Raw genomic sequence first — 139,438 nt, forward strand, 5'->3', positions numbered from 1 at the left:
ATAATATGCCTAATTTGAGATTACCGTATATAGAGGAGTATCATCTTCATGGAACAAAATAAGCTGTTTCCTATATATTTTGAGGGGTTTATTTTGTGGAATTGCACCACGAAACCCGAAAGAATTTAGATATCTATATTTTGAATCAACAATATAATTCTAAAGGTAAATATGCTTTGTAGGACATTGCTAAACAGAAGATAGTAGCTGATGAAAAGATACAAGCTAATGAACATAAGATACGATCTATAAGAAGAGCTGTAAATACTCCTCAACCACCACGACCTGCACCCAAACCTAGAATGACACCCAGTAGTATATATGGTGCTAAATCAGAAACAGATGTGTCTAGTGTAGGAAACAGTGGTAGTAGAATAACTAGAGGTGCTATGGCATCTGCTAAATCGTTATATGACATCAATAGAGTTGGAACGTCAGTTGTTAGACCAGTGGTATGTATTTTGATAAATACCAATTTCATTTGCATTATCATTGATTATATACAGCAAAGATGTTATGGACAACATAGGACAATTTCCAACATAACCACAGTCTATGTTATATTCAGTCAGTAGGAGGTACGGTAATTGAAACTAACTATTACTAATATTACACCTTGAACTGCCTACAAATTAAATATACTCAAATGAACTCCTTACTTTCTGTATTGAATCATTTCTATATTTGCAAAAATATCACTCATTCATACCTTTCATTTTATTCAAACTAATATATAGCTTTCATTGTTTTTTGATAAATCATTAAATTTGAATTAAAATGTTTCAGCGTGCCCCTGCTTATAATACCAGAAGAAGATCAAAATCTACATCTAATGCCGAGTTATATTTAGATCATCAACCTAAAAATTCAACACCATTAGGTTTGTAAATTATCTTAAATCTAAAACAAAAAACTTTCTAGTTCTGCAAACAATGCATACTTGATTGATAATACATTATGTTTCATACTTTGAGAAAGTAAATGTGGGATTTAACATCTTTCATGTCTTTATTGTTTCTATTGTAAAACACATTGTATATTTTTTCTTTGATAGGTACTATAATGAGACCAACAATGAAAAAGAAGAAATCAGTTACGAAACTAGAAATTGATGATATGAAGAATGCAACTCAATATTGTTTAACTCATCAGGAGCCGGACTCAAGTGATGAAATGGTCACAAAAATTATTAAGGTGAGATATTAACAATTAATCCATAGGAATGATAATAAAAATAGTTCAGAATTTGTCAGAAGTCATGGTTGCCAACCTGAAGGTTCATGATTTAACTCTGGCATATGTCGAAATATTACCTTTGAATTTTTCAACCTGGTCCTTCTGAGTGGTGCAGTTCAAATTAGCTGACATGGAAATATTGTCTGAAATTTTTACGATGTGACAATAAAACAGGCTCTGTAAGTTACAGGCTTTTCTCTGATAGGCCAATACCATTGTCCTGGTAAAATTTCTCTAATTGCACATTGCATGGCCCCATCCTCATTAGCCCAAACAGGTCCACCTTAAGGCATGGAAATTGGACATAGATTTTGACAATTCAATAAGCAGCTTGTAGTGCAAATATAATGATGTATGTATATATATTTCAGGGTGATGTTATACCTACTGCTGGTGGTGGTAAATCTGTTGTTTATTATGATGTAGAGACATTAACACAAACATCACCTGGTAGTACCAGACGTAAACGACGTAGTTCCTGTCCACAACCTGCTGATTTAATAGATCCTACAGAAAGATGTTCTTATGCTATAGAAGGACATGGCAAGTAAGTAGTGTTACTGATGACTCACTTATTTAATAATTAAAATATCCAATTCAGAATTTTGTATTTTGTCAAGAGTCTCAGTTTTCAGTTGAAAAAATAAAGCTAGCTTAAAATATTCCTACATAATGATTTGTTTGCTCATGAAAATATTGTTATTCAAATCCTAATTTTTTTTTTTAAAAATGTAACATTAATGAGAAATTTCACAAAAGCTTTCTGGTCCATAAACATTTGCCTAGTTAAGTCAAATAATGGTGGGCTTGAATAATAATTTCAGTGAAAGTCTGGTAAATATGTAGGGATAATCTGAGAGTGAATAATGCCAATAGGTTTGGCCAAGGATCAGCTGGTAGAACCTTAGTTATTATCTTAGTACAATCTTGTTGTTTGTTTCTTTCTATACATGTACTAATATCATTCAGATGTATTTAATTTCCAATGACAATTGATTGTTTTTATTTTAGGAGGTCCAAGGCATCAGTGGTGTGATAAAATGTTGAAAACCAAACATAAAGGTACATTCAACGATATATGTAAATAATTGTGTACTGTGACCAGAATGTATATATAGTAACTTTATAAACTAGACTTAGTGCAATCTCATCACAGCTTTAGTTAACATGGTGTTCTCAATCTTTCATAATATAGCCTAAATATAAATATTTTATCTACATTGGTAATCACTAAGATACCCTGCATATATGGATGTCTCATACCCTTTAATTCAATTGGCTTTTAACAAAAATAATCTCCATGAAGAATGGCATCAACAGGTAGAAAGGCTTTCATTTGTTCTAATTATGACAGGATATTACAATATGATTATATATGTTGATGAAAATAATTATAAACTATATAATGAAAGTTTGGTTGTAAAATAAAATTGTGTTTTAAACATTTCATTATCTCTATTTATCATCCTATTATTCACATTTGTCTTTCAAACCTTTCCAGTCTTCATTTTCTTTTAATTTTCATTATTTCTATCCTGATTCAATGAGGCTTTATCTTGAGAAGTTAACTTAGTTGAAGCTGAAATATTTAAATATATATTTTTGAAATTGACTATCTAGTCTGAATAGTGATCGAGCTTATCAGTTAAATCATCTAGAGTTAATTTGTTAAGATAAAGCTTTGAAACAGTTTGTTTCATTATCCAAATAATTCTTTTTAATGTTATATTGGCAAATATTATAAACTTATTCTAACAAATGAATGTCATAAAATCTGTTTTCAAGTTTTGTGTTTCACATTTGGCATTTTTATGTGTAACTCTTTTTTGTTACCTGAAAGTTAAAACCTAACAGTAGACTGAAAAATGAAATCCAACAAACTGATTTTGTGACAAAAATCTATCTTAAATATACCTCAAACTGTTGGTAGAACTCTGTTTTCAATTACAGATGATCTATCTGTTCTGTAGTCTTTGTTTTTTTTTAACTTAATTCAATTCTTTGCTCCATAAATTCATTTATTTTATTTAGTCTTTCGTGTTATTAAAATATCATATCAGCTTGGAGTTATTTTTAATCATGTATGTATCAATACTTATATTTTCAAAGTTCATAAATAAATGAATTGTATAAATAATGTGGTTGTTGTCAATATAGTTTTAAATATGTCTAGTAGCTTGATACAAGAAACATTGATGTTTACATGTCTAAAATATGATTATTTAATGATGATACTGTACAAGAAGAAAATTGAAATAACTTAAAAAAAAAAAAATAAAATCATATCAAATGCATGGAAGGCAAATTGGTTCAAATTTTAAAGGATTATCAAGACATTCTAGATAAGAAATGTGTCTTTTAGTACTACAGGGCGGCAGAGTCAATTCGGTCCCAAACCAAAATAGACACTAAATTGTGGAACAAGCATGAGAGTTATAAATAGAACAAGATACACAATTAATCATTTGCAATGTCAGTTCAATTTCAATATGCTGAAGGTGTTGGATCTTAATCACCACTTCATTCATCACATAAGCTATAAACTATTATCTTGTCAATAATGACATTTTGGCTATAAACGATCATTATTAGTCTTTAATTAATCATCAGTGACATTTTAGCTACAAACAATTAAAGTAACAGGCCTATTTAATTCTAATCATAGTATAAGCCACACATTTTCTTCATCCTAATATATAATTTAATTGGTGCCTTCTTACCATAGATTAAGTTGAAGGGCACAGGGCAGTGAGATTTTCTCAGGGGCATATTACTGGGTTTAGGTTATTCGTATATTTTTGTCACGAGATACCTTCCATAACTTATACATTACCGGAAGTATATTGCCGGGTATCAGAAGCGCATGCGTAGTCAGGCCGTGAGTTGAAAGAAAGATAGAAAAGACGCAAGTTACCAACTTAGCCTAGAAAAAAATTGAAGAAACAGTTAAAATGAGGTAATAAACTGAATATGCATGAATTAATTTTCTGAAACGCGTTTAAAAATATTTCAATATTGTAAAGATTGTAATTTGGAATTGGCGACACCGAGATTTTGCACGCGCAGTACACCTTTGGTGCTTGTTTTCTCAGCCGACGAAGCTACTGCTGAACACTGTAAAATGAAATTTAATTGTCTAATTAATAAGTCCTTTATAGTAAGGTCCTCCTACAATAGCATCATTAATGCAAACTTATTAGTGACCGTTTGAGAAGAGTGAAAATAATAAATTACTTTGAAAATTTTGAAAGAAAGAAATGTATAGGCCTAGTTTTAAAAAGTCTTTGATGGATGCAATGTTTTAGGTCATAATGAATTTGAATATGATTCCACGCAAAAGTGGTTTAATCTGTTTAAAAATGCGTTCTTATTTAATTTCGAAGACTATGGTTATAGAGAAGAGTAAAGTATGAAGGTTGATCTGTGAAAGACCAATTCTATTAATTAGTGGATCCTTTCTTTATATTGTTATCAATTAACACATTTTCATCAGCACAAGAAGGTGCAAAACTGTATGAGGTAAACTTCCAATACATTTTAAAGAGGCCTTGACATGCTTTTTTTTTGAGCAGGAATTTCCGGGGTAATCGTGGTAAAGGTGGAATGATGAGAGGCCCATTTAACAAACCACATGGACAGCCGTAAGTTATATTTATTGAAGAGCTATTTAAACATAAGATTTTTAGCTGTAAGTAAGTAGGCCTAGGTATTGTAAATCTGTGATTTTGCTATTTAAAACTATTTGTGTTGTACTAATCCAATGTGTCCATGATGGTCTAAAAACCTAAGCTATATGTATGAATATTTGTGTCTTTACAGATTCCGTGCATTTGTTCCCCATATCCCATTTGATTTATTACAGGTAAGATGATAAGAGATGATTTAGCCCCTAAAGGCTACTGCCTTAAGCATTTTATTTGAAATTTCACTTCTCATGGAATAAGTTCGTTGTAAAAGGTTGTTGCAGCTACAAAATGACAGCATACTAAATTGTTATTGTGCTGCTAAAAAACAGTTTTGTCTTGGAAGACTTTAGCGGTACTAGTCTAGTGCCACTTAACCAGCCAAATATTGGCATTTCATTTTTATACGCCCACATGGAAATGTGGACGTATATTGCCGTCGCCCCATCTGTCCACATTTGTTGTATGCACAATAGAGGCTACGGTTTTTATCTGATCTTGATGAAACTTGGTATGCATGTGTATATTGATGAGAACCCGGTCAAGTTCGAACTTGGTATTAATCGGAGGAACGGTTTTAAAGTTATTGCCCTTGACTTAGTAAAAACACGTTAAATTTGGCTTGTATGCACGATAAAGGCTACGATTTTTATACGATCTTGATGAAACTTATTATGCATGTATATATTGATGAAATCTCGGTCAAGTTTGAAATTGCTAATAATTGGATGAACGGTTTCAGAGTTATTTCCCTTGACTTAGTAAAAACGAGTTAAATTTGGCTTGTATGCACGATAAAGGCTACAGTTTTTATCTGATCTTGATGGAACTTGGTATGCACGTATATATTGATGAGATCTCATTCAAGTTCGAAATTTGTGATAATCGGATGAAAGGTTTTAGAGTTATTGCCCTTGACTTGGTTAAAATGCGTTAAATTTGGCTTGTATGCACGATAAAGGCTACAATTTTGATCCCATTTGATGAAACTTAGTATATATGTATATATTGATGAGATTTCGGTCAAGTTTGAAGTTAGTAATAATTGGATGAAAGATTTCAGGGTTATTGCCCTTAATTTAGTAAAAATGACTTGTAGTCATGAAATGAAACTCGGTATGCATGTATACATGGACAAGATCTCAGTCAAGTTGAAATTGGTAACAATCGGGTGAATGGTTTTGGAGTTATTGCCCTTGAATTAATTCAATGCATCTAATTTGGCTTGTAGGCCTGATAGAGACTACATTTTTTTATATGATCTTGATGAAACTTGGTATGAGATCTCAGTAAAGCTTGAAATTATTAAAAATCGAATGATAAGTTTCACATATTAAACAGCTACAGATTTTGTTATCATTTCTGACAGCTGGTAGTGGGCTTATGTTACCTTTCCTGGCAAGCTATCTTAGTATCAACTATTAGACATCTTAAATGCCATTTTTATACGCCCACATCTATCTATGACCCTTAGAAGCAGAGTTATTGCTCTTGCCCCAAAATCTTGAATATGCTATTACTCTCTTGGTTTTCAACCGATTTTGATGAAACTTAAAATGAATGTTATTGGACCTAAATCGAAAGGTTTGAGAAAGTTTAATATACTTCTGATTAAATTTAAGGCTTTTTCAAGAATTAGGCCTCTTACGTCAGTTTTGAGGAGTTATCGCCCTTTTTTTACCTCTATAAAGTAAGTGTTTTTATCAACATCAATTGCTTGTAAACGCTCTAAAAACTAGATTTTTTGATGGAATCAAATGAAATTCGGTATGTGTATACATATTCATAAAACAAAGATCAAGTTTGAATTTGAGCTATTTTCAGCTGTTAGAAGCAGAGTTATTGCCCTTGCCCCAAAATCTTGAATATGCTATTACTCTCTTAGTTTTCAACCGATTTTGATGAAACTTAAAATGGATGTTTCGTTTTTTACCATCCGCATACCGTGAAGGGCGTATATGGCTGTGGTCCACTATCTTATTTTATTAAAGGAATACAACCTCTATGAATGAACATAAACTTTACATACTCAAAAATTGGCAATTAACAATAATCACATCAGTGGTGTCATCACTGTACCACAAAATCTTTCTTTTATCAGATAAATCCATTAAAGTAATTGAGATTTGATAAGCCTTTTTCGATAAGTATTTCTACAGTTTACCAGATAATTCCTTACCTTACGTTCATTTAACAGGTAGTATTCCTTTAAGCAAATTTTGAAATTGAAAATGATTAATGTTTTAGTGTGAATCAGCATTTCCAAAATCCAAACCCCCATCAGATGAAAAAGCATTTACTGAGGTATGTAAAATAATTTAATTTCATAAGCAATTGTATATCCTGGGTGAGTGCTTGAAACCTCGTATCAAGTTATCTGACGCAGAATTACTTTTGGAGAAAAACGCAAAAAACTATTTGTACGCGTATTTTGTTAAAATCTTTTTTATTATTTTTTACTGCATTCTTGGAAAATATGAACCTCATATAACAATTCGAGATCTCCGGCCTATTGAACCAAAAACTTGTATAATAATGCAGTATACGAGGTTTTTAATGTTCATCTGCAGAAAAGGAACATTGAACCTCGTATGATAATATATTTTACAAGGTTTTAAATCTGACTGTTTATATACGTGTTATTTAATTAGCGCTTTTTGAGTTATTTACAATCAAGCTCAGAATACGAGGATTGATCACAAGATCCGAGCTTTTACGAGCTTTCGAACAGTACCAAAAAGTCAAAATGACCAAATATGGCATATACGAGGTTTCAAGCGGTCACCCACGATATGTGGATTAGTATAAAATATATTTGTAGCTAAAGTAATGTTAGATCTAGTCTTTGTATAAAATTATAAAAATTGAATGTAAATACTCATGTTCAACTAGAAATAAAAAATAAAAAGTGTTTTACCGTCTCAGAATTTGGAAATTATTAGATACACAGTTATTTAAAGTTATTGATAGCTGTCACAGTAATTTCCTACAATAAAAAGACTTTCTGATGACTACAGTTCTTTTAGTCTAAACTGTAGACAGATACGAAGTCAACAGCTTTTTTTTACCATGGAAACTCTTACTTTTACCTTTTTAAAAGTAATGTCCTATTGTATCATACTTTCAGGCACTTTTGAAAAGAAATGCAGATTTAACTCCTAATGCAGCTGAACAAGCTTCAATATTAGCTTTAGTTACCAAGATACAAAGTGTTTTAGATAATTTGGTTATAGCACCTGGGGCTTTTGATTCAGCTGTAAGTTAATTTTGTTTAGTTAAATAATTTTCAAAAATAAGTTCATTCTATTTTCATTCATTTTGAGTATTGGTTCATATCCATTGCATGGCTTAAGACTTTCATTTTGCTACCATAATGGTTTTTTACTCACAAAACAAATACATTGTTCATCTTTTTGAATACCTGTACTGAAAACTAGTATGCTATCTTTCAATATTATCAATTAAACTAAACACATGAAACCTTCCTGAAAACTTTGTACCTTTATCATGAAACATTTTAAAGCATTGCCCAATAATTTATTTACAGAATAACAGTTTACCAGTAAGTTAATGATCATTCTAATCACCAACTTCCATCACAACCTCATCTTATCTTAAACCCTTTCTATATATTCTACACTTAGTCTACAAAATGTATTTTGATATATCAGTATATCTATGAAAGTAATAAAGGTATACCTAGTCCAGTCTCAGTGAATGACAGTGGTGCACAGCAATGCAGTTATTGATTTATTGAAGGAAAGATGATCCCTTACATTTGGTTGAATGATTTCAAAACCTGATTATAGCTTTAAGATTTTTCAAGAAATATGTTAAAATACACATTTGATTGAGTGTAGAATATAAAGAAATAAAATTTGATTAATTGCAATTAACAAAGTAAGTTCTAAAATATTTAATTGATAATACTAGTATGCATTTGATTCCTAACAATTAGATTTCTACTTCTTTCTATAGATAATCTAGAATAACAAATATCGTAGTGAATGAATAGAATCTCTAATATTACTATTAGATCTATTGTTAACTTTTATACAACTCTACTTCCTTTGGCTGTGGTTTACATTTCATATTGAGCATTATAAATGTCTTATTATTTCACATTTATTGGTTATGGTTTGCTTGGTTAGTTTTATTTTGTGCCTGAGATATACATCCAAAAAGTTTCCAGTAAATGTTGATAATTAAAGATTGGATACATTGCAAATCTTCTTTCCAATGATATTCAAAACATTATGCATTTTGTAGAAGTGTCTTTTCGTTTTCCACTGACTTAAAATAGAAGTTGACCCAGTTGGATTTTTGAATGCATATTCTTTTATTTCATCAACCATTTTGTTAGAATAGATGAAATTTCTCTCAGTTTAAACATGATGATATGTGTGAATGTATATTGTAAAAGCCTAAATGCCTTTGCTTTATTGAATGTAAATGTGAGACATGAGATTTTCAGGTTTTGAATAAACTGGGTATATGGTATGCACAACATTGCTATGATGTTCTAACTAACAAGAAGAGATAATAATTCAGTGTGATATAAAACATAGATTGTGATGTCATAACCTGGATCTTTTGAATCCTTAATTCAATTTTACACAAACATTTTTTGCAGTTATTTGACTTTGACGACATTACGTGTTAAGATTGAATATGTAGATGACTGATTGAAAAAAAAATGCTATTAGACTTCAAATGTTGTTGTAATCAATATAATAACAAAACTTTAAAACCATCGTGACACAAGAATGGGATTTAAGTTAATAGCTTCTTAATCTGGCCACATATTCTCGAAAGAATCTTAGCGCTAGGATGACCTAGATTTTTATCTTCTGACATCGATCCTAAGACATCTTAGAGCTATAATCGTTTTGAGAATACTTGGCCTGTTCTGTTTTCTTTGGTTCTTGTGATTCAAGAAAAAAAAACAGTTTGTAACTGTTCAAAGTGACAAACATGTACGTTACACAAATTATGTAACACAATCTGTTTTGAATGTCGTTAAAATCGAAATACTGATAAATTATTAATTAATTAACATATAGCTATATAGCCATGACACTATTATTTGTGCCACAGTAAAGCACTATCAAGTCTTCATTAGGGAAATACCAAGTTTTACCTTGGGTTTTTCACATGGCATTCAAAATGCCATTGTTTGTATATTTTTAGCAAATAGAAGAAGTAAGACAAGTTGGATCATTTAAGAAAGGAACAATGATGACAGGTTCTAATGTAGCAGATATTATTGTAATGTTAAAAACACTTCCTACTAGTAAGTATACCACTGCTAATTTCATTTCACCACTACAAGAAAATTTCTTGAAAATGTATTACAGCATTTATACACTAATGGCTTGGTTGTCAATACCCCATAGTGCACACCATCTACAATCGATTTGTTTACCTTGAACCTTTTTCTCAGAAATATAAAAGGGACAGAATTGCCATTATAAGCTAGAAAAATTCCCTTTCTGAGACTAAGGTACTATATTGGTCCAACAGATACTCAATCTGACCCTTTAAATTTGAATTTTTTCCTGATTTTTTGTTGTTGTTGTTTTTAGAAGAGGCAGTTGCAGCATTAGGTAACAAAGTCTTAGAAGAATTGAAGTCACAAGAATCTACAGAAGGTATTAAACTTAATATATTACATAATGTGCTATGGAAATTAAAGTCTTGCAAGAATGGTTACTCATTTCTAAAGTTGTCTATTACTTATTTCAATTTCCTTTAAAGATAATTTTCACAGCATGTTTCTGGATGTACACAAATATTATGTATAATTTATGACTTATTGGTGTATTATGGCTGTTACAACTATATTTGTGTTTTCTGTTGACAGTTTTAAGTATGTTAACAACAGAGAGTGGTTTCGAGATAAGTTCAGCTGATGCTAGTGTCAAATGTTTGATTTCTACAATTCCACCAAATTTGAAAAAATTAGACCCAGAATTGCATTGTAAGTGAAGACACATGTAATGTTTACCCCCTTTATGTCCAAATTCCCACACGTTCAAAGGACAGTATTCAAAATTTTAATAAACTGATTCAAAACATATTTTGTTTGATCAAGTAGATACATACATGTAAATAGCATGTTTAAAAAATATTTTCAGGTATATTTACGACATTTTTGATAATAAAAATTTTGCATACTGCCCCGTTAATTCCTATTTTTTGATAGTCAGAAGAAAAGGCTTAAATGTCCCTATTTCATTCATTTGACAGCATGCTATTTCATTTCTTCTTTATTGAGACTTGTTTTTCCCTTCTAATGAGTACATGTATAGTGTAATTTCAATGTAATATATTGATTTTACAGTGGATGGTAAAGTCATGCAGGGTCATTTAGCTGGTATCAGACATGCTAGATGGTTTGAAGAAAATGCTGGACATTCAAGGTATGTCAATGTACACACCCAGTCATCTATCTGTTTATTTTAGATATATATTGAAAATTTGGTTGAAGATCCCCCACTCTCAACCTTCAAATGTTCAAAAGTAATGCATCTAAATACCTGAAACTGCCTGGATTTAGCTTTAATTTTAGCCCTTTTTAAGCCCTGAAGTTTAATTTTATTCTTAAAATTATCCGTTAATTTTCATTTGTTTTGTGTGATAATTGTAATTATGTAATCTATAACATTTATTATTTATTTTCAGTATAAAAGTTTTGATAAGATTATTAAGAGATTTGAGAAATAGATTTGAAGGTTTACAACCATTAACTCCATGGATCATAGATTTATTGGTAGGATTATTTTTTCTGCATGCCACTGGGACATTAATTCTACAAGATAAACTGATTAAATAGAGTCTAATTCACAACCTCTCTATATCAGAAAAATTCTTCTATGACATTTTTAACTTTTTTGAAAGTAAAGCAATGAATTGCAAAAATAAATATGATAAAGAAGTCAGTACCTTTGACCATCATAAAAGCTTGTCCACTAACAATAAGACCTACTATGTTTCTTATTAAAATTGCATTTGTTGTTACAGGCTCATTATGCAGTTATTAACAATCCTTCACGTCAACCACAACCTATTAATATAGCTTTTAAAAGATGTCTACAATTATTAAGTGCTGGCTTCTTTCTCCCTGGTTCAGTTGGTATAACAGATCCATGTGAACAGGGCACAGTTAGAATACATACAGTTATGACTTTAGAACAACAAGCAAGTACATTTGATTTATAAACATCTATACATCTATTTATGATTTTTGATATCAGAATAGATTACTGCACATGAGCATGTTGATAGTGACCTGCAAGTGATGACGGTTAAATTGGAGTGATTTGTAGAACAGACAAGATTTCCATTCTAGAAAGTGCAATGAATAGACTAAATATTACCAAGTCGGCACAGCAAATGTTTAGAAGACTTTATATATGAGATTTTCAATATATATTTATGTAATTACTCATGTTATGTAATATTTGTTTAATTATAGGATCAAGTATGTTATACAGCCCAAACATTATTAAGAGTTTTATCACATGGTGGTTATAAACAAATATTAGGAATGGAGGGAAATTCAAGTAAGTGGACTCTTTATTATTGATATTGACAAACATTTTTAATATATATTTCTCTTAGTATTATGAATAGCATGTTATAATTGTTGTTATCAATGAATAGACTGAAGATATAAAAAATTGATGCGATGAAGGAAATATAAGACAATGTTTAATATAATATGATATATTAAAGGTATAGCAACTGAAATGAGCGTCTGGGAAGGTGTGGTGGTTACACCATCAGATAAAGCATATGAGAAGAGTGAAGATAAAGATAAGGATGATGAAGATGGTGATGAAGAAGGCATGGAAGTACAAGAAGCTTCCTAAATATTTTTTATAGGTTTGTTTCTTTTCACCATTTGCAAAGAATCTCTTCAGTAAATATGACATGGAATTTGCTTTTCAGCTGAAAAAAATAAAGATCCATTTCAGTAAGAAATCATCCATCTTCATTGCAAATTAGGTTTCAAAGAATTGTGAACCTGTGCTAACTATGTACAAACAGCACATGAATTTCCCTAAATAAACTAAATAGAAATAACATACTGCAATTTGAAGAAATATTTATTATGTACAAGTACCATTATCCATAAAACATTACATTTATATTTCAGATAATTTAAACAGAATTAAATGTATCTCTGCTGGTAGAGACAATTTATTTATCACTGTATATAAATCATTACACTATGTAAACAATAAAATCATGTCATGTTGTCAATCAAATCTGTCTTGTGTGTTATTTACAATTATAACAAGAGGGCCATCCTATCTAATGTTCTTATAATGAAAACATGTTAAACATCAGAGAAGAACAATTCAGATACTGTGTTACAGGTCATACCTATTGAAAACTGGACCACAGCCCAGATACATCTTCTTGACATAAATCAAACAGACAAACATGCTGTCAAATCTGGGCTCATAAAGCAAGTCAATAAAGAAATGAAAGATAAGCCCACTGTAAAAACTGATCTGAATAATATTTGTGATGAAATTAATGATAAAGCTTTACTGAGGAGAGAAATAAAGAGCTCAAAATAGGTTGATGCAATTAACTGTCAAGATAAATTTTGCATGCTTCCAATGAGCTAGAATGGTATAATCTCTAGACTTTACAGTAATCCTTAAATATATAATTTGAAACACAGTTTATCATACCATTTCTTTACATATACAATGCTATTTTCAATTTTCATAATTGTCCCATTCACCGGCCCTTCTTTCCTTTACGTTTTTGATTTTTAGATGGTTGACTCTGGGATGAGGCTTGGGAGGATGATTGTCTTGATTTTAATTTAGGAATGGTTTCAGCTAAATATAACAAAATTGATTTACCTGCAAAATAAATGAATCATGCCATTATCCTTATCATGAAATGTACAGTTTGTAAACTACATAAACCCTGACGAAGTAATGAGGTGTAAAAAAGGCCATTACAACACTCTATGGGATACTTCCTAGTTTTTTACTGATAAAGATGAACATTTTTGTATCTAAAAAATGGAACTGACTCGTGAATTTTTCATTTGGGAGGAAAATTAATTCAGTATATGATTGTTCTCCCAGACATGAATATTTATACTTACGATCTGGAAACTTCTCATTCATTATAGAACCATCATCATTCTTTAGTTGAACTCTAATTCTACCTCTACATTTAGGGTCTCGATGATCTAATTCTCTGGGGTAAACTTTATTCTATAATTTAAACAAATGTATTAAAAGTTTTTTCTGTAACTAATATACAATATTAATAAATCAATAACAAAAACTTCTCATTGTTAAAATAGTGCTCAATACATCAATTGTATAGCAATTATAATTATTCAAATATTGGCTAATATCTCATAGGTTGAATTATAAACATGAGCACAAATTACTAGGAACATTTTTGGTTGAAATTTCTGAGAGGGAAGTGTGTCTCTATTCTATGTAATCAAATATTTATATTTTTATGAAGTCAAAGCCATATCATGATTGTACTGTATAATTTGTTTTATCAACGAATCTGAGAACACAGTAGCTAAATATTATAACATTTGATTAAATTCACCATATACTGCTGTTTCAGTATAATAGTTTAAGGACAACTTGGACCAAAACAAACACAGCCCACTTTTCAGAAGACTCTCAGCCCACATTTCCTGAGACTGCCCCAAAAATAATTCATTAATCAAGACACACTCGGACCACTTTTTTATACGCCCACATGAAATGGGGGGTGTATATTGTCGTCACCCATGTCCGTCCGTCCACAATTGCTCGTAAACACTCTACAGGGCACAATTCTTGACGGATTTTGACGAAACTTAGTATGTGTGTTCGCAATCACCCAAGGATAAACCCTATTGAAAATCAGCGAAATCGAAAAATATTAGCATGAATTATTGCCCTTGTTAATTTTTAGCTCGTAAACACTCTAGAAGGCACGATTCTTGACAGATTTTGACGAAACTTGGTATGAGTGTTAGTAATCACCCAAGGATAAACCCTATTGAAAATCAGCGAAATCGAAAAATATTTAGTATGAATTATTGCCCTTGTTCTTGAAAACACGTTCAATTTTTAGCTCGTAATCACTCTACAGGGTACAATTCTTGATGGATTTTAACGAAACTTTGTATGAGTGTTTGTAATCACCCAAGGATAAACCCTATTGAAAATCAGCGAAATCAAAAAATATTTAGTATGAATTATTGCCCTTGTTCTTGAAAACACGTTCAATTTTTAGCTCGTAATCACTCTACAGGGTACAATTCTTGATGTATTTTAACGAAACTTTGTATGAGTGTTTGTAATTACCCAAGGATAAACCCTATTGAAAATCAGCGAAATCGAAAAATATTTAGTATGAATTATTGCCCTTGTTCTTGAAAACACGTTCAATTTTTAGCTTGTAAACATCCTAGAAGGCTCAATTCTTGACAGATTTTGACAAAACTTGGTGAAATCGTTTATTATCACCCATGGATGAACCCTATCGAAAATCAAAAAATCTGAATATGTTTCATAGGAGTTATTGACCTCGTTCTTGAAAACGCTTTCAAATTTTAGCTCTTAAACACTAAAAGGCACGATTCTTGCCGGATTTTGACAAAACTTGGTTTTATTATTCAGTACCATGCTGAAGATTGAATATTTGCCTTCTAGAGTTTTCACAAGCTAAAAATTGAACATGTCTTCAAGAACAAGGGCAATAACTCATACTCAATATATTATTCATATCGCCCTAAAGAATTCAAAAGAAGTGTATGACTGAAGGTTGAATATTTCATACTAGTGATTCTTACTGTACTGCTAAATATTTTTATTCATAATCAAAGCTGTCAGTGGGTGTATATTACCTTGCCTGGCAAGCTATCTTTGTTCAATTATTGATACTACCTGGTACTCAATTATTACGCATTAATTTTCACTTTGATGTGAATTGCTCAATAGGATTAGATAAGGGATTAGATGATTTGAATTTAAAAGATCAAGAGTATACAAAGAGATTGTAGATTAAGTAATTAAAGTATGTATCTAAAAGAACCCACACCATCCAAGGGAAGTTTTTCCAGTTATTGTCAGCTTACAGTGAGGATTCTATGAGCACCAACCAACTGCTGAAGAAGTGTGGTGCAATCTATAAGCGGACCATCTTAACGACCCTTTTCAGGCCCATATAAATAAACGCTCCTTTTCAAGACCATCCAACATCTAGTCTGAATCTGAGTTGTCTTCAGCATTCTACTTTCAATTTGTTTACAAATTCCTTGGGCTAAGTCTCAGAAAAAGTGGGCCAAATGTGTGTGAAAAGTGGTCAGAGTTTGTCGTAAAAAATAATTATTTTTGGTCCCAGTCAAAAAAAAGTCCGCCCAGTCATTGGTCAAGTAAAAAAAAAAGTGAGCCAAGTTTGTTATAAAAAGAGGTCCAAGTGTGTTGTCGGAGTTTGTTTTACTCTGAGTTGTATTCAAATAAAGTATCATACTAACCTCAACTCCCATAGTCAGTCCAGCAGCTGCTATGACATCTTTAATTTCAGCATATGTTGGATTGTCCACCGCCTAAAAGTAAAAATTCAACTTATCAAATCCATCAACAATAAAAAAAGATAGTTGAATAAGTATGCACATTGTGGACGGATATATTGTCGGCACCGTGTCCTTCCGTCAACATTTGCTTGTAAATGCTCTAAATAGATTTTTTGATGGAATCAAATGAAATTCGGTATGTGTATACATGTTCATAAAACGAAAATCAAGTTTGAATGCCGCGGTGGGCGTATATGGCTGTGGTCCACTATCTTTCTCTGAAATAAAGCACCCACCCATTCATACTTTTCCTATTGATAAATATAATCCATGTTTATCAAAATAACTTCATCATAAATCTAATTGGGATTCTTAAATGCCTTTAGGTCTATATTCTTGCAGTGTAGATACTTTACCTTGCTGGTTGGGATTCTACGACCATCTTGTAATGTTCTTTTACTGTTTATGTATGTAGGATAAATGCAAATCCACCTTTAAAAAATATAAATATAAATTAAATGATGTGAATTGGGCCCAGCAATAACCATACAATTTTGACGCAGTCTGTCCGATTTATAACCCTGGTCCCTGGGCCTAAATTTGCAAACGTAATAGTGATGTTTCAGTGTTTGTACTGCAGATATTCAAACCATCAAATAAATATTGGGTCCAATCTTCATCTAAAACTCGTCTCTTAGAAACTAAAGTTATCAATATTTATAATTCGAACAATCTTCTATATTTTCGATATAATAATAGTTACCTTTCTCGGTCTGAGTGAGTGAATTCGGGATTCCACGGACGTGCAGTTTGAGGAACAGCTGTTTGGGCTGCCATGTTGTCTCCTAAACTGTGGTTTCGTGTAAAATTATAACCGGAAGTTAGACAAATTATCACAACACGAAATAAAATCGGCGTCCGAAATAGTCGGATATAGATTAGAAGTCCGAAAATATAGTGTTTACGATATCATTAGGGGTAGAATTTCGCTTAAAGGTTAAGCGTCGACCAAACTGCATTCTCTTTTTTTTTTTAAACAATATTTATTCAAGGATTACAAATATTACATACATATATATAAACATATGGTTTTGGAAACCCAAAAATTATAAATCCATTACCATTCAAAAATAATTACAATACGATACAATACAAATTAGGGAAAATTTACAAACTATTTACACTAAATGAGGTTCTCTCAACTGTATCAAGGTTGTAAGACAGCAGATATGGTTCAGTAAATTTAATTGTATGGATGAAATAAAATATGTTAGTTCGAGGTTTTGCTCATCGAGGTTTCGGTAATCGGCATGCATTCTCTTTCATAGCATACAATAAATTGTCATCACTAGATCTAGTATATCGATTGGTATAAACTGCTTAATAGAGTTCAACCATATTGATAATTTATGTTGAATTAAAACAATTTGATTTTTCTTTGTATCTATCTTGTCGGAAACCCAACTAGCAGCTAACCTAGAGTAGGGGATTGGGAAATATAGCTCTCTCACGGAACGATAAAGATAGACCTATTTAAAGTATAGCTTATGAGGAAAACATTAACTTAAGATAGGCCTACATAAATGGCAATAAAATACCATCAAAATATTCCTGATTTATGCCTAACAAGGTATAGGACCCTACATTATAGGCCCTACGTCCTCATTTCTTTTAGACTGCAATAAACATCTTTGTTTTCACGGAAAGCAGCCATTTGAATTTGGATTTTACGTTATTGAATAGGAGTCAATCAGAGTCCTGGACAAAAATACTGTAAACATTATGGCTTAGTTTTTTTTTACAGACTTTTTGTCAGAGCCTCTAATTGGCTGTTTTACAATCCAACCAAAGCGCTGGATTTACAAACTTTGGTGACACAAGAAAGGTGGTTATTACAGTCAAGGGTTAAGACGAAGATCGAAAAAGCTAGACATTGTGAATATGATAATGGGTCTATAAATATTTTCATCTATAGTGATGAGAATTGACTATGACGTCACAATTTGATACTAAGGACCAGCTAAGCCTGTAAACCAAGCCGACCATTAAAACGTTGCTTCTTCAGGTCTAACAGGTCTTTGTAATGTCTGACAGTGATACAGACTCGGAAGATGAAATACAGATAAAGAAATATTTCAACAACGACCTTTTGTCTGCGATCAAACAAGCTAAGCATGCTCAAGAATCTCGGAGTGGAATTAAAAGAGCCCCAGGACATCATTTGGTAAGTTATTATAGATTAGCCTAGGCCTTCCTGGTATACCAAGTCTGGATTGATTAATTATACAGTAAATAATATAGAATAAAGTGACGGAACTTTCTGGAGTCGAATGCTTGCTCACTAATCTCAAAGTATGGGATTCACTTCGATACTTTTCCAATCCGTGTTTCCCTTGCCAGACAGTGCTAGTGATGCAGGCCTGGGGTGGCAGATCAAAGAAGCATGGAAAAAGCGTCAAGTCATCATTAGGATAAACCGAGACCATGTGTGTTATGACCCCTCGACAGTTGGAAATCGAAAGATGAGTAAACTTGTCCTAGTTATAGTTTCCTCCGTTGGACCCTGCATGGTATTTCTCGTCTTCATTAGATCAGCCGGAAAAATGTAACGCAGCACTTTCATTTCATTCAGACACGGACACTAATTTTTTTACCTAAATCAAGTTAACTATTTAATTTTATTTGTTTTTCAAGTTAAGAAATAAGAAACAGGTTGTAATAGTGAAAAGAATAAAAGCATATGATGGGCGCCATTGGAATGTTGACTGTGATAATAGTTTGGAGAGAGCAACAAAGAGATTGACTATAAATGCCGTTATTGCGTAAGTAAAGTCTGAACTCATTCTGTCTGTATATGATGGAAAATTTGTATATTTGTATCACAGCAGTAAATAAATTATAAAATGATCAATGGCGCGAAAATGAGAAAAAATGAAACTACATAGCATCACTCCTTCTTTCCTTCTTATACTAGACGTCTCTACTCATCTTGCCATCTGGGTTAGGGTTCTTGGTGGGAATCTCAGTCGTTCCATTCTATTCCAAATATTTCATAATTAGGGAAGAGGATAAAGAACAACTAAGAAGAGTAAAGGAAGAAGAAAACACCAGCGAACAAGCAAGAAAAGTCCTTCTTGACCTTCACGCTGAATTTTTTGCGAATATGTCTCTCAGCAAGGTAAGAATACAATATCCAATCAGATGTTGCAATAGAGATAGGACATATCTTTGACGACTTTACTTTACAATCCATTAAAGGATGAGCGTGTGAGATAACCATTGAAATCGCGTGAAAAACATTCTTAACCAAATGAATAGCTATCGTGGTATGGCTTGGTACTCTGTGAACGTCAATGTACTAGATAATTTGGCTTACTTTTTTTGATTTAAACAAATGATAATCTGTATTTCTCCTATTTTACAGTGGAGACAGGCAGCTGAAGAAGCTGAAGAGACATTTGATGTTCAATCTCAGTTAAGTGATGTCCAGTGTCAGTTGGTGCGTCAAGCCAACAGTAAAGACATTGATAACCAAACAGAAGAAGAGAAGTTTAGGCAGTTGAAGTTGGTTACTCAGATGAACAATAAAGCTACTGTGAGTTCAATTCCCCAAGCGAAAATTGTTGTAGTGTTTTTTAGACACCATGTGGAAGGTTATACCTACTCTTAATAAACGTCATGTTACATGGTCTGTTAATGTCATATACCGTCATAGTGGATATATTTTTTTAATTATAATCTACTTAAAATCAAATTAGTAACTGGTTTTAAACATTAATCGAGGATATTTTGCTTTACAATTCAGAATAATTTCTATATCGCCTGCAATTGATGTATTCAGCAATATCTTAACAGTGAAAATATTTCATTATTGTAATTGTATCTTATGTTATTTTGTATTCAAGTATAGTTAGGGTTTTTATATTTTATTAGAGGACTTTGAGTCAAGAAGACCTGCTAATAGCTATGGCTGAAAGCAACCGGAAGAAAATTATAGTCCAAACTGACCTTGTCGAAGCATTTGCCAGATATGAGGTTTGTAAAGGGCAATCTCCATAGTCTTTGTCTTCGCAATCAAGACATATTTCACTTTTCTGCTAAGCTTAATACTATCAAGACAGTGCATATGATATTGATACTTTTGTACAGTGAGAACATCTGTCACAAAATTAATTGCATTCCAGAATAATTCCTTATATCATTTTTTCAGGATGAGAAAAGTAATGTTACACAGGAATATAATACAGCTATGTTTGAAGTTATGGACGAATCGCTTAATTCAATTAAACAAATGTTTAACAAACGGAAAACTAGGAGAGAGGTAGGTTATTTTGTTCGCACGCATAAAATCGAGACATTCTCACCATTGTAATTGTATTCGAAACAGAATTTTTTCAAATGTACATTGCCGTCACTCTTAAACCTATTGTTTGTGAACAACACATTCACTGACATAGCGCAAACTTCAAACCAAGCCCCAGATCTTATTCAAGATTTGTCAAAGTCGATTGGGAATTACCAAAATAATATTGTTCTTTCCGACTAATTTCAATCAAACTAAGTAACCAAGTGACCGATCAGTATAATATTTCAAACTTAGATTTGATTCCATTTCTGTTTCAATTTTTACCAGCCCATGTCTAGCGAAGCAAGTTTCTTCGTGGCAGGCTCTCGCCTGTTTATAAGTTCAATATTTGCTCGAATTGACGGGTATGATTAAAGCTTTTAACAGTTTATAAGTTGTTTCTTTTCAGTCTCTAGTAGAACAAAACCGTAGAGTTGCAGACTTAAAACCTCTAATGAAAGAGCGAACTTATCAAAGATATATGCATCACTACAATATTGTTATGTCCAATCTTCGCAATGCTTTCAAGAAAGTTAGGGTGAGTAAGCCATTCATCAAGATAGCTTGTCGGGGTGTTGTTTGAAAACTGGACTTGTATCAGCTTCACCAGAAATATTGACACGCGCAAATGAAGTACATAAAAATATACATGTAGACAAATTTTCATACGTGGACGCTTATTTCAGGCACGAGAAGAAGAGATAGAGGCAGAATCAAGAAGAATAACCGAAGAAAGAAAAGTTATCATGCAAGAACAACTGGTGCGCAAGTAAGGAATCTTTAAAATTTCTTAAAACAGGTCGACTCCACTACCCTTTAGTTATAACTCGAGCCAAAGTCAGTTCAGGATAATGTCAACTCACTTGCTTCGATTAATTTTTTCAGACATGCGATGAAATGGGTCACCTTTGCCTTCGCAAAGGAACGGCAGAGACAGATAACTGAATGTGAGGAAAAGGCGTTCAAATCAGACCCATTCTATGATGCAGTTAAGTTAGCATTAGCTAAAGTTCAACGTGAAATGATTCTGCATAAATTCAACGGAAAATGGGTAGGTTAGACAAATGATTTATTTACATGTAGATTAGGTCCAGGCCGTAGGATCAAAATATGTCCATGTCGATGATGAATAGGTTACCTAACTGTAGACAATGACAAGGGTTAACATGTTTTTTTTTTTTTGACACACCCGCTATAATTTACTGGTTATTACACCAGAGCGATCATCAAGGATTTTCCAACAAAGTACAGGATCGAAGAATTTAACAGCAGGCCTACCATAGAAGATTTTAAATAAAAATGGCCGTACTATTTTTTTCTTGCTTACAGGTTGATAAAAGAAAGACATCCACCGAAATGCCAGTGGAAGGGCTAACTGAACATGATAGAATGTTGAAAACGATGAGAATGAAATCAAGAAGAAAATCATGTGTTGTCAAGTATGTTTCAGTTTAAGTAGAAGTATAATATGTCTGCTTCTGGGTCTGATTCCATGGGCTGAATTGAGGCATCATCGATCCATTTGTTAAGGGATGTTTAAGATCCATTCCATTGAATTGTATGAGTATGATGCATGGGCAAATAACATAGATATTATTGTTCAAAAACCAAGTCTGATCAAGATTCTCTTAGATGGGCTGATTTCCCATCCGTTTGACCAATTTGAGTCTTCAAATCCATGTGTGTCCAGAATTTGAGGTATTTTTGAAGGGATTATGCGATTTCCGTACATTTCTAGTACTTCTGAAGACTATTTGCTAATATTCAAAACTCAAATCGACACCCGAAAATGGCGAATCTGTGCCTTCAACTTAGTTGAAGTTAGTGGCACGTACCATGTCATTAATGACCAGTGCAGACGAGCTTTAATTATTTAAATGCGTTATGTTTTTTAGGGAAGATGATGATTAGAGAGTTATGTATTAAAGTCTACGTTCTGCTGGCAGGAGTTCCATTTCCAGATCTTTTGCGAAATTTATCTTTTTTCTTTTGATGGGATTTGTTAGGTAAAAATATAAAAAAAAGTTTGTTGATTCATGTTTCAATAAATAATTTAATCTCTTTGATAGTGTAATCAATACCATTAAATCAGAAGAGAGTCTTATACATCACAATATCAGTCAACAAATCTTTCTGACTGTCCAAAATTACAACCATAATTAAACATTCAAGCACAGCAACATAGAAAATGTACATGTCTTTCAAAGCAATTAAACAAAGCCTGGCTTTGCACAAAACAAGCAAGCAAAATACTTGAGTATACCTGGTACTCTCTTACAAAACTTTTACAAAATCTATTGGATTCTAATACAATTGTGAAATAATACAACAATCATCTATTTATATGCCATTTAAATATAAAAAATGAAGCCCAAATGTTACATTGATTATACTGTGAAACATTACAATGAAATATTTGGATGGTGAGAAAAGTTAAACATGCGTTACTACTTTGCTGAAGGCCTGTATCAAGATCATCCTTGATCTAATGTTTTATAACACAACAAACCGCAACAATGACTGAGGTCAACTATAATAAGGCTAGCAAAAAGATTTTTGAAAAAAAGGTCAACAAAGTGACATGAAGAAAAGAAAAGTATGCACCATTAGTCCAGCGATGATATGTTAAATTATTTACATAATGATGATGTATGATAGTTATATTCAATGTAATATGAAAAGAATGAGTTAATTATAAACTTATATAATAAATATTGCACTCAAATAAAGTTTATGAAGAAAGAATGAAAGTAAAGAAAAGAAGTACAAATTCAAACACACAATTGAGATGGTCAAAAAAACTCAAATTACTTTGCTCCAAAATGTTTCAATTATCATTTGTTAAAAGGAATATTTTAAAAATTCAAAAGGAGTAACAGAATAAGAATATATCTGCACTTAAGACTTGAAAACCTTTAAAAAATCTGGTCTTTTAGATACTTTGGCTACACTACTCCTGCAGTAAACATTACGAAATCACGAAAAAAGTCTTCATCATCTCCCTCAATCTGATCTAATTTAATCAGTTTCATATTTAATATAAATAATTTGTCTTAATATTTAGATACTAAATATAAGATGAGTTTTTGAAGACTGTTAAAGAAGTAGTTGAAAGCCAAACTTCCTTTCATCCCTTTCAGTAAACCTGAAAAAGGACATCAACAGATGACTCATAACATATCAAGCTGCATAAATAATGCAAATATACCAGATTTTTATGAAGATTCAGCAGTCTTTTGACAATAATTTAGTATTTCAGATCACTTAAAATAACCATTACAATGAAAGTTTTAATAGTTATAATTATGAAAAGTTCGACTAAATAGCTAAATATGAAGTCTGAATATGAAATTGAAAAAAAAAATGAAAGATAATGAAAATGGAAATTCTATACTAATATAAATTCTAATGAAAATTATAAGTATTACTAAACAGACCTAAAATGTCAAAAAGTTGCATTGATGTTACATAATTTTATACATAAGAAATTGAACATTAGACACATTACAAATAAATATTGTGTATTTATATGTTATTCAATTCAATAAGCAATCCATTTTTGTTCTGTATTCATATGTGGAATATTTGCTGAAGTAAAGTATAAAGTATTTCAATTTGTAGCATCAGCAATAAAACATTTGACAAATAGACTTGAACATCAAATCAAAATCAATAAATACACAATATTTGATTGTATTGAAAATTCTACATGCATACAACATTAACAATAGAATACAATAGATTAGACTGTAGTAACCATACATGGCATTTTACCATCATCATCTGAATTCACATCATTTTTACTATTTAAATAAGATCTTCTACGAGCCAATAACATCTCAGTTTTAGTAGCATGTTTAGTTGGTGTAGGCAAGGATGATTTTTTATTTGGATTATTTTCATTATTAGTATCAGTAGTATTTTGAATATCTGTTATTTTGGGAGTATTTGGTGAATTAACAGGTGGACTATAATTAAATGGTGGGACTATAGCTGATGGACTCGTGCGAGATTCTTGATGTAAAGGTTTAGCAGATAATGTCTTTTCAGATTCTTTCTTAGGATTCTTACTCTTTTGAGAACTAAAGATTTTACCAAAACCTGGTTTTTTGCCAAAAAGGGTTGATTTAATACTTTGGGCCACTGATTTAGACTCTTTTTTCGTTTTATCCTTTGATTTACTAGATTTTGATTTGTCACTTGATTTATCTATAATGTCTAAATCACTAGACACACTAAGTTTATCACTACGTAATGTACCACTTAAACTATTGTCATCTTTTAAAGAGTCACTAATACTACTGACAGATTCTGGGCGACATGTTTCATCAGCATTAGGTAATTGTAAACTATGATTGGAGCTGCCTTTCTTACGTTTATAAGTACCAGTATTTACTAGTGGACATTCATCTAATGAATCATTTGAATTGTGTACACTAGAATTGTCAGTTAAATTAAATACACTGTTCACTGTTGTATTACCTACGTCACAGTTTTCATCTGGACTACTGGTTTGTTCAGCTTGGGAGTTGACAGTAGTTATTTTATCATAGGTTGAACTCTTACTGATACCTTCTGATGCTTCATTGAAATCATTACCAAAGGTTTGACTTGGTGATTTAGCAACAATTGTTTTACCTTTAGTGCCATTTTGAAGACTACTTGTTCGTTTTGGAGTGACAGGTTTAGCTGGTTTGTTACTAGCTGTAGGTAAACGAGATGGGCTTTCTCTTGTTGGTGATCCTTCTGTTTCATCCTTCTTCCATAAACTAGCAATTTTACTTGGCACCTGCTTCTTTCCCACTGATCCAATGGGTGGTTTCTTTGAGTCACTGTTAGGAGTTGATGGATTTTTGTTAAGAGTAGTTGATGAGCCACTTGACAATCGTCTACCATTTGGTGTTCCTGGTCTGGAATTGGTTTTAATACTTGCATTACTATCAGATTTCTTCAAGTCACTTTTACTATTACTACCATTAGCCATTTTCTTGAGATTTGTGTTTGAACCTCCTTTGTTCAGAGAAGAGCCACTATTAGTTTTTGTAAGACTTGAACCACTTGTAGTCTTCCTCAGATTAGTACCACTTCCAGATTTGTTTAGGGAGTTCTTTGATCCAACAGGACTCTTTGTATTAGTTGTTATTGGTCTAGCAATATTTGATGTTTTCTTTGTACCAGGTGAAGCATTTGAAGCAGTAACAGATTTCTTTGGTGGATGCACTGAATCTTGATCGACAGAAGGAATAAACTCAGCAGACTGTCTAGAACTCATAGAACCAACAGAATTTCTGTGACTTAAGGTACCATCTGTGCTGTTTCTCTTTTCACGAAGACGAGTAATATTTGCTGGTGGTTCTTCAGATTCAGTTGATATTGTTGGAGTATTTTTATGAGACGAAGAGTCCTTAATAAATGTATTTTGCTTTACAATTGGTTTTGGTCGTTCTTGAGTCGCTGCCTTCTTAATGTTGGAATCTTTAGCTATAGGTGGTTTACCAATGTTACCACTTGACGGGCGAACAGGAGATTTTGAAGGTACATTAGATGCTGATGAAGTTCTAGTCAATGAAGATGATCTAGTATAAGTTGGTTTTGATGCTGCACGTGTACCATTCACAGGTGGAGTTTGTTTCAAAGGTTGACGTCTTGTTTGAGAACTGTTGACTTTAGAAATTGGTTGGTTTTTATTAGGTGATATCTTGGCTACTGTGGGTTTAAGGTTGCCAACTTTAGGGGGTGTTGAAGCTGAACGAGTGTACAATGGCTTTCTCTTCCCTCTTATAGCTTTTTCATTTTCTTTTGGAACTTCTACTGGTTTTTTATCTCCTGGTTTTAATATTCTTGGACCATTTAATATGCCATTTTTGTTTTCATCTTTGTTGGAATTATCACTAATTTTTTCAGAATTTAAGGACCATGAAGTGGATATTTCTGATGCTGTATCTGATGTATAATCATTAGATACTAAAGACAAGGTTTCGTTTTCAATAAATAAATCTTCATCTTGAGAGCTGGCGGTCATTTGACGATTCGATGCCAATTCGGATACAACTAAACTTGCATTAGCTTCAAGGAGTCTTTCATCCTCTGGCGTGATTTCTTCCTCAAAAGAACACTCCTTTGATCCTAAGCAGCTATCATCATTGTAATCGTAATTGTTTCGAGCAGTGGCAATACTAGCAATAGTCCTATCTGATTCACTATCATGAGTGGAGAATTCATCTTCTAAATCTTCAGCATCCAATATATCATCATCTGTATCAGGTGCTAAATCTTTGGGAAATGATGTCTTCATCAAATCATCAAAACTGGTTGTATCATTCTTACTGCCAACACTCTTCTCAACCAATACCGTTTCCTCACTAACTGATTTTTCACTGTCTACTTTTTCATTACTACTCACTGAATCACTTAGAGAAGATGATCCTTGGTTGCGGACCTTGACAGTTTGCTCTCTGGCCTCCTCAAGCAGTTTATTGTCCTTAACATACAAAGGGTTCTTCTTAACTGTTTCTGGAGTGCTGAGAAAGGGTCGTCTGTGATTGGTTCCCGGACTTTGAGCTGTAGCTAGACTTCTACCAAAACTGATTCCATCTTGTGATTGGGATCTATTCCAACCAAATCTATTACTAGAAGGACTGGGTGGTGAAGCTTCATCACATGATCTAGCTGGTTCCTTTCTCCAATTACGATAAGCTTGCGATTTAGGACTTGAGTCAGAAGCATCGGAACAACTATAAGACATACTTCTTCCCTTTATATTTTCCTTTTGGTCATTGGTAGGTTTACTAACAGAAGTTCTTGTAGCTATTTTTGACTTGGTTGGTGTATGTCTCTTTGGTTGTTCTTTCCCTTTATTTTTAGGCATGGCTGAACTGATACATTCATCTAACAGAGCTTGTTCTGAAGGCGTGGGATCATAATTGTTGGTTGATTCTATACTCAAGTTACTGAGCGAACTGTTACTGGAAAATGTTGCTGGAGTATCTTCAACACCATACTGTGTATGACCACTGATTAAGGACTGTATGTGGTTATTTTGAGGTACTTGATCAGTTGTTGACAATGAACTGAGTGAAGAACTAATAGAGAAACAAGTTGGAGTGTTCTCAACTTCAAACTTCTTAGCCTGATCAATATTTGATTCCCGTCCTTGTCTATGATGATTCTGTTGTAGTTGATTTTGGTTTTTCTGTTTAGGGCTGAATCTAGGTTTTGACTCCAAGATCAATTTTTCATTTGATAGAATATCATCATCTGTTACACTCAAAGAGCTAAGAGAATCATTGCAGGAAAATGTCTCTGGTGTATCTTCAACATGATAAACTTTAGGGCAATCAGGATCATTGGCATAAAATACAGAGTCTCCAGTTTGGGCATTAGATGGTCCAGTGGAATTTTTCCAGCTTTCATTCATATAACTGTTGCCAGCTATACCTCCATCTGCCGATTCCATTGTCAGGTCACTTAATGATGTAGCAGTAGAGAAATTAATAGGTGTACCTTCTTCAGCATATGTCTTCATTACATCACCAACCTCCATTGGACATGGGTTAGATATGTGACTTGAAGTACGTAAAGGTTTAAAGACATTAGGAACATTGGGTTTTTTAATAACTTTAGGTGGGATTCTCAAAGCTGGTGTCTTATTCTGATCACCTTCAAGATTCAGTTTCCGCGCAGCTTTACTTTTGGGCATAGCTGCCTGGATTACTTCTGATAATAACATGTCTTCATTTTCTTCACATACAGAACTGTTATCTGACTTGGACTCATCATGGGGATTTTGAATGGGTTCTGGTTCTGTAGGAGAGATATCTTCAGCAAGTCCCACATGTGTAAGATCAGTTAAAGAATTGGCTGATGAAAAATTCAGTGGTGTGCCTTCTGTAGCATAAGACTTAGCAGTATCATTACCGATATCATAGTTTGCTAAGTATGTGTTGCGTAGGACAGATTCTGATATTGGATTCTGTACAGACCTGTTGTGTTCTTCTTGAAGTTTATTCTTGCTGTTTGTTTTATCCGATTTTAATGAATTATTGGTAAAATTCACACTCTTTGTTGGTAATTTAGATTTATTGGTACCAAGATTATCTATCTTTGACAAGCCATTCTTTTTCTTTAATGCATTATCTGAAGAGCTCTTCCTCATCTTTCGACTAGAATTGTTAGGTAAAGGCATAGCTGAACTGATACATTGAGCTAAAATATCTTCTTCTCCCTCAGAAACTTCAGACATTGATGAATTGTTATCATCTTCATTAGGCATATTCTGTAACTCTACATCATCACCGTCGTCATCATCATCTTCATTATCCTCACAAACTTCATCAGCAAAGGACTTGATTTCTTGTCTTGTGATAATATTTGCATTTTCTCCATCATCAATTGTTAAAGCACTTAGAATACTGTTAGTATCAGAAAATCCTGGTGGTGGTCCTTCATCTGCAAAAACTGTTGGAGATTCTACTGTTGTTGAAGTTGATGAGTCAGATTTTAATTGCGACAACAGATTTTTCAAAGGCTTAATGAGCTGAGCTTGTGAAGCCGCTACATCTGTAAATTCTTTAGGAGTATCTCTATCAGACCCAGTCTCATCTGCATTCACATGTGGTCCAGGTGATCTCTGGCGTTTTGGACTAGGGGGCATGGTTTCACTTGGAGAGTCTGGTAGTTCACTAGGAGAAACAACCTCACTTGCTCTTCTGCTGTAATCACTAACAACTGAACTGTGAACTGACTGAGCATCAAAACTACTCAGAGATCCCAACGAACTACATCTGGAAAACATTAGTGGTGTTTCCTCAACATGATGATTGTCATCAAAGGTTACTGTTTTATGTTCTTTCTCAGAGTTGAAACTACCGTTTGCTTTCAAGACACCTGATCTACCTTCATGATGAATTTCTCTGTTGTCTGGTGACTTCACATTTGATTTTTCTATCACAGAGCTGGTCATACAATCAGACTTTTCATTTTCTTCAATACTCTGCAAGACACTGGCTCTATGATCAGGATGATCACGAGCTTCACTACTGTGCAAGCTACTCATTGAACTAACCCTGGAAAAGCAGACAGGAGTTCCTTCTTCATTGTATGTTTTTGTTTGATCCATAGCACCAGTATTATCTCTTGGAGCATAATTTTGCATTTGGTCAGTTTCCTCTACAGCAAAGTTCCTTGGTTGATCATAATGATTAGGTACATCATTTTTCATTCTATGGTTTACATCTTGATAATTGTCATGATCTTTTCTGTCTTTCTCATCACTATATTTAGTACTGTAATTCTGAATTTCATCTTGTGGTACTTCTCTGTAATCAGTTTCATTATCACCAGTTTCTGTTTTATCAACACCAGCATTAACCAAATCTGTCAGTGACGTAGCAGTCGATAAATAAGGTGTACCCTCTGTACAGAAAGTCTTCATCTGGTCACCATGCATAGTTGTTATATCCTCTTCCATCTGATCATTTAAATACCTGGCTTCTTCTAACTTACAGTCAGCACATTGAGGATCAGGGGCTTGGTATCTAACGCTATAATTAATTGGTTGTTCTGGATATTCTTCATCAGTTTGTTCAGGATAACGTAAACTGAAGTTGGTAGGTTGGTCAACACTATCTAAATCTGTTTCAGCATAACTACCAAATCCTGGAGCAGCATGTCTGGCTTGAGGATTAAATAATGTTTGAACATGTCTGGCATTGGCAGGTTCAGGAAAACGATTGTGAACCATGAATACTGCTGGGCGTACACCCTGACTAGGTGGTGGTATGAAGTTGTTAACTTTGGGTTGTGGTCGGTTATTAAGTGGAAATGATTGTGAGTCTTTATTTCCACCAGTTTGGTATTTGAGACTGTAATTGATTGGTTCATCAGTCACTTCATTATTACTATAATCATTCAGATGGCTTGGACAGATGTAGTTCTCCATATTTCTTGGTGGATTTTGTACTGATTTGGTCTGTGCATTTTGCAGCAACAAGGCACGCATATTTCTTGGAGGATCTTTCATATCATTGGCACCAGGGTTTATACCAACATGCATGGCAACTTCTTGCATGGCTTGAACAATGCGATTTTTAGGGTAGTGAGTACTGTCACAATTTCCATCAGAGCTGACTCTGTGCAAGCTATTTTCATGTTTTCTCTCCAAACTTCCACCCTGTCTTTCATAAAGCAGTCTTGAGCTTTTAGCTAGCATGTTGTTAACTCTGGAACGATCATGAGAAATGTCTGAATGGGTACTACCTACACTATCTTGACTACCAGATCTAGCAACTCTCTGGGGTGATCGCAACCTATTGTCTAATCCATTTACACCTTCACTACTGCCTCTCCTACATAACACACCACGAATTAAAGGTCTTCTAGGTGAATCACTTTCATTGAATCTACGATTGTCATTTTCTTTTGATTGAATATTAGGACTGTCACGAGGACTATCAACATTATCACATGTCTCTGAAAGATTAGGATCAAGTTCAGATTCCAGAGCACGTTGTTTTCTAGCATGTAAAGAAGGACGACCAGATTGAGAATGTCGATCAAAGTCAATGTTTTTTAGGTTAGGTCTAGCTGACAACAGATTTTTTAAAGCAGCAGAACTTCCCATTGAAATCATTTTATGTTTTGAATGCACCAAATTACGTAACATACTGACAGCACCCATTTCCCATAAGGCTTGTTGATCCTCAGCACAACGAGCTGATAAGTTCCATAAAGTACCACATGAATTACTCACTATAGTTAAACTAGGTGAACGTAAATGTTTTAATAAAATCTGTAAACAGCCTTGTTGACGCAGTATATTACGGTAATCTTCACGTACAGCTATATGACTTGAGACATTACGTAATATACCACCACCATTCTCGATAATAGCTAATGTTTTTGATGGGCTTTTATATGTTAAAATACTGACAAGAAATTCCAAAGCATTTTCCACAGCACAAATGTCAGCTTTATTTTCTGTACAATGAGCAGATAAATTCCACAGAGCACTCAAAATACTTTTAAATGTTGGTTCTTTTTTCACTTTCATAGATGAGTACATTAGTGTTCTGACTGCATTCACTTCACGCAATATTTTCTTACTGGCTAAATCAGCTCTCCACGATAAATTCCTGATCACACTAGCAGCTACTTGACACAGATCTTCATTAGCTGAGTTGAGCTGCTCAACCAAGGCAGCCATAGCACCTGTCATAGAACACAACAAAGCTTTATTAGTACCATCTCCAAATGTTAAATTAGTTAATGACATACAGGCATAACGTCTCATAGTAATATTAACTTGTTCTGTTGTATTACCATAAACTTGGGTGTCTATTTGTAATAAATCAGCTATAGCTTGTAAACCTCCTGAAAGATAAATAACGAATATTCATAAATAACAGACCTAAAAGAAATATCAAAACAAAGACGACAATCAACACGCTCACTCGCTTACTGGAAGACAGTCTCCAACCTGTTATCAGTTTATTTATCCAGGTGTTAAGACTTCAATTCTCAAGATGTTGCACAGATACACTCCAAAATATTGTCCAATGAATAATCATTTCAAAATTATCTTACCTAAGGTACAAATTGCATGTCTATGTTCTTCATCGAATGATAATTTCATGAGAGCAGCTATAGCAGGGCCTGGTTGATGGTCTATTTGACTTTGAGGACCAGCTGAAAAATAATTTTAAATTTCATAAGCAACACTTTTACTTAAAGTATCAGGCATGATAACAAAAACATAAGAACAGATAATTTGGAAATTGAGGATCAATTTGGGGTGAGGGTTGTAGTTAGATAAAGTAGAATAATTGATAACTAATCTCACCTTCATCATCTTCTGTAGAATCATTACGTAACTGATCACAATGAGCTCTAATTTGTTCTAATAATCTTAATACTCTGGCTTCACGACGACCACGTTTATCATCAGGATGAGAATGTACAATGTTATGTAAAGCTCTAGAAGCTCTAGCTCTAGCATGTTTAGATCCTCGTGTGTTACCCAATAATCCGGAATCTTTATCACTACCATGTAATAATTGTATTAATAATGGTAAACAACCTGTAATAGATAGGTAACATCACAATAAAAACCACTTGATCAAAACAAAATTAAATCAATTAGCACATGCTGATGCCTTCTTTCAAAGTTACATAGCTATTCTTATAGCTATAATATTTCAAATACTATTCACCTTCACCCAAACTTAAACCAGTATTGAATATGAGGGATGTCTATTGTTCACAGGATACAAATTATCTCCCTTTAGCTACAAAATCTTCTGGTCCTTGTTTTGCTATTTCACTTATTTTAAATTCAGACACAAGTTTGTGCCTTGGAGCAACCAAATATTAAATATTATGCTAATTTACCTGATTGTCTCATAGCTATACAGCTATCAGGTGATGAAGACATTGCCAATAATGTTCTACTCATATCATCTTTATCATGGGTACCTAACATTGACAACAAACTATAGACCATTTCAACCTGTAATATAAAGAACAATAAATAGTACATCAATATCACTCAATACAGAGATAGGCTATAAGAGGATTGGTGTGATATATTGTTATTTAATGTAGTGGGAACAAAATTTCATGGAATTTTTTCTAAGCACTGAGATAAACTTACATGAATTCTTAACTTTACAGAAGTATTCATGTGTATTTTGTTGGTGCATGAATGGTGGATTTCATTAAAACTAGAGTACACTTACCCTGGTACCAAGTTGTTGTGAAGATGGTGGCAGAGGTTCTACAAATTCTACTGCTGGTGGTGGTTGTCTACCTGATGTTTCAGAATTAAAACTCATAACACTTGATAAATCATGATGGTTGGTCATACTACCACTACTTGATTCATCTTCTATTCAAAATAAAAAAATGTTCATTTAAGTATGAATCATTGTAATACTTCATAAATCCATTATACCAATGGTTGTTTTCTTTTTAACTCACATTAACAAGCTGCTCTTCCATATTGCTCAGTTATCATCTGTCAAGACTTAAAATGTCCTATTCATGTTTTTTCATGTTTTTATATTCTTTATTTTTTCAATTTTTACCTTTGACATTGGGCCAAGCACCATGATAGATGGAAGACAAGCTTTGTGTACATGGAATACCATCTTCCATTCCATCTGCTGGTAGTTCCTGTAGTATAACATCAGTAGTTTGTGTGGCTATACATACACAATATTTACCAGTATTAGACGTAATCATTCTTTTATCTGAAGTAAAACTGTTATTCTCTACTCCTGGTTTTGGTACAAATACCTGAAATTAAAATGCCAATCTTATGTTTAGCAATGTACTTATATTTATCTGTTCCATATATGAGTAATAATATATAGACCAGTCATTGGGAATAATCCAAAGTGGTCTATTAAAGAAGGTGGTCTCTCAAAGTAAACATTAAATCACTAAAACCGACTTTTATTCACTCAGAAGGATCTCTCTCTTTACTTTAATATTTGCATTGTAATGCATTTTCTGGACACAACACAATGCTAGAAAAGAGTGCCTAGTACACATAAACAAGCCTAGGAAACCTCATTGACATCATTTTTCTCAAAGAATCATTTCATCTTTGTGCAAAATATAACTATAAGATTCTTACCTCTCCACAGATAATAGTATTAACACCAATATCTTTAACTTTAGGTTGAAATGTTAGATTACCAATATTCATCTCAGCCATCTGTTAATATTAATAATGTACATTTACAATGATTATATACAAAGACATGTCATTTGATAAGTAGAACCTGTGAGGAATTATTGTAAAAATCAATGTTTTGCAACATGAGAGGAATTATCCAAAAAGCAAATTATTTTTTTATGGACTTATAAAAGCTTTTTAAGTGAATTTGGGAAACAAAGCTTTATCTGCACCATTCCGTTATCCCTCTTATATGAAATATTATTTCTAGCTACAATTAACCCACTCCAGACATGATTCTTGCTGAAAAGATTAGGCCAGAATGGCAAGCTGTGTTTTTTTTTTTTCAAAACTACACAGATTGAAACTGATGATAGCATTTCAGATAGTAAGTTTGTATGATATATTTTGTTTGAAAGTAAAAGTTTAACCAGGTTCTGTAATATGAGATATAAGATAAGGGAAACATTTACAGAACCAATGTTATAGATATAAACTATAATACCAAACATTTAAATATTATACTAGTATATAACATTATAATATGTACTCTCAAATTTTAACTACATCCTGACACTATCCTTATTTTTCTGATTTGAATTACTAGCTTATTTCTAAATTTATCATTTCTTTTCTATTTTAGTGTATTTATTGTTTCAAACTGAGTATTTAAATAGAAATAGAGGATTTTTGATAAAATAGAGCCTAGACTTAAAACTTCAACGGAGACTTTTCTTTAGTTTTTATATTTTGATATTATTTACCTGGATTTGATGGCGTCGTTTTTGCAGTTCCATCATTTCAGCTTCAATAGTTCGTAACCTTTGAACTCTAGAACTTTGTCTGACAGCAATTTGATCACCAGTACCAAGTTTTTGATGCAATGATTCTGTGAGTTGTTTGGCATCATATTCTAGTTGGCGTCTTGTCATATCATTTTGTAAATTATACTGCAATATAAAATAGCAAAGATTAAGCACTTCTAATACTTAACATTAATCTAACATCGGTCAAAATACATCTTATACCATTTTCAGTTTTAAATCAATAGAAATATCTAAAAATCTGACAAAAATTTAATCTCAAGTCTTATTGACTGTATTTTAATCATAAAATGTCACTGTCACTTCATCCTATTTACAATTTCAAAATATTCAATAAAACGGAAAAAATTCATGTTCACAATGACTTTATCACTTTGACCAATATCTCCACATGTATCTGGCAATTGTTTTCACAGAACTCATATCAATGCAACATATGTGCTTAATGGTGAAATCTTCCAATAGAGTAAGTTTTTCAATGTTTTACTATCCAGAATAAATCATTAGATAGCATAAAATGCTACTCACAGAACAAGTGTACAATATCAACTATTATATTGATTTACATCATCATGAAACCATAATGCAACTAAACCACTTCAGATGATATATCAGGCATCTAAATATTGACCTTCATTGATCTTTAAAGGGACAGATTCCCCATTTTCGGGAGCCAATTTGTGTACGAATATATGTAAATGGTCTTCAGAATAATAGAAATGTACAAAAATCACATAATTCCTTCAAAAGTACCTCAAACTAGTAATTTTATACATGGATTTAAAGGCTAAAACTTGACGGTGATCTGTGAACACTATTACTGATTAGCTTAGCTAAAAACAATCTTGTCAAACAGTTGGCTAACCTGTCCCTTTAAAAGAAAATATTTCACTAATACCTGTTCAGTAAGAGGTAAATTATCAATTTTACTACTGATGACTTCTAACTGATCATAAAACCATTTTCTCTGTTTACTTTCTTCTTCAGCTTCACGTAATATACAGTTTCTAGAGAACAATAGCATATCATAATAACATCTATTGATTTTATACAATACAGATACTATATATCCATGCATTAACTTGAATAATAGATATTAACATATAGGTAATAGACTTTTAGTTCTCTTTGCTTCAATTCACTTTGTATATATTGGTTATCAACTACACAATTGTATTATCACATATATAATTACTCAATATATTTCTTAAAATAGGTTGGAATTCAATATAAATCCTTGACACCGACTGAATCAAATAAATGTACTGTCAAGTGTCTTTCTGTCATTTGATTCTAATTCAACATTTGATAAACACTGGCAGCATTTCTTAGCCTCAAATTGCTTTAAAAATTTCCTTTGTTGCAAAAACATTGAATTGTCTTTGCAACATGACATCTAACTGTATTTAGTCAATAAAGCAGAGAATTCAAACATGGTACTGCAATATATAATGAATGTAAGAATAAACAACTCATCTTTAACAAGAACCAGGGGACATTAAAAAAATTTAAATCATAATATATACTGTATCTAAAATATTGGCATAATCTTACCTTTCATCATCAAGTTGTCTCATTAGAGAGAATAATTCTTGTTCTGGTGAGACAGTATTGTCATCATCATCATCTGGTGCTAACCAATTAGTAGGATCATCATCAATACCTAATGTTAAATCATGACCATCATGACTGTCTTCTGTAATATAAAGATATATTCAACATTTAATACCTTTTGTACTGATATAGAATTGGACCAGTACTCTCAGTAGTTTTATACAGGAAAAAAGCTTCTGTTTGTAACTGAACTATACAAGAAAAAAGCTCCTGTTTAGAAATGAACTATATAAGAAAAAACTCCTCTTTAGAAATGAACTACACAAGGAAAAAGCTCCTGATTAAAAATGAACCACACAGCTTGTTTGAAACTGAACTATAGAGGAAAATTCTGGTTTGTTACTGAACTAAGGTATGGGAAAAAGACTTTGTATATAGTCTTTTAGTCTTTAGTCTATAAGCTGCTTCTGGTTGTAACTGAACTATACAGGAAAAAAATCTCCAGTTTGTAACTAAACAGACCAGAAAAAATTCTGTTTGTTACTGAACTAAGGTATGGGAAAAATTTTTTGATTATAACTGAGCTATACAACCATAAAAGCTTCTGTTTGTAACTGACTGAAAATTACAAAGAAAATGCTTATGTTTCTTACTAAACTTTACAGGCAAAAGGCTTCTGTTTGAAAATGAACTAGGTGAATTTTTCAACATGTTCAACTGATTTTATCAGCTGCAGTTGTAATTGAAACATTTTTCTGTTTGGAAATAAGAAATCATAACATTAACAAAGCTAGTTCACACTTGAAATCCTTGAACTATCTTTTAAGAAATGGTTTATTGTGCTTAAAACATAAAGACATGACATGATGAAAGGGTTTGTCTTTACAATCAGCAGTTACATTGTCATTATAATCAATATCAATAATTTGTTACAAGATTCCTTCTAAATAATATCACATACATCTAATGTCTCAACATTCAGAACTCAAACAACCTGGTGTCCAATATATCAATCAATTACTATTAACTGTCATTTGGTTGGTCATTTTGTACTGGTCAATCTTAGTTCCTACTGATCAGAACATGTTTCTATTAGTATTAATATCACATAATAATAAATCAACTCAAATATTACTCGTTATGCTGATGGTACTTTTCTGTAAATGCCATGAGGTAGTCCATCTGAGCATCAACAAATTTCCAGTTTACTTCCCTTCAAGATGTATGATTTTAATTGCCTTTTTCTTGTTGAAGTGGTAGAAAATAGCAAAATATATCAAAAACCAGAAATCTTAAAAACCAGTGCAACTTAATATGTTTTGATTCACAAAAAAAAACTTACCGATAAAGTTTGTGATATCTGATATTCCATCAAGTGAAGAACATGTACAAAATAATTTCTTACATGTGATATCCTCCATGTTTCAGTACTATCTCTCATTTATTATTAATAAATCAGTTATAACATATGGTACATGTTTATACAAGTCATATACCTTCTGATTAGATTAATAAGTTAATCCTGCTAATCCCTAATCCTATTATACCTCATAATGTCAACATGGTAGTGATTGACCGATTCATAATAATAGTTTTATCATACTATAATACAAAAAGGTTGTGGATTGTAATTAAATCAATTAATATCTCTAATTGTTCATAATTTGCATTAATTACTGAGAAGGCTCAACATAATACAACTAAAAAAATATTTCTATTTTTACTCAATAAAACAAAGTTTTGCAAATTGTGCTTAAAAGCTTATGTTATTCCAAGAGCAATAAGTCAAACCTACAATTCTTTTTGGAAAAATAATGTTTTTTTTTTTCAGTGTGGATTTCAAATGACTTGTAGAATCCCTCATTGAAAAATCTGTTGTGTATGTTTTTAAATAACCAATATGCCACCAATAATAATCATTTTAAACTACCTGTCTAACAGTGATGAACCTATTAATCAATCAAAAAGTCATTCAACTTCTATATCAGAGAAATTCAATTTATTATTTTAATACCAATTTATCACTAAAAACCATTACATAAATTGAAATTTTAATAAGCATTTAGATGAAATGAATCATACTGCGTGAATGAAATTTAATAATAAATTTATATTAATTAATATAATTGCAAATTAATTAGCAATTGATATCATTAAACTTACTTCTAGATACACATTAATGCATATTGAAAACACAAAATTTCCAAACTTTTTCTCATTCCTTTAAACATCCTACACGTAAAAATTTACCAGAAACTCTCTGATCAGGTTCCACTTAAAATTAATAAAAAACTCTTCATCAAGGGTGTAATCTGTGCACTTAAAACTTGTAGATATGGATTATTTATCTACAAAATATTATTCACAAGATACTAACAAAAATAAATTTCATTTTCTTTTCATTACATTTTATTACAAAGATTGCCAATTAATATTTGATAGTGATAAAGTTTCAGTATCAGAAGTAATCCAATATCTTCCTTGTAAAATTATACTGTAGACAATGTAGTGTCAAGAACAGTACCATACAATGGCTGTGTAATTCTAACTCTCAGGAATTATTGATTTTAACAATTGTAACCGGTCAAACAAACAATTCTATCCATACCTTCATGTATCATTCTACATTGTGTTCACTAGATATTGCTTTGCTTTGAGAATGTACATGAAGGCAGACATCAAGCATGAGTTTCTCTTAGTATTATTTCTTCAGTTTATTATTTTGTTGTATCGCAAAATGCTGAGACTAATATAGGACAACACAGCCTTATTATATATATAATACACGATTCTTTCCCAATTACTATTATTATTTAGCAAACTACTTCTGTCTAGCCCATGATATTTTTATTGTCTAGAACAAGTGCTTGAATAACTGGACGTGAAGCTATGAATTCATGCCAAATAATTATTTCTGTACCAATTCTGAAACAGTTGATTCTATATTGTTTATTAAAATATAACTGCAGTAAAACAAAATCAAAGACTGGTATCATAATCTAGATAAAACATGATTGTGAGTAAATCTATTTCTGTACCTATTTTATCTGTAATCTATATTGTCTTTTTCTTCTCAATATAGAATGCAAATAACAGATGAAACGGTTAATTTAGCAAACCATACTTCAATTCATAATTCTTATTTTCAATTTTGTCTATTTAATAAATAATAAAGCAGAGAACAATTTTCAAATACTTGGAAAAATAAATTTCTAGTTTTCGTCTAGTCTACCTTTATTTTTCCAATTTCTAGTGTTTTCTATCAAAAGAATAGAAACAATCATTTGTTACAAGGATAACAAATTAAGTTCATGAAGATCCTGTCTACTGGTCCTTGGCTTAACCTTTTGGCATGAATCTTTCTTAGATATCAGTGCTGATTTGCAGCTGAGTCGACTTGAATAATGAGGAAAGATGATCTTAAAGTTACCACATTTCCACACATCGACTGAGATTAGAACCTATGACAATCATTTGTTTGTTGTAACTAAGTCAATGATGGTCTTATAAAAGTGCGCTACAGACCATCCCTAAATGTGAACACACAAGAGTTATAAAAGTAAAACTCCACGTTACTATTACTCATCTAAATTATGATTCAGTTAGATCAGATACAAGATAATAATATGCATCAGACTGCATTTCTATCATTAAATGGTTAACATCACTACATTACACATTATCTTATCAGTAATATTCTCAAAATAACTTCTTATTTCGTTTTCTCTATAAAATAACATTTAGAAAATGAGCACTTGTAAAAATCTATATACTAGAATTCAAGATAAATTCTAATATTATACTGAGTTAAATTAAATTGAATAAAACACTTCTGTAGTAAAAATCTAAAAATCATATGATAGCACAGTTTAAATAAACCATTCATATATCATATACACCACAATGCAAAATAGATCATCACTTGCAAATATCATTAAAGCAAAATGTGTCTTGCTATTGTAACTAACTTAACAATCTTCTCTAATTTTTCTTGAATTTCAGATACCACAAACTTCAGATGCCAAATCAGAATATAATGCAATCAGAAATTAAATGTGTATCCACTTACATGGCATGCATGGTAAACTTGAAAATAAAAATCACATGAACTTAGATGTAGTAAAAAATTAATAATAATATGAATATATTTGAAGAAATATAATATAAAAGATAAATAGTGTTCTGACAAAATGAGCAAAATCTAATATTAATAATGAATTTCCTTTAATACAAACTATTTATTTCAGATCAATGATCAATATACTAGAGTCTTTAATTTTCTACCCACAATTTAACCAACATCCAAGACATTTGTGATCAATGAAATATGACAATTATCTTCTTAAAGATGATGGGTTAACAACACTTTAAACAATTTTAATCACTTTCAAGTGTTTCTCTGTTATTTCATCTCTATTATTAACCTTTAGGCTATTTTAATGTGGTTTAAACTTCTAACACAGCTAATTTTCACAGACTTTAATACAAGACAGTCAGTGTTTCAAATACTATTTCATTGTTCTAATTGATGACAAATTATAAAAAAATAAGACACATTCTAAAAACTGAGCATTATTGACTAAGGTGTTACTTCAGTTAAAAAATGAAATTTCATGTCTCTTGTATTGATATTGGACCCTTTTTTCACCTTTCCCTAAAACAATTTAAATAATCTATAAGATCAGCAAAAACCTGATCAAGGCCAATATCATTATCTTAACATTGAAATATTCATTTGCTTTGAAAAGTAAACATAGTATACTTTAAATGCCATATTCTTCATTTTAACTTTTTGTGAGATATCAGGTTTATACTTTATTGAATCTAATTTCTGTATTCATGCTCACAAATTGAGCTGTAACCAATTAGTATTACTGTTAATTTATAAAGTATATTCCATCATTTTACAATTGGCTGGTAGCCAACCATTCAGCAACTGTTTTCATCTTATTTTGGCATTGAATTAGCCAATAAATTAGGAACACCTGTAGAGTACTCTACAACTCCACTCAGCATCTTATAAACCTTCTAAAATGGGTCTTAAAACAACTGCGTCAGTTAAAAGTATAATAATGGACTATAATTGAAAGTATCTGGTTTCCCACTGTGAGGGAAGTCACTATAAGTGCAATTCATTGACATTTTTTCTTCAAAATTTAAGTCAGTAAATGTGGTAGTCAGATTCAAGATTCAATTCCTGATTTTGAGGTCAATTTTGCATTAAAAAAACAACTTTGCAATGACTCTGACAATGACTATGCAGAAATTTCTCCCAAGAATAAATTTGCACAATAACCAAATTATGCAACAAAGCCAGCCAGATAACTTTTACCAGCTGTCAGTACCTGATAAAAATTGATGTTCAGGTCTCTTGTAGTCCAACCATGGACTCTGTGTAATCCCACACCCTTAACATTCTCCCAGACAGTTATGAATGACAATCCAACCCCTTAAATATAAGAATATCTCTCTTACACAGACAGATGTTGAGGTGATATAAATGACAATATGTGATGTAAGATATAATCAATAACTTGTTGTTAATCTTTCTAACTGCTAATCTACCCAATATCCTGTCTTCCATCATAAAATATCAATAATACATTTCTCAAACAGAACAAAATCAGCATAAAATCCTTCTACCAGACTATTACGACTGATTAAGTAAAGGCATTTAATTTCTTTAAATAGTCAATTGTTACTTCAAATAGAATTTTTGTCACTGAATAAGCCTAATGCTGAGTTTGAGTGGCAGGGCCTACATAAGTAAAACTATATTTATATAACTTTTGTTGTGAAGAAACAATATATATAACAGCGCTCCAAGATCATTTAATTGTGTTTTCACCCACAGAGCAAAAATGAAAATACATTTTGGCTGAAAATTGCCATAATCTGGTGTTTTGTAACACATTATTATTTCACATTCGAAATGTCCTTTGAATTTCTTAATACATAAAGAAACTCTAGTTAGTTATTTTAACAGTTTTTTTTATAGTGTTCCAGAATGCAGACTGCATACCTTGAATCTTATTAGAAGACTGGAAGACTGAAATATTCTTGTTCTTTTTTAATTATCAAAAAATTTTATGAAGTGAGAATTCCAATAATAGACATTAAAATCTATCAGAACTGACAGATAAAAATCATTCTATATAGCATCATACTTTCTGACCTTTAACATCAAAGGAAATTGTAATCACTTTCAACAGATTGATAAAAGAAATTAAGAACTGTATTCTTGTAAAGCATGCCTTTGATGTTAGATCAGCCATATTGAATTGTTAGATAGTCTTATGGTCAGGCAAGTCATTAGGCATCTATTACTGGTAAATTGAAGATTGGCCAAGCCAAAGGCACTATAAGAGATAAAATTGTGGAATATAAATAAGATGGATGATACAGTAGATTTGTGACCTGACCCAGACAATCATTATTTTCACTGACTTGAATAATATTTTACTCTTACATAAATAGTGGTCTATTCAATCAATATTTTATATCTTACTGTAACATTTCAATCTATGACCAAATACTTAATGTTAAAACAGAAATAATACAGTACTCAGGAGAGTTCTTAACTTCATGTCAAATAATATAACTCAATCGACAAGCAAATCTCTAAAAATTCTTATCTAATGATGCAAATTCTATATGACATATGCAATAGATATAATGGAAATTGTATCTCAATTGATATTCAAATTATCAAATACATTATTGAGCCATTAAAAACCTATCCTTTTTCTATAAATGTATATAATTTGATATCTTGTTTGACATTTTCCATCTACAATGCATTTCGAATGAATTATAGTATCATGTTCCGCAGAAAAACATGATTTGAATATTGATCATTTGATGAATGATATAGTGCTAGAAATGGTAATATTAGTTTAAAAGACTTTTGAGGATTTCAATCTGAAGAGAATATCTTCAATTTGAATATCTTTCAAATTTCAAAATTTATTCCAGCGAGGTATACCATTTAAGTGCCGAGAAAATAAAAATGCAGTAGACAATGAACATTTCAAATTCAATGACAGCAACTAAATTACTGTTTGCCTAATTACAAGATACACATTTGACCTTAAATTAAATATATTTCCCTGTAAGTTGCTTTATTCCCTTCCAGACCCAATGAAGAAAACAATAGATTTATAGTCAGTGGGTCAGACAAGTTGACCTCCACCATCCTGACTATTCAAATGAGATATCAACCATCTGCCTTATCAAGATAGGACAGTTGTTTAAGATGTCTGACCCCAGGAGGTCAATATTCAAAGAGATCCAGACACCTGATATCACTTCCTAATGTTGACTGTAAACAATTTAAAACTGTATTTTCAAGAACCTAAACCAATACTTGAATAATTGCTGAATATAAAATATTATAAATGTTATTATGTTATTGACATCAAGTAGTTGAACTGTCAAATTAATTATGATTCATCTTACATAACTGGCTCCAGGCTTATAACATTTTAATGACTGTTTTAGTCAAATTCATATTTTTACATAGAAATATTATTAACAATTTAATGTCACTATAACATTATGTATCTGTGTATAATTATCTTCAAACTGACAATAAATATAACATTTCACATTTAGATTAAACATCAATTCTGTTCCATTTCTAACTATAGAGCTATTGATTGAGAACATTTTGGTGACAATTTAATTTTAACGTAAGATAGGTATGACATAAACAAACTACCCAAAATGCTCCTTTTGGTGTCTTATTTTATGTTAACTGTTGAAAAAAACCAAAATCCCTTAAAACTTTACCCTGTAACATAAGAGATCAAGAGAGTAATATTTTACCAATAATAATTTCATCTTCTTCTGAAGTTCCTACTTCAATATCTTCCTCTTCTTCTTCCTCCTCTTCATCTTCCTCTTCAATATCCTCTAACGTACAGTCAGAATGGTCCGAATCAAAATAGGACATCATATATCTACCCCGAATATGCATTGACTAGTGTTAAAACACATTGATCTCATATCACTTAAAAATACTGATTTTATAAAGCTTTTAGTATCCATTTCACATGGTGTTGAAGCCATATTCTATAATACAAACAACATGGTGAACGTTTACTAGCAGAAGTCACAGAGAGAAAGGAGACCAATCTACATCTCAATTGATCTTATTTCATCTGCTTTTAGCTCTCCATTCAAACTGGGAATTTTTCTGCCATTATATCACAATACTAGAGATAAAACATGAATTTTATGCACGATTAACAAAAGGGTGGTATGATAATAGCCAAATAATAGTTCTCATATTCACAATGATATTTTATTATAATTAAATACAGGTCATATTAACCATATACATGTGTTCCATTCACTTCTACACAGCTTTCATAATAGACCAACCTTTTTATATTTTCCTTTTACAATTTGTTCCAGCCATTACACCTCAGATGTTACACTGTCTCACTAACAAACACATTGTTGAGACAACATCAGTTAATCATAAATACACACATTATGTATAAATACACAACTGAAAGGCAAATCAATGAAACGAAGACGATTTGACATTGTTCCAATAATGGAGTTACCAGGTTTAAAGAACATATAACACTATCTAGTTGGCTACATTACTGATGATCTTCATTCTCCACTAGTAACAGTCAAACACTGTAGCGTGTAGACAGCTTAGAGATAGAAAACTCAACATTAGGTCATATTGTGTGGGCTAATAATATTCAACTAGATGGAGAGTCAGTCATTGATTGAAATTTTCCTCAGTCTGAGAGTGGTATTTTAGCTAGATCTATAGATATTAGTTTGTTGTTTAGATGGGAATAAATTAACTTGATTATTACTCATTTATACTAGATTGGAACTTTACCATTTACATACTAGGTAGTCATACATATTTCACAATATAACAACTGATTCAGCTTTGCTTTTCTTCTATCACGAAATCATCAATTCTTATATTGATCTTCACTAATACTCATAAGCTTAAATTTCAGTTGCCATTTATGTTTGATTGAGTCTTTGATTGAGACATATTTCTCTACAATTAGGCCTTTATTTTACTCAAATCGGTACACTAGTTTTCTGACAGCTTCCAAAGATAGATTGCCAGGTAAATTAATATACGCCCATTGGCAGCTTTGATTTTAAATAAAAATATTTGGCAGTGCAGTAACAATCACCAGTATTAAATATTCAACCTTCAGTCTTAATTTTCTTTTGAACTTTTTGGGGTGATCCTGTATAATATCTCCAAGTTTCGTCAAAATCTGTCAAGAATTGCGCCTTCTAGAGTGTTTACAGGATAAAACTTTATAGAGATTTTAAGAACAATGGTCATAACTGAAACTAAAATTTTTTTGATTCTTTTGATTTTTACATGCTGATGTTCGATAGCGTTTATCCTTGGTTGATAACAAACACTCACACAAAGTTTCGTCAAAATCCGTCAAGAATAGAGTGTTTACTTGTTAAAAATTGAATACGTTTTCATCCTTGGCATGTTGTATTATGAAGTATCTTTCTTGTTATAATATGAAGTGTCTTTCTCATTATATTATGAAGTATCTTTGTTGGTATATTATGAAGTATCTTTCTTGTTATAATATGAAGTGTCTTTCTTATTATATTATGAAGTATCTTTGTAGGTATCTTATATTATGAAGTATCTTTGTTGGTATGTTATATTATGAAGTATCTTTGTTGGTATGTTATATTATGAAGTATCTTTCTTGTTATATTATGAAGTATCTTTATTGTTATAATATGAAGTGTCTTTCTTATTATATTATGAAGTATCTTTGTTGGTATGTTATATTATGAAGTATCTTTGTTGGTATGTTATATTATGAAGTATCTTTGTTGGTATGTTACATTATGAAGTATCTTTGTTGGTATGTTACATTATGAAGTATCTTTCTTGTTATAATATGAAGTATCTTTCTTGTTATAATATGAAGTATCTTTCTTGTTATAATATGAAGTGTCTTTCTTATTATATTATGAAGTATCTTTGTAGGTATGTTATATTATGAAGTATCTTTGTAGGTATGTTATATTAATAAGTATCTTTGTTGGTATGTTATATTATGAAGTATCTTTGTAGGTATGTTATATTATGAAGTATCTTTGTAGGTATGTTATATTAATAAGTATCTTTGTTGGTATGTTATATTATGAAGTATCTTTGTAGGTATGTTATATTATGAAGTATCTTTGTAGGTATGTTATATTAATAAGTATCTTTGTTGGTATGTTATATTATGAAGTATCTTTGTTGGTATATTATGAAGTATCTTTCTTGTTATAATATGAAGTGTCTTTCTTATTATATTATGAAGTATCTTTGTAGGTATGTTATATTATGAAGTATCTTTGTTGGTATGTTATATTATGAAGTATCTTTGTTGGTATGTTATATCATGAAGTATCTTTGTAGATATGTTATATTATGAAGTATCTTTGTTGGTATGTTATATTATGAAGTATCTTTGTAGGTATGTTATATTATGAAGTATCTTTGTAGGTATGTTATATTATGAAGTATCTTTGTTGGTATGTTATATTATGAAGTATCTTTGTTGGTATGTTATATTATGAAGTATCTTTGTTGGTATGTTACATTATGAAGTATCTTTGTTGGTATGTTATATTATGAAGTATCTTTGTTGGTATATTATGAAGTATCTTTCTTGTTATAATATGAAGTGTCTTTGTAGATATGTTATATCATGAAGTATCTTTGTAGATATGTTATATTATGAAGTATCTTTGTTGGTATGTTATATTATGAAGTATCTTTGTAGGTATGTTATATTATGAAGTATCTTTGTAGGTATGTTATATTATGAAGTATCTTTGTTGGTATGTTACATTATGAAGTATCTTTCTTGTTATATTATGAAGTATCTTTCTTGTTATAACATGACGTATCTTTCTTGTTATAACATGAAGTGTCTTTCTTATTATATTATGAAGTATCTTTGTAGGTATGTTATATTATGAAGTATCTTTGTTGGTATGTTATATTATGAAGTATCTTTATTGTTATAATATGAAGTGTCTTTCTTATTATATTATGAAGTATCTTTGTAGGTATGTTATATTATGAAGTATCTTTGTTGGTATGTTACATTATGAAGTATCTTTGTTACATTATGAAGTATCTTTGTTGGTATGTTACATTATGAAGTATCTTTGTTGGTATGTTTTGAAGTATCTTTCTTGGTATGTTATATTATAAAGTATCATTCTTGTTATCACCTATCATTCTTGTTATCATTTTGTTATAATTACTATTTTGCATCATTATTAACTACTACAAGTATTAGTGGATGACTAGACTTGTTCACCTTCAAGAAATTTTGACAGATGTTCACCTTCAAGCTCCTAAGAGCAGTCAAGGCTGGAATATATCTTACCGATCCTTCCTCTGAATTCTGTGAATCTATGTACATTTTTACAGATGTGTAAAAATCAAATTACCTAATGAATATAATAAAAAAAGATGAAGAAAGAGATAAAAGTTGAGGTAAAGTTTCATTATCAGTATTTACCATCTGTTCTTCATTTCATTTCTCTCATCTAAAACCCAAAATAACTTCAACTTAATACCTAGGTAATGTTACTTAGACTCTAGTGTATATTTTGACTCTACAAGCTCTAGTCTTGGTTCAGTCAATGTATCAAATTCTGTCTGCTGAATGATGATTGCCATTCAGTACAGAAAAACTACTTCCTGTGCTTTAATTCTGCCTCATCTTCAAATGGCATATTTCATATGACAATTTAAGAGCACATGATTGAGTATGAACCTCAATGGTTTAAATAAAGATTCTGTCTGAAAATTCATTACTAATTATCCTGTAGTTTGTAAATCATTCTTTAATTATATTTCAAATACCACTGAGGTATACTGATAATCTCATTCAACATCATAAAAGGGATCACACACTCTATCAAATAAAATATCAGGAACGAAAGTTTATAAACTTTTGAGTTACAAGAATTGTTTTTTATTTGAGTAACCACAGAATGGTTAACACCTACGTTCAATACAAAAACAATGGGATTGGTACATGCTCTTATTCATAGAAATATTTTTGAAATCCTTCACTGCTCAAAGCTTAATATAATATAAATAATTGAAAAAAAATGTGAAAGTAATGCCTGAATATCGGTACATATATTAGTTAATTATATACGCATAACTAATATTTGTTCAAATATTTTGTGAATGAGAAAAATTAATGATTGTTATGATCAATGAAATGGAAGGACATACGACAATAGGGACTTTAGCTTAGTTTTAGTATAGTCTATTTTGAGGTACGTGACTGCCGAAAACATGTTTTATTATGGTTCCTGGACCACTAAAACAGAATTAGCGGAGGTTATCTTATTGTTTGCGATAATCGATTATGGCATGACATAACAGCGGTAATCGATTTTTTCGATAATTTTTCCCAGCACTAACTCTAAGACACATTTTATGATCATCATTTCTCCCTGAAACTATTTCTTTAAAATAACATCAGAAAAAACACAATACATCTGGTCTGATCCACAAGGCTTTTTACCATACAAACAATACCATATGTATCCTAAACTTTTTCAGGAATTAAATCTGATATTGAATTCAGCCGAGACAGCTATTTCTAAAATGCATTGACAGGTGCCAATGTCAATTCTAAAAACATCATTGTACAATTAATGCCAAGTTTCTTATATGTGTCAGCCTGAATCACTAAAGAATTTTTGGGTATTTTCAAACTGTCTAAATATATTCACACTTTGTCCTCCATATGCTCGGTCAAAAACAACAACAGATCTTTAATTTAACCTTTTTGATAATCACTTCATTTCAACTTCATACATGTAAGTGTAACATACACAACTAAAACATCTTATGATCTCAGCCACTCAACAGCAGAAAACCCAGGAAAATTATTTCAAACACTACTCCCACAATCCATGGAGCTAACCACAAAATAAAATTGGCATATGAATTAGTAATTTTTAGGCATGAAAAATGTGAAGAAAACAAACTAAGATATAAAAAGTAAATATGCTTACTATGTTTAACTGGTGGTTAGATTATTATCATTATTATAAAATAAGATATATTATAATAGATAAAACAATAATCAGACAATAATTGTTGTGGCTCAATGTTAGCTATTTCTATAACCTTGACAATTAGCCAAAATAAATAGAAGTTGTTAGTGTGGCTAGGAATAGAATCTCAAGTGTATACATCAGTCTTGACTTTTGACTAATTGAAAGTAGTGCCTCACTTCCGAATTCACCTTAAAGATGAACCAAGTAAACCATGATTTTATTTGTAACAAAAATAATTCCGAACAGTAACAAGCAGAAAACCAAACAAAAATCTGTCCAAACTACAAAGATTACAAAAACATGAAATATCTGGATTATTCAAGGTTGTAATGATTGACAAAGCCAAATATCCACTAAAAGAGTAAACAAAACAGAGATTACCAGATGGCAGCTTAAATTTCAAATGAGGAACCACATTATATTCAAAACATACTTAGGGCTGGGTATCAATTACCAAATTCAGATCGATTATGATGGCAGGCTATTGATCAATAATTGATTAATAATCTAAATATTTTAATGGGGAATCCTTGTAAATGCTAAATTAAAAACATGCTAAAATTCCAAATTTCATGGCTTATTTTTGCGTTATTGATTTATAATCTTGCTTTGAGCAGTTATTATAGATTATTGTGGGTAAATTATGTGTTTAAGGGAACCTATGTGGAAGAGATTACTACTTATTAACCTTGACATATAATCGTTTACCAAATTTGATAGTCGATAATTGAAATTATAAATTTGTAACGACAATAATCAATTAATTGGATCATTTTACCCAGCCCTAAACATTATGGAACATTATGTTTTAGCCTGTATGAAGAGGAATTATATAATTCAGTAACTTTATAAATACTCATTTTGGACAAAGTTGTTTCGGATTTGCGGTTCAGTACTTTGTTTATGGTATATTTATTGGTAGTGAATTGGCTGGCATCCTTTTTTCAGTAACATTATAAGCAAAGTTATCAAAAAATGAAAGAATTATTTTTACAATCTATCACATTATATAAATCTACAGCTTCACACATTTATCTTCTACAAATACAAAAGATAGCTTGCCAGGCAAGGTAACATACGCCCACTGGCAGCTGTCAGAAATGATTAAACAGTCTTTAGTGACTACAGGGTTGCACAATATAGCTAATAGAGTGAAACTTCAAGTCAGACACGATATTTCGGTGAAATATTATCCGATCATCGCGAAAATCGATAGGGATCATCTTCATAATGACATTGACATACAAAATAAAAATCAAAAGAATCTGTAAACAAATGTAGCCTGTAGAGTGAGTACGAGTTGCACAATATAGCTAATAGAGTAAAACGTCAGGTCAGACACGATATTTCGGTGAAATATTATCCGATCATCGCGAAAATCGATAGGGATCATCTTCATAATGACATTGACACACAAAATAAAAAAAGAATCTGTAAAGAATTGTAGCCTGTAGAGTGAGCACGAGTTGCACAATATAGCTAATAGAGTAAAACGTCAGGTCAGACACGATATTTCGGTGAAAAATTATCCGATCATCACGAAAATCAATAGGGATCATCTTCATAATGACATTGACACACAAAATAAAAATCAAAAGAATCTGTAAAGAATTGTAGCCTGTAGAGTGAGCACGAGTTGCACAATATAGCTAATAGAGTAAAACGTCAAGTCAGACACGATATTTCGGTGAAAAATTATCCGATCATCACGAAAATCAATCGGGATCATCTTCATAATGACATTGACACACAAAATAAAAATCAAAAGAATCTGTACAAAATTGTAGCCTGTAGAGTGAGCACGAGTTGCACAATATAGCTAATAGAGAAAAACGTCAAGTCAGACACGATATTTCGGTGAAAAATTATCCGATCATCTCGAAAATCAATAGGGATCATCTTCATAATGACATTGACACACAAAATAAAAATCAAAAGAATCTGTAAAAAATTGTAGCCTGTAGAGTGAGCACGAGTTGCACAATATAGCTAATAGAGAAAAACGTCAAGTCAGACACGATATTTCGGTGAAAAATTATCCGATCATCACGAAAATCAATAGGGATCATCTTCATAACAACATTAACACACAAAATAAAAATCAAAAGAATCCTTAAAGAACTGTAGCTTGTAGAGTGAGCACGAGCCAAATGTGAACAGACGGACCGACGGGGTGATTACAATATACGCCAATCTTAAACGTGGGCGTATAAAAATGACACTTGATCATAATCTATTAAAGGATGAGTTTGAAATGTCTGCCAAAATTTTCTTTTCTTTATGACATACAGGAAATCAAACTTATTTTGGTTATTTGAGTTGTTTTTTCTAAAAGGTTAAATGGTTCTAGTTTTAAGAATGGAACCATACCTTCATGACTCAAATCGAAGCTAATATATAGAAAAAAAACAGACAATCCCCACATCTTTCTTCATCATATCTTTATTTTAAAGTTAGTCTGAAACATCTGCCTATTTTCCAACCTCTGATGTATATTTTGACAGTTGTCGTCTGGGGTAGAGTTAGAAAAAATATACCGTTAATTGGGAATTTATCACACCTTCTACAATGCCTTTTTTCTGACATAATATAAAAATATGATTGTAAATTAGTGTTGGGCAAACTTTTGTTTTGTTAGTATCACTTTGACCTTTGAACTCTTGAAAGTTTTAAATGGCAGATGCGAGATCAATTTTGTTAAAAAAAACTTTAGTGGAACTGGAGACGCGACATAAATGGTGTAGGGAGACTATTCTACAAAATATTCTTTTTTCCAACTATATCTGGATTTTGCAGATTCGAGGTATCTACATAGGTTTAAAAAAGATGGGGAAAGTCAAAATAGTGGTTGGAATACAGACAGATGTTCCAGTCTACTTCAAAGTGTAAGTATGCACAAATTTACAGGGTTTATTTGGGAATATATCATAGTTGTGATGGAAAGTTCATAATAAAGTTATTAAAGGGACAGATGCCATTTTAGGGGGTTGATTTGAGTGTTGTATATTTGTAAATAGTCTTCAGAAGTATTAAAAATGTATGAAAATTGCATAATTCCATCAAATATATCTAGAAATTTCTTTTCCTATTTCTATAGATGTCTTTTCAAGATATGGCACTATGAATAGTCTTTTTAACTTTCAAACTCTGATAATTCTGGACACACAAGTTCAGAAAACAAAGAATTCTCTGTCATGCTGACATAAATGGAAAAACCAAAACTGGATTTAGTCACCAGTCCTGTTTCTGTGAAACTGACACAAATGCTTCTTCTTACAAAAGTCTTTGGATGAAAACATTTTTAAAGGAGGAGAAAAATCTCTATTTTATAGCATTAATGAAAATCAAAAACCTACATTAATTCAACCCTTATTCACCTTTGAAAGGAATTGCATAAGAATGTCTATATTTTTTATTATCAAGTGTAGAAGGGAAACTGGTGGCATTGATTTGCACCATTCCAACTACTTAACTAAAACTACACGTCTATAATTACAGGCAATTACAGACAATGGATGAAATTGGAATTATGCAAATAAAAGAACCCAAACACACGAAAAAAAAAAAATCTTTACAACCACTTAAATATAGGAAAAAAAGATGTCAGATCTGAACTTACCATATATACTATAAAGTCTTATTCTAGACATAGATAACATTTACGTAGATAGAATAGCACAAGTAACATCCATCAAATATTCAACAGGAACAATTACCCTCCCAATATAATCAGGAAAAATACTCAATACAATACACTCATTCAGTCGACTAAACAATCCGATCATATCAAACACTATATAACAACCACAAGTCTACAGCTAAGACATATGAATATGTCAAGATCAGGTCTCAATGGTGCTAAAACCTCCTGAAAATCAATAGTTCTCCTCCTGGCAATGTGCAGGTGATTAGAAGAGAACATTACCTAGATAAACAATAGCTAAGATAAGAACTATATTGCTATTTGTCTGTTATAATATTATCAAGATGAAGACATCAAGTTTGTAAGCCAACTTTCATATTTCTATTTTAGAAAATAATTCTTTCTATTGTGATAAACCATTAACCTAGTAAGTAGAAATTATTAATCTGTCATATTGATTCAGTTAGAATGAACATGTATGATTGGATCTTAATGGGGATTGAAAAGATGTTTTCTAAGCTTTATGTGAATCTAGGACATTGGTATCTTTTATTTGCACAATTACATTTTTCGGTTTGATGTCTGTGGTTCTTGTTATAGCACTAAAACTAAATCTTAGTGTTTTATGACATCACTATCTTAAAATCTCCTATATATTTATCAGCAGCATTTGTGATGGTCACTGCATCGCATTATTGTAATGATGCACATACAATAGCTAGACCCTTTAAGATTTCCAGGAAACATTCTTTCATGTAACATTAACTGGAACAAAACAAACTAACTCACAAAAAGTTTCATTAAGATTCAACCAACCATTTCTCACATGAACTCTTAATCGATATCAAATCAGTATGATGATAATTTTGATCCATCGTGGCTCCCTGTGAAAAATGCTTCCATGAACGATTTGGTAACAATTGCTTAAAAACAAAAATCATGCAAAAAGCAACTCACCTTGACAGTTTGCTTCAAGGCTGGCAGTATTTTCATCACAATAAATATTGCCTTCGTGAAATTCATAATCCCCTTCCATATCATACTGGACATGTGTCAATACATCTTTCATATTGGATGCTTCATTTTCAAGTTTGGTCAGATGACTGGAGTTATCGTGTAGTTCTTGACGAAGGGATGAATTCTCAGTCTTCAAACTTTCAACTTGTTTTAATAATTCATCGTAAGATGTCAGCGACATTACTGCTAGTTCACATTCGGCTTTTTATGTTTACACTTCCATCCTGTAATATATATTATAAAGTTGTCAAAAAAGCAAATCAGCAAAATTAGGGAGTTTAAAGCCATCATTATTAAAAATATGCTTGAAAGACAATAGCCAAGAAATTTCAAATGATATTATTTAAAACTATTGTTTGTACCTAACAAACAACATGCAACATTATTCAATATCAATTAATAATTCTTCGGAAAAATTCTTGAGAAGATTTTGTGCTTTTCACATAAAGATGGGTTCCCTTATTTTCATTTATGAAAATGCTAATACTTATATGAATAGAGGTGTCTAACATGTCCATTATTAAGTCATAATTCCAATGAGTGACAGATCAAGAAAGGTCAAAAAGTCTTCTTTTTTTTTTTTTTTTTTTTTTTAATCCAAACTGTACATACCTGGACATTTATGATTGGTAAAACTGTTATTTATATGCAATAAGAACATAATGATATGATGAAGAATACATGTTAATTCATTAGAATCATCAATTAATCAAATAGTTTGCTTAATTTGACATAAAAAATAAGGAAACACATCTTTACAGGCAACTTTCCCGATTTCTGGTCCAGGATCAATGTTCAGAAGACTTGGCGACTAAATTTGACACAAATATCAGCTAATTGAATTTACCAAAGTTAATCTGTTTTATTGAACTAAGTTATTTATTGGGAAAGAAAGTTTTTAATTGGAGATAGTGAAATATAGTATAGAATATCTTTTTTTATGAAGTGTGAATTATTTATAATTTCTGATTTTTACATAGTATTTTCTGACATTATATGAGGGATAACATCAAAGAGATCTATTTCTATTTGGTACAATATATAATTGATCTACTAATCTCTACAGAAATCCATTTTTATGTTTCAATATAAAGTTAATCTTCTCAGTCTACATAAAAAATCTTTTTCTACAGCCACGATTTCTATAAATTTTATTCCCCCTCGATAAAAATCAGCTTACAGTGGATTTGTGGTCATTAATTTTCAGATAGGATGACATGTAAGAAAAAGACCTCAAAGCCATTTCTATTTTTCTTTCACCTTATGACTCACACACCTATAACTGAATTAAGCAATGGACAGCATTTTGATTATTTCCCAATAATGAGATTTTTGCGCTTGATAGGAGAAAAAAGAGAAGCTTTTAAGTATAAGTACGGCAAGTGAGATTGTCATTTTAAATGAAAGCCATCAATGGTACCTAGTCATAGCAAGGCATTGTGTCATAGCATGGAATCTTCCGTTAACAGGAAGTTAGAGTGCATTACATTAATACTCCAGGGATTTCCTTCAATTTGACATGATTGTAGAGAAAAGAGGATGAATACCATTACATATAACATGTAGTTTTTATAATTCATAACATAAAATAACAGTTATCATACCAGGGATTTATTTTCTTGTTACTCACAAAATGCCATTTTTAACCATCATGAGTTATATTCAATTTATTAAGATGGATTCATTCACAAGACGTTTATGAGTTAGAAGAAATGAACATCACATTTAGAACAAAATGATTGGTCATATGGTTAATCTTGTCAATTGCCAATTATTTCTGCATGATTGTTCTCAATATCGGGCCACAAGTTTTATTGTGTAAGTGCAATTACAATCTATATTCAATTCAGCGGGACCAACTGTTCAATAACCATCAATATTGTATAATGGAATGACCATTGATTACAATTAGAGCAACTGACATGCTGTACAAGTATATTGGACTTATTCATGTAATCAGCAAATCATTAAGTTGATAAATGAGGCCGAACCAATATCAGAAATTGTACTGACCATATTGACTAGTAATCAGTGGATGACTCATAGATCTAGTCAAGGTAAATGGTGGTTGATATACTATATTGTTAGTTCAATACTGACCACTGACTGTATAATAGTACTGTCACTCTATAATAGTATGATAATTAAAGGTCAAGACAGCTACTGGCACCGAACACAATAATGAAGTTCTCAAGATCTCGACAAATTCCTCAAGGCATTTCAAATTTATGAAAATGAGGATAGCCAGCTTCTTTGTATGATAAGTAAGACTATAATAACAAACTGAAGAGTAATTTCATTTATAATAACTTCTTACACCTGCATATACAGCTGTATATAGTATGAACATTATTAAAATAATGCATGGGCTTTTCATGCCTCAGAATACAGCGGAGATCTTTTACATTGGAAAGCTTATGTATTTATCTCTTATCTCTTTCTACAAATGTCATTTGATACCTGTACATGCTCTTCATAATCTTACTCGTATTCAGGTATATCATCCAAATTATTAGTTCAAATTATGAAGCAAAACCAACAATACCTGGAGTTGATTTCTTTGTTATGTTCTCCTGCATTAATGAGTCAAACAATTTCTATAAATGAGAATATGAAATGCAACTTCAATCAATAACTCCTGTAGTGCCTCATTTTTACTGCATTTTAACTATAGATTCTATGAAACAACATACTCAACTTAACTAGGGAAGGTTTCAAAATACCTCAACATGAGGGTATGTTATAGTAATCAATATGTAAAATAATTAATGGGTTTAATGAATAAATAATGAAACAAAAGATATATACGAACATTCATTTTTAGTACAGGCCAAAACTGGTCTGTTTTCAGAGAAGATTGATTAAAGGGACATGTTTGCCATCCGTTTAACCCATCATACCTCAATCTCAGAAATAGGATTTTTTAAGATAGTAATAGTGTCACAGCTCACTGTCAAACTTGAGCCCTCAAATCAATGTGTATCCAGAATTATTCGCGTTTAACCAAGTTAAAAAACATTTATTTCTTCTTGAGACTCTGCAGAAAATTTAATAGATTTTACAGTATTTACTAGCAACTTTCATGTTTGGGAATGGATTGACTTCAATGGAGAGATGTGGTTTTACAAAAAAAAATACATGTGCCAGCTTCATAAAAGCCAGAATTCAACAAAATCCTTTCTTCCTGTATTCAAGAATCAATCAAGACCTCATGATATTTTGCAATATTGGTGTGCCCCACTATACAGTTCAAGGGTATGCTTAACTTAGTTGTACAAAGAATGGAAAACACTATACATCCACTGTATTGTGGTGCCGGATGAAGCACAGGGGCTTTGCAGAATATACAGAAATATCTTAAGGATTCACACTAGCAATCCAAAAATTGATCAGAACAACTCCCATAAAACATGACCTTTTGAGTCTGGCCTTAACTGTGACAATATGACATGATATATGATATGATGTCTGAGGAACTGATAGAGCCAGATTTGTTGGGCTGAGTTTAAGGTATCAAGAAATTCACCATGAAGTAGTTGGGCTTCATTGCCACCATTTTATCGCAAGAATACGACCAAAATAAGTTATCACCATGTGCAAAAAATATTTTTAAAAAAATAGAATTTCTCTGATAACATTGAGTTTCATAAAATTTGTTAGAAAATTGTAGCTTCTATTGCGATCAAGAAATATCAAGGCACCAACTCTTTTCATATTTATTGTACATAGATCAAACAAAGTATCATCCAAATTCATCACAAGCTGTAGCTCCAAATGTGTGTATAAGCAGGATTTGATGTGCTCATTCAAAGACATCAACTTCAAACCATTCTTTGAAAAATCTTACAGATATGGTTGACTTCAATATACATCCATATTATAAAGTTGGCGTATAAGAATTTGTACAGATTAAAGAAACAACTTCAAACTTCTCAATCCATCCAGTTGGAAGGAAACTGTATAAGCTTCATTTTAATTCATCCAAGATATTATATATTCTTAAAGCAAATTATGTTTTATTTTAAAGGGCTAGACCAGTTTATTTTCAATATGAAGAATTATGCTAATCTAAACTATATCTAAATCCTTTTAATAGTTTAAATCGTTTAAAACATCAAATTTGAAGTTATAATTGATGCGAGGCCGGTGTTTTCTTGTGAATGGTTTATTATCGTCTGGGAAAGGAATTACGAGACTACGGACATGCGCAGAAGGTTTTGTTTACAAATGGCGACAAATTTTCGATCAGAAATATAACAATTAACTTTGTTTGTGTACTTCTCCAGTTGTTACATGTAAATAATGGATTATTATCATTATAGACATAATAATGAGACATGAAAATAACAAAGTTGATTGCTACTTTTATTTTCTACTGCATCTTCCGATTGGAAATATGTGAAGTTAACACTGATTGGTTCAATTGGTCCAGTCAAAATTGAGTTCTCATCATTTTTGATATCTAAAAATAATATTCTCATAAATGGGTAGTCACTATTACCCAGAACAGTAAAAATGGAGAGAGATATAAAATACTTACATAAGAATTATTTTATCAATTGTGACTTAGTGCTTGGATTTTTCAAGTTGAAACTTTCACGAAAGGTAAGGGGCATCTTCCTCTACATGTCGGCATGAAGTATTATGTATTTCACGATCAAGACGACAAAACTCATTGAAAAGATAGCATGCCAGGCAAGGTAACATACGCCCACTACCAATAACTCTGAAACTGTTCATCATCCGAATATTACCAATTTCTAACTTGATTGAGATCTCATCAATATATTATATGGATATCTAGTCTCATCAAGATCAGGTAAAAACTGTAGTCTCTATCGTGCCTACAAGCCAAATTTGACACATTTTTACTAAGTCAAGGGCAATAACTCTGAAAACGTTCACTCGATTATTACCAATTCCAAACTTGACCGAGATCTCATCAATATATAGATGCATACCAAGTTTCATCAAGATCAGATAAAAACTGTAGTCTCTATCATGCCTACAAGCCAAATTTGACGCGTTTTTACTAAGTCAAGGGCAATAACTCTGAAACAATTCATCCGATTATTACCAATTTCGAACTTGACTGAGATCTCATCAATCCATACATGCAAACCAAGTTTCATGAAGATCGGATAAAAACTGTAGTCTCTATCGTGCCTATAAGGCAAATTTGACACGTTTTTACTAAGTCAAGGGCAATAACTCTGAAACTGTTCTTCCGATTATTACCGATTTCAAACTTGTCCGAGATCTCATCAATATATACATGCATACCAAGTTTCATCAAGATGGGATAAAAACTGTAGTCTCTATCGCGCCTACAAGAAATGTGAACGGATGGACGGACATACGGACAGGATCGACGGCAAAAAATGATTTAGCCCTTTAAGTCTGATCTCAAACTAAGAAACGGTTTTTAAAGTGATCTTAAAATTAACATAAAATTTAATTTTAAACTTCGCGAATAATAGCCAGTAGATATACCTGGTGTCATAAATAACATAACAGGATCCTTATATAATCAGATAAATCCCAAAAACTTAGTAACTATCCATAAATATGAAATTAACTATTGAAAAACGCTTAATATCATGATTAAGCGTTATTCAAAAATTATTAAATCTTATGAATTTTACATGGATTTTGTTATAACTTTATGACACCAGGTAAGCTAACTGATGAATATATACTCTTATTGACCATTTCGAGAACTTAAATTTCATTTTCATTTTTTAAGATGTAGTATCACTTTAAGATGATTTGACCAATCAAGTACAATAACTTAAAACATTTTTCAAACATCATCAATTAGAGACTGTCCAGATGTAAGCATACCAAATTCATCCATATAGGATGAAAATGATATGGGCTGATATCAACTACATGTAGGATTTAAACTCAAATGATAATCATATCTCATAATTCTGTGTGTAAATGCAGCCACAGGTCCATTCCAATCCAAGTTTGTTCTGGAGTGAGGGAATCTTGCATTTTGTCTGAATCATGGTTCCTAGTCTAGTAAAAACCTAACATTCTTTTTTTTTTTTTTACTAGACTATAGAAACCTAACATTCAATTACTTCCGGTAAGATGGCGGAGTGAAGTAAAGCTTTGTTTGCTCTCCGATATTATTATCATTTCTCATCAATATATTGTGATCGTTAACAAATACATTTTCTGAAAAAGACTGCAATTTGATTGTGTGCATCATCTGCAATACAAAAAAACAGGACAAAACACAATACTGTGGAAAAATTAGCATTATCAACTTTGAACATGCCACTACCAACAACCAGATCATCGGCCTCACAAAAGACTAATGAAAGCTATGCAGAATGTGACGACCAAACTGTAAACATGGGTAAAATTCTACTAGAACTAAGTGAAATAAAATCAACTTTGGAAAACTCTATCAAGAAGAATGAAATAGTGGACATTGTCAACACTATTGTAAGTAAACTTTTAGAAAATTTCAAACTGGAAATCTTTGAGAAAATCAACAGCAAAACAGACTCACTTTAAGATGACATAAATTCAATAGCAATTGAAAATGAACTTTTGAAAGAAAAATTGAGATTGATGGAAAACTCTGTGGTTGACCTAGAAGCTAATCTCTCAGCAGCTGACACCAGATCAAGGGAGGCTCTCAAAAGTTCAAACTACAATGAACAGTACTCAAGGAAGAATAATATAAGAGTTCTAAACTTAAAAGAAAGAAAAGGTGAAGATCTCAAAGATGAAATAATTCAAATAGCCAGAAAAGACTTACATATTGATCTTAAAAAAAGTGACTTTTTGGCTGCCCACAGAATCCCAGGAAGAAAGGATCAAGATAGACCTGTTATTCTGAAACTAGCCTCCACAGAAATAAAACAAAACTTAATGAAAAATAAAAAGAAATTGTGTGGTGCTACCAAATTTTTTGATGACATTACCAAAAGGAACCTGAATCTGATTAAGACTTAAAAATAGTGACAAATTCGAAAATGTGTGGTATTTTAACTGTGCAGTTTACTGTAAAACCTCCCCTGAAAGTGAAAAAAAGAAAATTGATCTTTTTGATCTTGTATAAAACTATCTCAACAACATTACCTTCCCAATCTCTACTTCATAAATGACTGGTGTTATGGTGTTATCTTCACTGTAGACTGAATTCAATACATCCTCACCCTCGTCTTTTTTAAACAACTACATAGGTAGAATTTTTGATGATCTAAAACAACTTTTAACAATAATTTACAATTTCTGAAAATTGTTCATTCATGTTTTAGGTATGATTATGTCAAACCACAATTAATTTCTGATTTGATTGCCTCCCTTGTTTGACTGTCAATTGTTACCTTACTATAATCTTTCAGAGGAACCAATCCCAGTGACCTTGAATATCAGGAATGCAATGTGCTAGATTGGTCAACTTTCTTTAAGTGTCAACTGAAAAACTATAAAAAGATAGTTTTAGGGAATTATATCCTTCGCTAATAAGGTACACATTGGGGAAATCAAATCCACAGAAACACGCCAGACTTGACTTTTTTTTAACATCAAATGAGCTCACTAAGTATCTTTCAAAACATAAATTTGAAAACAGTTATCGAACAGATCACTCGGGAATTGTATTACAACTAAAATTCAAAAAATTTGTTAAAGGAAACGGCATCTGGAAATTTAATAATAGTCTACTTAATGATTTGAACTATGTCCAACGCGTGAAAGAAACCGTTAGAAAAACAAAATGTCAATATGTCGTACCAGTCTATAACTTGGAGAACAAAGATAAAATACCAAACAATGAGTTACAATTTACTGTAAATGATCAAGATTTCTTAGAAATTCTATTAATGGAAATTAGGGCCAACACCATTTCTTTCTCGGCGTATAGGAGTAAATGTAGAAAAGAGAAAGAAAAATATATTTCCGACCAAATTAAAATTTTAGAAGTCTCAGTAGGTGTTTCTGAGTTTGAAAAAATTGAGAAAATTGAAACAAGCGCTGGAAGAAATAAGAAACTTTAGGTTAAAGGGACATTTTATCAGGGCTCACGCTAAATGGATCGAAGAGGGGGAGGAGCCATCTAACTATTTCTGCAGTCTCGAATCTAGAAATTTTGTCAGTAAGCACATCTGTAAATTGGAAAATGACTTAGGTGAAACAATTGACAACCAAGAAGATATTCTAAAAGAAACAAGAAATTTTTATAAAAAACTGTATTCGAGAAGACATTTTTTGAATAGCGATGACGTAGCAAACAAATTAAAAAACCTACCAATTAATACTCTAAGCGAGACGGAAGCAAATGAACTTGAAAAAGAAATATCTCAATCAGAATTGTTAGAATTTTTGAAACTGACTAAAAACAATAAAAGCCCTGGATCAGATGGCTATTCCTTTGAATTTTTAAAAGTCTTTTGGATTGATATAGGACACTTTATATTTAAGGTCCCTATCGCACGGATTTTCGGAAAAACAATTAACTATCACCCAAAGACTTGGAATAATAACATATATCCCCAAGAAAGATAAAGACAAGCGCTTCCTAAAAAACTGGAGACCTATAAGTCTATTAAACTGTACATACAAACTAGCTTCTGGATGCATTGCCAATTGATTCAAGACAGTTCTAGATAAATTAATTAACAGAGATCAAACTGGGTTTATAAAAGGACGTTTCTTAGGGGAAAACATAAGACTAATTTATGATATAATGCACTACACCGATTTTCATGATATTCCTGCCCTTTTGTTGTTAATCGATTTCGAAAAAGCTTTCGATTCCATTTCATGGGATTTCATTTTATCTGTGTTAAATATTTTTAAATTTAAATCTTATATGAAAGATTGGATTATTACTTTATACAACAACTCGAGTTCTTGTGTCCTCCAAAACGGTTTTTTATCTGATTCATTTTATCTTGAATGAGGATGTAGGCAAGGAGATCCATTATCGCCTTATATATTTATTTTATGCGCCGAGATTTTAGCAACTCTTGTTCGAAGTTCTAAGGATGTAAAGGGTGTAAATATTGACAATGAGGAGTATAAACTATCCCAATACGCGGACGATACAACTTTTATTTTAGACAGATCACCTGAATCAATAAAAGCCACTTTAACAATACTAGACTTTTTCGCTGAAATTTCTGGCTTGAGAATAAATTATTCCAAAACAAAGGCAATTTGGATTGGAGCAAAAAAATTTTCGCAGGAAGTTTATCATCATGACAAATGGAAACTATCGTGGGGGTCCACAAACTTCGATTTTCTAGGATTCAGGTTTACATTAGAACTAGATAGTATTTCCAAAATAAACTTTGACTTTGTATGTAATTCTATAAACTCTCTACTAAATCAATGGTCAATACGTTATCTAACACCGATTGGTAAAATAACTGTACTGAAATCACTTATAATTCCGAAATTAACTCATTTGTTTATATCTCTTCCAAACCCTGAGCCAACTCTTATTAATCTCCTCAACACAAAATTTTTCAAATTTATTTGGAACAACAAACCTGAGAAAGTCAGTAGAAAATGTATAAAACAATCTTACAAAAATGGAGGTTTGAATATGGTAGATTTAGATAATTTTATAGTTTCACTTAAAACAACAGACAAAACGTCTCATCCTATCAGAGAGTAAATGGGGCAAATTATTTGAATACAATACAGGTCTAAAATGCGATTTTATTTCTAGATTTGACTATTCCTATCTCGAAAATAAACTAGACAATATTAATAATACTTTTTGGAAAAATGTTATCACCTCATGGATCCGAGTAAGGAAAAACATTAGCGCTAAGTGTAAAGCGGACTTAGGGAAAACAGTAATATGGCACAATTCTTCAATTAAACTGCTCAATAAGCCACTATTTTACCCAAGATATTTTAAACACAATATTATTTATATCTCAGATTTGTGGAATGATAGTGGGGATTTCCTTAATTATAACGATTTTTTAAAACTGTACCCAAGCTTAAAAACACATTTCCTTGAATATACTACCTTAATTAAAACTATTACGCTATGTACAAACGAAACATTTGAAGAAAAAGAAAATGAACCTCTCGTGCTACTACGGCCTTTTATTCCATTTCACATTCAACTGTTGTTCAATCAATGTAAAGGTAGTAGGCATATTTATAATGCTTTAACAGAAAATATTTCGATTAAGTCACAAACCAAATTTGAGGTACTAGAATACAAAGTGAATGATTGGAGCCTAAATTACATTTTACATTTTAAAATATTACAAAAAATTCGAAAATTAATTGGTTTCAATACCGCATTTTACATCGCATTTTACCAACAAATACTTTTCTCTACAAAATTAAACTAGTCGAAACTGAATTATGCACCTTTTGTCAAAATAGTCCGGAATCTTTAGAACATCTCTTCTATGATTGTCTATATGTAAAATCCCTATGGGATAAGCTTAAAATTTACCTTTCTGGAACTGTGTTGTCATTAGAAACGATTGTTTTCGGATCTAACTTATTAGGTATACCCTTAAATTGGCTTCTTCTTCATACACAATTTTTCATTTATCGTTCAAGGATTAATAAAACCAAACCTAACCTAATAGCATTAATAAACTATCTCCTAGATAATATCAAAGTAGAACTATATTTATGTAAACACAAAAACAACATGTTTTTGAACTCTGTTCAATATATGGCATAGACTATACAACTATATAAAACTATAGATATTGTAAAATTATAATGAATATTAATGTGCTACTTATATTGTATATATTACAGATATCTGTATTGTATGTTTTGCCAAAAAAATTTAGAAAAAAACAATAACAAAAAAAAACTAGAACTGTACTAATAACAGTACTGATGCAGGGTGTGTTACGACATTCGGGTACATACGAAGTTGGTCTATTGCAATTACATGGATGTAAGTACTTTTCTGCATCTCTAAATGCAAATATCCGAAAGTGCCTGGAGTTGACGAACTTTCCGATAGAAATTGGGGAGAATGGTACTTTAACGGACATGTCATACTCAGGAATTTTATCTATACTGACATCTCATTAACCAACTTAAATTTGATACCACAATGTTAAACGAATATAATTTTTAAATATGCATGTTACATAGACATGTTGTATATCACTGGAAAGCTCAGAATCTCAGCATTATGAATTCGAAAGAATTATTGCTATATCACTATTAGGCTACGAGATACAGCACTGCAAAGGTTCAAAATGGACCATTTTTAAACCCCTATAAAATCGAAAATGGTTGTCTGACCCCAAAGGTCAAAAGGTCATCAGATATTCAAGGTCACAATTTATCATCATAGTAAATATGAAGGTCACCAAAGGTCAAGGTCATGAGATATACGCCTTCAAACTTTGAAAAAAAATATCCGGTCTAAAAAAAAAGCCAAAACCGAAAATCAAAATTCTGTCCTCAACAAGTTTTAGACAAACGTTAATTCTATCATTTAACACCAAAATTGTTCAAATCGGATAATAAATAGCTCCAAAATAGCAAGTTTTGCATATTGAGGCAAACCAATATGGCGACCTATATGTTACTTCCGGTACGAATTTTTTTAGTTGTAACACTTTGTATTAGTGACACTAAGCTTATGCATATGTCATTTCTGACATAACTCAATTTCACTGGAAGTGATGCCACCGGAAGTACTAATATCGAAACCGGAAGTAATAAACATTTTTTGACTATGCAGAATTATTTGCCCATACCGACGGTCTACGTCATAAAAATTTCAAATCGATCCGTCAAAAAGCATCCGAAATAGCATTTTTCGATTAATTTCGACAAAAAAAAAGTATCGAACGAATTTTGGAAAATCGAATATTTTCAACTGCTATCATATGTCCTTTGTACTAAGAAATATAATAAAGGAAACCCGAGAAAAATCGAACGATAAATACGCCCTCTACAGTCCATTTCCGTTTTTTTTTGTTATCTCACTTCCGGTTGCGCAGAACATTTTCGTTTTACATTTAATACGTGAATAGCCACGAGTTAGAAAACGTCATGAAGTCCGCTTTGTCGTACCTATTTCTGGTTTCGAGAAATAAGCTCCCTAGCTGACGAAAAGAAAAATAATCGTTACGAAAACAAAGCAGGGCGTTCGCTTACGAAAAAATTAAAAAAAAAAAAAAAAAAAACCTAACATTCATTCCAATACTTAAAAATTCATGCAAGTGGGAAGGATTTCTATTCAAAAATCAAATCTAGATACCTTGACTTGATTTGATATTAGGTTTGCTTAGACTTTTTGTTTGTTTTGCTTTCTTCACTGCCTTTATCTATCTCAGTATCGCTTTCATATGGGTGTACAAAGCTATATCATTAATTTCACTTAGCAATAACCACCATTGGTAAAACGGCTTAATTAGAATTTAAAAAATAATGTCCAAATGTATGCAAATTTGTTATCTGTGACAGGTTATTATTGTTCTTACCAAACTAAATTTCATCGCCGCCATTCGATATGAAAATGACGTCACAAAATACTCTAATTTTATTGGCTGATTTTTCAGGCACCTGCTATCCTTAGTCTCGATTGACTAGACGGTAGAGTATCAAACTAAAAAATAAATACCTGTGCCTGATTTCAGAGCTGTGTTTTATCAATCTGTATTTAATCTAAGTGTTCGGCAGTTTTAATCATAATTATGATGGATAAGAACTTACTATTTCATTATTCCCCATTTACGTGAATTTCACTTATCGGCTTTCCAAGGGATGTAACTCTTTTAGATAATATTTCAAATAATTGTATCGTCCGATAAGCCACAACCGAAATAGACAGTCTAATGTCAAAAATAATGTTGATATCGTACACTTTATTAATGAAAACGAAAAATAAAATAAAAAACTGAAAGAATTACTTCAATATATTTTTATCCCGAAACAGGTAACCTTTGATTGAGAATCATTCTTTGAAATCAGAGTTAATTTTTTCTGTATCTTTAGTGATTTTGGACATATCGTTTCGGTAAGGACTTGAGTTTTTGTACTTTAGTCTATACAGTGTGGCTTTAGCGATCTTATACAACCTTCTACATTCCTTGATTTAAAAATTACGTCCCAGGTGGAAATGGAAGTAGAATTCTAGAATTATTTCAACTGAAATTAAATTTAGAGCAGATCTTAGTGAAATGATTATCAAGAAAATTTTCCCAATAACACTGGCATGTTTTTAGAAGTTTTCAATATATCTGCTACAGTTTTGTGCATATTATTTCTCATTGGACACAGAAAATGTGACACAATCCAAAATAGGTAAACAAACACTAAAATTAAAGGTTTTATAACAAACAACAACAATTATCCAACCAACTATCCTCTCCTAACCTTGCCTTGGCACTGTTTCAGTGTTAGCACCTGGCCACCTCCAGGTTAAAGTTCTCACATAGAAGTAGGCATATACATTCCCTAGCCTTGCCATAATTTAGCAGGATACATTAGCCCAAGAATATACAGAAAATAGGACATGTGATATCCTTTTTTGAAATAAAAGAAATTATATAAGCACTGACTAATTCATCATTCATCATAGAATAATTAGTTAAGTTTGATGAAAATTTCTTATGCTTTCAGCAAACACCATGCAGAACTAATGATGGACTTACTTCAACCCTACAAAAATTATCATGGACAACGTTTGAAAAAATCCAATAGACACATAAGAGAATGTCAAGAGATAAAATATGGCAATGTTACTCATTCGAAAGTTAAAGTCAAACCAGATACAAATATATCTTACCCCTTAGTAGAAGTTAAACATTTAACTAAAGAAATTGGTTCATATTATTATAAAAATCCTGTAACAATAAGATATCAAAGGGTTGATTTTCCTTTAAATACTCTGTCAGTGTTAGAACCAGGAGAACCAGGAACATGTCGGGAGGGCCATGGCACCAGATCTATAACTAGTAAAACGGCATTGAGTGGCAACTGTATTGTAGGGGTAAATGGTGGATTTTTCAATACAACCACTGGTGCTTGTTTAGGTGGGTTTTATAAACAATTAAGATTTCCAGTTTGAGAATATCTTTATACTTGAGAATGAAAATCTTTACTTTAGTGACAAGTACTACTAGAAGTAGAGGAAATGTTAAGAAATTAAAGATATTGATAAACTATCATTTTAGGAAACATAGTTAGTAATGGTAGATTAGTACAAGATTCACAAGGTTTACAGAATGCTCACTTTGGTATCACAGAAGATGGGTATATCTATGTTGGGTAGGCAATTTTTATCTTTATGCATATTAGTTGAAAACCTAGTATAACAGCAAGATAATAGACCTGTCCAGTTATTGGTGTCACAATATTATAGGAAATGGAGTAATGCATCCTTTCTTTTTTTAATTGGTAAATGAAGATGGTATGTATAGTGAATTTTGAAAGTTTTCAATATGCTTTTCTTTTGTCAATCTAAGTGAAATCTCTTTTTTAATATTTAAGAATGGCATTTGCGTATATGTTTTTATTTTCTCTAGATATTTATCAGAACTAGATTTGATAACTCAACAGTTTAAACAGTTACTAGGTGGTGTTTTATGGTTGATACGAGATGGAGAAAAGTATATTGATAAAAGTAAACAAATGGAATGTCCTGATGTTGAGGAAACAGGTACATTTTTCTGACAATGTTAAATGTTTGACGGTTAGATGTGTCTTAAGAAATGAGGTTTGCGTGGCTATGCTCTTCCGCCTCCATTCCTTGGGGAAGGAATTTCCTGTAAGCCCCTAATCATTGTTCACGAGGTAAGAATTGCCTGTGAACCCCTTTTCAAGTTCTGTGGCCCTTACCCAACCCCTTCACCTAATATTAAGGGTTTCTCTAAGTTACCAGCATACATTACTTAAAAGCTCCCTTTACCTTGAAACATGCTTTCAGACGAGAACTAAAGTGATCCTCTTTTTATCAAATTATTTTAGGCACAATTGAAACATTTATAGAGGTACAATCAGCTAGATCAGCTGTTGGTCATGATAAAGATGGCAGAGTTATAATGGTACAAGTGGATGGTAAAACAAATGCTAGAGGGTACAGTTGATTCAATTATTTTGGAAAGCTAAGATGAAATTGAGAAATTTTTTAACTTTTTTTTAACCAATATTCCCAGAGAGCTACACTTTCATAGCTTATTACTCATCTGCCTATAATGTTTTAAAATTTCAGAGTAAATCTACATGAGTTTACAGATATATTACTAGAACTAGGTGTTGTTAATGCTATCAATTTAGATGGTGGAGGTTCAACTACTACAGTTATAAATCATACCTTAGTTAATTATCCTTCTGATAAATGGTGAGTTCGGTTTGCACAGTTTTAGTATTGTAAAGCATATCTGCTCTTTGTATGTAGTCACCCTTTATATTTGTAGTGACTTTTTTCTCGGCAGTACAGTGATAATGGCTCTGAATCTGTTTCTATCCAAGAAAATTGTTTCTTGATGAAGTGCCCTGATTTGAAATCGCTACCCTTAAAATAGCCAAATTCATCAAAAAGATGTGGGCTTCTCAACCTCTTTATGTTGAGTTGTTGGTTCTTATTTATACAAACATTTTAACTACCAAAATCATATGATCTTTAATAAGAATGACCTCCTAATACCATGATATCAGGGCTGGCAAAGATTGTATGGTGGAATATTTGAAGTTCTGTAAAAGGTAATGGTGTTCTTTCAGTGCTGATGGTACATTTAGTTGTGAAAGAGAAATATCAACTATATTGTGTGTTCACGAACCAGAATGTCAACCTAATGACTGTAATCAACATGGTCATTGTGTACTGGGTAAATGTGTCTGTGATGGATATTGGGTAGGATCAGATTGTTCTAGCCTTTCATGTCCATTCTCTTGTAGTCATCATGGTACATGTACTAAAGGTATGCTAAGACATTTTTAATTTTGAAAATTATTCTTTCAATAGTTGGTTAACATGAACATTCAAAATCATTTGAATCTTTAGTAAAATATTACTGAAATGATATATCAGTTATGCAATACCGAATTACATATTGAAATTTTGAAAATTAATTCAGTTTCATGACAAATATTGTTTTATTGCTTTCTTGACTCCACATAACATAATATTTACTAACAAAAAGGACACTTGCTGAGTTACTGCAATATTTGTATTATAATATCTTGTCATATGTGCACACATATTATTTGCAGTTAAGTTAAGCAATCCTAATTGTGCACAATTTTGGAGGTTTCTAAATGTTAACGAGAACAGCCCTATTTCAATTTGAGGTAGAAAAAATAGTTTGCAAATTATTGCAAATCTGTCCCAGGGGCCACAAACCTTTTTACATACTTATTTGAGATTTTACTCAAATTTGAAGCAGCTGCATAACAGGTGGATTACTGATTGTATCCAAGAAAACTATATATCAATGTATTCCTTAGGGTATTATCACATTCATCTTCGAATTTTACCCCTTCTTGATGTGAGTGAGAGTCAATATGAAATGAGAAAGCATGAGAAATGTTTTGTGGGCCAAACATTGAATTCAAATTACCAATTGAATTACTGTTTTCTTTAGAATTGTCCTGGGATGTGCATAAATATCTTCGTGTTACTTGTAATGACATCATGTAAGCCTAGGTGATAAATACAATCTGATATATCATTTGTTTTCTGTGTTCCAGATGGTTGTATATGTGATGATGGGTGGTATGGAATAAACTGTTCTACACCCTGTAAACCAGGTTATTATGGTAGTAATTGTGCTCATCAATGTTATTGTTTAAATCATGGTACTTGTAATAGTCAAACTGGTCATTGTGTTTGTTCACCTGGTTTTACTGGAAAATACTGTGAATCTTGTAAGTACTTGAATTTTGTTGATAATTTGTTTGAATGAATGCATCAATGTTGGACATACATTAACTGTTTAACTTGCCTTGTATAGATTTGTTTATCCATTGGTAGATTATATGATGATATAAATTATATTGTGATGGATTTTAGATTCATTATTTCAAGTATCATATTGTGACTCATATAGATTCATTGCTTCAAGTATCATATTGTGATGCATATAGATTCATTGCTTCAAGTATCATATTGTGATTCATATAGATTCATTGCTTCAAGTATCATATTGTGATTCATATATATTCATTGGATCAAGTATCATTTTGCAATTTTTATATATATTCAGTGCTTCAAGTAAAATATTGTGATGCATATAGATTCATTGCATCAATTATCATATAGTGATGCATATATATTCATTGCTTCAAGTATCATATTTTGGTACATATATATTCATTGCTTCAAGTATCATATTTTGGTACATATATATTCATTGCTTCAAGTATCATTTTTTGGTACATATAGATTCATTGCATCAATTATCATATAGTGATACATTTAGATTCATTGCTTCAAGTATCATATTGTGATTCATATATATTCATTGCTTCAAGTATCATTTTGCAATTTTTATATATATTCAGTGCTTCAAGTAAAATATTGTGATTCATATAGATTCATTGCTTCAAGTATCATATAGTGATGCATATAGATTCATTGTTTCAAGTATCATATTGTGATTCATATAGATTCATTGCTTCAAGTATCATATCGTGATACATGACAAATTATTGCTTCAAGTATCATTTCAGCTAGACTAATTGATATGTGAGAAAGATTAGAGCAAATATTATTGTGTCAGATCCTATAATTCGTTAATCGTTCCCATATTAATTACTATGGTGACTAGTGTGTGAATCTGTATACTTGTGATTATGGTTGTTTTAAGTGATTTAAATCTTACATTGATGTTTGTGATTTTGGTTACTACGGTGATAAATGTCATTATCTGTATACTTGTGATAATGGTTGTTGTTATGATATATATATATATATATGTGTGTTTTGCTTACTATGGTGACAAGTGTAATAATTTGTGTACTTGTAATAATGGTTGTTTATCATTATGATATATAAATTTGTTGTGATAGGTGTATTTGTGTTTATGGTTATTTTTGTGATATATAAATGTAATATTGTAGTATGTGAATTTGGTTACTATGGTGATAAGTGTAATAATCTGTGTACATGTGATAATGGTTGTTTTTGTCATCATGTTACTGGAAGCTGTAATTTGTCAACTTTGTCAGTTGATCTTTCAAAAGGTAAATTTTTCACATATTTTCATATACACACAACCCAAACAATTCCCAGAAGCAAAATTTTAAATCAAAAGTTTTTCTTTGATAACTGTTTGCTATTTTTGCTGTATAACTCTGAAAAACAAATTAATGATTTCAGCATCGTCTTGTTTGGTTGAAGCAGAGATCAAATCAAACCATTTGATTCGAGGAGAATCACAGCAATATGGGTAAGTATAATAGATAATTGCTAATAAGCAAATTCAAACTAAACATGTGCATGCGCAACACACTAATTCCCTACTTCTGCCTGGATAATGTTATATCGATGTTTATCAAAACAGTATTTCTTCCAAAGAATCATTGTGCTTAATAGCCTTAAAGATATCTTTATTATAAATTTCAGAGTGTGTCTATCTAGTGTTATAACTATGAGTATAGTAGCAGCTATAAGTATTATATTAAATATATCTTTATTATATATTTCAGAGTGTGTCTATCTTGTGTTATAACTATGAGTATAGTAGCAGCTATAAGTATTATGTTTAATATATCTTTATTATATATTTCAGAGTGTGTCTATCTAGTGTTATAACTATGAATATAGTAGCAGCTATAAGTATTTTATTGTTTAAGATATCTCTATATTATATTTCAGAGTGTGTCTATCTAGTGTTATAACTATGAGTATAGTAGCAGCTATAAGTATTATGTTAAATATATCTTTGTTATAAATTTCAGAGTGTTTCTATCCAGTGTTATAACTATGAGTATAGTAGCAGCTATAAGTATTATGTTTAATATATCTTTGTTATATATTTCAGAGTGTGTCTATCTAGCGTTATAACTATGAGTATAGTAGCAGCTATAAGTATTATATTAAATATATCTTTATTATATATTTCAGAGTGTGTCTATCTAGTGTTATAACTATGAGTATAGTAGCAGCTACAAGTATTATTAAATATATCTTTATTATATATTTCAGAGTGTGTCTATCTAGTGTTATAACTATGAGTATAGTAGCAGCTATAAGTATTATATTGAATATATCTTTATTATATATTTCAGAGTGTGTCTATCTAGTGTTATAACTATGAATATAGTAGCAGCTATAAGTATTTTATTATTTAAGATATCTCTATATTATATTTCAGAGTTTGTCTATCTAGTGTTATAACTATGAGTATAGTAGCAGCTATAAGTATTATGTTAAATATATCTTTGTTATAAATTTCAGAGTGTTTCTATCCAGTGTTATAACTATGAGTATAGTAGCAGCTATAAGTATTATGTTTAATATATCTTTGTTATATATTTCAGAGTGTGTCTATCTAGCGTTATAACTATGAGTATAGTAGCAGCTATAAGTATTATATTAAATATATCTTTATTATATATTTCAGAGTGTGTCTATCTAGTGTTATAACTATGAGTATAGTAGCAGCTACAAGTATTATTAAATATATCTTTGTTATATATTTCAGAGTGTGTCTATCTAGTGTTATAACTATGAGTATAGTAGCAGCTATAAGTATTATATTAAATATATCTTTATTATATATTTCAGAGTGTGTCTATCTAGTGTTATAACTATGAGTATAGTAGCAGCTATAAGTATTATGTTTAATATATCTTTATTATACATTTCAGAGTGTGTCTATCTAGTGTTATAACTATGAGTATAGTAGCAGCTATAAGTATTATGTTTAATATATCTTGTTATAAATTTCAGAGTGTTTCTATCCAGTGTTATAACTATGAGTATAGTAGCAGCTATAAGTATTATATTAAATATATCTTTATTATATGTAACAGAGTGTGTCTATCTAGTGTTATAACTATGAGTATAGTAGCAGCTATAAGTATTATATTGAATATATCTTTATTATATATTTCGGAGTGTGTCTACCTAGTGTTATAACTATGAGTATAGTAGCAGCTATAAGTATTATATTGAATATATCTTTATTATATATTTCGGAGTGTGTCTATCTAGTGTTATAACTATGAGTATAGTAGCAGCTATAAGTATTATATTAAATACATCTCTATTATATGTAACAGAGTGTGTCTATCTAGTGTTATAACTATGAGTATAGTAGCAGCTATAAGTATTATATTGAATATATCTTTATTATATATTTCGGAGTGTGTCTACCTAGTGTTATAACTATGAGTATAGTAGCAGCTATAAGTATTATATTGAATATATCTTTATTATATATTTCAGAGTGTGTCTATCTAGTGTTATAACTATGAGTATAGTAGCAGCTATAAGTATTATGTTTAATATATCTCTATATTATATTTCAGAGTGTGTCTATCTAGTGTTATAACTATGAGTATAGTAGCAGCTATAAGTATTATGTTAAATATATCTTTGTTATAAATTTCAGAGTGTTTCTATCCAGTGTTATAACTATGAGTATAGTAGCAGCTATAAGTATTATGTTTAATATATCTCTATATTATATTTCAGAGTGTGTCTATCTAGTGTTATAACTATGAGTATAGTAGCAGCTATAAGTATTATGTTAAATATATCTTTGTTATAAATTTCAGAGTGTTTCTATCCAGTGTTATAACTATGAGTATAGTAGCAGCTATAAGTATTATGTTTAATATATCTCTATATTATATTTCAGAGTGTGTCTATCTAGTGTTATAACTATGAGTATAGTAGCAGCTATAAGTATTATGTTAAATATATCTTTGTTATAAATTTCAGAGTGTTTCTATCCAGTGTTATAACTATGAGTATAGTAGCAGCTATAAGTATTATGTTTAATATATCTTTGTTATATATTTCAGAGTGTGTCTATCTAGTGTTATAACTATGAGTATAGTAGCAGCTATAAGTATTATGTTTAATATATCTCTATATTATATTTCAGAGTGTGTCTATCTAGCGTTATAACTATGAGTATAGTAGCAGCTATAAGTATTATGTTAAATATATCTTTGTTATATATTTCAGAGTGTGTCTATCCAGTGTTATAACTATGAGTATAGTAGCAGCTATAAGTATTATATTAAATATATCTTTAATATGTCTTTATGTCATATCATTGAAACGCCACAGAGCACAAACAAAAGAAGCTGTGAAAAAAACTATACAAAGATTTGTGTCTGTGAATACAACAGATTCTGATTTAGACACACAATCAGATGGTGTGGATGAAGAAACAACTTTTTTCTCAAAGAAAATTTTAAAGAAACCAAGAAGATGACAGCGACTGGATGTTTTTGAAACTGTTTTATGAAAGAGATTTCTTGAGATACAATGAACTCTTGTATCACTTACTCCAAATTCTCCACTTGTCAAACAAAAGGTTTCCATCACACTTCCGTCTGTCTACAATGTTTGACAGATTTTTATGATTGTTTTGTGTGTGTTAGTACCAATGCAAGGATGATACCTTATGATAAAATCCAACAATGCTATTCTGATTTTTAGCATGATAGTGGCAAATTGGATATCTTCTATCTGGTGCTAATTCTACAGACTACAATTTATGACGGATTGTTTCTTTTTGGTTTTACTTTTTGGTTTGTTTTTATTATAAACTAAGAATTGAGAAATCCATTTTTCCTTTGTAAATTAGACTTTACATTACACCCCTGAAATGGTGCTCTTTTAATCTGATTTATATAAGCTTTGGTGATATCCAATATTAAAGGCTGTAATCTTTATCATGCCTACAAGCCAAATTTGAAGGGTTTTTACTAAGTCAAGGGCAATAACTCTGAAACCGTTCGTGATCCTATCAATATATACAAGTATACACAGTTTCATCAAGATCAGTTAAAAACTGTAGTCTCTGTTGTGCATACAAGCCAAAATTTGACACGCTTTTACTAAGTTACTTGCATATAAGAAATGTGGACGGACAAGAAATCTAGACGGACGGGCGGACAGGGGTGATGGCTATATATGTCCACATTGCCATGTGGGCGTATAAAAATTGTCACCATCAAAATGAGTTGAATTGTTATAAAGGGTAGATTTGTACAATATCTAGGGTATTTTATACTTAACAACCAAAATATCTTTAACAAAGAAAGAAGTGGGGGTGTCCAAAATATCTTTATGTCAAAATTTGACTACTAGAGATCAGATCTCTTAGGGATGGCTCTAATGAAAATTTCTTATAACTAGTATAAAACAAATATTTATTATATAGCTGGGGTCTTACAAACTTGTTATTTTGTGTTCAATGGGATTGATAAATAATAAGAATAATCCTTTATTTTTACAAAATATTGTAATCTATTATTATTATTTATAACTTATCAAGTTATAGTGTGATGAGACATAAGAACTAAAAGGAATTTTAAAGTGGTTTTTAAACAAACAAAAAAAACCCACTGATGGCATCATTTCAATTTTTAGCCAAATAAGATGTCGGTGGTTCTTCCAATTCCATTTAAACTAAGCAATTTATGTTGTCACTATAGCAAAGTGCCTTATATGCTATTAGCAGCTTTTGCAAAAATGATGTCATAAAAGGCGTTTGTTTAAGTGGAATTGCAAGAACCACAGCCGTCCAATTGAAATTTGAAATGGTGCTAATTGATCCTATCAGTGTATCCGATACACATAAAAGTTCAGAGAACCTCTTTACAATCCCTTTAAAGGTATACAGTACTCTAATTCGTATTTGTTCTTATTTTTAGGTGCTTTTGGAAAATTGTAATACATGTATGAAAGAAATATATTTGTGGTTCATTAGAATATGATTCTAGCACCTGAAATGCAATGGGCAAGGGCAACTAATTTTATATTTTTATTGACATATAATGCATAAATTGTAATGTTACTAAGCCAAAATAAATTATTGATTGGTCGAAAACTCATATTATGTAAGTTTTAGTACTTAATTGTAATGGGATATGAAAATTAGACCTATATCTTGGAATTGAGAATGTTCCATTCCATTATATTAATTATCTCTGTATGAAAATTCTGTCAAGTGGTATTGGTGCTAGATATTTTAATACTTCACTACATTGTGTATCGATTTCTGTTTTTATGCATCATGATTTATCCTGAATTTTTTGGTCATCTGGACCTTGATTAAGCATGCTATAATCTTATTGGCCATGAACTTAATTTTTGACCTATCAAATGTTTTCAGAAATCTGTCCTATTCTATTGTTGTGTTTATATTTTAATCAAAATTGTAATTGTTATGCTATTTATTCGTTTGATTATACCAAATTCTACTCATTTTGAAGCCCCAATTCCAAAGAACTTATTAGAAAAATTGTTCCATTGACATTAAATGTGATCAATGTTCCCATAAAATATTACTACTACGGCTAATCTTAGCAAATACTCCTAAGTAACGGAGACAAGGCAGAAATCTGCAATTTTCTAAGGCCACCTCCATTAGTTAATTGAGTTACATTTGAAAGAAAACCTTAATTTTGAATAATATGCGTCATTATTATAGCCTAGTAGAATACAAAGATATAAAGTGGTAAACGACACGCTATTATGTCGCAAAGCATTAATTGTGACGTCATCTATTTGTACAGAACGTCCTGGATGAGCTAGTGATAACATGTCAAGGGAAGGCGATCGTTCTTCCTTCTATACTTATGGACAACCAAAACATGTAGCTGATACGAATGATGGCCAAAGAGACAATGCAACTGCTCTGATGGAAACATTGAGGTTAAAGAAGGAAAATGATGATTTGTGGTTATGCTTAAAGTTAATGAGAGATAATTCAGAGCTTCAATGTGCTAATCTTATATCAGCTGTTATTGCTTGGTCTGATGATAAATTTAAACGCAGATTTCTAGGTTTGTTTATTTTCCTTTTTTTAACCAAAATTTTCACGTATTTCACGTTGATTATTTCAATCAAATCAAAAATATGTCTATTACAAGATCAAGCGCAACTCACGTGCCTGATCATTTTGTAAAACTTTGATTCTTTTGAATTACCTCTGAAAATTTCTGCTTTTAGTCTTCAGGTTTCCTTTCAACAAGCAAATTTATCAGCAGAGCTCTGAACAATTCTGGGTTAGGGTGATAACGTCTGAATTAATTTTTGTAGATTGCAGTCCAACATGTTCTATACCAAAATGCTTATTTTTCAGAATTAGATTCAGCACTCACCAGACACCACCTGGAATCAAGAAGTCCTTTCCGACCTATTACTCCACCTACATCAACACCTTTAAATACGCCAGCATTAAGAGTATCTCCACGTGATGTAATAGGTACCTCTCCACGTCACAGTAAACCCCGATCCAGAACCCCATCTCCTGTATATCCTAGAAATACCACTGCTCCTTCCCCAACCCAAGGAAGTGTTTATGATGACGGTGGTCCAAAAACATCAGTACAAGTGTACAGGAGGCGCACATCGATTGTTGAGGTGGGACCACGGAAAACGCCCCAAAGCAGTCCATCTCCAAGAGCACCCAGTCCGTTTAGGCCATTGTCGCCGACTCAGGGAAGTGTTTATGAAGGATTTACCTTTTCGCCAAGCCCTTCTATTAATTTATCAAGAAATGTTTCTCCATTAAAGAATTCACAAAGTCAAACATTTTCACCAACTCTTGGAAGTCAAACAGATATCTCTCACGTAATGAACATAGTGCAAGATGATGTGTCTTCTGTCAACCACGGAAACAGCCAGAGCTATCCACTTCCTGGAAACGCTTTACCAATGCGCCCGATATCTAATATAAATGAACAGATCACTGGCTTCTACGTAAATGAGAGAAGAGTTTCGCCATCTGCGCCTTACAGTAGATCTCCGATAAGTTTTGATGGTGATGAATATGATAGAAGCAATAAGTATTTTTCGCCAAGACGATTTAGTCCAGATCCACCAGCATCACCTCAACCACAGGGATCTCTAACTAGTCAGCGGAACATGCATCATTTGCCGGAGCAGATCAATTCGCCGTTTTACAGGCCAATCTCACCATCTCAAATAAAACAAAACGAGCAGAGATATACTTCAAATGTACATAGCCATAGCTTAGTAATGGATAATAATCGCATGTCACCAAAAGGTCGCTTGTCACCAAATATGAAAGAAGTCAGCAACTCTATTGGCCTCTCAGCGTATTCGTCTGGATTTTTCCAAGACTCGGGTTCCTATAGCCGATATCCCTCCACATTAGATTCAAATGCTCTCATGTCTCCAGTTGATAACTCTGTGAGACCGACATCAGTGTTTGAACAACGTAACACTGGTACTAACAATACTTCGACATCACCCAGGTTTGGACAGAGCTCTTATCACCCACCTTACCAATCGGTGTCTCAAAAGCCAATGTCAATGAAAGAGCTTCAATTTGGACCGTCAAGGAATTCTCCAGTTTCTGAACATTTTTCCAGAAACAATGAAGGAAGGGTTCCAACCCCATTTCCGGATGATTTTGTCGTTACAGATTATGATACATCTGTTCGATCAGATTCAGGAGCATCTTCTGTTGGACAACCAATGGCTTTTTCAACTCCCATAAAAAGTAAGTAAGTCTCGTATTTTTATTTAATCAAAGAGTCCAATCTTCTACAAAGAAATTCATCGAGAAATTTTATGGAACGATAGGAGTAATATTCTATGTTACAATAGTCACAAAAATATGATATCAATCAATCCTGAAAGCATGCACGAAATAGGCGTTACTGAGTCGTTTCAAATGCGATCATACATGATGGCCAACTCACGTTTAGTTTAAAAATCTTCAGGACAAAGTCATCGCATAAGTCCAATACAAGAAATGTTCGAAGAAGAAAGACACGTGAAAAGCATATCACAAGGTATAGTAGCGCAATTCAATATTTAATTTATTTGCCAGAAAACCTGAGACGTAATTTTACTCGTATAAGATGCAGAAGCCATAAATTGTAAATTGAAAAGGGTGTTTTTCAAAATATATCCAGAGATCTAAGGTTGTGTCAGTTATGTCAGAAAGGGGATGTGGGAGATGAGTTCCATTATGTTTTTAATTGCACACATTTTGATAGGTCTACGACAAAATACCTTCACCCCCATTACTGCTGTCTACCGTCAGGTTTAAAAATGTTTAATTTGTTTAATAGTAAAGGAACTGAACTAGAAAATCTATGTAAATCTGTTAGCGTCATTATAAATAAATTTAAGTAAATTGTAAAACTAGTTAAAATTTAATTTGAATTTGTGTACGAACTGAAATTTATATTTTAAATTTTTATATATTTAAATTTGTAGTGTGTGAAATGAAATATATATCATATAGTTGTGAAATGAAATTAATATTACATGTACATTGTGTATATAACTTTTTGTATTTATATTATACTATGTCTCATTATGAAATTTTGAATAAAGATTATTATTATTACTATCAACTAACATAATGTCTCAGTTTAAAGTTGAAAGCCACTAATTGGTGTTCATTTGACAAACTAATCACTGTTTAAAGTGAGCTCATCGGTAAATCAGTGAATGATTACATATTGCAATAGTGAAGTAACCCAACGAAAATTAAACGTGTATATCTATAAAGGAGCTTTCATTCATCATAATTATGATTATTTTCAGCTCATTATACGAGGTCAAGACCAAGTAGCAGTAATAGTTCTGTTGTCAGACCAAAAACATTTAAACCATCTCACCGCCTTCTTGGAGAAATAGCATTTCAACTGGAAAGACGCATCTTAGATTTCATCTTTGCCAAGCGTCAGAAAGGTCAGAAAGAGCGGTTACATCGTCGATTCTATGGCTACACAGTGTCAAATATACCAGTAATGATAACTAGAGAGGCTACTATTAAAGATGGCAGCCTAGATCATGCTAAAAGAGGCATGTACGAAAAGAGATATGATCAAATCAAGAAATCTTTATCTGCTTTTGGATACAGTTTGGAAAAGCATAGCTATTACTGTTTAAAAATGATCAACAAATATGGTCTATTAAGTCAACCTCCAGATCGGCAAACCATGGAGATCTGTGGACTACAAAATCCCGCCACGTTAAGAATGTATGTCAATAACTTGGCTCAAAATGAGAAAGAGAGAAGCCATATGATGGTTGTTTTGGAATGTTTGCTTCTTTTAGCACACGATGATAATCAATCTATTTTCCTTTGGTAAATTTATACATTGATTCAAATATCTTCAATAAACAAGTCGCAAACTGAATGTCTTCTAATTATGAGATAAATATTTTTATATGGTTAGCTTTTCCACAACCACTCGTTTGCAATGCAGTGAAAGCAAGTCCACATTTGTGAAAATTATTGACCTGACTATTCAATAAAACGAAATCTAAAATCTCAATCTTAAAAGTGGCTCAACTACTGACTCAACTACCATAGGCACTGGTTGAACTAAGACCACCAAGAAAAAAAAATGTATTCACTTAAGTCCATAGGGCCTCCACTCATCTTGTCATTTTTCACAATACTGTAGAAGCACACATCCATTTCAATATCATCGGGGTTTCTATATTTCCAACACATACACCTTTATGAAATATGGTCCAGATTACAATAGTTTTATCACTCATTATAGAGGTGCCTAGTAGTTTAAATATTTTTTTTGACAGTATTATTAGTACTCTATGTAGTAAAGGTAAAGTAAAGGTTACCAGGTTTTTTTTAAATAAGGCCATATATTCATTTTAACTATTTAATCCATCATCACTAAAAACTTTTTTTTCAATAAGAATATAAAAATAACATTTAATATAACACTAGACCTAGTACACTCATCAGAAAATATATATATAAATACCAGTAAATAATATAAGTACTATATAAATAAATGACTAACAATTGAAAATTTACAGCACTATTGTTATTGTAATACATAAACAGCTAGCCTAACCTCATTTAAAGGCCATAGTTTGCCATTTTAGTCGGTCAATCATACCTTGTTCTTGGAAATGATAATTGTTTATAAGCTAATCAGTACTAGTGTATGCAGCTCTGAATTTGAGCCTTCATTATTCTTCATTATCGATCTTGGAAAATTACATTGAAAATTTGCCTTTTTAAGAACCTCTTATGCAGTAGAATGGTTAAGGGCTGGATAATCGGAAATTATCTGTACACCTTTTTCCTATTATAAATTTCCTATGAAATTTTGGGTACACCAATACTAGGATAAACTCATGAAAGAAATAAAAAGAAATAAAAATGTAATGCCTAGTATAAGGTATTTTGAATATATAAAAAATTGTTTGAAGATTTATATACAGTTCTGGTACTTCTGAAGATTATGTACATATATTTAAGGCCCAAAATCAACCTCCAAAAATGGTTAACCATGACCTTTTAAACCAGTTCATTTGTATGTGATTGTATGTTGAGTACAGTCAATATCAATTCTATCCTTCCATTCTATTCTTTGATTACTACTCAGTTTTGATGTTTATAATTCTTAAAATCAAAATCAAAATTAAAAAGTATGGGAAAATTTTAGGCATTATGCATATCTAAGTTGAATTCTCGTTTTTATAAGGACACATAGATATCAATATTAAAACAAAAACAGAGCATAGTATTTTAAAATAGCTATAAAGCCTTAACTACAGTTTAACCAAAGCATTAATAATTTTTGTATGAATTAAAATATCAACTTCAAAATTATGCGGAGAATCTGAAAGGGAAGTGTGTTTATTTTAAATGTAAATATTTGAAGAATTCTTACTTTCTGACTACAATGATTTCTGAATCTAATTTCGAACATATTTAAAGATTAACTACAAAATACTAGTGACAGTCTTACATTATCTTTGGGTTGATGAAAATTTTAACCACTGGAAAAGCTACTTTTTTGTAACCAGTAAGAGGGGAATTTTCATTCCGAAAAGTAGATCTTTTTTCAGGTGAATTTTCTGGGAGGGAAGTGTCTATTCAAATGTAAAATCACTGAACCTTATATTTTTATGGACCAGAAGACATTCTAAGACCAATGGCATAGATTTGAAAATTTTATTTTGAATATTTATGAAATGAGAGAAAAAATTCAATTCAAAGCTCAATGCGGTCAGATAGTAATTGACAAAATTATGAAATCAAAAATCAAAGTAGCTATATAGAGGGATATGAAGTTGACACACTTAATTGTAAAGCATCAGGTTGGTTAGCATGAAATAACTATTCTTATGCATGTTTTTCAATATTGTACAAAGTAGGATTTGATTGAATTTCATAAAAACGAATACAAAATACATTGTTATGTCAAGTTTGATGACTTATAATAAAAAAATAGGTATAAAACTAGACTATACACCCTGTAAGTAGACTAAACGCTATTTGTATCAAAGAAGTGGATGGACATATATTCCTAAATCAATAATTAAAATTATCAAAATCATTCCAAAAGGAGATTCAAGTTGTTAAAAGTGACAATCAAAAAGTACTGTCTAACCTAAAAATTATGACTACTATATAAAATGCCTTTTGCCTAAAAAAGTGATCATTATGCTAACAAAAAAGCATTATAAAAGACTATTATCATACTTTGGTATATTATTCATTAGGTACTACATAAAAAAAAAATATCTTTGTATCTTAATATATTCTTAACTAAACCAGTAGATATTAATCAATAGGTTACAGAAAAATAATCAATATTAATTCTGCAATTGATATTTCTAAATTAACAAATAATCTTATTTTATATACAACTTTGCTCATATAATATTTCTAACATAATGAAATAGATATAATTAAAAAGGACAAATACAATTACAAATATATAAAAACACCATACAAAATCAAGTCATTAATCAGTTGACATCAAAGTGAAACTTGACAAAAATCATTACTATTGGTAATTACTACTAAGGGACACCAAGGAATCTATGTTGAAGTAAACTTTATCTCAATCTAATCAAAATTAAAAATCAGATTACAATTTTGTTTCTTATTTGTTTTCGTTGTTGTCAAAAAGATTTAAACCTAAGTCGTGGTACTGTTGACGTTCATTTCAACCATTCACAGCTCGCCATGCCAAATCTATGTCTAAATATTGACTATAAATTGCAGAATGGCCAAACCCATAGGAGAGCGATATGAACAGAGTCATTTATATATGATAAGAGACATGAGACTTGTATGAAACTCCCTTGTAAAAGTGATTCTGATTGGCTCATTTATACATTATCATAATCTTTAAAGGCATTTAGTTATCAAAGTAACTTTATAAGGCTATAGACTATAAAGTTCAATGTCAGCTGCCCATAACCTTTATTCAGAATAGAAATCCAGTTCACTTACAGTTTAAGAGAAATTTGCAGTGGACACTTTAAACATATCTGAGTTATTATTGATATTGTGACATAGATAATATCTCCATTTGAGAAAGTTATGGCAGATTTTGTTTAATTAAGAACTGTCTGAAAAAGATCACAGATAGCTAAAGATGGTAAAACAAATATGTGTATGTAGATGATTATATTACTTTAGGTAACATTCTTCAATATAATTTATCAATATCAACATAATAACAGGTATAACACACCATTCTAGATTGAATAGATGCCTCATTTTACCAATGTATAAGTATCCAAATACTCTTCACTTCAAGCAATAAGATTTGACCAAGTGCATGAGGTGGTCATTGGAATGTCATGGTAAAATATGTGAATCATACAATAAGACCCTGCAAAAACAGCACACAGAAGAGAAAAATACACCAAGTCAATTTATTAGCATTGGCCAATTTCTCAATCATATTGCAAAATGAAATGTGCACACATTTTCTTTAGGGACGGTTTCTTAAATGGGTTATTCTTCAAAATGAATGCTATTATGCAATATGTTTTCATTTCTAGATTATGTCTTAATATTCTTAAACCGATTTGATTCGATTTGATTTAAAATGAATCCATTCAGAAAAATATAAAGATAATTATCTCTGTATTGTATCATAAAAATATTAACTTTGAAAAATAAATTCATAATTGAGCAGTTTTCATGATTTCAAATAAAGACTATTATGAATATTGAAGTTGTGAGCAACAAGGTGAATTGTACATTCCAATAATAGCTAATTAAATTTGTTTGTAGCTTTTTAACAAGTACAAGTGAATATTTTTGGACGTCTGAAATTTGAAATGTAGTTTTCAGACAAGAAATCTGAATGGTGCAAATTAAGATTTAGAAGTTCAAAGATACAAAAATAAAATCTTAAAGAGCTGAATTTTCTTTGAATTGGCCATTATCATTAGTGGATTTGATGGGAGAACCTCCATCAGATGGTAGTTTACTGAATGTAGCAGGTTCATTTAACATATCCATATCATTATCATCAGCCTTTTTCTTACAAAACCGTTTTCTTATTTCCAAAGCAATCAATACAAACACTAATGGTAATGGCGTGAAAATGGCTGATGCTACTGGACCTACAATACTCATATCTGATTCTGGCGGACCTAGTGAATTCTTTAATAACACAATGGGAATTCCAGTATTTTGAATACCAGTCTCAATGGCAATAGTAATTATATTTTTCTTAGGTTGCCTAGCAACAAACGCTATAAGAAATCCTAAAAAGAAACCACCGTATGGAATAAGAGCTCCTGCTAACAAAATCATAGGATCTAATAAATCAAAAATATATAAATTGGCATAAACACCAACAGTAAAAACAAACAACAGAAATATAACAATAATTGGTTTTACTAACTTTACAAGCTTTTTGGCCCAAGAAGGTTTTTTCTTCTGTATAATAATACCAATAACAACAGGAACTAAGAGTCCAGTTAAAGATATAAAAATATTAGAAAAAGGTATATTCATCGTTGTTCCTTTATAAATTACCTTCTGTCCTACAGTAAATAGCCATAGAGGTATCAAACCTGAAAGAAAACGCATTATTTTTAACTTTTCTCGAACCATTTTATTTTATGGACAACTCAGCCAAAAAGGACAATTGAATCCGTCCCTGGCATAAACACATAAAAGATCTGAATAATTCTGAAAATTTATCCTGAAATGTCAATAATGTGCCTTAAAGATGTCATAATATGGCCATGTGTTTACCATGTAATTACAACAAAAAATCATTTCGAACGGGTAATCTGATGTTTGCAAATAGAAGAGGTAAGTGTTTCTGATATATCTATGAAAGATTTAATGAATCCTTGTGACATAAAATAAATCATACCTAAAGATGCCAATGTACTGACCAAGGTCATAGTGACACTTAGAGATACCTCTCCACCAAATAAATAGGTATAAACATTACTAGCTGAACCTCCTGGTGAACATCCTAGAGCAAAATATCCCAAAGCTATGCCAGGCTCCATATCTATTAGATATACTATCAGAAAGGATATCTGAAAGAAGAAACATATATATTACCAATACTAAGACATCATAAAATGACAATGTAGATTGTTGAAACGTAATGTGTAATAAAACTAAGGAGTAGTATACCATAAAATTGTGTCCATTATCTAATGTGATCTCTACCCCTAAATGTCGCTAAAGGATTAAAAGGCTACTTTTGAGACAGTGAATTTTAAACCAATCAAAACAGCCTTTTGAGAGGGGGTGCCCTACTGATTAATTTAGTTTGGTACATATATTTGCAAAACAAACTGTAAACTGAAGCATTTTAATTGGTCTTTATGAAAATCATGTGACATCATGAATATTTCTTTGGTTCAAGAAAATGAAGTTATATATGTGATAGATTAGGTCCTGTTAAAGAAGCAATGATAGTAAACATTGACACAATATATCTTACCGCAGGCATCACCAAAAATTGTGAAAACATTCCAATAGCTGGTGCCAAAGGTCTTCTTAAAGTCTCTTTCACAACATGCAATTCTACTTTACAACCCATAGCAACATTAGCAATTACTACTAATAATATCACTACCACATTAAATATAGTATCCACTATTCGTTCTTCTCTTGATGTTATCACTTCATATGACTTATACAATGTTTTATTGAAAAACCTTACTTCACTATTTGGTCTATAATCTCCAACATGTATAGTCAAATCAGTCCTACCAATATGGTCACCATGCAATGACAGAATAAAACTGTCGCTTGTTTCATTCAAAACAAATGTTTTCTGTGATTTTATATTGACTTTTGTAATATCTTTGGTATCAAATGTTGCTTCGAGATCATTATTGGTGTTAAGAGAATAGTTAAATGTTATGTCAGTAATATGGTCATCATCCAAAATAATAATTGGTATATCATGTTGAATGTCAATATCTAAACCTTTCACTTCCGTTGTATTCTCACCATCAATTTTACACCACATCAACAGTTGAATTATAAAGAAGATCACCATCTTCAAACCAGTTGGAAACTGTAAACCACCCATCTTATTTTTAAGTTTAAATGTCAGGAATCACAATTATAATCTGCCACTGTAACTCAAAATATTGACAGTGTCTTGCATTAAAAGCATTTATAAAAGATTTCAAAACAATTTTTCTAGCATTTTTTTTCAGAGAATAAAGCAAACAATAATATGTACGGTACTGTACCTTATTCCAAAATGTTTCAAAGCTTTTAATTATTGACATAGATGAGTACAATGTCATAGAAAAGAGGCAATATTAATATGATTATAATGTTAAACCTTGAAGGCCTGGGCTAATCCATGATACTCTTTACTGTCAAGTGGAATAGTTTCAACCCCTCTACCATCATCAGTTCATCATATTATGATGAGGGCCTATAACATATCCGCAGTAGATACTCAGTTTTACTGAAAAATCGTGACTACATGAGTGCCAAAGATTCAAGGACAAGAAGTTAAAATAAACACATGCTCACAATGGCATTATTTTATAACTGCACTATCATGCATGGTCGGGGCATCTTGACTAGATAGGGCCGAGTAACCTTTGCTTCGACAGGTCATTCATATCAGTATTCAATCAGTATCAATTGTTTATCAGTGTTGGTCAAGCTTGGTTCAGTAGTACGGACTTTGACATTGTAGGCTTAAGTTTTAAGTCAGTATCATCCAGACTTAAAGCAAGAACTGAAAATTAATTATCTGTGCACCTTAATCCTACTTATACAAATATTTTTGAAATTATGTTTAAAAAAATATTAGGCCCATTTTCTTATGAATAAACAAACCTCCTTTTGTTTTCCGATCCATTATATTTCGTTTCGGATAATTTCTTAATTTCCTGTATTTTAAATACCGGTACTAAAAAACCGGAAGTGTTGCATTCTCACGCGCAATATCAAACTCCAATATCAATTCCGCCTGAGAAAATTATATTTGTGTAAAGAATAAGCCAAAAAGTTTTACAGAAGGCTATAAGGATTAACGCGCTGTAAACCAAGTCAATATGAACCCCAAGTTTAAAGAAATAGGTGGCTTATTTGTAGGAGAATACTACAAGGCATTCGATGCCAAAAATAATAGAATGAATCTGAAACCTTTTTATCATGTATGTAATTGTACGAATGTAGACTACCGGCTTTCATACGCCCACAAATCTTCAATTCGACATCATAATGTGTTGTGATGCACAGAACCTGCACAGTTCTCTACATGGCCTTCAGGGCCTTGATGATTTGTCAATCGCTGGATTGTCTACATAATGCAGACAAGATTTATGGTCAAATTGTGAATATGCCCTCTGCTGAAATCAATTTTGGGGGGTTTAAAATCGAATAATTCTTGGCTGTGAGCACTATTACTGATTGGCGTAGCTAAAAAATTCCTGTTTCCGATACTAAGATAGGATTGGTCAAAGAAAATGGCACAACTATCTCTCTAATGTCCAAACCCAGTTAAGTTAAAAATTGCATACTTGAAATTGATCAATGCCATTTTCCTTGTAGACCATCTGCAATTTGAATGGATATTTGCTGTAATAGGTCATGAATTTACAGAATAAAATTAAATAGCATAGTTTATATATCATGTAACCAAGATTTATTATAACATTTGATCTACACATTCTTGTATTTTCTAGGAAGCAGCCTTGTTAACATTTGAGGGACAGGAATTCCAAGGACCTGAATCTATACTTCAAAAGCTCATGGCAAGTTATACATTTTTGAATAAATATACATAAAGTTAGTGAATGTGAAAATATGGATCTGTTTTTGTACTTTGTATTTTGCTGATCTTTCTGAAGTAATAGGAAACATTGGAACCTGTTTTGGCTCGCCAGTGCTTGGTATTTTGACAGAGAGAAAATTAAAAAAGAATTGGCTTGTTCAGAAATGCTTTCCTTTGAATTAATATAATACACTCGTCATTCTAACTTAATTGAAAATTATTTTTCTGTTGTTAATTTCCCTTCCAGAGCATTCAGTCGGACAATATAGAAAGACTCATATCTAGTGCAGATTATCAACCAACAATAGATGGTGGTATCTTTTGTACAATCAGTGGACAATTACGGGTAAGCATAAATTTTATACACTTCTACCTTTAAAAAAAAAATTCATTAGGTACATCTTTTGCTCTTCATGCCATTTGTGTAGGTTTTGTTCTATAGACAAAACAAATGTAAACTAGAGCCACATGTGGCACAGAGTGGGACTTTGCAAATGTAGCAAAATGCAAAAGATTCTGAAAAAATCAACCTTCTACGATAATTACATCACGCGCAAGAGCAGTCTAAAGTTGAGAAGAATTATTTGGAAGATTGTTATAACAGAAGTAGACAGACCTCACAAATAAAAGTATCAGAAGATAGCCAAGGTCAATGACATTTGACATTGAAAGGGAGACGGTCAACAAAGGTCAAGGTTACGACATACATGTCATCAAAATTTTTAAATATATACGGCTATAAAACCAGAAGTTGAGATAGGACAGCAAATATAAAAGTATAAATAGATAGCCAATGTGAATGACCTTTGATCCTACAAAAATCAGGGTCAAAAAAGGTCAAGGTCAAAAATTGAAAATTTAGAATTTTCAAAACCTGTTCCTTTTTTTGAACTATAAAGCTGAAACAATCGAACTTCTAAGACAACGTGGCTCAACGGATGAAGTAATTGTATGCAAAGTTCCATTTTGAACAAATGTATACGTTGCGAGTTATGTCCCTTGCCAAAATTGTCAATAATGAGTAATTTAACCCGGATGTGCTACGCCCACCTCAATTTCTTTTGCATAGGTTAATTGATATTCTGAATGTTATGTTGTGTTCCAAATTTAAAGCTTCTACATCATATAGGTCAAAAGATATAGGTCAACAAGAGTCAATAAAGGTCAAAATAGAAAATTGAAAATATGGAAATTTCAAAACCCGTTCCTTTTTTTGAAATATAAAGCTGAAACAATTGTCCTATTAACACAAACTGGCCAAAATAATGAAGTAATTGTGTGCAATTTCTTTTTGAACAAATGTATCCTATGTGAGTTATGCCCCTTTCCCAAAATGTAATTCAACCCGGATGTGCCACGCCCACCTCAACTTTTTGTCATAGGTTAATTCATATTCAAATTGTCTTGTTGTGTTCCAAGTTTCAATGTTCTACATAAAATAGGTCATAAGATATATACACACCAAGCTCAAAGAAACAGAAATATTGTAAGAAAAAAACTCAAATTTGAAAAATTCACGAATTTCAATTTTGCTTTAAAAAACGATTGTTATAAATCACTTCAAAGAGCATGAAAAGCACATTAAGAATCCGAAAAAATTAACCCTCTAGGTTAATTAGGTCATGTGCTAGAGCAGTCTAAAGTTGCGAATTTTGCTGTTTTCGGACAGCTATAAAACCGAAAGTACATGTCGGAGGTCAAATGTCAAAGTATTAACTGATAGCTAAGGTCAATGACCAAGGTCATCAAAGTTCTAGATCACGAGATATGACCCTTCAAACTTTGACAAAATTCAACCGGATGTTGCAAAAAAGCAAAATTGAGAATCGAAAAACGGCTTCCTAATGTCATGTTTTTTTTTATCTTCTTTCATTTGACACCAAAATCATTTATATGATGAGCCATTATGTCTGAATAAAAATCGAATCATTTTAGAAAAATCAAAATGGCGGCCAAAGTTTCACTTCTGTTGCGGATTTTTTTTTCTTCATTTTTTTGTCATAACTTTGTCTACCTATCAGCATAAAATTTTTTGTCCTATACAAATTACACCGGAAGATATTCAACCGGAAGTGGACATCGATTTCCTGTTTAAACTGGAAGTGAAATTGAAAATTTGACTGTACCATTTTGTTTACTTTCTTAAACTGTCTTTGCTCAATTTTTTTCAGATTAATCAGACAAAAAGCAAAAAAAATGAAAAAAATGTAAAATTTGGCAAAAAAAATGTCTGCGACAAATTTTCGAATTTTGAAATTTTGAAACTGCTATTCTTTCAGATTTTGCCAGTAGATTCCAAAAATGAAAATCCAAAGAAAATCGACCGAAAAATACGACTTCTGGAGCCGATTATCTATTCTTGCACATATTGAACTGTGTGGCACTTCCGGTTTTGCAAAAAAGATCCAAAATATATTTATGCACATCGTCGCCTATATCTAAGGTTCGTGAATGTTGAATGGTTGCTGCAACTATTGTAGTCTAAGCTCAGGAAGGTGTGTAAAAATCGAAAAAAAAAAAAAAAAAGAATTGACATTTCGATAAATGTTTTTTGCATTAGCAAAGTCCCACAAAAATTAATTTTTTGATGTGTTATTTCTATTTTCAGACAGTTAGTGAGCATGATAAACCAATGCCTTTTGTACATACATTTCTATTGAAACCAGTTGGAGAGAATTTCTTTGTATTTAATGAAGTATTCCGGTTAGCTCTTCATGATTGCTAGAATGTTTATACCAACAACCATAGTGAATACAATATTGTTGTGAATAATGTGATAAACTATGATATATCTTCTTTGAAGAAGTACATAATGAGTTGTAAGACATTTGCAAGTGGATTGTGACTTGAATGGATTATTCCTATTCCTGTGTATGATATCAGCTATGTTATTATGTAATCTTATCTCAAGCTGAACAACTCTTCATTTGTTGCTTTTGTCCCTTATAACACAATTTTTATCCAACTATCTGTTAATTTTTAAGAAGGCACTTCATCCATCGAAACCATCCATATCCTAGTCAGATTTGAGTTTTTATTGTGTTTAAGAGCCAAGGTAGTGAATACAACTATTATATAAATTTGTAACCATGAAGATATTGAATGACTTTGTCTTGATTTATAAATATAGCTGAATTATGTAGCAATTGTTTTTATGTGTCATGTCATAACCTTGTTAAAAATTCTGAATTAAACAGCACAAATAATTCATTGTTTTCTTTTTCCATGGCTACAAAACTTAGAAGTATTTTATTTGTTGTAAACACTATGAAAATTTAACCTGTAATATTGACTTAACATATTTAAGGACTGTCTTTTAATTAGGGACAAAAATGGATTTGATTAGGCCTTTAAATTAAGTGTTGTATCTTGCCTTTGTCAAAAGCTATTTAGACAAAGTCTGGCCAGCGCAGGCTAGTACATTTGACCATTAAAATAATGCTGTTCGCCCATAGGTAAACTTGCTTAATAAATTATGATTCTCAAGGTTGGTTTCTACTTTTGGTTTAGGTTTCCCATTGTACATAAAATCCATCTTCTCCATGGCTTGTTGTTGATAGTGTCTAATTTTGACGTTTACCAAGTGAAAAACTCCACTCAGTAGAAATGAGTTAGAGTTAGATCAGATATTAACAGAACCACATTCTTACTGACCTTTGTGACAAGTCCATTTGGGAATGTGTAAAAAACATGAAAGAATAACTATGTCTCTCGTGCTTGAGGAAGAATAATGCTTTTTCATGTATTTCTACAAGTTATTTTAATTCAACAGTGAACCTGTACAGATGTCATTAAATATAATTACACGAAGATGATCATCGACCAATGAAGATTTAGAGATTTTAAGTAATGTCGTTAGATTGTCCTGTATAATTTTAATTATTTCTTAGGTTTTTTCTTCTCAGCCTCTTCTTCCTTTTCTTTATCTATTTCTGCTATAAACTTCTCAATCTCATCTGATTCCAACATCTAAAACATATAACTGTTACTATCACAAGAACCAATTAAAACAAAATATAAATCAGAGGGCAAATTTAATGCTTGAAATCCTCCTGTGCTAACCACTATTTTCGAATATAAAAGCATTCAAAGAGAGATGTCTGCTGTTCTGCAATAACCAGTACAAAGTCATGTTGCTATTAATCTTAATGAGAAAGATAAAGACAAGGAAAACAACTTCGATTAATTAGCTACAAGCTACACTCTTTTCCAGAATATTCATACTCATGTACAACTAGGTCTACTGAAATAATGTCAAGGCCTCAATACCTAGCACATTAAAGAAAAATGTTCCGTGCAAGACATCTTGCCATGACAATGCTACATACCTTCAAAGGTTCTCCTCTTTTCATCACTGCTATCTCCATATTCTTGCCACCAGTTTGAACTACTTCAGATAAAGCTTTTAAAGCTAATTTGATCGTCTCTTCTTCACTATTAGATATTTCTTCAGTGTAATTCTTTTCTAAAAACTCTCTCACTGTCTTGGCACTTCTACCAATCGCATTTGCCTATAAATCAGAAATGTCAGGAAAAGGTTGCAAGATGAAACCCATGAGGAAATATATTATAAAATGAATTATCATTTAACACCTCATTAAGTAACATGCCATTCTAAATCCATTGTAACAAATGCAAATGTAGTAAATTGGATGTGGTTGGGTTCATAACAAATCACCATTCGTGAAGGAATACCCCACATCCTGCAGTTTGAAAACTTATTGTTTAACAATAACATACCTTCCATTCATGATAAGTACCAGATGGGTCTGTTTGATACAAATGAGGTGTGCCATCCTGATCAAATCCTATTAATAAGGCAGATAAACCAAATGGTCTTCTTCCATTACTTTGGGTAAATTTCTGAAATAAAATTTTTGTGGAATAACAGACACTAGGAAATACTATCATGAATTTTTTTAATGAAATGAACACATGAAATTTAGACAGGGAAAAGAAAAGCTTTCTTGAAATTTTTGTTCTACGCTATCCTATATTTAAGCTTACTACATGTAATACATCATGTCCGGTTTATTCCCTTCAAGGTTCATAGCAATCCTGAAGTGACATTTAGGGATGGAGATTACATCCATTACATTGATTGACTATTGTATGTACAATGGTGTACTAATCTTGAATTTTATTGTACAAAACAAATTTGACAACAGTAAAATTCAAGAATAGTACACTATCAAGCGGTTTTCCATCATTTACACTTTCCTCCAGTTTCACATAAGAACTAGAAAGCATGGGCCATTCTGTCTGGGGAAAGCAAACTAGACAAAAGAAAGAAGTGTTAGATTTAAATACCTGTTTTAATTGGGCAATATAACGAGTGATATAATCTAATGTTACAGGATCTTCAACTGATAATCTATGACTCTGACATTCTATTCTGGCTCTATTAATCAATATTCTAGCATCAGCTGTTAATCCTGCAAAATGTTTAAAGGCAAAGTTATCATTATTCTAAGTTGAATAATCAGTCTGGAATCTATAAATAAAACAAATCTAATTTCCTTAGTAATTCATTACCAGAACTGATGAAATAATTTCTTTACAATATATTTGTATTCTGACTCTGCAAAGCAAGCATCTATTCTGAATATAACAAATACTGCTAAAATATAATTGGATTTAAAATGTTACTTGCCTGCAAAAGCCAGAGCCACATGTTCATCTAACAATGCAATCTTTCTTACAGTTCTATCTTCTTGTAGTTTAGCTACAGCCTTCTTTTCCACACCCAACACAACAATGTTTTTACCTCTAACACCAACCTAAATATAAAACACGACATTTTGATTTACCACCATCATGATTGTAATAAAATCATAATAATATGTAAGATGTAAATCAGAAATACAAGAAAATAGCCTTATTATTATGATGATTAATTCAATTAAAGGGATTGTAAAGAGGTTTTCTAAATTTTGTTTGTCAGCATCATTTTACGCCATTGCAATTTTCTGTGGTTCTAGCAATTCTACGAAAACTAAGTGCTTTATGATGCCACCCCAAGTCTTATGTGGAACAAGCAAATTTTGCAGGGGTGACATCATAAAACATGTAGTTTGAGTGGAATTAGGGATAACCACAGACGTCTCATTGAAAATTTGAATGGTGCAAATTGATGCTGTCCCAGAAAAGTATGAAATACTTAGATACTGGGCCTACTCTTCGAAGTTAATTAGAAATTTTAGGTTGTAACATTGCGGTTAAGCAATGTTATGAAAGCACAGGCACAGGCATGTAGGCATAACCTCTAGTGATAGAGCAATGTTTGTGAAGTTATTTTAAAAGAATGGTATAGAATATTTGAAATGCAAATCCATTATCTTCCAAATCTGAAATATATAAGAAGAATACTGGTTCCAACAGGAACATTAATAACCATGGAAATCATAATAAACATTTTCACTGGTGAATCTGAGGAATTGTCCTATATTAAATGAAAAGGAAAATGCGTATTTCATATAAAAAAATATATATAATTTATTAAGTGAAAATAGTATACATGTATGATATTTTTGCGAGGAAATAAATAAGAAATATCAATTAAAGGAAATGTACTAAACCTATGGAAGGGGGATTGGGGGTAATCTACCACGGACTAAGATATCATTTAGATTTTTATTATGGGTATAGGCGATAACTAAATCATTTGTAAAGACTGTTGGAAATTTTTCCTGCAATTCTTTGTAAAGACAGGTAATTATTCGGGGAACTTGACCAGCTGTGATGTTGTATTGAATAACAAAAGGTATAATTTGGAAATTAACTTGGATGTTCATTCCTAAAGGATGCTTATTTAGGTTGAGTTATAAATACATCCAAATTTAAACTCCATAGATAGTTGTAAAAGACATTTCAATCTAGCCCAAATGACACTAACCAGGTTATTGTTATTGGTGTGTTCTATGGATTTACTGCTTAAGACTGAAGCCTAAGGTTTTCATAAACAAGAGATTAAGCGATTGATAAGAATTATGTTGGTTTTAAAATCCAATGTGTCTGAGTGACAAAGCGAAATAGAAAAGGCAAAAAAGGGATTTTCATAATTTCGTCGGTCAATATTGAAGCATACACCACAACAGAGAACAAAATATTTTCTTACGGCTGTAGAACCCTTCTTTACAGCTTCTTGTGCATATTCCACTTGAAACAAATGGCCATCGGGAGAAAAAACTGTAATTGCACGATCATAACTGGAACTCATGTTGAATTTCTATTCGGAAGTTTACTATTCAAGTTCAGCAGCAAACGGAATTAAACAATTTCGCCCTTTCGTCAATTCGCCCTGATTTCGATGATCCAAAACAAACTCGGAGATCCTTGCAGTTTTCTTCTTTAATAATAAGCTAAATAAATATATTTGAACCCACAAAAGCAATTCACACTGTTTTATCTGACTTATAAACCGACAAGGACTCCTTTGCCGTCAGCAATAAATGACAATGGAATAAGGGGCCCAACTCGTGCTAGCAAGACCGGTCATTTCGTCAACCACTGAACCAGTGAGCCAGACCAAAAATAACTTACTATTTACTACATCACTAAACTATAGCGGTTTGCTAGGTAATTAAATGAGACACTCCTTAATATCACCGGACGTATCGTGATAGTGAGGCGGGAAACGTATGAGAATTTAGCCTAGACAATGAGGGTCCAGTAACCCAAACTTAAGAGGCATAAATGGAACCTGATAGTGTCCACTGGAATTAACCACCAACGTGCTCTCTGTTTAAATAAATCAAACAAAAAAAAAAAAAAATATCGCGAATGGACCTTCCTTTTATAGCAAAGTGGTGTAACTCGTATCTACAATTTTAAATTCAGCCAGTGACCAGTGAGCTTGACTTTGTATTTGGTAAGGAGTCACTAAAGGAAGAATTGATGAGCCCGAAATTTTGAATTGAGATCTCTTGATGCTGAAAGGAAGTAGATTTTAAAAGATACGCTGTCCAGTCAGATCGTCGAATGATTATTATTCCAGGGCAATGACATATGTCAAACAAGATATGTAACTTCCGATTAAATTACACTTCCCAAATGCCTAGAGGCGTGATTGTGTAATTCGCCTGTACCGAACACACAATAGGTGATCTCAAAATGTTAAATAACAACCATTGATCCTCAAACAAAAGCTGAGATGGAGGTCAGATTAAACTTGGCCGCTGTAATATCAATCACAAATTTTAACTGCGATGGGCATTGAAGAAAGGATTAGTTTTTCATTGGTGTGGGTTGAAAACACTGGAGATAGACGTCGTTCTTAACGATTATTTCGCAGGGTGAATAAGCCTATAATCAACCAACGGAAAAAATGAAAGAAGAAATATTGGAAGTTGTGCAGCCATACATCTCTCCAGTAGGCTTTTTATTAATATTTCTCGGATTTACTGTGTGGTTTACTTCCAAAGGGAACAAGAAATTTAACGTTCCAGGACCAATCTCATGGCCTGTCATTGGAAATCTCCATCAACTTGGAAAGAAGCCGCATGTTAAATTAACAGAATTTAGAAAAACATATGGTGATGTGTACACTATTAGAATGGGCAGCCGACAAACTATTGTTCTAAATGGGTTACAAACGATAAAATCTGCTATGATAAAACAAGCAGAAGATTTTGCAGGGAGACCTGACTTCTATTCCTTCAAGTTTATCGGCAATGGTAAAAGCATGGGTTTTGGTGATTATGGTCCAAGATGGAAGATGCATCGAAGATTAGCACAAAATGCCCTAGCCACGTTCATTAACAAAAAGGTGAACCCAATCGAAGATTCAATAAGTCAAGAAGCTCAAATATTGGTAACTAATCTACTTAACAGTAACCGACAACCAATGGATCCTCATAATGAAATCTACCTTTCTGTTGGTAGTATTATTTGTGCTATTTGTTTTGGAAAGAAGTATAAAAGAGATGATCCCGATTTTCTTCACCTTATCAAAATGAATGACGAATTTATGGCGTTTGCTGGAGCTGGAAATCCAGTAGACATGATGCCATGGATGAGACACTTTACTCGTAGGTCGTTTCAGACATTTCTTGAAATACTGGAATCAATGAATAAGTTTTGTGATTCGAAGAGGCAAGAGCATCTGGATACTTATGATTCATCTGTAACTCGTGATGTAACAGATTGTTTGATACGTGCTGTGGAAGAAACCCCCGAACAGGATAAGAAAACGGTTGGTTTGACAGATGAACATATCTTGACAACAGTACAGGAGTTGATTGGTGCTGGTTTTGACACTATAGCCAGCACATTACAATGGTGTGTTCTCTACATGATGACCAACGAATCAGTACAAGAGAAAGTGTTTCAGGAAATAAAGGAAAAAGTGGGACTACAACGTATACCAGAACTAGAGGATATGGAATCACTTCCTTTTACCGAGGCTTGTTTACTGGAAACTATAAGAATATCTTGTATATTTCCATTCGCTCTACCACACAGTACTACCAGAGATACAAAGTTTCAGGGCTATTTTATTCCAGACAAGACATTAGTTTTTGTCAATATGTGGTCTGTAAGTCATGACGAATCAGTTTTTCCACAACCACATAAATTTGACCCTGGTAGATTCTTAAATATCAACGGTGAAATTGACCGTACTAAAATTGACAATTTTTTACCTTTTGGTGCAGGAAGACGTAAATGTCCAGGAGAACAGCTGGCGAAGATGGAAATGTTCATGTTTTTCGCCACCTTAATGCAGCAATGTAAATTCTCGTGTGTTCCAGGGGAGAAAGTTGTTGTTGATAGTAAATATGGCTTGACTCTGAAACCTATCAATTTTCATTCAATAGTTACGAAGCGATAGAAATCTGTTTGAACCATTTCCAAACGTTCTAGCCAGATTGCGATGAATGTCAAGCATGAAAACCTAAATGCATAAAAACATAAAATAAAATAGTTTCAAATGTTGAAGTGTTTTTTTTTTTGTTTTTTTTGTTCGCATTTTGTCTTTCATTAAACATTTTAATCATATCTATAAACAGTATTTCATTTTGAGAAATTTTAAGCATGCAGTTCAAATGCATCAATTTTTTCGAATTATGGGACAAATTTAAAGGAAAAGCAGTCGATTGATCCAACATGACATAATCCAAAATCAATCTGTAGATATCTTCTGTATAATAAATCCACAGTGGTGCCTCAATACGAAATGCACAAATTTACTGATCTAATTTTTTGATTCTCACTAAATACCCACATGTCCTATGCATTATGTCAACCGATGGTCTAATCATTGGATTTTAATTATGTATTACAGTACATATTCTCAGGAACAATTTTAAGTCTGGTTTTGAGATGAATAAAATATCCAACAAATTTTCAATCATTTATTTCAAAATCAAACGTTGAATTTACACTTCTTATCTAAATGTAATTAGGGCCCATGGCGCTCCTTTAGATTTGATCTTCTGAGTAAAATAACCCCAGTTGTTTTTAATGGAATGTGATGATCTTACAAATCAATATGGCTAAAACATTAATGAGTTGATCACCAACATCACAATTTATGGCATCACTTCTTGTCATTCATACAAGTAAAAAAAAATTAAATGGATCTTTATGTACCTTATATCCAATTTTGGATAATATAATACCTAGATATTTTATGGGAATACTATCGCTTAGAATAATCCATAAAACTAAGTAAATCATCCTCAAAACTGCGAACTTATTGAAACAGGCTTAGAAGCTAGGTAAGTTCACCTATGAATATGCATCTTCAAATAACATACTAATTCACAATTGAGTTGAAACAGAGTCTCTTTTAAAGGAATAGTTCCTCTTAAAATGAAGATAAAATTTAGATTTTCAAACTTGACCAATACGAATACATATATTAATATTCTGACTTGTCCATAGTGCCATAACAGGCTATAGCAGTTTTCTATAATGAGGTTTTTTATATGGATATATCAGATTATAAGGGATTTTGTTGTATATTCATTTATGACATAAGTCCTCTAATCAATATATTGGCAAATTTGACAAGTTAAATTTTATGTGCATTCTATGGGGTATAGTAGGCCTATCTCTTTAAACACGCTATTAAATTGTAGCTTTCTGCATTGAATCTTTAGAACTCAACAGTTTGATAATTCAAATGTATATTATGATATGAAAAACGTTGAAAAAAGCACACGGTAATGAAATCAATATACATAGCTAAGTTTGCAGCTTAAATTTCACTGTTGTGAATAGATTCCTCGCTATGAGGTTGCAATGTCACTTCGTTGTAGTTTTCGTTTGATAAAGTGTTGTAATTTCCTCGACCACTTGTAAAGTATTTCTGCGTCACTGGATACGAGGGGGAGGCGTTCCAAACATCGGGGTCTTCTAAATGCTGATTTAAAAAACGTTTCCATTTATTGTTTTTATAGACATTGATTACTATGGCGATAATTATAGCAATAAGAATAGTTATACCAATAACTAACCCAATTATTAATGTAGTATTACTGTCATCTATTTTTGAACTTCCAATTACTGAAAGAATAATAGATTATTATAATTAAATATTGGGATAAATTCAATGTTTTGCGTTTTATGACTAAGTCACAGTTGCAAACGCTATTTTCTATAATTACAGAAAGCAGACACCAGACAAAATATTGGAATGATGCAAATAGATTGCTACACATAAAAAGTTTAGAAAACTACTTTACAAATATTTCAAGTTCAAGTCGAAGAATGAAAGAAATATAATATTCTAATGAAATGATAATACCGTGTTATTTAAACAAGTACGTAATTATATGAGATTAAACCAATAAAACATATTAAATAACGACTACTTAAGGTATATATTTGTGCAGCAATTTGGTAGGTTAGGCTACCATGACACAAAAAATGAAGTCACCGTGTTATCATGTACACGTCCATAAATAGGACATTGGTAGAAGCTCACTTTTTTAGAATAAATAATGTTAATTGGTTGAAATTTACAGGATTGCGGTATTAAATATATTTAGTAAAAAGAGAACTGTGCATATTTAAAAAAAAAAAAAAAAAACAACGAAAAAAATGACCACGTCCAGGGTTACCTTGTGATTGACCGATTTAAAAATCACGAAACATCATTTATTTTTAATATCATATCTCGGTTCCTGATAGGCCTATACTATGAGGTTTTTCTCTTCTAGTCAAACCAGACAGAAATATGTCACTTCGGACGTGTTGAAGACACTATGTGTGTAATCATGAGCCAAAAAAGTAAAGTCAAGGTTATTGAGCTAAAAAATGGTTAAGTTGCCAATCTCTGGAACGTTGACAAATACAGAAATTTCACGAAAAAATGAAAATGTCCTTCTGGTGAAATACATCAAAGTTTGCACATTTTGCATCTGTTTTTCCCCCAATTTTCTCGAAAACTATCTGTATCTTGTAAATATTGTTGGACAACCACTAAGGGTGATCAAAACGATATTATAGATGAAATCCTCAAAAATTATAGGTGGCATATTATCATAGATTATAAGCAAAGTTCAGATTTCAGATAAGCAAACTATATACCTTGACAATCATTTTCATCTGTTTTATCACCACATTGGTTATAACTATCACATTTTAAACTGGCATCAATACATAAACTATTGTTACATTGTAACTGACTAGAACTACATGGTACTGAAAATAAATATTTAATCAGAATAACAGACAAGTTCTTTTGAATTTTCCTTTTACACAAGTAGACGTTGTACACTTATAACATAAACAATAATCTTAAATTGGCATTACAACAGCTTAATGTTTACCACAAGTTTTCTAGCCTATTTGCGTATTGGAGACATAGCTTGTATTGCATCAATCCAATTATATGCAGTTCGACGTAGATGATGTCATGGTTCCTTTAATTTCAGACAAAATTTGAACCCATTATGATATCATCAGCACCTAGACCATTATTTCGCTGAAACAATTGACAAAGAAATTTTTGCAACTAAGACAAGATGACAACTACATATTATACAATGTTTATCTGAATGGTATTCTTTCTGATAATTGTAGAAGCACACTGATTTGGTGACATGCTACAATGTCACCATCATATTGGCTTCGGTGATAAATTCCGTTAAAAAAAAGATTCAAATTTCTAAACTAACCATCCGTGACTGGTGTCACAACAAAAGCAAATCCACGTAAAGCTGAAGAATGGTCACTTTTAAAGTAAAATGTGAGAATGTTACTGGAAGATGTTACATTTTCCGGTGCTGTTTTACCACACGTAACTTCAGAATTCAGAATTGGTGCATTTTGATCTGCGCCATCATATAGAATCAAATAATCAACACAGGCATTAGCCATTTTCTCTTCTAGTTCAAATCTTTCAACAGAAACATGTACTTTAAAACCACTGGCTACATTAACTCTATGAAAACAGTTCATCAATGGTGGATATGACAGAGATTTGGATGTTTCTAATAATAAGGTTGTATCTATCACACTACTTCCATTACATGCTTCATTCATATATTCTGAAATGATAAATACGCCAAATAAATAATCTATATTATGAGGTAGGTTGTCAAACCCAAGCAAGGGGCAGTCTTGTCAACCAATAGAGTCAAAAATAGAAGAAAAGTGATTATTAATATACTGCATCTGAATCTGTACAAACTAAACTATCTTGTCAAGCAACTTCTCTTCCCACAATGCACCAGACAGTTTGTCAGTCGGTTTGTCAATAAGGGAAAAGATACATTTTGCACTCTTAGAAAATTGGTTAACAATGTCACGCTTATAAGAACATAGGGCCTACTGGTGATGTGAATGCCAGCTTGATGGAGAGGCTGAAGCCTCAAACTATGTAATTTCGTGAGACTAGTGGCGGTGCCAGCCTTCCGGGGGTACAAATAAGGGAGCTGTAGACCGAATCGATGGGAGGACTACTGTCTAGACTGAATTCAAAATGCGGCAACTCCGTGGAGGTGTCATAGTAGCAAGCCTCCAATAGAGCGCCTTGAATGATTCTAGCAAATATTATTTTGGGACAAAAACGTATAAAAATCATATGTTTGAATTTGCAAATGCCCCCTCCTCTCTGTTCCCAAACTAGCCCCACTACTGCGTGACACATGCACCAAATTTCATTGTTAAGTAAGTCTGTCCCCCATTAGTGCCCCCAGTTCTAGAGGGCTGGCACTGAGAATGTTGGACGACGTGATACTAGTTAAATTCGTAACACGTTAATGATATTGTCACAAGGTATGTTGGGCCAAATTAACATTAAAAACAAACAATGGGATTGTCAAATCCTAAATTACAAATGATTGTAAAATGTCTAGTGCATGGACAAATGTGGTGTTAAAAAACCAAACGAGCTAGCTTTAATTCTGAAAATGATATCTCTTGTGCAGCCTATATCGTCTTTATAAGGTTATTTTCAGAAGCTCAAATTCAACAATATATATTTGTATTTGACACATTTCTTTGAGGTCACAAGTTCACGTTTAAATGAAATATCTGTTTCTTCCCCAAATGTCAACATTTAATGTCATATATTTGCTCTTCACTCAGTATAGTCCAGTTTGAAATTGGAGTTTTAACATTGTATAAGAAGGTAGACAAGGCACAGGTAGTACACTATTTCGGATAAAATAAATTTTCATGAACTAAAACTTATTCCATTTAGAAATATATCTTTTAACAAAATATCTGATCAAAATCGTTACAAGGTATTGTGGTTCAAAAATCATTTTAAAAAAATGATAGTAGTCTAATCAAGTCATACGCATATTATGCTCATTTAGTCTTATAATCGTTGGTCCTAGTATACAATATTAAAGTATATAATATGATGTATTTCCTTCTAATAATATTATCGTTACTCATTTGTAGCCTAATACCTTGTAGTCCTATAGATTAATGGCGGGCCAATGTTTATACTTACGTGTATCAATTGAATAACAGAATCCAAACAAACCGATTATCACACTCCACTTAAGATAGGATTCCATTTTGAACTAACAAAAGATCCCCTTACACGTTACATTTATCAGCCTCAATAACGTCAACGTAATAATGTCAATACGACAGCCATTAAAACTCATTTGACAATCTGGACCAATAGGTGTTTACCCTTAGGCAGGTGAAGGTTGCTTGGCAACTATACAGGTAAACCTTATGGCGGTTTTCAATCATGCTATTATTTCTTAGTGTTTATATTATTTAACAGGAAGCTTACTAATAAAGTGTATTATAAAATAAACCAAATGAAGCGTGAATAATTGCTCATTAACCAGTCCCTTTAATAGAACAATCATTTTGACATAATGGGTCGAAATCTCCCACTATCAATTTAATCGCATTGGCTATTTGTCGGTCAATATTTCTGGAATAAGCGAAAATCTCTCCCCCCCCCCCTTTAATACCCCAATCAAAATATATTCGAATTGGGTGAGACCCACAACCAAACCAACTTATTAATGCAAAACTTTTAAAAAATTTAAAGTTCAAGGAGGTAAAAGGCTACAATAATAGCCTTGTACGTGAATTAAAAACAAATTAATCAATTCTAGAACTTCAAGGGAGACAACTATAGATCAAATTTTAACAAAAACATTCAAGGTTCAATTCTTGACAGATTTTGACAAACTTGGTGGAATTGTTTATTATCACCCATGGATGAACCCTATCGAAAATAAAAAAAAATCGAAATATGTTTCATAGGAGTTATTGACCTCGTTCTTGAAAACGCTTTCAAATTTTAGCTCTAAAACACCAAAAGGCACGATTCTTGCCGGATTTTGACAAAACTTGGTTTTATTATTCAGTACCGAGCGGAAGATTGAATATTTGCCTTCTAGAGTTTTCACGAGCTGAAAATTGAACACGTTTTCAAGAACTAGGGCAATAACTCATACTCAATATTATTCAGTATCGCCCCAAAAGAGTTCAAAAGAAGTGTATGACTGAAGGTTGAATATTTCATACTGGCGATTGTTACTGTACTGCTAAATATTTTAATTCAAAATCAAAGCTGCCAGTGGGCGTATATTACCTTGCCCGGCAAGCTATCTTTAATATGTTTATCATGCTTTTGTAGTGAATTTATTCATATATATACTTTACTGTCAGTTATTTATGCTTTTTCACAACATATAACTCAGAAACTGTTTATCGAAAAATCGTCAAGATCTCATCAATATAAAGAACCACACCAAATTCCATTAAAACCGATAAAAAACTGTAGTCTCCATTGTGTTCGCAAACAATTTTGATGCGTCATGGGCAATAACTCAAAAGATAGCTTGCCCGGCAAGGTAACATACGCCCACTGCAGCTTTAGTGACTAAAATACGAATTTCTCATTTTAAAGAAATTTTTAGTTCTACAAAATTTTTTAAAATCAATATCAATAACCCAAATACATCAAATTATTAAATCACACAGCTTCAATCAAGGGCAAAAAATTGAAATCGTTGAAAATTCAACCTTGACCAAGATCTCATCATTATAAATAAAAAGACGAAAAACTACATTCATTTCATTTCATTCATCAATATAAATCATTGCACCACAATTCATAAAAATCACATGAAATATGTAGTCTCTATTGTTCTCATTAACAAATTTTTAAGCATTTTATCTAAGTCAAGGGCTATAATTAAAAAATCACCAAGTTCAAACCTGTTCACAATCTCATCAATATAAATGACCACACCAAATTTCATTTAAATCAGATGAAAACTGCAGCCTCTTTTGTGTTCACAGGAAATGTTGACACATTTTATGTAGACATATAAAAATGAAATAAGGGGGGCAACTTGTGCCTTGAAAACAGTTCAGTTCATCAACCAGTGAGTTAGACTAACTAATTTGGGCGTTTTTTTTCGTAGTAAGATCTTGGGAATCTCCTCATTCTCCGAAAAGTACTTCGCCTTATTCTGAATAATTTCATGGGGATGAACATAATAATGAGGTTTCTGATTGTGAGAAACAAATAATAGAGAGAGAGAAGGAACCTTTAGGTTAAAACTAAACGCCATATGCGAAAGAGTCACGTAAGTCGGAGAAAGTAAGTGATGAAGTAGACATTGGGTGAAATTACAATAAAAACACAAAACGCATCGCTCGAACTCAACTTGAGTTAACCAACGTGTCCTGTATTGATTATTAATCCAGAACATTCTCGGGTACAAACGTTTCCTTGCGAGAGCAACTCAACTCGTATATACAACCGTGGTCAATTCAGCGACCAGCAAGCTTGACTTTATATTTGATAAGGCCTTCTGAAATCAATATATTTGGTGCTGATAGTCTCGGTAGTAGTCCCTGGAATGAAATATAAGATTCCCTAATATTAAATAAAACATATTTCTAGGTAGACCCTTGATCCGATATATTATGTTGTTAAATAGTGGCTGGTAGGCAGCTGCAATCGATTGGATAATCAAATTTTTTAAGCTAGCCAGTTTCCAACTAGCTTAATATAATTTAAAATGAACATACATTATTCAGTTAATCACAAATAATCAATTCACAATTTTAATTTAATTAATCAATTAGATTAAATTAGAGTTACAGATGTTAATCAAAATGTGATATAGTTTTAAATTATCATGTATGAAAGTTATCATATTATTCAGAATGAGAGGTCTAAGTGACGATCTTCTTGAATTCAATACCAGGCCTGTGATAGAAAACCTGCTCTTTACTGCAACGCTGCTTGCAGGATGGCTGGATATTCCCGAGCAAATTCAGCAAGATAGAGATATTATAGTTTCCTGTATTTTCCAGAAAACCAAACTCATCAATTGCATGTGTTAAAAACTTGCAAACCTTACTCACACATTCACAGTGTCTTGGACATTTCTACGAACAGGGCCATTTTAACATTTTTAGATGAAGCTGACTTACTAATTTCCAAATCTTCTTTTTGGCATTTTTAAATAAATATTCATATGTTTCTTCTGCAGAAAACAAAGTATGCATACTCTTTGATCAAATAGATGGCTCGCCAATGTTGCTCAAGCAGAAATCGCTAATATTTTTAATTTTTTGAAAAACAAGCACACTTCTGAGTTGTTTTATATCTCGAAGATCGTTTGCCCTCTTAAATAGGAATAATTGTTAATGAATTATTTTCACCACTAATAACATAGGTGAGTGATCCAAAGGGTTTAACTTTTTCTTAACAGACTAACAGTGGGTTAAATTTACTAGTTTTAGTGTGGGCGAATATAGTCGTCGCCCCTGTCCCTGTCCATCGGTCGGTCCGTCTGTCTGTTTGTCCACAATTGTTTGTGGACACGATAGAGAGCTATTTCCTTGATGGATTTTGACGAAACCTGGTGTGTGTGTTTGTTATCACCCAAGGATGAACCCTATTGAAAATCAGACGAATCGAAAAATATTTACTATGAGTTTTTGCCCTTGTTCTTGAATTGTTTGTGAACACGATAGAGAGCGGGTTTCTTGATGGATTTTGACGAAACTTGGTGTGAGTGTTTGTAATCATCCAATAATGAACCCTAATGAAAATCAGACGAATCGAAAAATATTTACTATGAGTTATTGCCTTTGTTCTTGAATTGTTTGTGGACACGATAGTGTGTGGACACGATAGAGAGCTGGTTTCTTGATGGATTTTGACGAAACTTGGTGTGAGTGTTTGTAATCACCCGAGACACCCTATAGAAAATCAGTTGAATCGAAAAATATTTACTATGAGTTATTGTCCTTGTTCTTGAAATGTTCGTGGACACGATAGAGCTTGTTTCTTGATGAATTTTGACGAAACTTGGTGTGAGTGTTTGTAATCACCCGAGGATGAACCCTATTGAAAATCAGACGAATCGAAAAAATATTTACTATGAGTTATTACCCTTTTCTTGAATTGTTTGTGGACACTATAGAGAGCGGGTTTCTTGATGGATTTCGACGAAACTTGGTGTGGGTGTTTGTAATCACCCAATAATGAACCCTAATGAAAATCAGACGAATCGAAAAATATTTACTGTGAGTTATTGCCCTTGTTCTTGAGTTGTTTGTGGACACGATAGTGTGTGGACACGATAGAGAGCTGGTTCCTTAATGGATTTTGACGAAACTTGGTGTGAGTGTTTGTAATCACCCAAGACACCATACTGAAAATCAGCCAAATCGAAAAATATTTACTATGAGTTATTGTCCTTGATCTTGAATTGTTCGTGGACACGATAGAGCTGGTTTCTTGATGGATTTTGACGAAACTTTGTGTGAGTGTTTGTAATCACACAAGGATAAACCCTATTGAAAATCAGACGAATCGAAAAATATTTACTTTGAGTTATTGCCCTTGTTCTTGAATTGTAAACTGTAAAGAAAACCCATGAAATATTAAAATTTGACTCTCAGAAACACTCATTTACTGATAACTCTTGTCAACCTCCCGGACAAATTAGCTTCCATAACAAATGTGGGCGTATTACGATGGCATCGATATTTTTTTTTTTGGTGATTACAAAGTTACGATTATCGACGGCGCTTTCCTCGCTCGAACAACTGGTAGATTCAGGCGGTAAAGGAATCGGCAGAAGTGGTGACAGCTATAAATTTGAATAATCAGTAGATTGGCTATGATACAATAGGTTTGTAAAGCGAATCATACAATGTAACGGTAAAATTTAAGCAATAATGTCTATTTCACATTTTAGGCTTAAAACGAATTCGTTGAAAAACGTTCTGGAAATGAAACAGACCTTATTGCCCAAACATTAAAGTCATGCAGCTATAGTTTCTATGATTTATACATTCTGACCACAATCGGAGTTGTTTTTTTTTCTGGACAAAATTCTGTCATTTTTTTTCTGAAGACTACAAAACACGAAAAGGGGAATGAATACCAAAGTCTATGGCAAAAGCTGTGTTTCCTTTAGTATGGATCCGGCGCGGCTCCGGTTCGGGTGCGGACACGGCACACGACAGGTTGTGTTTCCTTATATTCGGTTATTCATGCGGAAGGGGACTCTTTTAGACATGGCACCGGTATTGTCAGGTGTCGAAGAATCAGCACACTTTGGAATTCCCTACCTATTTTTAGCTTTTTGCCGCGCGGGCTGCCCAAACTGCGTTTCCATATTATGTGCGTTTCAGGACACGGTTCTGTATACGGTTCCGTACCAATCGCTACATGGTCCGGTTCTTACTTATTTTAATGAAAGTGATTTTTGCCGTATCCGCATCCGGACCGGATCTGTACTAAAGGAAACGCATGCAGCTTTAGTCTGATCATAAAGCCTAACATGAACTGATTTATTTCTTACCACGTCTATGACTATCATACGAAGGATTTACTGAGCGACCATCTACTTATATCTTGGTATTTTTGGGTTAATTCGGATAATATTTGCAAGAATAATTCACCTGTATTCTTCGCAAGGTCATTCGGACAAAACAAACAAATACCATTGATAAAACTTGACCGTTTGGTAGCTTTTGTCTGTCCACTTGATGATAGTGTTGTTGATAAAGTCCATGTTCCTTTGTGACGAAAATCGAATTATAATGTGGTCTTGTTTTGGGTAAAAGGAAGAAGACAGTGCGCCAAGAACATACAATTTAAATGCAGAACTCGAAATAACTCTTGTAATATGGCACATATTTTTTATCTGTTGTGTATTCTCACGATTCATTGTTGTGGAAGAAGTCATGTTGTCGGTAGTAACGAAGTTTCCAATAATTCCAATAAGACTCTCTATACAGTTTTCTACCAGAGTACTGCCATGGTGAATCTGTCAGTAGACATGGAATACAATAATTTGGTGATAAAAATGTATGAAGAAATTCGACTAACAGTAAAATATACAATACTGTGTCCGAATTCTTCAACATTTTATGAAATCAATATGGTCACTGACAACATAATGGTTGCGTTTATTCAAGGTGATTCTATAAAAACTTTGAAGTGCAACGAGGGCGGTTTTGTCCACACAAAATCCAACATTTCGGATGAATTCGAAGTTTCACTAGGAACTGATCTTCTAGGAAGGGCGTGGTTGGATTTCATTCTACTGGGTAATAACAGTGATGTTATTGATAATGTTGATCTGAATACGACATCAAGAGACGAGATTGGTGCTGTAAAGGGAAGAATTTTGCGAGTGTTGGTGACAGTTATAAAAACTAAAAGATTAATAGATCATATATTTAGGTTCTGCATCAGTTTCATGTTAATAACAACAACTATTGGTTTTGGGTGTAAAACCGATTTGGATGTTGTGAAAGAATCATTAAAGAGGCCGATAGCTCCAGGAATCGGTGTGATTTGCCAGTATCTTTTGATGCCTCTGGTAAGTACGTGCATGATATATCGTTTTCTCTCAATAAGTTTAATACCCAGTAATTATAACTTGACAACTTATGTAGGCTACTTACCATATTCAAATAAACAAAATGCGTGTTACATTTACAACAACGAAACATCCAAGATTAGACTACACCTGGACCCCATTTTCATAAACAAATCATCCGTCTAGTCCTATTCATCAATGTTGACAGAATATATATTCAAATTTATTTTCTGACCTTCACTTATTGATAAATCAACAACTTATAAAGGCCTAGATAATAACAGCTCACTTATCTGTACTTATTGCATCACGCTTGTTCTACATAATATATAGGACTTGGATTAAAATAGTCATAATGAAAATAACAATAGGGAGGAGAATTGATGTATCTAGGAATATGCAACAGATGCCGGATTTCAGGAATCAATCCGGGCCTATGGCGTAGGTGTAACCAATCCAGTCACCTTCATCCGATTATCAGGAAGAGTGGTATTATACATGAATATATGTATCAGTAACCCAAGTCAATATCATCAGCATCACAGCCTACCTCTGGCTGTTAAATATACATGTATTTGAAGCTGTTGGTATATTATAAGACATCCATAGCTTACTAGAAACATAAACTACAATTCGATCTCGACGAAAAAAAATCCCCAGTAACGAAAGTTTGGATTAAAGTGAAATAGGTACCAAAGAAACAGTGTCTTTGGAGATTATGTAACAAGAGAGCAAGTAACTACTTCATTCTTGGTTTAAACGGGTATGTTTTTTTGTGAATGGCTAACAAGATCAGTGTGGTACGCTTCGACATGCAAGATTAATCCTTTTGTCCAAACAGTTTATTCTGTCCATAAAACCCTGTTAAACAACTTACTCAAGGTCTACTCAGTAAACAGTACTTGACGTCCTGGTTTATAACCTCTTATGACGATAAGTATTTGGGTGTTCATTTTGCAGACATATTTCGTATCTGTGTTCTAATTTTTTTATGTATAAAATCTAATCACATTATTTATCTATATTACTATTTGATATCCTGTGTTAAGGTCTAATTACCCCCCGAGATTTAAATTGTTATCTACGTATAGGAAATGTAAGTCAGTTTGGATCAAAGTATTGTTTTGTGACAGCTTACAACAACAGGATTTAAAAAGGGAAATTTATCAGCGACATTGTGCATATCTTGTATCTTCACAATGCATTTTTTGATTAAGTTATAGTGACTCTAGTGTCAGCAGTGTATCAAGATGAAAAGTTTTTTAAAGTTTTTTTTAACATGGTTTGTAACCGTTGTCTATCTGTTGGGCACAGGCAACTGCTTCGGATTATCAGCATCAGGTATGATGTCATCCAATACATCCCTGACACCCCAGACAAACCATTCAGAGGTAAATCTTCGAGTTGAAGATTTTCCGCAAATGTTGGCATTTATGTTTTATGATAAACCGATAAGAGTTAACTATACCATTATTTGTGATGATCCAACCTCATTCTACGTTTTACAAATAGCTACAGATGATGCGTATGTTGCATTCATCAAGAACAATGCGACAGTTCTATTATCTTGCGATCCTGATGCTTCCAACACAACTATTGAGGATTTACAGACACAATCTGGAGAATATGAGCTTTCAGGAACCTTCAATGTTTTAATGGGTACAGATCTGTTAGGACGAACATGGCTTTATTTCAATCTCATGACCCAGGGATATCCACCATCATATAACAGAAGTGATCACATGATGGATAAGGAAACCGTGATAGTTCCTAAAGACAATGAATTAGGTCAAACTGACTCTGAGAGACTTATGCGTGTCCTTGTTGTGGTTTTAAAGCCGATGAGAACCCTTGACGTGATTTTTAGAGTGGTCATTTACTTTGTGATCATATCCAGTACAATTGGAATGGGTTGTAAAACCGATTTAAACGTTGTGAAAACAGTGCTAAAGAAACCAATCGCACCAGCAATTGGATTCGGGTGTCAATATATATGTATGCCATTGGTAAGTTATGACAACATTTCATTAGTATAATTACAATAATATTTTTATATATGCACATTTATCTGGATAAACTTCCCAGCCAGATTGAAATATAAAGCTCATTTTTCAAGAATAATAAGGTAAATATACCTGACACTTATTTTTTCATTTGCAGATAAATTTTGAAATCCTAAAAAAAAAGTCAACTCAAAGCCTTCTCTAAAAATTCTTCAAATTATTAATTAATTGAAAAATTATTCCATTTCACTGCCAAAATTTCCAACACGACTATTACCCCAAAAAATCCAAAAGGGGGGTCGAGGGCCTCATCTCAAACACATTTGTACCCAACCGTAAAAGTCATAAGACTCTTATGATATGTTTATTTGGGTTAATATATTGTGATACTGCTTCATGACCTCCATAACAAACCACAATTACCTTTACCAAAATATACTCAATACAACATTCCTTAAAATTATTGTAACATGAAATATTGACACTATTATATTGAAACACAATCTCCAATTTACCACCCATTGCTTGTAATGAATCCAACCTAATAGTTAATACACATGATCAAATTCCCCCATCTCAATTTTTAGAATTTGAATGATGAACTTCAAACCCGGGTTGAAATATAGAACTCATTTTTTAAGAATAATGTAAATATACCCGGAAAGCAGATAGGCCTTATACATACAGCAGTTATTCTTTCATATGTAGATAAACCTGGCGCAGGGAGTGACTATTGTGGTTTACAGAAAATAGTCAAATCCTTATAAAAAAACAATAACAATTAATTGGACGAAAACATCCTATAAAAAATTCTTCGAAAAAACAACTCAAAGCCTTCTCTAAAAATTCTTCAAATTATAATTTCAGATTGCTTTTGGTATAGCTAAATCTATAAATTTTGAGAATCCGGCAGTAGCATTGGGTATATTTGCTTGTGGTATCTGTCCAGGAGGTGGTATTAGTAATATATATTGTTATGTATTAAATGGTGACGTTTCTTTATCTGTTACTATGACAACCATCAGTACCATAGCAGCCTTGGGTAAGTATTACTATCCTCTTGTCATAGGAATAAAGTCCTCATATTTTAGCGTTTAATTTACAAATCATAGATTACCAGAAGCAATTTGCAGTATGTAAGTCTAGAATTCAATAAAAGAAAAAAACCTCTGTAGCCGAGTTTTCCACCGATAGGATCTTCAAATCCAGCTCTGTGGAATAGAGAAGCGGTTTCTTGGCAGATGATAATTTATGCTTACTGCTTACTTATATCCGAATACAATTACAAGATTGCATGTCCTTTCAGGTATGATACCATTATGGATGTTTACACTGGGACAACTATTTAATGACGAGAAAACAACCATCAATATACCTTATGCCAACATTATGTCAACATTGGCCATGGTTATTATACCCTTATTTGTTGGTATGATTATCAAATATAAATGTTTGAAGATATCGAAAATAATCTTAAAAGTGATCAAACCTCTATCTTTAATTACTATAGTCATTCTTTTAACTTTTGGAATCTACGTTAACCTTTATATTTTCCGCTTGTTTAAACCGCTCCACATTCTAGCAGGGTGTCTTCTTCCTTATTTTGGTTACCTCGTCGGAGGAGTTGTAGCTTTAATCTTCAGACAGCCTTGGCCTAGGGTTAAAACCATTGCCATAGAGACCGGTATACAGAACGTTGGTGTTGCATTTCTGATGTTGTTAACCTCTTTACCACCTCCTGATGGAGATTTGGCCGCCGTTGGCCCAGCAGCTTCAGGTATCATGACGCCATTGCCTCTTTTTGTTATAGCTATAATTTATGTCACTTATAATAAAATCAAAGCTAAATATCAGCCAATACCAACAGAGACCGAGGCAGTTAAAGATAAAAAGAAACCAGACAGCAAAGTAAACGGAAATGGTGTCAAAACTGCTAAAGAAATTATTATCAATCAAAATGTGTCTACTGTATAAAAAAAGACAATATTATAGATATTGTTCTCAACCATTACCCAAAGTATCAATCAACAATATGACCTTACCTCTATCAACTTTGTTGGTGAATTGGGACAAACGCTGTAGGTCAAATTGAGTTCCGAATTTCTTAGTGAACGAAGGCATACCTTAGTTGCGGGTGTTGTAAACTTTGGGGAATATTTTGCGGAACTGTGTTTTGCCATTTCATAGGTCCTGAAATTTTGTTCAACATCTCTTCATGTAGCCTACTACATATTATCTTATCAGTTGTCTTGCTTGTACAGATTTTTATTTACAGTACCTTTTATCCATTCATATATTACGTGTGACTATTTTTTAACTATTTATTGGATTACTTAATGACATTTTAAGAACTCTTTTTTACTATTATGATTATGTTTTATCTTTTACATGTTAAGGTCCTGTCACACTATAGTGTTTTGTTGGAAGTTTGGTTGCGTTTTGAAAAATTGGAGAAACGTCGGAGAACGTCGACGTTCTTCAAATTGAGTTTCTAGGTCAACGTTGTTATAAACGTTCTTGGTCACGCTCTGGCAACGTTCACTCAGCGTCAGGCAGTTGTGGTCGAAAATGGCAGCAAAACCTAGCGTTCCATTGGGTTTGATAGCGTTCTCATGGCGTTTGGTTAGCTTCTGCCTTGCGTCCAGGTAGCGTTTCATTGTTTATTCCATCGTCTATCCAACGTTCTCGACGTGTAACGTTCCTCTAACGCGTAAGTAGCGTTTTTATAGAACATCGTGATTTATTGTGCACACCCAAAAATATTTTTCACCCTCAGCGTTTGCCGACGTCCATCGAATTTCCCCAACGTTTGACGACGCTCATCTAACATTCTTGTAGCTTGTTTCTTGCGTTCTCGACGTTCCTCTGCGTTTCGCAACACGTTACTCGATCGCTGGTGAGAATGTCGTAGTGTGACAGGACCTTTATATATTTTATGCTACTTATACAGAATTATTTTGTATTTTTTATCGAATTAATCTTACAATTAACGTATAATATTGTTAGTAATAAAATGATGTACATGTATAATGTTGGAAAATAAACTTTAACAAAATATAATTGTTGACAAGGACCTTAAACTTTTGTGTGCACCCAGGACACAACTAGCATCGATATACCCCATCCAATATTCAGCCAGACATTTGGGGGTTTTTCAATTCAACTAAACCTAAAAGGATCTTGAATATTGTTCTTTTGCAATAGTGATGTCATGCAACTGTAATTTATGTAGTAAATGTTAATTTAATACTTAAAGCCTCCAGTAAGAAAGATATCCTTTAAATAAAAATATGTGAACATTAAACGTTATAATTTACAATAATTCCCTTTACAATAATTTCAACATATGAAGAGGGCGTTTTCTGTAATTATATATATACACATAATAATTATTGATTTAAAATGAAATATGTAACTTTTCACAATTTTATGTTTTTTCCCTATTACACATTTCATAAACATGTTATTCTCTTAAAATTTTTAGTTAGATCATACAAACAGAGTATATAACCAGGTTACATAATGTACTCAAAGAATCAAAAGTAGATTTATTTCATTAATAGTGTTTATTGCCCTTTCCATAAAATATACAACTGATTTCTGATCAATGCATGTCAATGCATAACAATCCTTGTTAAAGTATTGAACAACATTACTTACAAATATAATATATTATTTCTTTTATAGCTGAGCAAATATATTTGTAAGGAGACAATCCAAAACAAAATCACAGTTTACTTCAATTTTAGGCAGTTAACACAATTTAAAAATTAAACTGTTGTTGTATATGTCTTGAATACACAAATATCTTTCCTGGATTAATATCTAATTTACATTACAAAGCCTGATCAACAGATTTCTATAACAAAGATAGCCTTGCAAAGCAAGGTGACAAACGCCCACCAGCAGTTTTGATTGCAAGTACAAATCATTGTTTGTTACTTGTAGAGTGAGCATGAACCAAGTGTGAACGGACCGACGACAATATCAGATCATCACAAAAATCGATAGGTTATATCTCCATAATGACAATAACAAAAAAAAAGAATCCATTAAAATTTCTTGTCTGTAGAGAGAGCACAAGTTGCACAATATAGCTAAAATAGTCAAAAAGACAAAGTCAGACACAATATTTCGTTGAAAAACTACCCGATCGATAGGGATCATCTTCATAATGACAATGACCCACAAAATAGCCTGTAGAGTGAGCACAAGCCAGATATGAACGGATGGACCTATAGATTCATTGGGCGATTACAATATATGCCTAAACTATTTGTGTGATCTTTTGCACTGAATGTTTCCTCTAAATTCAAAATATAATGATTTTATCATCTCATATGAGGTCAAACAATGAGAAGAGACACGTCCATGTGGTAAAACAATAAGCTGATACAAAACAAGGCTCTCTTTATTTTAGATTTTAAGTTCAATTCAATATAATGAAAAACATAATTAAATTTTCATTTATTATTAGTACTTTCTGAAAAACCTGTAAACTTCTGAAATAAAAATACTATAACCCTTAATTAAAAACTGATATCTATGGACATAATTTGATGATTTAAAGAGTTAATCCCAGTCACCTTCATTTTCTTCATGATCATCTTCCTGTCCATTATGCTGATTTTCTACAGGTGGTTCTACTGGTCTTATATTATTTAATAAATCTCTCATAGCAGTCATCAGAGCACCAACACCATTTTGTAAATTATTTCTTGTTTCATCACCACCTACAGCTCCAGCATCTTCCTCTTCTGGCACTGGTTCCTGATATAATACACATAGCTTATCAATTATATTTATAAAGCTTAGAAACTGAAATCTCATTTCATTTAATTAGCTAAAGAAAATGGTGAGTTGTTTGACCTGACCTAAAATAAATGTGCTTTCTTTTGAACTAATCTTAATTTTACCTCAATACTTTTTGATGTTGACACATAGAACTATTTATTTCTAAGATTGCCAAAAGAAGTAGTCAATAAAATAATTCCTTTTTTTGTATGGTTAATGTCTTACTGTTAATGTTTTATACACTTCACTGTAAGTTCATAAATATGAGAGTACTTACATTTGCATTAAAGTTTGGCAGAAGAGATCTTAAGAATAGTGATAAAGGATTGCTTGCTTCTTGAGCTTGAGTTGGTCTGAAAGAAAAATAGCTGGTTAACTTTTGACACTATCAAAAAATAAATTACTGCGAAAAAAGGTCAATTTACAAGTGTTTCATGCAGATTTTTTTTAAAATAAAATACCATGTATTTACAGAGTAATAGTATACTGAAATTTGTCCTTTTAGGAGTTACCTTCCAGGTCTTTGATAAGTTTCAAATGAATCTGTTGGTGGAAGTGGATCATAGCTCAACATTGGTGTATTTGCCAATTCCTGGAAATAAACAGAATAAACTAAATTCATGTTTGATAAACCAATATCAAAAAGGAATAAAATCTACAAATATCATTCTGTTATGATAGACCTCCTACTTATGATGTAGAGATAAACATTAAATATTCACTATTATTCTGTAAACTAGATCTGTGTACCTCTCACGAAATTGTTTTATCAAAAATTATTTTACAATTTGATAAATATCTGTTCTTAGATAGTCTAATATGCTGTAAAATTAAATACACATAAAATTGCATATTACTCCAATGAATAACATTATTGATATGAATTAGGTACTCCTAAAATTTATGTGTATTGACTTACAGGGGGTAGATGAGCTGTAACATCTTTTATTTCAGATAAAATAATATGACGTAATATATTTCTTGGTGTACCTTGATATCTTCTCAACCGGCTACAAAATACCATTTATATAAATAATCAGATCAGCTTATTTATAGCAGTCAACACTCTAAATTCATTACAATAATAACAATAATCAAGAACAATCACATTAACATGACTTCATATTAAATGTTCATGCGAAACTTATCTAGAGATTTCAAGATAGTCAACATCTAATTCTTCAGCTATCAGACTGATATTGTATTACCTATCTTATATCACATAATGTAACGTGCATCGGTCAAATTAAGTGACAACTAGTAACTTTTAAAATCTCAATATAGATCGTATTTAACAAATTTGACAACTTAATTCTATTAAGCAAAATATTTAAAAATTCAATCTATGATTGCTGTTGTAAAAAGATATGTATCAGTTTGTCTATAATCAAGATAAAGTGGCTAGGCAATCATTTATTAATTTGAATCTACATATTCTAAGGTAACTTACAGCTGTTTACATCGTACAACTCTACTGTCTTTATTATCAACTAGTGTTAAAACAGTACGAACATTTTTTTCTAACCATTCCATAACTTCAGGTTCCTTCCAACAAGAATAGGTTCTCTGTACATATAATGTTGTTAATTGTTTCAAAGAATCTGTTTGACTAAAGAGATACATAATAGAAACTCTGTTACTTAAAATCAGGTAAGGAAGGAAACTGTATTTTGTCCAGCTTGGGGTCAAAGAACATCCTTAAATTTATGGCAATGTCTTGATGGAAACATAAATGGTTCAGCTTTGTAATTATATCACAAATTAAGACAAATTCAGCATTAACCAAAGTGAAAATTTTAAAAACCTAACAATGCAAAAATATGTCTGGTTCAACTCCCATTCCAAATTAATATGGAAATGAAATGAAATGAATGCAGTTTTACATCCTACTTTCAAATTAATATGGAGAAAATCAACTCAAATATATTGAACGTAAGAGTTTAACAATTTACCTAGTTTGAGCACTATATTGAAAGAAATGATGTCCTGTTACTGTAGGGTCAGGAGTTATTCCACATTTTTCTACCATTGGCATTAAAAACCCTGGATACATCAACAAACTTTCTTGTAACTACAAATGAAACATTCCAAATGTGTGTAATTTGGTGATAACTTATATCGTAACAATCATTACTGTCATGATTACAAGAAAGATGATGATTGAATATCAAAAAACTAGGTAGATAAAATCACATAAATTTTAGTTGGTGATATAAGACATGGTAAAAGTTTTAGCCAACAAAGCAATCAGATGTCCATGTCATCCAAAGATCCTGTGTTATGTTTCTATCATCAATTCTTTATAGTATGTACTGTAAGCTTTCTTCTGATTGATTTGATTGATAAAAAAAAAACATATCTAAACATCAAATCAAAGCCTATTCAGATTTAAAGTGGGAAAGAACATTTACATGTACTTAAATAAAATATTTACCAAATTATCAGCTTTATCTAACAATTCATCAGTAGTTGCTAAATGAAACTTTGCCAGAGGAATTGAGAAGCCAAAATTTGGTAGCTGTGATAAATTTCTATGGGCTTCCCATTCTTCATATAACCTTATTAAAAACTCATACTGTTCACTTCGTAAGGCATAGAAATCAATACATAATAACACACATAGTGGATCTTCATCAGCTTCTAGACTGAAATAAGACATTGATAAATTTTTATAGAAATCAATACTTAATAACACACATAGAGAATCATCATCAGCTTATAGACTGAAATAATACATTGACATATTCTCTGCAAAGGAGGAATAAATGGTTTAAGTTTTATTATTTAAAAAGCCCTATTCATGTGGGTGTATAAAAATCAGAGTGGGCTGCATGTGTTAATGTTTTTTAATCATTCACGGATGTGGACATATATCTATAACAATGCAGGAATGTTTATTAAAAGGTTCAATCTAACTACTTACCTTAATAATAATTTGGATAATTCTAAAGCTGTTCTATAGCATCCCTTCTGACCAACATTTAATAAATGTTTAAATAGACACAAGAAGAATCCCCTATAAAAAAAGATACAGGAATAAAAATCTAAATGAATATCTTAAAACCTCAAGTTACTCATCCCATTTTATACAGATTTTGTCTTTGTAAACTGCTGTAAACTAAACAGAAGCTTGCTAAAACCATCATTTTGCACCATCTGCTGTAGTATATACTCAAAACAGGAATATTTATCAGTGAGAAAGTATCTTGTATGATAACATTTCCAATTAATAATGGTGCATATAATCTATATTTGCTCATTGAAACAAATCAGGAGACCATTAACCACTAAAATGACACGATGAACAGAGTGAGTTCAGGATCACATTAGAAGCAATGTAAAATACCTGTTTTCTGGTTTTCTATAGTCTAATCTACAGTTACCACTTGTTAAACTAAACAATGGATGAAAGGCACATTCAAATGCAAATAACGCTTTTTCTGAAAAGAAATTAATTTGAGATGAAAATGTGATTAAATACATTAATAGTGAAAATAGTTGTGCTAATAGGTTTTTAAATATAGGCCTACTACAGAGTTATTTTCAATCCCATTTGCAATACACATATAAAGTTAGTGTAAAGTACCTATAAGTTCAGCTGCAGCAGCCATATCTTCGCTCATTCGAAATATTTCACTAAGTTGTATTAAGCCACCAATATGATAAGGATGGAGATGCAACAAATCCTATGAAAAAATTCATTAAAAGTTATAATAATTCAATAATAAAATATTATGTTCACTCTTAAAATAGTGCTTAATTCATCAATTGTATTAAAAACAGAACCTAAAAAAACCATAAATATATTTGCATTCATGGAATATATAAATAAGTAGAGAGTACAAAGTTCTAGTGATGTGATAATTTGAGTTTAATATCTTTTGTATGATGTTTTGACTTCATTTCATGATTTCATTCACTATACAATCTTAGAATTAGAATTCAAGAAGAAATTACTTACTACAATGCTCTGAGGATTAAGAGATTCAACAGCATCAAGAAATAAAAACTGAACTTCTCTATAGGCTGAATTGTGTTCATATTCAAAATATTGATAACCTCTTCTATTTTCTAATAAGTTCATAGATAAACCTGTAATAACAATATCAGGACTTACAAATGTTCATTTACAAAAACACCTACTTCACCAGTTACATATTCCATCCTTGCTGATGGTGACCTGACCTCTGAAGTTACTTTTGGGGGATTTAAACCCCACATATTTCTTAAATAACTACAATTATGCCATAACACCAATATTTAGCTTTTTTTAATTGGTTTATAAACTCATTGCTTTATGTCTCTTACATAAGATAAGTCAGCAAGTCATTACTCACCAGTTTTGGAATAAGGAGCCCATGTATCTTTAGGTTGTGCTAGTCTTGAAGTTTTCTGATGAATTCTTTGTCGATTTCTATTGCGTCTACAAGAGAATGAAAATAAATTTTTAAAAATTATTCCAACATGGAAATTTAAAACCTTTCAAACTGAAATTAGTGATTCTTGCCAGGCAAGGTAATATACACCCACTAGCAGCTTTGATTTCAAATAAAAATATTTGGCAGTACAGTAACAATTGCAGGTATGAAATTTTCAACCTTCAGATATACACTTCTTTTGAACTCTTTGGGGCGATAATGAATAATATTACTAAGTTTTGTAAAAATCCGTCAAGTATTGTGCCATCTAGAGTGTTGACGAGCTAAAATTAAGCATGTTTTCAGATACAAGGGCATATTTGTCTGTTCATCCTTGGGTGACTACAAATACTCACACCAAGTTTCGTCAAAATCTGTTAAAAATTGAACCTTCTACAGTGTATAAAATTGAACATGTTTTCAAGAACAAGGGGTATTAACCTATACAAAATATTTTCATTAGTCTGTATTTCGATAGGGTTCATCCTTGGGTGAAAACAAACATTCATACAGAGTTTCGTCAAAACCTGTCAATAATTGAACCTTGTAGAGAATATATTAAAATTGAAGGTGTTTTCAAGAACAAGGGCAATAACTCATACTTATTATTTTTCGATTTTTCTGATTTTCAACAGGGTCTATCCTTAGGTGATTACAAACAATCATAAAAAGTGACATGGGCGACAACAACCCAATTCCATGTGGGTGTATAATAAATGAAACATTCCACATACCTCTGTTCAGCTTGTATAACTCTTGAACCAAATATTCTTCTCATTTCATTTTCAGGAATCAAGTTCCTGTAGATATAAAACAGAAATAGTAATAGAGCCGCAAGCCTATTAGACGATAGTCAAAATATTACCTGCTACTTCTATATGTATCAAGCAAAGGTTTCGTAAGAACAAACTTTTGTCACGTTTTTTTTTTCTATTCTAGGTAATGGTTTGTAGGTAGGTGACAAGTTAATGTTCCATTTAAGATGTATTACAACAATATATATCCCTTATGATTCTTTTAAAACTTTTCACAGGTCAATGATACAATTTTAACACAATTTTTATTATTTTTTTTAAAAATTAAAGATAGCTTGCCAGGCAATGTTATATACGCCCACTGGCAGCTTTGATTTTGAATAAAAATATTTAGCAGTACAGTAACAATCACCAGTTTGAAATATTCTACCTTCAGTCATACACTTCTTTTGAACTCTTTAGGACAATACTGAATAATATTGAGTATGAGTTATTGCCCTTGTTCTTGAAAATGTGTTCAATTTTTAGCTTGTGAAAACTCTAGAAGGCAAATATTCAATCTTCAGGGCGGGACTGAATAATAAAACCAAGTTTTGTCAAAATCCATCAAGAATCTTGCCTTTTAGTGTTTAAGAGCCAAATTTGAAAGCGTTTTCAAGAAAAAGGGCAAAAACTCATACTAAGTATTTTTTGATTTTTCTGATTTTCAATAGGGTTCATCAATAACTCATACTAAATATTTTTGATTTTCTGATTTTCAATAGGCTTTATCCTTGGTTGATAACAAACACTCATGCCAAGTTCCATCAAAATCCATCAAGAATTGTGCCTTCTAGAGTGTTTACGAGCTAAAAATTGAATGCGTTTTTCAAAAACAAGGGCAATAACTCATACTAAATATTTTTCGATTTTTATGATTCTCAATAGCGTTTATCCTTGGTTGATAACAAGCTCTCATGCCAAGTTTCATCAAAATCCATCAAGAATTGTGCCTTGTGGAGTGTTTACGAGCAATTGTGGACGGACCGACATGTGTGACAGCAAAATACGCCCTCCATATCATGTGATAGATTTCGTCAATGGCTAAGATTTTTATTCAGGTCTCAAAGTCACCAAAGATCAAGGTCACGGTCACTAGATATGAGTCTTTAGTAGATGTCGAACATCAAAGATCCAAGTGTATATTGACATCATAGATAAATGACCTTCAACCTTGAAGTAGTGACCCTAGTATGAATAAAATTCCTACTTTGTGTGTTATGATCAGTTGCAAATATGTAAGGTGAATGTGAATCTAACCCGGAGGTGCCACGCCCATCCCAAAATTTTGTCACATTTGTTATTATGTATACTATGTCAAGTAATGTTCAAAATTTAAATTGTCTACAGTTATCAGATCAAGAGATATTCATAGTTTTGCATTAACTGCTTGAATTTATACGGCAAAAGTCAAATTACGCACATTTACTATAAAAGTCAGAAGAAAATTTTGATAAAAAATCAAGTGTTATATACCTCTAGAAAGAAGAGGTAATGGGTAATAAAGATATAAGAGAACTTTTGTTGTATGTTTGTTCTTCAGGTATCAAAGTTTGCAAATAAGTTTTACAAAAATTAGTCATATTGATATGGTAGATGAACTGTTACTTCCGCGTCAAATTTTTTTATTCAAATATTTTTTTTTTGGACAATGTTAACTAATTGCGAAAAGAATTTTGAAAATATCTTCAAAATTAGGGAAGTGAAAATTTCAACTTTACAACCAAATAACGTTGAAACCGGTAGTGATATGGAAAATTGATTGTTAGTTCGCAATAAAAATTTTGAACTATCTATATACCTATATATCATAAGAATAACGATTGAAAGCAAAACGATTTTAAATGATATCATTTCTTGTGGTGAAATATCTGAAATATAAGAATCAACTTACAGTAATGTCAATAAATAGTTCAGCCTTATGATAAACCATAGAATATGAATATTTTAAAAGTAAAGTTTTTGCATGTACAAAAAAACAACATATCAAAGAAATCTAGTGCTTGACAAACATAAATTGCCATTCTTATATCTGCTGCTCTTTTATGTACATAATAATATGAACAGAACAACTTACTTATGTTCTACACTCAATAATGCTTTCATTGAGAAAGTAATTTGTGAGACAGCCATGGAGCTATCATGGCCAGCTGTACCTATATCTCCTAACAACATATTAACTTCTCTTACACTTGCATCAATCTCGTCTTCTACCTGAAACAAATAATAAACAAATAAATCATAAACAAAAAAAAACAATGTGTGTAAGGAGTGAATTCGAAGAATCATTTCTAAAACAATTCATCCAGGGTACCTACCACATCATTGTTAGTTTCTGACTTGTTCTCCTTTCCTTTCCTTTTTTTCTTTTTCTTCTTTTTTTTTTGATTATCTCCAGTCCTGTTTTCTGGTACATTTTCAGCTTTGCTTTCCCCATTTTTTATATGATTCAATTCATCAACTTCTTCTTCTTCTTCTTCTTGTAAAATTTGTTTTAACTCTTCATCATCTTTGTTGTTTTCTTCGTTGAGCTTAAATAATAAGTAACCAAGAATCTAAAAATCAAAACCGAAAGCCCATAAGACTTGTATAAAATTGCGAAGAAATATGGGTTAAGTAAATTGTTTCCTTGTTGTAAGAGTTCTGGCCTCGGTCTAACTAAATATACTAGTCTGAAAAATCTGCCTCTACTCCAGCCTCTGATCGATATTTTGACAGTTGTCATCTGGAGTATAGTCAGAAGAAAAAGACCCTGATAAAAGATACGTTTTCCTTGACATAATATTGAATTACCTTTAAGATGATTGTAAATTAGTGTTGGGCCTCACCGTAACTTTCGTTTTGTTAGTATTACATGGCTCTGTGAGCTTTGAAGTTTTGGCTGTGCACACAGTTTAAATGACTGATGCTAGATCTGTTTTGCACAAAAAAGTTTGAACATGATATGACATTAATGGTGTTGGGAGAAAATGATGGTATGACTGAATTACACAAATAGTCAACCTTCTAAATATACCTGGGTTTTGCAGATCTGAGGTATCTAAATAGGTTGAAAACAGATGCAGAATGTACCAATTCAACAGGCTTTTTATTTCTGTCTCTAAACCAGCTGACATCTGTCCAAATAGCTATCAGAGGATGGAATAGAGACAGATGTTTCAGTTTAACTAAATACCTATGTCAATTCCATTGATTCAATTACTTTACTAATATACACAATATTGCTATGTAAAAAGAGTCACTAAATCATACCAAATCAAAACGATTCAGTTGTTTATTTCTCTTTTTGCTTCTCTTTCCCTTGCGAGGTGCTGTAGGTTGGCTGTCTTCTTCAACTGACTCCTCGTCAGATTCAGCAGAATCCGCACCACCAACTTTTTTCAATATTTCTTGGAGAGGATCTTCATTTTGAAGTCTTTTCAAAGCTTTTGTTGACATGATTATGAATTAGAGAAGGTTCTTATGCTCTACTTAGTCCAGTTATGTAAAATATCAAGTGTTTATACATCCATGATACATTTTATTTCAACTTTTATTTGTTTTGAAAGTAAAGCCACTGCTGTCTGCTAAAGTTTCTCAACCGGAAGTACATCAATGATTTACCTCGAGACAGTCTTTTTTCTTTTACAGTTTTACTCATTGCCATTGGCTGATCCAGTTATTTACCTTGTGCTTTTAAAAATTTATGTTTAGGATTTGAATTTCGAGCATTTCAGGTTTTCTGTTAAGATTATTATTATATTAGTATCGAAAGTAATGGCAGCATGCATTTTCATTTTTGTGTTGTCGATATGTCAGATGTCCGAGTTTTTTTTGGTCCGAGATGTCTTGTATTCGAAATCGGTCTGATGCCAAATCGGACAAACTGTTTGGAAGATAACTCCTTTGCATTGGATTATCCAGCCAACCGACCTCTGTAGGCTTAAAACCTTAGATATATAGAAGCTAAAAGCTTGAACCTAAAGTTACATTTTGTATGTACCATAAGATTTTGAGCCTAGTAACTCTTTCACAAACACATAGATTATTATTTACAATTTTAAGACTTCTGGTATTGGTAGGCTTAGAGGTTGGGCAGATCATAGGACTGTCTACATGATGATGGGAAGGATCAGAAAGATTTAAAAAAAAAGTTATATTTGCTTTCATTTCCATTTCAGGTTTCAGATATTTGGCTAAAATTTAGTAAAATGCTGAAAAATACCATCACTTCCAACATAAGTCTTTTTGCATTAGGAGTGCAAAGAATAACATTAAGATGGAAGAATGATGAAGTGAGAATGGCTCGAATTTTACAGAAGATGTATTTGAAACAAAATAATACTAAAAAGTATGAACAGACTTTTTCATCTTTACTTTTACCCTAAGAGAAACTAGGAATCCAAAAGTAGCCTTATTTCATTAAAGGGACAGATGCGGCAACCTTGGTCTCAGAAACGTGAATTGTTCCGATATAATGTTCACAGCTTAACCTTGAAATTTGAGCTTCAGATCCAAGTGTATCCATAATTATCTAAGTTTGAAAGTAATTTTAATTAGTAAGAAACTTTTTATATCAAATATCTGTTGATGACGTGGTGTATAAGGTAGACTCAATCATCCTGTCCCACTTCTTCTAACTTCCTGTGAAGTTAAATGTCTTGTTGAGGTCTTTTTGAAGAAATTATGAGATTTTTGTACAATTTAAGTAGTTCTGAAAATTTTTTAGATATATTCAAGGTTCAAATCAATCTCTGGAAATGCAGCCTCTGTCCCTTTAAATTGATTTTGATGTGTTGGAATTAAAAGTCAACATTCAAGCTGCACACTATCTTCAGACTTAATTATAATATTTTAGACGTTTATTGAATCTTTAATATTGAAGATGTGTGAGTTTCTATCTATATTCACCAGAATCTTTTTTTTCTTTTTCAGACGATTCAAGCCTCAGTTTGACTTCGTAAGTAAATAGATAGTCTATAGTTATTTGTAATTATTTTTATCAAAAAGTTCAAGGATTAACAATTACAATGTTTGTACAATGCATTGATTTACATTGTAAAAATAAATATTTTATCTGTTTTTTTTTGGGGGGGGGGGGGGGGGGAAGGAGGTTCTGTGAAGGAAAGTTTGGGCTTTGTTATCAAATTCTAAGTTAAAAATAAGTTTAGAATACTTTCATCCAATGATGAAAGGCAAAATAACATATTGCATCATTTACCACAAATATTTCTTTTAGGTTCCAAGACATGAAAGTGTTACAGGTGATTCAAAAACAGAAAGTAGAAAACGAGTTGAAAGTAATGGACAACAGAGAAGAGCACGTCAAGTTGGCAAAGTGTTATATGATTATTTAGTACAAATCATTAACACAGGAGAATTAGATCCATATTTATCAGCCAATAATGTAGAAATAACTGGGGTATTTATTTGGTTTTATTGGTCTCATCCTATTTTTTCGCTTATATTTACAGAACATCCTTCAACCTTTTATTGAACTCTTCCACAAGTATAGACCCTGTTGATATTCTAATGATATATATATTTTGAGATGTTTTGCACATTGTAATACATGTAACTGTATTAAATAAGGTTATATATAGGATATAAGATTCTATTAAATTCCTAGAATTTTGATGAAATTTGTGTTATGAAATGTGTGTTTCTCACTGAAATTACAGTTAATAGATTGTTATCAAACTGATTGGCTGATATGTACAAATTTCCTGGATATACTAATAATATACTGTTGTGTTTGTGTAAATGATTACAGGTAAAGGTGGAGCCTGATTTCACTAGTATGAATGTTTATTGGTCAGCCACTGGTACACAAAAAGATGAGGAAATAGAAATGATTTTGAGAAAAAATCAAGGAAAACTAAGGTTGGTTTTCATCTTTCGACCTATTCTATCCTTTAAAGATTGTTTAACATATGTAAACTGTTCACTATATCTGCATAGTCTAATGAGAATGTAATTGTTTTTAGTTTTTTATATGCCCACATTATCTTCGCCCCTGTCTGTCCACAATTGGCTTGTGAACACAATAGAGACTATTGTTTTTATCTGATTTTAATGAATTTCTGTGTGAGCATTTATATAGATGAGATCTTGATTAAGTTCGAATTTGACGATATTATTTGGTGAACTGATTTTGAGTTATTGCCCTTGTCTTATTAAAAACGCATAAAAATGTGTTTGTGAATACAACAGAGATTGGTGTGATCATTTATATTGATGAAATCTTAGTCAAGTTCGGTTTTTGAGTTATTGACTTTGATTTAGTGAAAAGCTGAAAATATTTTAGTTAACATTAAAGAGAATACAGGTTTCATCTGATTTAATCAAATTTGGTATGATCATCTAGGGCTATGATGTTGTGAAGTTTTTTTCAATGAATAGAATTTGAGTTATTGCCCTTAACTTAGTAAAAATGCATCAAAATTTGTTTGTGAACACAATAGAGACTACAGTTTCCATCTAATTTTAATTAAATTTAATGTGATCATTTATATGGATGAGATCTTGGTTGAGTTTTAATTTGACAATTTTAAAGATAAATGGTTTAGGAGTTATTGCCCTTGACATGGGAAATATGCTTCAAAATTGTTTATGAAGACTATAGAGACTAGACTTTTACCTGATTTAAAATCAACTTAAATTTTATATAAAGTGGTTTGTGAACGCGATAGAGCTGACAGTTTATGTCCGAATTTTATGAAATTTTGTGTGTTGGTTTAAATCAATAATATCTTGGCTATAATATTAGCTCACTAGCAGATAAAGACTTTTGTTGCTTAAATGCAGCATTGTCTGTCAGCAGCAAATTTCAGCATTGCTGGCAGCAAGCATTGGAAGGGCACAATACTATAATATTGCATTCCCCTACCAGAGAAGAACATACATGACAGATGTGTCTTTGTTTTAGTGATATGGTCCCTCACAGATATTACATGAAGGCATAGTAGTGGCAGGCTGTCCAGCGGCCCTAAAATTCCCAAAAAGTAGGACGTAAACTTCATTCATTTCATTTCATTTATCAGCCATAGCACTCAAGAATTTATGTAAGTTTTTTAGTTGTCAAATGTGCGAAAGTAATCCATTTAAATATTTAGAGCTGCTGGAATTTAGTTATAAAATTCTCGATTTAAGCTCTAAAAGTTCGAAATTCGTGATTATAGGATGATTGGTTTTTGAGTTATTGCCCTTGACTTAGTAAAAACGCGTAAAATTTGCCTTGTTGGCGCGATAGAAGCTACAGTTTTTAATACGCCCACATTATAATGTGGACGTATATTGTCGTCACCCATGTCCATACGTCCATCCGTCCGTCTGTCCACAATTGGCTTGTGAACGTGATAGAGACTACAGTTTTCATCTGATTCGAATGAAATTTGGTGTGATCATTTATATTGATGAGATCTTGGACAAGTTCGATATTCACGATTTTCGATGAATGGTTTTTGAGTTATTGCTCTTGACTTAGCCAGAACGCGTCAAAATTTGCTTGTGAACGAGATAGAGACTACAGTTTTCATCTTATTCAAATGAAATTTGGTGTGATCATTTATATTGATGAGATCTTGAACAAGTTTAATATTCACGATATCACGATATTTTCGATGAACGGTTTTTGAGTTATTGCCCTTGACTTTTAAAAAATGCGTCAAAATTTGTTTGTGAACACAATAGAGAGTACAGTTTTCATTCGATTTAAATGATCATTTATGGTATGATCATTTATAATGATGAGATTATAGTCAAGATTGAATTTGACAATTTTTCAATCAACAGAATTTGAGTTATTGCCCATGACGTAGTAAAACCTCATCAAAATTTGTTGGCGATAGAGGTGACAGTTTATGTCAGAATTTTATTAAATAATGTGTCTTTGTTTAAATCAACAATATCAACTGACCTTGATATACTGAAAATATATGAGGACAGTGGGCGTATCTTGCTAGGCAACCACTTGTTATCCTATCTTCATGAAACTTGGTGTGCATGTATATATTGATGAGATCTCGGTCAAGTTTGAATTTGGTCATAATCGGATGATTGGTTTCAGAATTATTGCACTTGACTTAGTAAACACGCTTCAAATTTTGCTTGTAGTCATGATAAAGGGTTCAGTTTTTATCCGATCTCAACGAAACTTGGTATGCATGTATATATTGATGAGATCTCAAGTTCAAAAATGGTAATCGGATGAATGGTTTTGGAGTTATGGCTCTTGAATTAATTCAGTGTGTCTAATTTGGCTTGTAGGCCTTATAGAGACTACATTTTTTTATTCTTTTTCTGATGAAGTTGATATGAGACCTGAGTAAAGCTTGAAATTAGTAACAATCGGATGATTGGTTTCACATATTAAACCACTATAGACTTTATCATTTCTGACAGCTGGTAGTGGGCGTATGTTATCTTGCCTGGCAAGCTATCTTTAACTTTAGCCCCAAAATTACCCCTTATTTTTCATTAATGAGTGCTGGACAGCCTATAGTGGTTATATCTGCATATTATCCTTTTTATCATGTAGCGGCCAATGGCTCCAAAACCTATGGAATAAACTCATGGAAAGTTAGTGCTCTGTTTATTTATTTCAGACATGTTTTAACATCCTATCATCTAATCAGTTTTGTACCCTGTATTAACTTTGTTAAAGACAAATCGGTTTCTAATGTAAGGAGAGTGGAAGAAATATTAAAATCAATTGATTTCGGTCCAAATTTTACACCTACCACAGTTCCTCTAGATATTGTTCAACACCAGTACAGCATAGAACCACCTCAATCTATTAAAGACAAAATTGAGCATGCTAAAATGGCTTTTCATGAAAAAGATCTTTTAAGTGGAATTTATGATACACAACAAAACTTAGTGAGTGAAAGTGATAACAAACCTACAGATGAAAATGTGGCAAGATCTAAAAATGACATCTATGGAGTCCAACAAGATGAAATAATGACAAATCTCATCATAAAGAAATCAAAAGAAAGAACACGTTCTGTTATAAAAAATCCAGATTTTTCCAACCAAATCTCACCAAATTTATCAACATGTGCTTCAAAGCAGTATAACCAGTTGGCTCTCAAATTAAAGAAACCAAAAGTAGAGAAAGCCAAAAAAATACTGAGACAAATGGAACATGATTATATATTTGAGAAGTTTAAAATGGTAAAAGAAAAGGATGAAGAATATGAACTAGAGATAGAACAAATTGAAGAAGAAGAAGATGAAGAACTTTTTAATGAAAAATGGAAGATGGTACAAGATAAAGAAGATGATAAGGTGGACATTGATGAGTATGAAACATATAATAATGACAAATAAAACATATTTTTTAAAAAGCTTTTGATGTGTTAGTATGGCAACCGTGACTCAAATGGATAGAAATATTAAAACAGAACCTGAATCACAGAGTTTCACAAAAAAGGTTCTGTTTTAATTTTTCTTTCTTGCTCTACAATCGATGAATTGAGCACTGTTTTGACAGTGAAAGTTATTGTAGACTTTTATATATACATGCAATGTGTAAACATCCAAATTAGTTTACTATTTGCTATGACATTACTAAGAACAAGTTTACAGTTGTATAATTTTAAGAAATGAAAAGAAAATTTGCCCTCTAGTATAGAACCACTATCCTGAACATTAACTTTTTTAAGAAAATATCTTTATGAATAGTCACGTGTTTATTTACAAATAACAATCATCATGTTTATACCAAAATACACATAAATTCAAATCTACATGTACACGAAATTATATCCACAGCAATGATTTTTATACATGTACAATGGATTTCTTTATAATCAAATTATATAGTAAATAAAGAATAGTTTCAGCTGGCGGCATCACTTCAGCGAGAGAATATTACATACATTTTCCTACACTAACAAAGAAACATATTGCTTCAACTGCCAGTTGTGATAGTTGATTCATCCTGATGTCAAGTAGAATGTTATGATGATTATTTTACTGGTGGTACTCTGGTAGTGATCTGTAAACCATGCATATCTTTTATTTCTTCTTCTAAGGCCTGAAAATAAACATTAATTGAATCATATTTAATTGCCATTAATCTGATTTAAATCAAATCTGGATGTTCAGTTTCGTGTTTTTTTGATCAATTAGTCCAGTTGCCATCCATCATCTGACAAAAATTTTACGTCTGATTTTAGTCAAATGACTAACCTCAAAAGTCCAGTTACAAAAAACAGAGTATGTATTAAATTTTGTTTAAGTTACTTGGATTGTGGTATAAATCTGCAAAGGACTCATTCCTGCTTTCTTTTTTGTTCCAACAAAAAAGTAAAAAATCTTGAAATTGGAGTGTCATATGCCATCTTGAATTCAAATCAAACTTGAATAGTTACTCTTTTCCTTGAAAGTTTGGAACAATATTCAACTGATAATTTATACCTGTGTAACTAATTTATGTTGTTGTATGATCCGTTTCCCACGAAAAACTTCACTTTCAACATTAATTTGGAACATAGCGCCACAACCACCTGCAATATTATTATCTTTATTTTAGGTTAGAATCCTTAGACAGAATATTATAATAAGTAGGCTAAAATGAGCTACTTCCAGTGTGTTGTTCTAATTTTGCAGTTCTTTGTAATGACATTGTAATATTAGAAATAGCTGTAAGTGAGAATGTAAAACATCATGGAAGTGAAAGATAGTCAATATTGCCACAATATCTTGTGTTGAATCGCAGCTACACTTCAATTTAAATTGTGAAAAGTGATATGGAAATTAGAAAATTAAACGAAACTTACTTTGGTAAAGTTGAAGTGTGATTCTAATTATTTGAGAAAATTAGGATCACTGTAGAGATTAGGTGAATAGTACTGCGCAGCCGTGACAAATCATATTTTACAGAATAAACATTTTTTCAAGCTATAATCCGAACTTGGAACAGACTAAATGGTTGTAAATCAAGATAATATTAGATGCCGGGAGGTGAGGGTGGCACCTAATCTCTACAGTGATCCTAATTTACTCAAATAATTAGAATCACACTTCAACTTTACCAAGGTATGTTTCGTTTAATTTTCTAATTATTTCTCGTAAAGTCTCACTTTCGAGATTATGTGAATCTTTAAAGAATAACAAAGATTGAAAAAAAAAAATGTTTACAACTTTAATACACTACTATCATACACATTATTAACAATTGGCTTATCATAGTATTTACGAAATGTCCCAACATTAGTCCAACCAGCTTTGTCCATAATCTCTTGAAGAGGAACTTTATAAAAGTTTGCTTTTGATACAGAAGCAGAACGTACACTATGTGCCGAGAACACATTAACATCCACACCTGCACTACACATTACAGTTTTTATCCATCTAGATACTGTATCACGAGATACCACCTTATGTGGCTTAATATAGCCTATAAACAATTGATCTTGATCTTGTCGAAGGGTATGTGTTCTCTCCAGATATTTTAGTACGGTATAAACACAAAGTCTCCTGTCAGGTGGATAAGCACACAACACCATATCCGGATTTTTATAACCTGGTCGACTGACTTTTAATAAATCAGTGAATGTGAATACGTAAGATGATTTTTCCACAACCATATTACGCAATCTAAGACAATGTAATGTCTGCACTCTTGTTGCACAAAGTAGTGAAATCAACATGACTAGTTTCAAAGTTAAGTTTTTTAACTTTAGTTCACTAACAGGAGAAAGTTTTTGCAAATATGCAAGAACAGGCGAAACATCCCAAATTGTAGAATGACGAGATTTGGTAGGTCTTAAATTATAAACACCTTTCAAAGACCTAATGACCAAAGGGTGTGATCCTGTTTAGAATCCATCAAATATCAATCCCATAGAAGACAAAGCTCCTCTAGCAGTATTTATTGCACTGTAGCCTAGACCAGAAAGGAACAACTCTGCCAGAAAATTAACAACACTTTCTACAGAAGCCGAAAACGGACTAATTTTCCTCTCACTACAGTACTGAAACCATCTTTTATAAAACACTTTATATTGTTTCTTGGTTTCTGACTTCCATGATGCCAAAATGAGAGAGATTGCGATAATTGTGTCCGGACACACGGCAAATCATCAGATGTATCGACTTGTGAAGAGGATGTTTCTCTTTCGAGACCGGTTGTAACAAAAGGTCTGGCTGAGGCAGTATCATAACCGGATTCTCTATTAGAAGTTCCATGAGACTGGTAAACCAAGACTGGCTGGACCAAATTGGTGCTACCACAATTGCTTCGGCTTTGTCTAAGCGGATTTTCTGGATGCAGCGACCCAGGAGACTGAAAGGAGGATTAAGATAATAATATAATTCATTCCATGAAAATGAAAAAGCATCGATAAAGGTAGCATTAGGATCAGGTTTCCATGAACAAAACTTTCCCACCTGGCAATTAAGCCTTGAGGCAAAAAGATCAATGTCTGGAAGACCAAACAAATCAACAATTTTTTCAAACACTGATGGGTTCAGCATCCACTCTTTTTGGTCATCAAACTTCCTAGAATGAATGTCGGCAACATTTGACTTGCCTGGAATATGACTACCAGATAGCCAAATATCCTCACTTATACACCATGTCCAAATTTCTTTAGCTAAATTATCACATTGTAATGAATGGATACCTCCCATCTCCTAAATATAACATACTGCAGTTACATTATCCAATAAAACCTTAATATGTTTGCCATTAAATTTCTTATCTACATTGAATGATCTTAAGCCATAAAAACAAGCTAGAAGTTCCAGATAATTTATTGAATTACCTGTTTCAAAATCAGACCATCTACCACCAGTTTTTAAGTCATTAAAGACAGCTCCCCAACCTGAAAAGGAGGCATCAGAAATGACAGTAAAATCAATATCACCATGTGAAATTTTTCTACTTTGAGAATCTAAATTATTAATCCACCAAGCTATTTCAGATTTCAAATCATCTGTGATACAAATTACTGAGTCAAAATTATATTTTGAGTATTGCAAGCCCTTAATCTTAGCCCTTTCTAATGTTCTATAGTGCAAAGGCCCGTAATCAGATGCAGAAAAACAGGCCACAACTAACCCAATAACTCTGGCTAATTCTCTAATTTTCACTTTAGAAAGTTTGATAATATCACTAAAAGCTGAAACCATACGCTCCCTTCTTTGGGGTGTGATGGTGACTGTCATTAAAACAGAGTCAATAATATTACCTAGAAATATAACTTGTTGAGATGGCTGAGAGCAGATTTTTCATAATTCACAAGCTTTCAACTAAAGATATAGTTGAATTGATATTTTCTGAACACTCAGTCTCAGAAATGCCAATTAAAAGAGAATCATCAATGTATGCTGAATTTATATGACCCAATCTCCTGAGAGTGGAATACACAGGTTTCAATAACTTTGTAAATATTCTAGGTGCACTAGATAAACCCTGTGGTAGAGCATTATACTGATAAGCTTTATCATTCCACATAAACCTCAAATATTTTTGATGGTCTGTAGTCATACTAATGGAATAATAAGCATTGGAAAAATCAACGCTTCCAAAAAAACAATTTAGAAAAACAAGAGTGAGTGCCGTTTCAAATGAATCCATCTTAAAGTGATGCTATGTAATAAATTGATTCAAATTTTTCAAATTCAAAATCATTCGATATTTACCATTTGGTTTTTGTCTCACAAAAATAGATGAGTAAAACCCATCTTTATCAAAAGGCACTTTTTTTATAACATTCATTTCCAATAAATTTTGAATTTCATTTGAGATAACCTCACATTTGTCAGAAGGAAATTTTGGCTGATATGGCATTGATTCTTGAAAGGGAGGCAATTCATCTACGAAATCAAGATGATAACCCTTTACAATATCCAAAATTGTTTTATCAGAAGATAATTTTTCCCATACATTAAGAAACAATGCTAATCTACCAGCCTGGAATCTATCAATTGTTTTACTTGCCTTTAGGTCTACTTTTAAGTCGGTGAGGGGCGACCTTGCCCTCTCTTCTGGAAGTTTTTTGAAGCACCATAATTTGAGCTACTTGCACCAAAACCTCTACCACGGAAATGGCCTCTACTAAATCTTCCACGAAAACCTCTACCACGTGCTGACCTTGCACGAGTGTTACTGAATCCTCGACCTTGAGAAATTTTATTGCTGATCCTAGAACAGTCTGAGATGTCCTTAACAGTTTTTGACACATCATCACCAAATAGATGATCAGTGTACTTGAGCGTTTGGCTGCAAAGATGAGAATATTCACCCTTTATGTCTGGTTTCATGTTTTCTCGTCTTATAAAACATAATTGTTTATTTGCATGGCCAAGTAAAGCTAAAGCTTCCAAAGCTTTCTCCAAATTTTCATCTGAACCTTCGTTAGGAGCATATCCCAAGACATCAGTTAACTTGGTCAAGATAATAGCACCTTTAACAAGTGACGTTTGTGCATTCTGTATTTTCTTGTCAGCTATTTTAGTCGAAGCTGCCAAAAATTCACAAACAAGTTGATTGGTTTTTATATTCACTAGAGAAGTACAATTTTCTGGTCGAGCTATGGTCTTGATCAATTCAAAATAACGATCTTCTTCGATTCCCTCACGGAACCATCCATCAACCAATGAAGCTATTTCATCATTAACTGGAACATCACATTTATCCTTCACACGTAACTTTTTGCCAGCTTCAGAAAACCTGGACACACGTGTCTCACTAGAAGGGGGTATCTCAGAATCAACATCAAGACGAGGTTTCTTATAGTCTGGCTCAAGAAGTGTATCGTCTAAACCCTCATAATTATTTGGGTCATCTTCATATTCTGCAGCTAAAAGATCATCATCTTTATTATAGCCAGTGTGACCATCATCACAATAATACATTTCATCAACTTTACTTGCTAGAGACTCAAATTTAGCATTCTGTGTATTTTGATTTGCCTGAATTGCCTTCAAAACACTTAAAATGTCTACAGAATCTGAAGGTACGTTTTTAATGGAAAGTGGTTTCGATCCCGATTGACTCGAACAGGCGGTATTGTTATTTACATCGACAACACTCGTTTTGCCTTTTGATATACTCGACCCTGGTAACTGCAAATCAGAACCTTTCGAACCCGAACCACTTGGAGATGAATGTTTCTTCTTCCCTTTTCGATTATTCGCTCCAACAGAAGGATTATTATTAGTTTTTTTCATACCAATATCCAACAACTGAGCACTTGCCATCGTAACCAATGTAAACAATATGGCATCTAAATACTCTCGTCTAGAGACAAAACAAAGCGTTTCTATCTAAATGAATGTTTTGCTAACACAGATATAAACTCATCGACCATGTCAACAAGTAAACCTGATTAAACTTAACCAGTGACAAAACCACGTCCTGTCACAACGGCTTAGAGCAGTTCAAATGATTTGTCACGGCTGCGCAGTACTATTCATCTAATCTCGAAAGTGAGACTTTACGAGAAATAATCTACATAGCTGGTAATAGCCCAACAACAATTTATTGCCATCTGACTGCTAAGTTATTACAGAATAAATACAATTTATTCTCATCAATTTATTCTAATCACTCAACAGTTTCTTATTACTATTCAATTCAATTGATACAGAACTTTACCAATTACCTTACCCTATTAAAACTATTTCACATAATGTGAACAAAATTCATTGGTTAATCAACTTTACCTGAAATATCTGAAACAATCACTTCTGAAGCCTCTGGAAAACTGTTTTTTAAAATTTGTGTCAATTTTTGTTCACCTTTTGTAGTCTCACATGGTGATGAGAATTTCTTAGTCAAACCTATAAACTGTCTACTTCTCATTCCCATATTCTAAATAAAAAGTCAAGTAATTGATGTTGGTCATACAAGAGTTTATACATTATCATTATAATATATTTACAGAACATGAAAGGAATTACGACAAGATTGAAATAAATAAATTCCTACAAGGATAATACCGGTTTCAAGTTAAGACACTGTATGCATACCATAGAACCTAAGGGAGATTCTAAGGATATCCTTAGAAATTAAGGAAATAATCATATTTAAGATGTTTTATGCATACGGCTTCAAGGCCTACTTTTTCTGACACTACTACGTCTACACTACATCCTTCTATATACTACTATCACTATCAGTATCGGATCCTAGAATAAAGGCATATGTTTCGGGTAAATAAATCGGGTAAAAAACTAGACTTTCTCAGTTATAAACTGCACTGGTCACAATAGCATCTTAAGAAGCTTACTCACTCTGCCAAATTCAATCACATTTTTCATCATTTTGAATTATAATACTAACAGAATTGTTTTTTCAACTACTCCCTCACGTGTATT

The 139,438-nt window shown here is 32.0% G+C and overlaps 15 protein-coding genes across 15 annotated transcripts; 8 read left to right on the forward strand and 7 right to left on the reverse strand.

Moving 5' to 3' along the window:
- Positions 1–5,029: 5,029 nt before the first annotated feature.
- On the forward strand, positions 5,030–12,793 carry LOTGIDRAFT_117522 (hypothetical protein; the record flags this gene model as incomplete). The annotated part of the gene is made up of 11 exons (XM_009056013.1): positions 5,030–5,098; positions 7,167–7,223; positions 8,047–8,175; positions 10,110–10,212; positions 10,505–10,570; positions 10,783–10,899; positions 11,263–11,341; positions 11,604–11,691; positions 11,943–12,123; positions 12,404–12,484; positions 12,657–12,793. The coding sequence occupies 11 exons, from the start codon at positions 5,030–5,032 to the stop codon at positions 12,791–12,793; spliced, it is 1,107 nt and encodes a 368-aa protein (XP_009054261.1).
- A 131-nt stretch (positions 12,794–12,924) lies between these two features.
- LOTGIDRAFT_215214 (hypothetical protein) lies at positions 12,925–17,323 on the reverse strand. Its single transcript, XM_009056014.1, has 5 exons — positions 17,246–17,323; positions 16,899–16,974; positions 16,444–16,515; positions 14,056–14,167; positions 12,925–13,804 (listed from the first exon to the last, which is right to left on the reverse strand). Exons 1-5 carry the CDS (start codon positions 17,317–17,319, stop codon positions 13,677–13,679), a joined length of 462 nt encoding a protein of 153 aa, XP_009054262.1. The 5' UTR covers positions 17,320–17,323; the 3' UTR covers positions 12,925–13,676.
- A 1,178-nt stretch (positions 17,324–18,501) lies between these two features.
- On the forward strand, positions 18,502–22,890 carry LOTGIDRAFT_232173 (hypothetical protein). Its single transcript, XM_009056015.1, has 11 exons — positions 18,502–18,706; positions 19,177–19,304; positions 19,543–19,660; positions 19,907–20,077; positions 20,416–20,517; positions 20,693–20,803; positions 21,237–21,365; positions 21,514–21,596; positions 21,713–21,878; positions 22,157–22,266; positions 22,723–22,890. The coding sequence occupies exons 1-11, from the start codon at positions 18,566–18,568 to the stop codon at positions 22,736–22,738; spliced, it is 1,275 nt and encodes a 424-aa protein (XP_009054263.1). The 5' UTR covers positions 18,502–18,565; the 3' UTR covers positions 22,739–22,890.
- An 8,384-nt stretch (positions 22,891–31,274) lies between these two features.
- On the reverse strand, positions 31,275–54,840 carry LOTGIDRAFT_81378 (hypothetical protein; the record flags this gene model as incomplete). Its single annotated transcript, XM_009055902.1, has 11 exons — positions 31,275–32,197; positions 32,411–32,512; positions 32,667–32,903; positions 33,215–33,332; positions 33,562–33,707; positions 33,809–33,839; positions 35,270–35,455; positions 36,228–36,366; positions 40,184–40,302; positions 46,081–46,096; positions 54,596–54,840. Coding segments are annotated over 11 exons (2,262 nt in total), but the record flags the coding sequence as incomplete, so codon positions are not given.
- A 12,922-nt stretch (positions 54,841–67,762) lies between these two features.
- On the forward strand, positions 67,763–72,796 carry LOTGIDRAFT_188920 (hypothetical protein; the record flags this gene model as incomplete). Its single annotated transcript, XM_009056016.1, has 9 exons — positions 67,763–67,940; positions 68,259–68,671; positions 68,813–68,906; positions 69,164–69,297; positions 69,606–69,714; positions 69,850–69,978; positions 70,359–70,558; positions 71,328–71,504; positions 72,699–72,796. Coding segments are annotated over exons 1-9 (1,443 nt in total), but the record flags the coding sequence as incomplete, so codon positions are not given.
- Positions 72,797–81,428: 8,632 nt separating this feature from the next.
- LOTGIDRAFT_117351 (hypothetical protein) lies at positions 81,429–81,905 on the forward strand (the record flags this gene model as incomplete). The annotated part of the gene is made up of 1 exon (XM_009056017.1): positions 81,429–81,905. A coding segment is annotated over one exon (477 nt), but the record flags the coding sequence as incomplete, so codon positions are not given.
- Positions 81,906–86,092: 4,187 nt separating this feature from the next.
- LOTGIDRAFT_94557 (hypothetical protein) lies at positions 86,093–87,713 on the reverse strand (the record flags this gene model as incomplete). Its single annotated transcript, XM_009055911.1, has 3 exons — positions 86,093–86,622; positions 86,931–87,102; positions 87,516–87,713. Coding segments are annotated over 3 exons (900 nt in total), but the record flags the coding sequence as incomplete, so codon positions are not given.
- Positions 87,714–88,973: 1,260 nt separating this feature from the next.
- LOTGIDRAFT_215219 (hypothetical protein) lies at positions 88,974–93,030 on the forward strand. The gene is made up of 4 exons (XM_009056018.1): positions 88,974–89,202; positions 89,734–89,802; positions 90,070–90,168; positions 92,431–93,030. Exons 1-4 carry the CDS (start codon positions 89,101–89,103, stop codon positions 92,545–92,547), a joined length of 387 nt encoding a protein of 128 aa, XP_009054266.1. The 5' UTR covers positions 88,974–89,100; the 3' UTR covers positions 92,548–93,030.
- Positions 93,031–93,561: 531 nt separating this feature from the next.
- On the reverse strand, positions 93,562–97,074 carry LOTGIDRAFT_188929 (hypothetical protein). Its single transcript, XM_009056019.1, has 6 exons — positions 96,940–97,074; positions 95,476–95,602; positions 95,133–95,257; positions 94,563–94,685; positions 94,151–94,333; positions 93,562–93,791 (listed from the first exon to the last, which is right to left on the reverse strand). Exons 1-6 carry the CDS (start codon positions 97,039–97,041, stop codon positions 93,702–93,704), a joined length of 750 nt encoding a protein of 249 aa, XP_009054267.1. The 5' UTR covers positions 97,042–97,074; the 3' UTR covers positions 93,562–93,701.
- A 913-nt stretch (positions 97,075–97,987) lies between these two features.
- Positions 97,988–99,821, forward strand: LOTGIDRAFT_232181 (hypothetical protein). The gene has a single exon (XM_009056020.1). The coding sequence runs from the start codon at positions 98,149–98,151 to the stop codon at positions 99,649–99,651; it is 1,503 nt and encodes a 500-aa protein (XP_009054268.1). The 5' UTR covers positions 97,988–98,148; the 3' UTR covers positions 99,652–99,821.
- Positions 99,822–100,160: 339 nt separating this feature from the next.
- LOTGIDRAFT_232182 (hypothetical protein) lies at positions 100,161–104,898 on the reverse strand. The gene is made up of 4 exons (XM_009056021.1): positions 104,734–104,898; positions 102,947–103,318; positions 102,357–102,470; positions 100,161–101,330 (listed from the first exon to the last, which is right to left on the reverse strand). Exons 1-4 carry the CDS (start codon positions 104,798–104,800, stop codon positions 101,023–101,025), a joined length of 861 nt encoding a protein of 286 aa, XP_009054269.1. The 5' UTR covers positions 104,801–104,898; the 3' UTR covers positions 100,161–101,022.
- Positions 104,899–110,932: 6,034 nt separating this feature from the next.
- Positions 110,933–114,936, forward strand: LOTGIDRAFT_93838 (hypothetical protein; the record flags this gene model as incomplete). Its single annotated transcript, XM_009055909.1, has 3 exons — positions 110,933–111,115; positions 113,986–114,160; positions 114,425–114,936. Coding segments are annotated over 3 exons (870 nt in total), but the record flags the coding sequence as incomplete, so codon positions are not given.
- Positions 114,937–117,690: 2,754 nt separating this feature from the next.
- Positions 117,691–123,147, reverse strand: LOTGIDRAFT_117499 (hypothetical protein; the record flags this gene model as incomplete). The annotated part of the gene is made up of 13 exons (XM_009056022.1): positions 117,691–117,870; positions 118,190–118,265; positions 118,425–118,504; positions 118,832–118,922; positions 119,363–119,521; positions 119,865–119,983; positions 120,347–120,557; positions 120,836–120,928; positions 121,259–121,352; positions 121,499–121,598; positions 121,874–122,004; positions 122,250–122,335; positions 123,065–123,147. Coding segments are annotated over 13 exons (1,503 nt in total), but the record flags the coding sequence as incomplete, so codon positions are not given.
- Positions 123,148–127,288: 4,141 nt separating this feature from the next.
- On the forward strand, positions 127,289–132,456 carry LOTGIDRAFT_232185 (hypothetical protein). Its single transcript, XM_009056023.1, has 5 exons — positions 127,289–127,454; positions 128,039–128,063; positions 128,343–128,525; positions 128,877–128,986; positions 131,710–132,456. The coding sequence occupies exons 1-5, from the start codon at positions 127,315–127,317 to the stop codon at positions 132,434–132,436; spliced, it is 1,185 nt and encodes a 394-aa protein (XP_009054271.1). The 5' UTR covers positions 127,289–127,314; the 3' UTR covers positions 132,437–132,456.
- Positions 132,457–133,076: 620 nt separating this feature from the next.
- On the reverse strand, positions 133,077–133,627 carry LOTGIDRAFT_117448 (hypothetical protein; the record flags this gene model as incomplete). Its single annotated transcript, XM_009056024.1, has 2 exons — positions 133,077–133,145; positions 133,529–133,627. Coding segments are annotated over 2 exons (168 nt in total), but the record flags the coding sequence as incomplete, so codon positions are not given.
- Between the last annotated feature and the right edge of the window lie 5,811 nt (positions 133,628–139,438).

Source organism: Lottia gigantea (assembly GCF_000327385.1).
Source record: "Lottia gigantea unplaced genomic scaffold LOTGIsca_26, whole genome shotgun sequence".
In the NCBI taxonomy this organism is placed as follows: domain Eukaryota; kingdom Metazoa; phylum Mollusca; class Gastropoda; family Lottiidae; genus Lottia; species Lottia gigantea.

Bases quoted from the DNA above. Each gene is read 5' to 3' on its own strand.
- LOTGIDRAFT_215214 (XM_009056014.1), bottom strand. From the start codon at position 17,319: ATGGCAGCCCAAACAGCTGTTCCTCAAACTGCACGTCCGTGGAATCCC. The intron at 16,975-17,245 runs GTAACTATTATT...TATTTTTTAAAG, and splicing joins ACTCACTCAGACCGAGAAAG to GTGGATTTGCATTTATCCTA. The intron at 13,805-14,055 runs GTAAGTATAAAT...TTTATTTTGCAG, and splicing joins GAATGAGAAGTTTCCAGATC to GTAAATCAATTTTGTTATAT.
- LOTGIDRAFT_232173 (XM_009056015.1), top strand. From the start codon at position 18,566: ATGTCTGACAGTGATACAGACTCGGAAGATGAAATACAGATAAAGAAA. The intron at 19,661-19,906 runs GTAAGAATACAA...CCTATTTTACAG, and splicing joins CGAATATGTCTCTCAGCAAG to TGGAGACAGGCAGCTGAAGA. The intron at 20,804-21,236 runs GTAGGTTATTTT...GTTTCTTTTCAG, and splicing joins AACGGAAAACTAGGAGAGAG to TCTCTAGTAGAACAAAACCG.
- LOTGIDRAFT_215219 (XM_009056018.1), top strand. From the start codon at position 89,101: ATGAACCCCAAGTTTAAAGAAATAGGTGGCTTATTTGTAGGAGAATAC. The intron at 89,203-89,733 runs GTATGTAATTGT...TGTATTTTCTAG, and splicing joins ATCTGAAACCTTTTTATCAT to GAAGCAGCCTTGTTAACATT. The intron at 89,803-90,069 runs GCAAGTTATACA...TTTCCCTTCCAG, and splicing joins CTATACTTCAAAAGCTCATG to AGCATTCAGTCGGACAATAT.
- LOTGIDRAFT_188929 (XM_009056019.1), bottom strand. From the start codon at position 97,041: ATGAGTTCCAGTTATGATCGTGCAATTACAGTTTTTTCTCCCGATGGC. The intron at 95,603-96,939 runs GTAAGAAAATAT...TTTTATATTTAG, and splicing joins TAAAGAAGGGTTCTACAGCC to GTTGGTGTTAGAGGTAAAAA. The intron at 94,334-94,562 runs GTATGTTATTGT...TCTGATTTATAG, and splicing joins GTACTTATCATGAATGGAAG to GCAAATGCGATTGGTAGAAG.
- LOTGIDRAFT_232181 (XM_009056020.1), top strand. From the start codon at position 98,149: ATGAAAGAAGAAATATTGGAAGTTGTGCAGCCATACATCTCTCCAGTA.
- LOTGIDRAFT_232182 (XM_009056021.1), bottom strand. From the start codon at position 104,800: ATGGAATCCTATCTTAAGTGGAGTGTGATAATCGGTTTGTTTGGATTC. The intron at 102,471-102,946 runs GTTAGTTTAGAA...ATTTATTTTCAG, and splicing joins TGTGACACCAGTCACGGATG to TACCATGTAGTTCTAGTCAG. The intron at 101,331-102,356 runs GTATATAGTTTG...TTATTCTTTCAG, and splicing joins AGATGAAAATGATTGTCAAG to TAATTGGAAGTTCAAAAATA.
- LOTGIDRAFT_232185 (XM_009056023.1), top strand. From the start codon at position 127,315: ATGCTGAAAAATACCATCACTTCCAACATAAGTCTTTTTGCATTAGGA. The intron at 128,526-128,876 runs GTATTTATTTGG...AAATGATTACAG, and splicing joins ATAATGTAGAAATAACTGGG to GTAAAGGTGGAGCCTGATTT. The intron at 128,987-131,709 runs GTTGGTTTTCAT...TATTTATTTCAG, and splicing joins AAAAATCAAGGAAAACTAAG to ACATGTTTTAACATCCTATC.